The 144179-nt window shown below is 39.9% G+C and overlaps 3 protein-coding genes across 4 annotated transcripts; 1 reads left to right on the top strand and 2 right to left on the bottom strand.

Moving 5' to 3' along the window:
• Positions 1 to 66064: 66064 nt before the first annotated feature.
• Positions 66065 to 72328, top strand: LOC131591810 (short transmembrane mitochondrial protein 1). Of its 2 annotated transcripts, none has more exons than XM_058862879.1 (3): positions 66065 to 66196; positions 69298 to 69351; positions 71880 to 72328. In XM_058862879.1, exons 1-3 carry the CDS (start codon positions 66182 to 66184, stop codon positions 71958 to 71960), a joined length of 150 nt encoding a protein of 49 aa, XP_058718862.1. In that variant the 5' UTR covers positions 66065 to 66181; the 3' UTR covers positions 71961 to 72328. The 2 variants fall into 2 exon arrangements, with proteins under 2 accessions (XP_058718862.1, XP_058718861.1); XM_058862878.1 differs by lacking the exon at positions 66065 to 66196 and adding an exon at positions 66471 to 66665.
• A 6820-nt stretch (positions 72329 to 79148) lies between these two features.
• LOC131591896 (solute carrier family 13 member 4-like) lies at positions 79149 to 104626 on the bottom strand. Its single transcript, XM_058863007.1, has 16 exons — positions 104513 to 104626; positions 98793 to 98921; positions 96069 to 96205; positions 95681 to 95862; positions 94936 to 94990; positions 93377 to 93413; positions 92674 to 92751; positions 91191 to 91381; positions 88643 to 88762; positions 85703 to 85804; positions 84498 to 84599; positions 83319 to 83416; positions 82059 to 82189; positions 81552 to 81713; positions 79928 to 80065; positions 79149 to 79286 (listed from the first exon to the last, which is right to left on the bottom strand). The coding sequence occupies exons 1-16, from the start codon at positions 104609 to 104611 to the stop codon at positions 79149 to 79151; spliced, it is 1899 nt and encodes a 632-aa protein (XP_058718990.1). The 5' UTR covers positions 104612 to 104626.
• Positions 104627 to 108977: 4351 nt separating this feature from the next.
• Positions 108978 to 131244, bottom strand: LOC131592041 (protein FAM180A-like). Its single transcript, XM_058863285.1, has 3 exons — positions 131072 to 131244; positions 109878 to 109978; positions 108978 to 109585 (listed from the first exon to the last, which is right to left on the bottom strand). The coding sequence occupies exons 1-3, from the start codon at positions 131145 to 131147 to the stop codon at positions 109244 to 109246; spliced, it is 519 nt and encodes a 172-aa protein (XP_058719268.1). The 5' UTR covers positions 131148 to 131244; the 3' UTR covers positions 108978 to 109243.
• Between the last annotated feature and the right edge of the window lie 12935 nt (positions 131245 to 144179).

The raw sequence follows: 144179 nt of genomic DNA, 5'->3' as shown, positions 1-144179 counted from the left end.
GTCATGATGTGGACAAGAAAGGATAACAGTTCTCTGATTCACGCTGAATGCACATACCTATTAAATAATCCTGACGAATGTAAAAGGCAGCCACGTAGTTTTCAGTCCATTACAAAAATAAGATAAATTAAAGCTTTCTAAAGGGTGATACTAAAGAATGGAGTATTAAAATGTATGGCTCATAAGGACATTAACACAAACAATGTTAACCTAGCTCTTTTTGGAAAGAGAAATGCATCAGCATTCAGAAATTTCTGACATGGACATGTCATATGAATGGAAGGACTGATTGTACTTTTCCCTGGAGTGATGAATTCCTGATAATTAGAGAGACCAGGAGAATTAGACAGTGATTTGACAGGCCCATGATTAGATTTGAGGACGTAAATATCATGATGCACGATTTGAATTCTGTCATTACCAAATATGAATAAAGAAATGTGAAAACTTTTAGTTTGTTCAGGCTAAAATCAGAAGGCAATGTAAAATCAGGAGCTATTGTTATAAACATTCAGAGATTCATCACCCACAGCTCATATAGATTTATTGAGTTCAGCAAACAGCTTTTATCAGAACAATTTTGACTTTAACGTTGTTTATTAGATATGAGGAGCAGGTCCAAAAGAAAAATTAACAATCCCAGAGTAAAAACAATTACATCAGAGTTCTATAAATTCTCAACATGAATGTTCTGTGGGTAGAAATTATATTTATTGTTCAGAGTGGAATGACGTGCTTTTATTTGTTGTACCAGTCTTGCGTGGGAAGTAGGTACCTCAAAAATGCATGCTTTTAATTGTATTATGCAGTGGATATGTGTAAATGTGGGGGTGTGGTTTCTTGAGGGATTATTTTTTATGATTAATTATTACATAATATGTTCTGATGATATCATGTAATTAAAAAAAAAAACCTTGAAGAGATTTTTTTGTAAAGAATAATTTGCTATATTACTTTTTATTTAAGATTTAAAAAGTCAGGTAAAAGTTAATATTAGGTGATAATATTATAGGAACACTATATCTCCAAGCTAGAATTCAGCTTGGTCATTGCAAATTAAAATTGGTTTTAAATACAGGGATTTAGTAAATAAAAAGTTGTATCGGTTTTAAGAATCAGAAGGCTCTGGAGACAAAATACAACACTGTTCTTACTGTTTTTATAATTATCTTCATAAATTTGCACAGTTTTTAAAGCCCAGGCTAAAAATCCATTCACTTGGATCAGCATTCATCAACACCATATTACCTGGTGGCCTAGTCTGAGAGGAGAACTCTCAGAGAGAGAACTGAAGGAGAACTGAAAATATATTTTAATCTATGGCAATCAAACACAAGAGGAAGAGTTAAAGCAGTTTACTATCTGAATTCTGTAACTGGTTTTAAAAAAAAATAAAATCTCTGTATAACTTTTTCTCATTTCTCATAGCTTAATTTAGCTGTGTTTCAATATCAGAAGTCTTTATTCCCTAGAAATAATGCACACACACACAGACACAAAGTTTTGAAAGAGAAAATTTTGCATTCCATTGCATGAGTGGGATAAGAAAAATTCTTCCAATACATATTTCATGACAGTGAATTCTCATTTAGTTCCCCCCCCAGAGCCAGAAAGCAATTGAAGTATTTGGATTTACGCCAGTTTATATTGGTTTAGATTCAGAGTTTTGCTGTAGAGACCTCTGGCTGCAAGAAATCATAGTCCTCCTGAATTTATTAGCATATGCTGAGTTCTTAAATGTGTTTTGAAGGTACCGAGGTACTTTTAGACATCCAAAAGTTGAAGAGGAAAGAGATAATCAAAACATGAACTGAACTGTAGTCTGTCCAATAAAAGTTTTGATTTAAGGGTCATTTATCTTGTTTTTGAAAATGAAGAACAGGCTACAGAAGAAATCCAACAGAATTTAAGAAAACTGTCTTACTATTAAGTAATTCAGTGCCAGCTGCTTGTCCACAAGAACACAGCAGTGTGAAACTGAAAGATCTGGGTTTTCATGTAAGGAAATACTGTATGGTTTGTTTCCCTTATTGTTCCAATTAAGTCAGTCTTTATTATAAAGTAATCCCACTGATATCCAGGGGAAATTATATAATAACTCCTTTTTATGCCTTCTCTTAAATGTTAAAAGTAATTATCATGTCCCTTCCCAAAGCTCTCTTCCACTGTTTAGCAAGGATCTCAAGAAGCCATGGCCTTATCACACAGTGAGCAATGCTTTGTGAGCAGCAGACCTATTATCTGGGAGAAAAAAAGGTATAATTTGTCCTTTTGCCTTGGCTTGCTGGCAACAATTGCACAGCAGAATCTCTGAGGGAGTCACTTCAGTGGTACCACTTCACTTAGTGTTCAAAAAAGAGAAGGATACAGAAAGAAATGGGGTAAACTCCATCTAAGCTGTGCCATTGAGGCACAGGAAGCATTTAAGCCCCTCCTGAGTGTAACAACAACATCTTCATCCAAATCAAAAGGTTACAATCTAATGCATAAAACAGCTTCTTGCCACAAGGAACTTGTATTAAAAATTGTCACTTCCCCCCTTGTCAGCACAGTGATGTATTTGACTTCTTTCAATGACAACTAAGCATAACTGGTTAAAAATGTCCTGAGTTTTCACACCTAAAGAAGCAGGTTAAGGAGAGGCAGGATTTGTCAGTCTTATAAAAATGTGGTCAGGTGTTTCACAGAACATAACCTCTTATTTTTCATTGTCAGACTGCTTATCAGTCACACAAGGAAATCAACAGGAAGAGAGAAGAAAGATAAGCTGAAGTAAAAGCAAAGGTAAAGGACAGTCTTCTGTGGCAGGATTTCTAGCAGATTTAAAGTTGTGGTACTGCCAAGCCAGTGTAGAAAATGGATTTCCACTCAACACATGACAAATATTTCTATGTTACTGAACATCTGACTACTAAATAATAGTGCTCTAGATTTTATTTTATTTTAAATGAAAGATGTTAACACTCAAACTGTGACCAACATGTTGCGTATTTGTCTGGTTTACTGCAATCATTGATTCTGAAATTCAGTTTTCTTCTGTCTCTGTTGTATCTGGCCAGTTTGAAATGAAAACTGACCCCCTTGCTGGGCTCAGAGGTATGTAATTCCTGGGAAAGATATTTGTGTTTGCCTTTCCTCATTCTGATAAATGGTTGGCAATGCAAGGTGGTGTTAGCAACGGTTTTTGTTTCCCAAAGGATATGACCTAAGGAAAGTTTGCAGTAGCTCTTTTAACTGTTTATAAATTGGGTGAAGGAACTGGAATTTTTTTAATTTCATTTTTGCGGACTCCCTAATAATGAAGATATTTTCTTATACGTGAGACCAAAGTGTACAGTTGTTCTGATCTATTTTATTTGAATGACTGTACTTCCTGGGCAGACAACAATTTGCTGTCTTACATGCTTTGAACTGGAGGTGCACCATTATTTCACAAAGGAATTAACTGCAGGAATTATAGCATCTTCTGGTGGGCAAAACATTCAGCTTCAAGAAACCATTTTAATGGTGATTAACTGCCTGCTGATGCCAGTTAAAGGTTACAAGGCTACTTCTTTTAGTAGCTATAAAGCAGTATTCACATTGCTTGACTTTAGCCATTGGAGTCAGGTACCTGAAAAAAGAGGCAAATCTCCATGAGATGCCCTTGAGAAAGGTGAGTGAAAGTAATTTAGAAGCCCCTGGAGGGTAATTCAGAGGGCATGAAGCTGAGGCATTCCAGACTTAGGTGGAACTAAGCAGAGTGGATATGCCAGCCTTGTGTCCTGCTGGGGAGAAGCCTGAAGTACTGTAACTCCTGCTTTCCTACAGTGAGCATAGCCAGATTCGTGGAGCCCTCTGCCCTTTATTACAGATTATTTATGCCAGACCTAATTAAATGCCTGGGAGAAGACAAAGAAATAAAACAGGAAATGACAAGTTTGGTAAAGAATCTAAAAATTTAGTTTAATTAGACAAAAATATGGGGGGGAGGAAAAAAGGACAACCTAAAAAAGTGCTTCAGGGAGATCCAGTCATAAATCACCATTATCCTCAAAGTGTAAGTTTTTAATATTGCATGAATTATAAATTAAGGAATGTAACAGTCAGAAGATTTTCAGACATTTCCCTGCTGGTGTATAATCTTCTATCACTCATTTTCACCTTATGCTTGTATCATCTTCTGCAGCACAGAACTGGCTTCAACCCATGACTGTGCATTCAGTTTTTTACCTCAAGAGTCAGCATTTTTGTAATCAAAATGTAACAGATAAAATTATGGTGTAAGTAAGTGAGAAATATTTTAGCTGTAGTTGGTATCAACACAACTTTAACATTTCCCCCATTTTACAACAAATCAATATATTAAACACTGTCGAGAAAGTCTGAACTTTCATGATGATCACCAAATTTACACCACTTGCAAAATAACTTGACTAATAGAATGAAAGATTGGCATGTCCAAACTTCCCAATTTTCTGGTTTAGATCACTGCTGGTGTTAACTGAAATGGGTTATTTAGCATTGTGTTAGTTTATATCATTGAGGGATCTCCTTATGCTTGTTTTGAGTCTTCTCCTGTTCTTTCAACAGAGTTTTCACCACAATTTTTCATCCTTACAAGAACAGTCTAACAAACCTTTGTTTTCTCACCTAATGTAAATTCAATGGCTTTTTTGAACTATCCTACTACCCTATGCCAGAAATCTACAGCTATGACTTTAGGTCTGAAATTTCCTGTCTGCCTTGGGCAACAAATATACCAAAAATGCTGAAGCCACTTAGATCAAACAATTCAAACAATCTTTTAATAACCACCTACTCACAGACAATTGAGCTTAATTTTTTCTTCTCTTCCCCTCTCCATCTACTTCAAAGGACAACAAAGTGGAAGTGTGGGCTATTATTTTCTGGGTTTGCCTTCCTTTAATGCATCCTATTTTTATTGATCCTTCTGAAAGCTGGGTATCATCTAGCCAGGGCATTAGCTTGTTTAATGGAAAACTGTATGGTCTGATGACTAAGGGGAATTCATTAGAGGCAACTTAAAAATTACTATCCTATGACTTCAGTCTTATAAGTCTTCAACTATTTTATGATTATTCTTTATTCTGTATTTGTGATTATTCTCGTACTGGTTTAGTAAATGTGATGCTGAAAGCAGGGAGAAAATATGTGAATTCAGCTTCTATTCACTCTCAGCACCCCCAATTCCTCAGCCAGTTCCTTGCCCTCCTTTGGAGAGCAACCTCTGGCTGATACCATCAGTATGTGCACAATGGTTTGACCTTCAGCTGGAACCTCCCTTGTGTTGCTGAGCTGCTCCTATACCTAGAGCTGCTGTCACAACTTTCTTCTTGCTAACTGCTTTGTAGAACAACTCATAGACAAAAGACATTTGAGGGAAAAATCTTCTAAATGCATAAGTGCTCTCAGTTTGGTTACCATGTGTGTTTTAGGCACCAAAACCTTCAGCATTTTTACTGGGGTAAGAGGTGCTGGAAGGTCCCTCACTGTTGCAATTGTGTTTAAAATGTTTTCAAGAGAGAAGCACCACTGTGCTACAAATAAAAATTTACATCTATAGCTATATTTCAAAACAATTGTTATTTGTTCACCTTATTAGATCTGCTTGTATTCTTTTAAAAATTCCCAAAGAGAAGATGTATTTGTCTGAGGCAATATAAAAGTCTCTTAAACAATACAAACATTTTATGTAATCAAAAAAAATTGACTCACTGAGTGACAGAGTAATAATATTCTGGAGATTTTGTTTGATCAATAATGTTCTACTTCTTGTAACACAACTTAGGTCATAAGAAAAGGACAGTTTTTGTTCTTGTCCTTATCTGTTGCTGGATAATGTGGTGAAGTACACACATTTTGCTTTATTTAAATAAGGTCAGCTCCTTATCCATTTGATGACCTATAGGATTTCACACTTTCGTGTCATTAAGATGAAGAACAGAAGTGGCCAGTCTGGTAGACTGGTATTGTCTGGCCTGAAACACTTCTGTTTTTTGAAATGTGATAGTAGCACACTCCAACTTACTGTGTCCAGATATGACAACAGCACCAGGCTGCTGGAGGGTGGATTTTGGAAAAAAAATTCACAGTGCCAAAGGCATTCTGCAGCCTGTACAGAGCAAATTCACTGTCACTTATCTACTTCTGGCACCCACACCCTGCACAGCCAATTATTTACGTCATAGGTTTATAAAGAGTGAAACAGGCCATTAACTTGGCTTAACACAACCTACCAGAGGTGTGTTGCTCGGGAGTATCCCTACAGCTGTTTTTGCTACACAACAATTGTTTTCTCCTCCAGTTTAGCATTCTGACAGACACCAGTGAGTTTTACAATTGTTCAGTTGTCCTCAGCTGCCTGTTGGTGCCCATAAGGATCAGCATCCCCTTCTGCAGAGCTGCTTTGGTTTGTGGCATTGTTTTTTTTTTTCAGACACTGCCCACAGCTGCCTTCCAGCATCTGTTTTGCTGCAATTTCTTCAGAAAGAGTTAAAATCATGGTGCTTGATTTCTGGAGCTACAATTGAGACTCTGCCTGACAAGATTTAATGTCTAAACACTAAGGAATGTGTCCTGAAGCTTTCTGAGCATCCCAGCTTCTTTAGACTGCTCTATTCTGTTAATCCAGACTCTGTCTAGTGTTTAAATCTTCCTGACTTGCATGAAAAAATTTAAAATCTGTTGTCCATTGCAGTAAGTAATTTTTAGGGTCTCTCAACTTGCTTTTGATTTCTGTTCACCTATCAGAGGAACATTTACTTACCTGCTTTTATGTCTGTTTTGGTCAGACCATATGGAGACATTCAGAAGAAAATAGAAGTATTTTGTTGGATTAGTCACACAATTACTTCTAAAAGAGAAAGCTAAGAGTCATTCCTTGTTTGTGCAGCTCCATTACGTGTGAAAGAAACATGCTTTATTAAAGAACAGGTCAAAGAAAAGGGCATTTCTAATTTCATATCCTACTTTTGGGAAAGTTCTGTTGGTGAGTGGAAAGATGGAGCAAAAAGGTTTTCTGCATCAGAAAGTAGTAGTGTTTGACCCAGCCCAGTGAGTTTTGAACTTCAAAGTGACAATTTTTTTGTTTTACTGAACTGCAGCAAAATGAAAATTGTAATGAGTTTGAAATTCCTTGGAAGAACGAGTAAATGTAAAATGTTTTACATTGTTAAATGCAAAATGTAAGATTCACAGTAATTACTAATGTGTATAATTAAATAAAAAAGTATAAAGAATAATGAAGCAGAGAATAAGTATTGCTGCTTCTTTCTCCTTTCTCCTTGCATTTGTTTGTTTTGTTTGTATTTTTTTTTTAACCTATCCTTTGTTCAAGAAAAAGTGAAAGAAAGGAAGAATCAATATCATGTATTAAACTGGACTGTCTGATCTGCACTGCACAGAAATGATCCAAAAGATCATCTGAATCATCTGAATTTTTTCACTACTCTCAGTGATCTTTAGATAAGGACCCAAGGTTATGCAAAGTGCCTCCCCTGTTATCATAAGGATTTAATGTAGTAGGTAGAAATCCCTTTGAAATAACCATCAATCCTATAATTTAATTCTGGGGAAAAATCTGGGACCTGAACTGAGGACGGTACGTGTAATAAGAATTTATTTGTGTGTGCTCTTCTGATGTTCCTAGAACCAACTCTTTTTTTCTGGAGTAGGATTCAGGTAACATCTTTAGAAACACATTTCTATCATTTCTGCCTAGCTAATTTCAGTTGTCACCAATGCCAAGAGAGCACAATTGATAAACAGCAGAGAGATAATAACAGGCTTTCCAGGCTGGCCTCAGGGGGTCTGCTGTGACTGCTTTCAAACATCTGGGTGAGCAGTTAAACAGGAGGCTGCCTAAAACTGAGCAAGGGTATGTCCTTGCCTGGGCTCTTGTTTTACTTTAAGAAAATCAAGCAATTGGAGCAGCCTGTGAGGAGGGGGTGAGTAGGAGGTGACCTCCTGCAGGCTGGGCCCATCCATACAGCAAAGGGGGATGCAGGACCAGGGAACACCCAGGAGATGGGGATAAAAACCATCACTTCATGACAGAGCTCTGGGAGGCTGACACAGCCCCTGAAGCCAAGGGCTGCCAGGAGACAGGTCAAGGTGGGCCTGAAGTTATGGCTTTTTGGTACTCTCAGGGCCCTGAGGGAGGGCTTTGAACTAACTTGCAATGGAGAGAGTAATGTGGGTGTTAATTTGACTTACAGGACTTTGCCACACATCCTTACAAGGAATCCCTCCTTTATCATGGAATAGGACTGTAGGGAGCTTTGGTGTCCATAGCAACTTCAGGAGAAACTGATTTATTTACCATCAAAATAACACCTAGACAAGGTGACCTCACCCCCCTCCCCCAGAAACCATGCCACTACTGATTAGAAAAAAAAATCAGCTGTATACAGACACCATGCAAAAATCTGAGATGCTGAGGGACTTGAAGGCAAGTGGTGAGAAATGTGCAGCGTGAGAAGAGGGATCAGGTCAGCAGGACAGGGAAAAACAAAACACCAGTGGGAGCCTGTGCTGAGAGGGATGAAGGAGAATTGATGAGGACAGGACAGGGTCACCTGGAGCATCAGATGTGGAGCTGGGCTGGGTGATTTGTGTTGTGAATCAAGGACCATTCCTTGCCTGCATATTCCTGGATATGACCACCCAGGGCCAGCAGCACCACCCCGTGTGCTCTGCCTCTGGAAGGACACACACTGCTCCTTCCAGGCCGTATGAGCTTCACCATCCCGCGTGGCAGCAGGCTGGATGCAGCTAGCCAAGGGATTGCCTGCTCCCAGGGACTGGCAGAAATGGTGATGAAGTCATGCAGCTGTGATTTTTTTTCTCATGTGGATGCTGTGTGCAGAACCAAGAGGACACCACTTTTCCTCAGGCTGTGGTTTTGCATCCTTGTTGGCCTGGAAAAGGATGTTTTGCCATGTCCAACAAACCAGATGTACCTGAGAGATGAAGGAATCCAGTGTAGATTATGGATTTCAGGGGTAGGAATAACAATGCTGCTTTCCAGAGCTATTACAAAAAATATCTTTAAAACAAAACCAAGAAACCAAACAAAAAGCTCCAAACAAACAGACAAAAACCCACCTCAAAAAAAAACCAAAACCAAAAACAAAACCACCAGAAAAACAACCAAAGCGAAATGAGTCCACTGGAAAGGCAGAAAGGTGCACAGCACACCTGAGGCAATGACAGACACGCACCTAATTATGACTTCATTTAATCTGCAGGGCCAGCAAATCCCAGGCAGCTGTCTGATAGATGGGAATGAACACCCCAGCAGGACAGCCTGGCATTTTCTTCTGAAGAAAAGGAAGCAGGTTCAGGAAGGAGGAGTAGCTGTGTGCGTCATCTTCTGAAAGACTGGGGCTGAAGGCTGTGGTTAAAATACGCCTTCCTAGAGCAGGTAGAGAAAAACAAGAGATAATAGTAAAATCATTATGGAAAAGGAGGATTTTATGGCTTTCCAAGTTTGGATTATGTCATGCATTTAAAAGAGCATAACATTTAAGAGGATCTTTAAGATTCTTTTTGGTAAAAAGAGCTTCACCCTCACAGAACCAGCTGATATTTTCACATTAAATGTATACATATGTATATACTTGTACATATATTTTCACACATAATCTGAAATGGCAAAGGCTGCCCAGGGACATTAATAGGGACAGTCATTAATTTATTGGAGTGATGACAGGTTTGTGAAGGGGCCGTTTCAATTTCAAAAAGTTCTTCCTTTTGGAAGAAACCAAATTAATCTAAAATTGTTTTGTTGTTTTAAAATTATTTTCTATGTAGAAATGACTATGACTTGCAGTTTTCTTTCCTTTCTTTTCTTTCCTTTGAATCTATTCGAAAATAGGCAATAACTTTAAAAGACAATAAGACACAGAGTAGCACACTTTCCCTGTCCTCAAATTATATTTTTCATCCTGTCTATCAACAAAAAAATTAAACTGTGTTTAATTTCCCTGCTTCAAGGAAATCATTCAGGATTGACAGCAACCAAACATATTAACCATTGTTAGAACTTAAATCTAGGTGGAGTTTAATGACATTTTCATTCTGCCTCCCTAACTGTTGTTTCGGAGTTTACATTGCTGGATTTTACGTGCATTTTAAAGACAGAAAATTCAATACAATTTATATCAATCATTCCAGTGCCATAGTAAACATAAGGGAAAAAAGAATGCTGCAAATTCTTCTAAGAAGCAAAGTATAAAAAAAAAAGTTTTAAAAATTATTCATCAGTTTATAGGATCTTGATTTATGCAAATGATTGTCCTCTTTTAAGAGTTTACCAAGATTATTCCTTTAGAGTTATTAACCTCTCCTGCATTTAAAGACCATTAATTCCTTAGCTGTTTAAGGTATGATTCCTCACAAAATTTCCTAATTAACTCCTGCACACACTATTAATTTTCATTTATCATCCTTGCAGCTAATTAACTCTCATGTTTATTAAGGCCCTTGGAAGAGCAAGATATATGAAGGGACTGGGGGATTTTATCAATGAATTGGATGAGACAAAATGATAATGAATGTTCTGCTTCAGGTTTTTATTTCAATTACATCATGGTCAATAGCAGTATTGAATAACTGAGTGTAAAACTGAAATCACAACTTGGCCTTCAAACAGCAGCAACTTATTATTTTAAGTAATTCCTCCTAGGACAGTGCATAGAAGAAAAAAAATGAAAGGAAAAAAAAGTTGTGTCAATCCAGAACAGTTTCTTCTAATTTAAATGTTTTGATTTATTGAATGAATGTTTTAATAGGTTTTGGGGTTTTTTTACATGAAAATGGTTGTTTCAAAAAGAAAAGTCAATCTTTCATGCCTTGGCCAAAAGTGTCTGAAACAAAAAAAGTTTTACAGTATTGAAAATTAATATTTGAATTAATATCACAATGCAATACTTTGATAGCTATTAACGGAAGAAAAGAGTTCTTCCTTTTTCTGTCACCTTTTATTAAAATTCAGAGGACTTCATTTATTTTATATATACATATCCATATGCATATGCATATGCATATACATATACATATACATTTATTTATTTTTCTTTTCTAATTCCTTTGGATATTTTGTTGGCAAGTTCCACTCTTAATATTCACTTTCATTTTTATTTTCAGTATCATAATACATTTTTTCTTAAAATTTACTTACCCTCATTTGATTTAAAAATGAACCCAAGGTTTTTCACAAAACAACCAGCTTTTGTTTTTGCAAAATTTGTTTTTGTCTATCCTAGAGAAGAAAGATTAAATACATGAATTATAAAATGTCCACGAGCAGAATGAAAAGAGAAAAAAACAACTGCATTGTCTTTTCAGTCAGAAAAAAAAGTCTAGAAATAATTTCTTGGAACTTTGGATATTTGAGTCACGGTTTGAACATTTGACCCTGGGTAGCAGCAAAGTGGAGAGCAGCAATCAGCAGCAGTAGAGGCACCTCACCATTCTGCAAGGACCATTCTCATCTTCCTCCGAAAGCTCAGGGAAAAGATTGCTGCTGAGAAGCCTTCCCAAGTTTTATTTAAAATACCATGCCCTCCACCTGTCTGACAGCACTTCCACTTTTCATCTGAATTTCTAGGTCAGAGAAGAGATTCTCAACGATTTCCTTTTGTTTCAGGTGCAGCTCAGCACATCTGAGCATGCACACACCACCAGATAGACACCGTGTCAGTCTCCCAGGCTGATTTACAGAGCAAGGCTCTCAGCTGCACCCTTATCTACCCACATAAAAGGGCCAAAGCAGCAGACAGAGCCTTCCAAAGCCCATCATTTATTCAGGGCTGTACCTCTGCAGCGCTGGCAGCGTGGGAGATAAGCTCCCAGGAGTGCCTCTCCAGGCCTGCTCCAGGGGCTGTGCCAGGGTAGGAGGTGTGCTGCGGGGAACAGCCTGAGCTCACGATGCTGACAGCATTTCAACAGCACTGTGGTGAGCTCATGGACACAGCAGTAATGTCAGACAGGCCTGGGGGGCTGGAGGAAGAGGAAAAAACAGACATGGAAACTGTAGCTACCAGAGCAACCCAGAAATGGCAGTGTGCAGAAGTGCACTTCACTGCTGTGAATGCTTTTTCACTGAAAATCACTGCTCCACCTCAGTACTTGGTGGTATTTAAAAGATGTGTCTCAGAACCACATTGATTCTGATGAGGTATGCAGAAGAATTTTTTTGCCCCAGAAGAGAGAACCTCACTTTGTATGCAGCTGCTGAAGAGAACACAAGTCTAGAAGAGCAGCTGGGAAGCCTAGGGTTTTTGTCTCCAGTGGGAGTTTCTCTGATTTGTGCAGTCTTCATAAAACATGTGCTTCTATAAAAAAAATTATCAATAATTTTTAAAAACACAAATGCAAACAAACTGAAAAAATAAGCAGCAGTGGGTAATCTCATGTTTCTATCCTGCATCTGTATTCGATTTCCACAAGAAGTGGAAGAAGTCTCTCAAGAAATCAATTCACTTTACATCATACAGTTCTCTTGAAACTCAACTCTTCAAATTGAGTTCTCTTTGAAATAGTTCAGTGGCATAAATTTTGAATGTTTAACTTCTGTTCTAATTCATATCTGCTATTATAGTGCAAACTGGATTTATTAACAGACTAATATTTCTTGTGCAACTTCTGCCTTTCTTCCAATAACTGATTATGTGCATATGTGCAAGGCTTTCTTAGAAAACCCTTAGATAAGGGTTTAAAGGAATCTCGTGCTCTTTTCAGGAAACAAAACGTAAATGAGTTGTAGTTGCTTCTTCCTGACTTGTTCAGTCAGTTTAAAATGCAGATTAAAATATTAAAGGCAAACCTTTCCGTTAATTAATTAAACTTAAGCACTTTTTGCTTAGTCTCTAATTTAATCAGATTTTCAATCAACAGTACCTTCTGCATAAATATTACACTTACCTTTTTAGTGTCATTTTAACTTTGTTAGCACAGTCTCACCAGATAAAGAAGAAATCATTATCTTCACAACCATCCCAAGAGAAACCCATTTCTCACAGGATTCAGCATGCAAAGCCTCCAGCTTTGACCAAGGCACTCATCATCCAGTAAAAGGAATTCCACAGGCACCTGTGGGTGTAGACATTTGGCAAGGCAGAGCTGCCCTGGGAAGTGACAGGGTCACTCCTGTCAGAGCAGCAGGATGGGTCTCCCAAGGACATTAAACACTCAGGTAAGATATTGAGGGAGCACAAACCCCTCCTGGGCAGCGGCCATGGCAGCTCCTGAGGAGCTGGAGCCGGATTTTCAGAGGGAAGGAGCTGCTTTCCCCCTGAGCTGTGGAGACTTCCCCAGCTTCCATGGCAGGGCAATTACAGAGACAAAGGATGGATGCACGAGTGCAGGCTCTGAGAAATGTCATTTGAAGTGAAACCTCGGTAATAAGAGTTGTAGAGTTTGTACTCCATGGATAACTTGATTATTTTGCTTGTGAGACTCTTTAAAAAAACATCACTCAGAAGTGAGTTTTATGAGAAATTTTATGATGCTAACTTTGTGATGTTGGAGTGAAAATACGAATTCCTGCTTTGCTATGTTGACTTACAGTGATGCAGTCTTTCTGGAAGTATGACACTTTAGGAAGACTTGAAATTGCCTGAGACTTATTGGTGTTACTTCAATTGCATTTGGGATTCATTTAATATTCTTGAGGGGACATGGAGTGAGAGAAATCAGGTTCTAAAAGGTTTTTTTGCCACAATCTGTTGGACTAGAAACCCATTTCACATTTTCAAATAAATGTTTATTCTCCCACTGGCCTTTGAATTGGGTACTATTGAATTGGCTTTATGGAAAACATTAAATTAAATGTTTAGGAATTGTTTTGAAATCTGATTCAACAACAGTAGCATTATTATGAGATTAGGAAATAGTTTAGCTGTTTTTATAAGTCTTTGCAACCAGTGACACAAATGTTCATGCACTCCATCTGAAGAAGAACAGAGAAAGAGACATGAATAAAATACAGTGACAGAAACAGCAACAGTCAGATCCATCAGGGATTTGTGACCTGCTGGGCCCACTGTTTATTACCAGGGATTTAGACATCTCTTGCCAGCGACAAACTCACTTACTGACCTCACAGTGATACTGTGACAAATATTCCATGCTTTCTTGGCTCAGGGGAGTTTCTGGAGCTCCATATGAATGCTTTGAATCCATATCTAAATAATTTACTGATGAAAAAGTTTTATCAGAAGGCAAAGAAATAGGGGAGGTTCCCTTCTCTGGCCCAGTGTCATGGATAACGCAGGGACAGAGAGAGCTGTATGATTTCTACATTGCCTCATGGAAAAAGAACTAACTCAGGAATGTGACAAGATTGTGAACTACACAGATACTATACTAATTAATCTTTATTAATTTCCTTCCTCAAACTTTCAGTGAAGGGGAAGATCAAGCAAGACCTCTTACAGCAGGAATAAGATAACACCAAGAACCTCAGGGTCTGACCTAGCTTTGACTTTATGTAATGTCAGTGGCTCACTATGTGGAAGAAGTTTCTACCTTGTTTTTTGTGTTTTTTTTTTTAACTCCCCAGCCCTGTGAGCCCTTAGACTGGCTATATTTCAATTTGGATAGAAGAGGCTACTATGGTAACCCTCTCTGTGTTGCTAGGGCAACCATTTAATAATAATTAGTTCCTTTAAAAGTAATTCACCTTTAATAAAGCATTAAAGATTATACCCAACCCTTCCAAAAGGTGTGAAGGGAAGAAGTTGCACTACCATTCATAACAATTAATAAAACAATCTTTGTTCCTTTTGTTTTTTTGGGTTTTTTCAGACAAGGGAGCACAATTGCTCATCTTGTCACACATATTTATGCAACTTGAATCCCATGTACAGTCTGCACAATATTTTTCTGCTTGGAAAAGATACACTCAACTTTATAAAATGTTAACAGAGCTGCACCAATTCAGATCTCTCAAATTAGTGTGTCTTCATGTCCTCATGACATTGTGCTCTCCCACCCTTTGGTATGGGAGTCTTTAAGCCCATGACTTAACTGGGCTCTTAAAGCAACTTTCAAAGTCAGAAACATTTTAATTCAGGTCTCTAAGCTGCACAGCTGAGATGTGATCTTCCCAGCATGGGAAATGGCACTCTGTGTATACTCAGTTAAATAACAATTCAACAGTTGTGAAATTTGAGTCTGAATCCATACTAGATCCCTAGTGTATCCACCAGGAATACAGCTTTCATAGAGAATATTCTCTAATCACCTCATCAGGGGTTGGAAGTGAAGGGTGAGAAAACCTTCCCGCTCGTGACATTTTACTTTGGGTCACCTTGGTTTAGTGGCTAATATTCAACAACGCACTTATAACCCTGAACTTCCTCCTTCATGTTCTGGAGCATCTGTATTTCCCTTTAAAAAACTTACCTGAGCTGCCCCAGACAGCCTCTCCTGATCAGCAGAGTGCTTCACCACAAAGCTGAAAAACGATTTTCACTGCCCTTCCTGTAGTGTCCGGAAGATTTTGTGTGCAAGGTGGTTAACATTTCCTGCTTTCAGGAAAGAAGCTCAATCCCTGGGGCTTTGATACTTGCAGGGACTCAGTGATCTCACAGTGGTCTGACATTTCATTTCAGCTAATCCTAAATCCTAGGGAGAATTTCAGATTAAAATTTCATCTGCCTTGTGATTTGAGGTTCTCTTTGTTGTGACCTCAAATGATACTCTGGGCTGCATGGGAGTGCTTAGAAGCCACATTTCTCCCTCCTCTCCCTTACTCATCCACACTCAGGCTGCAGCCAAGGAGATGAAAGCTTGTTTATCTGTCACTCCTTCCTGCAGCCACCTGAGGAGGGAGATGATGAGAAATGGGAAACCCTCTGAAACTGCTGTCCCTGTGGCTCAGATTAGCTGGGGGAGTGCAGAGAAAAGAAATTCCAACAGTGTAAAGGAAATGGGACAGAAAGGAGAAGCACAGCTGAGTCACAACTCTGATGTGTTCAAACACTCTGCTGAGCCCTTCCCACCAAAAAGGTAAAAAGACTCCCAAACCCCACAACCTGAAATTGATAAAATTAGACATAACTCTGGCCTTGTTGCAACACGAGGCTGACACAATTAGCCTTGCAGTGTGATTTCCATGCCTGTAGCTATTATTGAAGACATCCTTTTGAAATGTAACCAAAAAGAAAAATGAAAGTGCAATAATTTTCTAATCACCATCAATTTCTCTAGCCTTTCATCTCTCATAAAATATTGGGTAACATCTGGCAAAGAACCCTTTTTTCCTTCCCCTCTGGCATGTCTTTTTAAGTGGCAGTGATGAATCTATCTGGCTGATAGCTGTAAAAGCAAAGCAGATGGCACACTTATCACCCAGAAACCAATCCCACAAACTTGTCCTTTACAAGCATCTCTGGTGAGGAAGGGACTTGCTAATGATAGCAATTAGCATCCCGGAAATACCAAAAAGGCCAGAGCTTTGCAGAAAGCACTTCTGATAAACTCTGGGATTGATGCTTCTGATGCCAACCAGGCAATTAAAACCCATTAATGTCTAATGTTAATTCATCACAACTTATCAGGCCCTATGGGACTTTGCTGCAACAATAGCTTGCTATTAAATGCTAAACAAGGAGAAAAAAAAAGTAGCATTTGATTTTTGTAGCAGTACTGGAATCTCAGATTTTTGTTTATTCCTCTTATTCTATAGGGACATTCAGCATCAAGCTGTCCTGTGTGTATTGTGGTTTGGTGAAAGTCACTCTTTCTCCTTTGAAGTAACTTTTTCCACCAAAGGAGGGGAGGAGCGGTTCACAACAATTTGGCAGGATGAACATTGTGCAGGGAAACTGATTTCAATATCTCTTTGGCCTGTAATTTTATTCTGTAATTGGACTCCTTCTTGAGAAGGATGCAATGACAGGAACAGAGGTGCCTGCTTAAGAGCAGGACAGGGTTTCCAGGGAACAGCAGTTTGCAGAAGGCTAATTTTGGAGTCCTTGCTGCACCCTCCGTAAACAGAGCACTTTTCCTCAATTTGATGCATAAAGGTTACTGATACCAAAAATTAATTTAGAGGATGCAACCTCATGACAAGACTTAATTATTAACCCAATTTTAGCTTCATACAACTCACAAAGATAGTTTTTGTCACAACAATAATAAACTGAATTAACTTTTTTTTAATTGAGGAACTCTATCAGTTTCCTTGCAGAGCGTCTCTCTTTTTCAGTGTGTCTCTCTGCCTAAATGACTTTTCCCCTTGTAGGTAGTGTGAAAAGAAGCAAAACTAGGTCTTGTTTTGACAAATGACCCTGGGTTTTGCTCTAGTATTTCTCAGAAGGATAAATCTAGAAAACAAAAATTATAAAGACTGTCTCAAATTCTTGTCAGTTTGAAAGGTGCAGAGCCTTCACAAGCTTCAAGGAGAGTACCAGTTTATTGCTGAGAACTCATATTTAAAAGTGAATGAAAGTTTATATCTATGTAACTTTATTGCACTGATAAAACATAAATTTCACAACATTTGCTAGAAAAAAATTTGTCCAGTAAAATCCAAACAAATCAGGGAAATCTGTTGTGCATTCAACTGTGTTTGCTCTCCAAATGTTCATGTTTGAATTTTAATCTGCATGTTATTTTTGCAGTACTTTAGAAGCTTCAAAGACTCATTTTAACCTGAAGATGTTGTGGGGTTGTTGTTTTGTTGTTGGTTTTTTTTGTGAAGGTGGATATTCTATAGTTTCATGTTTCCACACTTTTAAAAGTGAGCTTAAGAGAAAATGAGTACCCAGACACAAAGTAAAGAGCATTTAAATGTACACGTACACATATTTCCCATTTGTCTTGAGTGGTTCAGATCTTGGTGCAGACCAGCAGTGTGTGGTGGGATTAAAGCAGAGTCTCATCTGCCCTCCTGGCAGACACTGATCAGCTCCCCAGTGGCCCTGGGGTGAGTGAGTGCCTGCACAGATAAGCCAGGAACTGCAGCAGAATTTCTGTCTGATCCCTCTGGCCAGAAAGGTGGTACATGAGTGAGACAACATGTCACACTGTCAGATTTGTTCAGAAGATCAATAGAAGACCTCTGTTCACAAGGCAGTCAATCTGTTACCTTTTGTAAGCAGTAAATTCCCTTAGCAAAGTGTGAAGAGCAAGACTACAATAGAAATTCATTTGCTTTGATCACAGTCAGATCTTGGCATTTAGTTTCTGTTTTGAGGATAATAATTCTGAATGGTTTGATGTTTTCCCCCTGCCGACCTATAATATTAAAAAGGCACTGTAAGTATAAGAACAGAAATCATTCTAACTTGAAAAATGTGAAATTCCAGGCATGTGCCTGGACATCTTCTTAAGGCATGTTTGATGCAGCTTTGTTCTTGTTCATTGTCTGGTTGGATGATCTCCTTATGATGAAGAACCATAACTCTGGTCTCCCTTTTCTTAGTAAGAGGAATCTGACCTTGGAGGTTTAGCAGTGCAGACTGTGGGAATCTCAAATAACACAAGCATGAACAGTAAGGTTCATAGAACCTTACAGCATCTTGTTCACAGCATGTATTGATGATGTGTTTCAAAATCATGAAGGAAATACTTCGTCTTTCGCGTACTGCTTGGCTGATTAGCCCATTGTTTTTCATCACATGCTGTCGGACTATGGTTTTGAATAGATTTATTCACATATATAAAATAAAAAATACATGCAAAAAATCCCAGACAGTGTTTGTCCCAGCTGTCTGCTGCACTCTCAGCTCATCTTTCTGCTTTGATTTGAAGAACATCTGGCAGAAACTGATTGTCAGCAGCTTGTGAAGTAAATAGCACCAAAAACATTGGAAAGGATCACAAGATAATATAGATGAAAATGGCTGATTGAACAACTACAGTAAAAATGGATGGGGAAAAGAACTGTGAAACCATTGAACTATAAAAAGGAAGAAAACAAATATTAGGTTTGCAGGTGTTCCAAGTCCAAGATGAATAAGTTTTGCAGTTTCTTTTTCCATCTCTGTGTACTGTGCTGGCAAACCAGAGAGAACAGATATTAAAACAACCTAGATTCCAGATTTGTTGAGCTACCTTATTTCAAGATCAAGTCCTGAAGTCAGAACTGAATGAGACCAGGTGAGGAAAACACTGGATACTGTCTGAAAACATTTTGTCTTGTCTCCTGTAGTTCCAGGAAGAGATATATGGAATTATAACCCCAAGACTACTTAGCTTCTGTTTTCTGGTTAATCTTCTCTGTTTAACTGGGAAAAAACAAAACAAAACAAAACAAAACACTGAGTGAAAGAGGTAACAAAAAGAGATCAATGAGTAAAGGAAAATTTCCAGGCATTAGGAAATAAAAAGCTGGTAACAGAGCAATAGAATAAATTAAAAGGCCATTTCATAAACATGGAAATAAATGTTTTTTATCTTGTGAAGGAGTAACACTGCACATAATGAATTCCAATGCGAATGCAAAACACTTTAGAATGGGTGAGAACTAATTTTCTAAGTGACTTGTCCCCAGTGTTCTTTTTTATTCAGTTTATTCTTACAGCAGAGGTTCTGCTACTGCATTAAAGTACAGATCAGCTGTAGTCAAACAGCAGTGTTTTGTAAGGGAGTGCATTCACCTCCTTTTATTTTTGCCTCCTTTTTGTTCTTCTCTTGTGAAAATTGGTTTTCCTACTTTATGTATTTTCTGGTTCACTTACTGCATTGCTAAAATATTGTTACTAGCTTCTTTGGTTCATTTTATTTAGCCCCCAGTCTTCCCCTCCTCTGTTATTTCATGTAAAAATCAGTGGCCAAATCCTATTATTCCCATTATTCTGCATGTTCAATTTCCTGTTTGCACTACCATTTCCATGACACAAACTGTTGTTATTGCTAAATGAAAACAATAAGACATCTTTATCACTGTTGAACTGTCTAATAACAACAACAGTGTTTAGCAATTTTTACTGCATACTACACCAGATGGGAACAATTAAAATTTAAAATTTAGCAATTTTTACAGCTTGCTACACCTTGACCCCTATAACTTTAAAAAAATAATAAAAAAATGTAAAATATAAACATTTTCACTCACTGCCAAAAGTAATGGACATCGCTGTGGATTTCCCACAGAAAGAGCTTCCAAGTATGGGACTTGTACAAATAACATCACAGCACTCAGCAATATGGACTGTCTCATGTCAAGATGTTATTTCACCTGACTCTGGGATGCTTTTCAGGTATATGGAGGGCACTTTTGCAGAAAATCCAGTTGCACTTTGGAGACTGTTTTAAGCCATTGGCATTGAATCCATAATCTGTACAATTTTTGACATGGCAAAAAAAGTACTAATACAGATTGATCCCTTGGTAGGGAGAAAGAGATTTTTCTGAAGTGAATCCCAACCTAATTCTCAAGGGAGAAAAATGTATGGGTTTTAAAATAGAGATAAAAAACCAACAATCTAACAAACAAATTGAACATTACTAAATGACTGCAGAAAAATTAAATGAAGTACTGGTAGCAGTATAATGTGGTTTCACAGTCTAATAACAATTGTAATATTTAAGTTAGTCTTCATAGTTTACTGGTTCCTGTAAGAACAGTGCAAGTATATTTCTTAGAACTCAGATGAAGTCTTTGGTGGGGGACTTCATAAATACTTGAATTTTCCTGATTTTTTTCAACACTTATGTAACACGGACTTAGAGAAATCGGTGAGTTTGGAGCTGTATACACTGCTTATTCCTATACCTATATTCCTATACCTGGTTGTTATTCATTTAATTACCTTTAATCTAAATGAGAGGCTGATGGAGCAAAGTGGTCTGGTAGTCATCCTCAAATCGTTTTTCAAAAGTGCCTTCTCCTGGTTTGCCTTTTGTTCATCCTAAGTCATATTATCTTCCCATGAGAGAGAATGTTTTTGACTTTCTAAGAAAAAAAGTGGCGAAAGAATTAATAAGATGTCAGCAAAGCCTTTTTAAGTCTGAAATATTTGTTTAAAGTATTCTTTTGAGTCTGAGGATAAGATTCATTTCAACCTCCAGCTCAAAAGGTTCATATTAGAGTAATAACAGCCACAAAAATAATTTCCTTCCCCAACTACCTGCTGAGGACAACCTCTTGATAAAATTTCTTAGAAGAAGATTTTATCAAGAGAAGTTTTACTTCCAGACTTGTGATTCAGTTTTACAGCTCTATTCACAGTTGTTGACAAGAGGTGTCTATGCCACAGCATGTCTGAGAGACTGAATAGACTAGCTCTTGTTTATGGCTACTGGAAACATACATAACAATTATTCCTGTAATTTTTAATTACTAACTTTGCTAATATAACTGCAATATGATATCTGCTGTCTTTCATAACACCCTCTGAAGCACTCTGTGCTCCTGGGTCTTCCTCCCTATGTAAAGGCATTACAGTGTGTCAGTAATTTCAGTCATTAAGGTCTCAAAGTTGAAAAGCAAAGCTGAAGTGTGGCCGGACTCCATTTTTTCCCCCCTTAGCTTTGTCTTCTAGTATCACTAAAAGGTTCCTGTATAAAGAAAGGTCTTGATCTGAACTTGAAGAGTACCTGGGGTTTTGATTCATTCAGACATTTTTGGCAATGACAGCACCAGAGTCAGGGATCTTCAGACAATTTCAGAAGGAATAAAGTATTGCTTGCTGTTCTTTTAGCATGTCAGGTGGGAGGAAAAAAACCCCAAAATGTCAGCAATTATTTTAATAAACTTTATACTCCTGGTAAAAAAGGTGAGGAACCATCAGCAGAGGATGAGGCCAAGCTGACACATAGCTCAACATCACTACTTACTTACCCAGGGCTGCCTTAATTTTCTCTGACTGCTTACTTGATGTGGCCAGGAGAAAAAAAAAACAAAAAACAAACAACTGCAAAATCACATGTAAAGCATTGAAAATATCCTAGCAAAAGCCAGTGTTTCCCATGTTTCCCACACTCACCCAGACTTGTTGCATCTGATCTTTCTAAGCCAGGTTTGATATCAATGGGACTCTGCAATTTTGAGGGTTTAAAGCTGCTGCCCAATAGATTGTTTCTGGAACAGCTTCATAAGTAAATAATTTTATGGTCACTGCACACAGCTGGTAGTGTATCATCAGCTGCACCTACAGCCAACTGTTCACAGCTTACTAACAATATACCCAATACATCTTGATGATATTGGCTGTATTAAAGCCATCTACCTGGACAACCATAGCCTAATATGACAGGTCTTTGGAAAAAAAATTCAGGGTTCATGCTAGATAAAGGGTGCATGCAAGTATTGAGGATTATTCTAGCAAAAATCATTGCCAAACAAGCAACTAGTTCCAGTGCTGAAAAGGTCACCGGCAAATGAAATGTTCTTTAAAGGATTATGCAATTCCTCATATGGGTTTTAATACCAATTTACTGAGCACTGCCTGCAGGTTCACAGAGCTTTAGATCAGATTTTCAACTTAGTAATGGATAGAGATCTATGTCACTTCTGCAGCCAGAAACTGCTTCAAGTAGAAAGGGGGAAAGCAACATGAAATGAATTCTGTGGGCATTTATCTCCACAGAACCAGTGCTTTCAGCACAGCATTACACTGGGATTGTCCTCAACGTACAACAAAATCAATACAGCCCTGACCTTTCCCATGCCTTGGATGGTTTGTGGTGTTCTGAGGGTAAAGATAAATAAACAGATGCCCTCAAAAGATGGTAAATGGCTGCCCTCTGTCTCTTCTGAAGATATAAAAGAGCTTTACCATTAACATTTCATCTCCTCTCACTTGGTAAAGGGTAGAAAAGCAAAGCTAGCACATCTTACTTAATTAAGAGTCCAGTCTACCAGCCAAATAGCTTGCTCAATCCAGAAGTTCAGAATTCAACATTTGGGTTAAGTTGCATGTAATACATAGAAGACTATACCGTATCTCAAATTAGAAGAGCTGGTTGCATTTTAAAACAATTTTTATGTTAAAAAGGAAAAAAAAAAAAAAGTTCTCGGGTTTTAATTAAAAGTTTGTAAAAGGTCATTTACAGAACATCTTGCACACACTGTAAATGAAACTTTAGAATTTAAATGAGTAGCTTTTATTTCCTGTTGTAAATGAGAATATCCTTATTGGTTATAAATTTTCTTTTTCAGGGTATGGTTTGAGCCTCAAGCTCTTTACCTATGCAGGTCAATCATATGTTAGATTCTTGGAAATATCTTTATTTCATTATAAAGTAAATTAATGCTGGGCCTCTAAACCCTCTCCTGTTTACAGTCCTTCTCTTAAATAATTTTATTATTGATTAAGCTGATTCTCCTGTGCACTAAACATCAGTTTTGCACATATAATCCATAGTTTTCATTCCCTACTGTGTTTTTTCCATTCACACCCAGCTGCCTTTTCCCTAGTTAATGTAATGGATTTGCATACTCTAGTCTCAAATTTTGTAGAAGGTTTGGTGTTTTTTCGCTGCTTTCTGTTAGTTCCATATTCCAAGATGTTTGAATTCACTTGATTATCATTTTTCTTAAAAGAATAAAAGTGTGCCTGTCTCCCTTTCCTTAGAAATGCAAGTTTAGACATTTAGCATTTTGGCAATGTCTCCTTCCGTCAATAAATTCCCTCTGACACCTGGCAGAGGCTTTGCACCCTTTCTCCTTGCCCTATTGTTACTGTTGTGCTTCAGAAATATCTAATTAGGTATTTGAGATGCATTAATATCTTTGTTTTGTCCTTCCTCCTAACCTCTTTCTGCAGCTGTTCCCTGGTCAGAGCTCCACTTTCCTTCCCTGGGTTTTGTGCTCTATGATTTGGGCTGCACAGTCTGGCACAGTGGCTCTGTAGGGGAGTCAGCACAGGCTGAAATGTGAGTATTTCTTCGGTGCTGAACATTTTCCCTGCCTGTGTCTCTGCACAACAGGCATTGGAGCCTGCAGCTTTAGTTTTGACTTTGCAGACTGTATCTAAGCACTGACCTGATTTACAAAATTTCTGAATGCCCACTTTTCTACCAGGGACTCCAAAGTCACTCCTGGCATAGCTGCAAAGTTGGCACTGGGAGAGGGGATGGGGATGTCCAGATAACAAACATGAAAATATTGCTTTTGGAGCCATGCATCCCACCAGCACCTACTGGGTTCCCAATCCTCCAAGGAGCCATGTAACTACAACCTTCCAAATCCCAGCTTTCCCTTCCCAGTCCTTAACTCTGGGCCTGCAGGTAAAGCTTGCAGAATGCCAGATGACTCAGGATCCTCACTGCAGTCCATATTCTCTGCTTTCTGCCTGCTGATTGCTGGATCAACACAAAAGGTGTTTTTTTCTCCCTCCACTGATTGTAGTGCTTCTTGTTTGTTTGATTAAGAGGTAAAAATTACTGAAAAAAAGCAGTACTGAATTGTCTCACAATACTGCTAATGCTGCCTTAAAGGTCCCCTCAGACACAAAACTGGGCCTTGATTCCTTTCTTATCAGTCTCTACTAGACAGTAAATTGTGAGATATTTTCACACTATTTGTTTGTAAAGTAAAACTTGAATCAAAGTTCACAAGCTTGGGGGACATGTCTTTTATCATAAGCTAGTTTTTATCGTAAGATAATTATTTATTAATCAATATTGCCTTTTATTTTCAGTGTTTATATTGGAAGAAATCCAGATTTCTCTTTTGAACAATTTTCACATTTTTTGCACATCACTTGCACTAAAAATATTTTATTACCTACAAAAATAAGTCTGCTTTTGTATAGTCCTTGCAATTTTTGAATACAAGTGACTGTGGAACACCCATTAATTTCTTTGCATGATAATTCTGAAGGCTGTGACCTATTACTTTATGTACTTTCATGATAAGAAATTAGAGACCAAATTACTTCCTACAGAACTGGCAGAAGGGCCAAACAGAAGCTATTTTGTGAGAACTTTTATGAGTGTTTATACAATCACTTGCACATCAAACTCTATGTGTTTGGGGTTTTTTAACTTTTAGAAGACTGCAACATTAATTTTTTTTTTTGTTTGTTTTAAAAATTATTTTAACTTGAATGTAGTTAACAGTAATTTAATGCTTTCGTAAAATCTTTCCAATTATAACAATAAAATTAAGCCCCAAACCTATCTCTGCTCTTCTTGTGGCATTTTTCTCTCACTGTACTACTCTTGTGTTGTCTGCAAATTACAGAAATCCTGGAGCAAAACTCCTGGTATTCCTCTCTCAAGACAAACATGCAAAAGTAGCTTAATACTCTGGAAGATCCTGGGTACAATTTCTGTGCCATGATAGGGGTATCTTTCTATTTCTAGAAACTGTAGTAGGACTCTAGAAAAGCAGTTTAAAGAGTGAACATTTAATTGTGCATGGATAAAATCTGGGAGGACAGAACCTTCCAAGGCGACAGTCTGTGAATTGTGGCTGCAGAATAGATGCTATTATTGAGAATGAGATTTTCCCAGTGCTGAAAGACAGCCTCAGAGATCCAGATGCCTCTGGAATCTTAGACAAATATCCAAAAGAAAAATCTCAAAAATAACCACAAGTCTCTCCTACTCTTTGTCTTTAGATAATCCCAGAATTCAGTTATTTAGGCATTATGAGCGCTGTCTAAGGAATCTTTTAATAAAATATCTATTTGTGAAGTATTTTCAGTTAGACTGAGATCTCTTTACACTATTTTTACATCTTTTTTCCTCTCACTTCCAGTATTTAGGAGCTCTGCACAAATTCCATACAACTCTTCAAGAAAATGATGTGAAATATGTTACAAAGGACTAGAAAGGAGGAAGGGACAGCAGACAGTAATGGAAAGTGACTCTGAAAGAAGTCAAGTACCTATGGGAAATATATGAGAATAATTTGAAATAATCCTGGGCATTTATTGGTTCTGAAAATACCCAGGCAGTGAAGAAAAGTGGGCAAGCTTGGGGAGGTTGTGAAGACATGCAGCTCACTTCTGAAAACACAGATTGTCACCACATTCCACATAAGACAGGTGAGAGCTTGTTGTTACACACAGGAAAACACATTCCCACCTCAAGGAATTTGAGCACCACTGTTTTCCTCCCCTGCCTTCTCCCTTTTGAGTCAGTTTTGTACCCACCTCAGTTGCCATTAATACATTGTGAGTCACATTTCATTCCAAATATAGACTCCTGAGCAATGGATGTGAGATCCCAAAATACTAAGATGACAAACACTTGCTAATACAGCCTAGATTAGATATTTAATCTTAAAATATTTCCTTTCTCTGTGTTATATATGAACTGCAGTAGAAGAGGACAGAGTTGTGTTTTCATAATGATTTTTTTTATTCTATTCCCTTGTGCTTTCTCTTAATACTGGCTTCCTGCTGGATTTTTCAATGTTTTTCTAAACATGACTTTTGATCTTTGCAGTAGTTCTGAACTCATGGCTTTCACATCAAACTGAGTCTCTCTCTACTCCTCTAGGCAAAAATGCACTCTGTAATATTTTCCTATTGTCCTGCCACAAAGAGCCTTGGTCATGAGGACTCTCAAAGGTGTCAGTCTGCAGTGACCCCTTGACATTTGTTTTTGACAATCACTAGGATATATTTCTCTTTAAGCAGTTTTCATGAAAAGTCTTCAGCAAGTAGCTCACCTAAGGACTTGGAGAAACCTGCTGACCTGCCATCACCTGTCTTTCCCTCCACTCTTTAGAGTTTTGCTTTCTTCAAATTCACTCTTCCTCCTGATTTCCCTTTGATTCTCCTTTCTCTGTTAACATAATTACTTGTCAAGATTTTTTTTGCTCATATAAGCATTTTCTCTCCTGCCCCATTTCAGCTTGTGATGGAATCCAATTCTTTTTCCCCTTGGTCTCCTTTCTGGACTTAGGAGACTTGTGGAATAAATGCCACAAAACATTTACTACACCTTTTCTATCTTTCTTCCCCAGTTAACAGTTCTCCTCACATTTAGTGGATTTTCTCACCCCAGTCATCAATCACCTTGTCACCGTCTTTGAGAATCTCCTCACTGCAGCCAGCATTTTACTGATTCCATAAATAGTCCTCTCAGCCTCCCAAGAGCAACCTGATCAAAGGGAAGGCTTTTGCATTGCTTTTGTCTTCCTATTCTAAAACAATTACATTTTCCTCTTAAAAGCTTCTTGACTGTCTTTTGCCCATCTCCTTTAATTGTTCCAATGGCCTCACTTTGCAGCTTGTCTTCCTTGCACTCTTTTTATCTTCCCTTTTCACTGCTTTCACTACCGAGAGGAGCTTCCTGGCATGTCTTACCTCACAAATGCATCTTTGTCTTTTACCTCTGAGACATCCCTCTTCTACATCATTGCAGATTCAATTGATCTATCTCTTGGGTTTGCAATCTAGGTTTAATCTTTAATTTAGAGTGCTTCTTAACACTGACGTGTAAGACCTATTTTTAAACGTGACAGGTTCTTTTTCAGTGGTGGTGGTGGGAGCTTGCAGAGCACTGCAAAGGTTCATTGTCCCTTTAAATCCTTAAGGCTTTGCCATCTCACAATTCAGTTTCTGTGGCATCACGTTGTCCCTGTCAGAGGCACTTTTGTGCTGCCAGTGTGCATGTGGCAGGCTGCTGCTAAGGTCATTTTCCTAGTCCATCACTTTGACTTTCACACTCTGCAATTGCTCTCACCTTCTGGGTTGTATCAAAGAGAGTACTTTTTTTTTTTAATTTTCCAAGCTCTTTGGGTCTTACTGCAGTATCAAGTTGACATTTCCCTCCTGCAGGTGTTTTGTGAGGCCAACTTTCATCACACCCATGTTAAATTCTGAACTTCATGCATTCAGGCTTCCAGTGACACCCTCACCTACCTTTTATTTCTTACAGCCTTCCCTGAAACTCTGGTTATTCCTTTTAAAACCACTGCTTAACAGCCATTCTTCTGTGATGAGGTGTTCAGAAAAGTGGGGACTGCTGGGATTTGGGTATATTCTGAGATCAGAAGCCAAGCACGCCCACAAATTTTGCCTCATTATTTTCCTTTACTCCTCTCATCTGTTTCTGTCCATCTGTTTTGTCATAAAGTTTAATCACTCTGAACAGAAAAAAATATTTATATGTTCACAGCAGCAAACCTACAGCATTTGACACACCAGGATCCTAAACTGTGGCTAAAACTCAAAGATGAAGGCTGGTGGATAATGTAAACAAATAAAAGTAGATGTGATTATCAGAATAATTTTACCAATATTTTATTGACAATGCCAGTATTCATGATCTTTATTTTTAAATTATTCATGTAATTTTCACAGTAGTTTAGAAATATTGATGTTGGGGGTTTTGTCACAACAAACTAATCACCATTAATTTCTGTGCATGAACCCTGGCAGAATTTTGCTGTCAACTGCTCATGAACATTTTCTCTAAAACAGTCTGTAATATTGTGACACAACAAGTGTTAAAAGGACACATTAACATTCCTGCCAATAATGGCAAGAGGGAGTTAATCCATATGTTGATATTCTGTCAGTCAAAAGCAAACTAAAAAATAAATCAGTATTTAGGCAAAAAATAAAGGGAACATTCCTTATTTATTTATTTTTTTTTTTCATTTGCTTGTTTGGCTGTTGTTCTAACCCATGGCTTTCTGTACTTAGTTTGCATAAAAATAAAAACCTTAGCTCATGGTAGACATGATGCGGTCTACATGTTAGGAAGGCAAATAAATTTGCTTCTCTTTTTCTGAAAGCTCTTGTTCTTTTTGTATGGTCTAATATTAGGAAGCAGAAAGAATAACAGGTAACTTTTCTCATAGCCTTTATACACAGGTACTTTTTCAGCTAAAATTTCAGGGGCAGAGGTGTGTTAGGGGCCCTGACTACAATGGAAAACTAGCGGAGCAGAATTTTTAAAACTAAACTGTCCTACTGGTTATATAAAATGTACTGTACTTTTTTAAATTTTAATTTTAATTTGTAATGTCAGGATTTGAAATTCTAGTTTTTCTGGAATTCCTCTTTCTCTCTCTACATGGCTACCATGTTCTCCTAAATTGAGGTACTGAATTTCAAGGGACACAATCATGTCTTTAAAAGATTTGCTGAATTGAGAACACAATTTTATTCATGACGAGTTAAGATAATCTTTTCTCTGTGTGCCCTGGTTAACAAGGTATTTTGATAAAATATTCTTCTCATGTATAACGTCAGAGCCCCTAATGTTTCTAGCCTCTGAAACAATTTCTAGAGCAGATAATGAAAGTTGGTGTCTGCATGTCATTTGTGCCTTTGAAAATGTCCCCTGAAGCCCAGTGATACGGTGGAGTGCTGTTTTGATACTGAGTGCTTAGAAGAACAGCCAGTTAATGGTTTGACATTTTCTAATCTGGATGCATGAGATAAGTCATAAAAGAAAACCCAGTGAGCTCACTATAATGGAAAATATCAAATAATTTTGTCTTTTATCCAACCAGGTGTTGTACAAAGTTGGATTTGGCACTGCATTACTTAAGTAACTTTGGGAAGTACTGTCTGTTTCACCTTAATTTGTATATGTATATATGAGGGCTCTAGTGAATGTCTCTGCTAACTCCACTGTGCTGATTCAATGACAGTGTTTAAACATCTGTACTTCCTAATGGTCAGAAAAACAGGGTACAGCCATTGCCTTGAAAAAATCCTGAAGAAATTAGCCTGACCGCTTCTAGCTTGCATAATAAAAAAAATAATTCTAATTTATAAAAAACCCATATCTATCTTTCTGCATTAATTCTTTGCAGGCTTTCTTGGACCTAGGAGTTCCTAAGGAGAAAGTATGATTTGCTCTTGATGTGAGGAGCAAACTGCTGCAATTCCTCTTCCCCATTCAGCCTGTGACTGTATTTGACACTCATGCCAGTATTTCAAATGTGACAAAGGAAGCTGTAATAAATCCTAAACTGAGAAGATACAGACAGATGTGATTGCATACAAAGTTTCATCTTAGCCTCCTCAGGCACTGGTAGGAGTTCTCCTCGACGACTTTTGAATTGTTAGGCAAAAACAAGAGAAATCCTGAACCCAATTCAGTGGTGAATTTCCTGCTGACCTCAGTGAGGACAGATTTTCTCTCTGGGACTTCCCTCTCAGAAATCACCATACAAATCTGCTCTATCTACTTCCCTCTGAGAAAGGAGGCAAATCATCTCCTCAGTGATCAGCAGCAGCAGCAGAAGAGATCTCTAAGGTCAATTTTATAGAACTGTTACTAATTTACTTCTTTCTGTTGGACCCCTGATATGAAGGCAAATAAGATCCATGCCACTTATTGGGTGGAAGGCAAGAACTTGTTTGTGTTGTGGCTGTTATTTCAGGTAGTTTTTGACTGATATAAACAAGAATGCAATGGAGAACATATAGAAAAGTAACAAACAATACAGCCCTCTAATGGTAAAAATGAATGTTAACATTTCAAAGAATAAATAACAATTGGATGAGATAAATATATTTATAAATCACAAAAGAAAAAGTACTGCCCATAATCCTTCCCGTGGTACTATGAAGATCATCTGGACTAAAGTAAAGAAGATGGTAAATCCAAAAAGCGGGTGATGATGAATCCCAAAGCACAGCAAAAACGTGTATCCCTGACCATGAAAGGCAGCAGAGCTGAGAGGGACAGGAGAAGCAGCAAGGATGCAAAGCTTGCTCTGTGACTGCTTTCCACAGCCACAGAGCTCACAAACTGGCACTGTGCTTTGGGGGTTCCTTTGCCTGGTTTCAAAAATGGAAAATCGGTCGCTCCACTGGGGACATTCATCCTTCCTAAGCTGAGCTGGGGTGTGACTTCCACCTGAATCCTATTCCTGAGTGCTGAGGAATGAGCCTAAAGCTGCTTTTGTCACTGACTGTACTTACGGTAGTGCCCTACAGTTTCCAAGGCAGTGATCCTGTGGTGCAAGTAAAGCAGCAACTGAAATGAATGGATTTTATTCTCTTCATAAATGTAACAAAACACAGTTGAGTTTGATTAATTAAAAGAGGAGATAGCTGATCACAGGTGCCACACTGGGAGAGGGTCCTGGCTCTGTTCTTCAGCCAGATCTCTGAGCTGTTTCCTTCTAATGCATGCTCAGTTTTTCCCTTGTGAATACCCCAGGGTGAACAGAAGATGTGTGAGGAACTGGTTGAAGAGGTTTACTAATAAAGTTGTTTATGCTGAATTATTTCTGTTGTTATGTGGGGGGAAGCCCTCAGGTTTAGGGATATATTTCTCCCTGCAAAGCTTTCTGCTTGTTTTCAATTTCATGCCTTTTGCAAGGGACTATCCCTAAATGAAGGACTGCCATCAGTAATGAAGTTCTGGCTTGCTAACCATCAAAGATGAGAGCCTCATCACTATCCCAATAACTATGTTCTGTTCTCATGCCATTACAGCAGTCTCTACAAGTCTGACAAGATGACATGGAAACACAAACCATTTCCCCTCGTTCCTCATACTAATGAATGAGGAGTTTAATGTAATTTCTTTTTAAATCCAGACCTTCTACTAGAAAGCTTACAGCTGGGTTGGAGCTGGCCAACACAGACTCAGTGTATCTTATAAAGATATTATACAAATTCCATGAAGCCCCCTTTTTTCTCCTCCTGGCTGCTATGGCATTCACAGCTCACATCTTATAAAAAAGGCCTTCCTTTCCCTTGTCTTTGTGGAAGAGAGCACTGATCCCTCGCTGATATAACTAGGTGCTACTACTGTGAAGATATATACCTGAATAAAAGGCTAAACTCTGCTCTTAGAGCAATCAGTAAGTAGAGATGTTTCCAATTTGGACACTGTTTTAAGAAATTCCTAGTTTCAGCTGAAGGTATAATTTACTTCCTATATGATATAAAATGTTCAGGGCTGATGTATCTTACAGAAAGTTTGTTTAGGCTGCTCTTTGCATCGAGACATTTGTGTGAACCCTGATTATTCTGGGTGCTGTTACAATCAGAGCTGCACATTGAATCTCATAAGCATTACAGAAGCTCTATGTGTAAACTGTGACTTAACAAGATGAATAGGTTTCCATAGGAGACAACAGCTTTTGACTGCTTTACACCTTTTCTAAAATGGGAAGAGACAGCAAATACTGTTATAAATTTAATTAGAAGTAACTCCAGAAATAAATCCATTAAATCACATCAATGGCAATTCGGTGCATTTTTCAGCTACTCAGAGTTTGAAGTAGAAGACAGTCAGGCTTCTGCAAATCACTTACTATTAATATAATTTTTTTCATATTGTAACTCAAAAGAAATCCAGGCCATATATATCATATTTATTCAAGTGAGTGATACTAACAGTGACAAAAGTAGAAATGGAATTTCTCAACTTTGCCACAATATGCCCCATACCATACATGCATATGGTGACAGGACAAGGGACAATGGCTTCAGACCAAGAGATAGCAGTTATTTGTGAGAATTTCCTTGTTGTGAGGGTGGTGAGGCCCTGGCACAGGGTGTCCAGAGAAGCTGTGGCTGCCCCATCTCTGTGTTCAAGTGTTCAAGGCCAGGCTGGATGTAGCTCTGAGCAACCTGGTTTGGTGGAAGGTGTCCCTGCCCATGGCTGGGGGTTGGAACTGGGTGATCTTTATTGTTTCTTCCAACCAAAACAACTCTATGATTCTGTGATTCCATATCTTACACTCCTGCTGTTTCCTCTGCTGCAGAGCAAGACGTGGAAAGTACTATGGTTTACATGAAATGAAAATAATTTTTCATTTTTATGAAAGTAATTCCTTAACTGTTTATCTGTGAACTTCGAGATGGGATGTGACAAAATAAAGTATCTAAGGAAATAGTAATGTAATTTAAATTATATGTCCAGGTCCTACCATTGACAGTCTAAGTAAACTCTTTTCTTAGCTTAGTAGGATAAAACTTATTAGTCCTAATTGAGTTTGCAGTAGACACGGTCTCTTTAATTAATCCCTTGTGTAACAAGGTATTTTTCTGAATGAAATTATCTGCTGTGTGTGCAAACATGTTTGATAGGAGCAACTGTGCTCACTGAAATTCTTAATGCTTTGAAATTTAGATGGTACCATGGAATTAATTTTGTATATAGACACCAGTGGAACTTTGAGGCAGTAATTTTACAAGCACGTGAGGACAGGTGGATACTACTAGATCTGAACTAATGATTTCTCATATCCAGCAAAATAATGGATGCTACAAGAGAAAAAAACCCCTCCATCTAAGGAAGACAGCCAAGACCCTAAAATAGTACCTGCAAAAGGGTTCACCAGAATTAATACACACAAGCAGAGGCCAAATCTCAAACCAGCCCTCTGCTATTTATCACTTTAGCCTTCCCTGTCATCAGGATGTCACAGACTCACTGCTATGAACTCAGGTCCATGTGAATGAACATTTTTCTCACCATCAGTTCAGGTCTGTTGAATAAAGAGGGAGTCTGGTCCAAATCTAAGAGGGTGGAAAAGAAAAGGAAAGGTGTTTAATTGAGCCTGTGGCATCTATCCTCACTCTGAGAGAACAAACATGCCGAAGAAAAGCAACAAGGAGAATCTGGGGAACTACAGGCTGGTGAATCTAACCTCAGTTTTTGGTGAGATTTTGCAGTAAATTCTTGTGTAAACTATTTGCAGGCACACGAAACACGAGAAGTGATTATGAGCAGCCAGGATGGATTTAGCAATAGAAAGCACAGCTGATCAACTTGATTTGTTTTCCATGAGGAGATGACTTGATCCATGCACAAGCAGCCACAGCAACAGATGTTGTTTACCCTGACTCCAGGAAGAGTGTCAGCGTGGTATTCCATGATGCTAAACTGAAGAACTGTATTTTGGATAGATGCAGTATAAAGTAGAAAACTGCTGGATTTTTTTTTTTTTTTTTTCTGGTCTAAAAGGCTGATGGTCAGAGGTTTAAAATCCAACTGGCAGCTGGGTACCAATGGCACCTCTTTGTAGTTGGCACTGATATTATTTAAAATCTTCATTAATTACTGGCAGTGTCAAATACCCACCCAATGGGCTGCCAAACAAGAGCATTTTGGGAGAGTGGTTGATATACTGGATAGTAGGGCAGCCATTCTGGGGGACCTTAATAGCCTGGAGATGTGGGTGAAGAGGACTAGTAATAATAATTATTATTATTATTTGTTGATAATTATTAGTCAATAATTTCAACAAGGACAAATGAAAGTCCTGCAATAACCACACAGACTTGAGTAAACTGGGGACTGGACAGCTGAATGGAAACCATGAAGGAAAGGACTTGGGAGTTCTGGTGAACAACAAACTGAACACTAAGCTCCTGTGTTCTCCAGTGTGCTCCTGTGGTGCCAGAAACTGCAAACTGGATTTTAGTAGTGGGATCAGAGACAGCACGTGGAGGAGGAGATTATCTCCTTCTTGTTTCCGTAGCACATTTTTTGTGCAACACTTTATTCTGGTTAAAAGCTGCAGGAGTATTAAAAAAAATGTGACCTAGATGAAGAAAAAAGTGTTCTTACAATCTCATGACCCAATAGAAAAAGTACCTTTAATTTGAACACTTTTCTCCTTCATATAGGAGATCCCTTTATTTTGGGGGATCTTTATGTTTTACAGGGAGGAGACTAGTTATGAGAGATTCTAACAAACAAGGAAAAATGGGATTTTGTCACAGAACCTCAGACCTGCATCATGATCAGCTGCTGGATCTCTGGATTGCATTTACTGTTTAGGAAAGTTAGTGGCAAGGTTCATCAGTGCTCCTGCCATGGTCAGAATTCCTCTTACTGTGGGTAACAATAGTATTTTTTCCAATACTATTTTCCCAGAATAGTGTCTCAATGACTTATTTCAGATATGCTTGCTCCCAAGCAAATTTTGCAGCTTTCTTTCATCTGTCTGATTTTTCCTTCCCTGTCTGGACTTCTAGTCTACATTGGGTGCCTGTTGAAATGACTTTGTATTTTCTACCACAATGTGGACCTTCAGTTCTAAGGCATAAAAAATATTACTCTCAATTCTTTCTGCTCTGACTGTGCTGCATTTGCCACAAGTGCTTTGTTATTAAACCACTCAAAAGGACAAAAAAAGGTTGCCTTAGCCTTGTGTTATTTTAGACATTCAAGCAAAGATTCTGCTCAGTAATAGTTCCTTTCAAAGCTGTGCAGAGCTTTATGGTCTTGCTGCACTAAGTCAGTTTGCAGGTACCTCTCTCTTTGTATTAACTCTAGAGGAGGAATTAAAACTCACTTCTGATGAATTCCAATTTTACCAGAATAAATATGGGATGGAGAGAGAGAGAGAGAAAAAAAGAAAGAAAAGAAAAGAAAAGAAAAGAAAAGAAAAGAAAAGAAAAGAAAAGAAAAGAAAAGAAAAGAAAAGAAAAGAAAAGAAAAGAAAAGAAAAGAAAAGAAAAGAAAAGAAAAGAAAAGAAAAGAAAAGAAAAGAAAAGAAAAGAAAAGAAAAGAAAAGAAAAGAAAAGAAAAGAAAAGAAAAGAAAAGAAAAGAAAAGAAAAGAAAAGAAGAAAGGAAGAAAAGAAGAAAGGAAGAAAAGAAGAAAGGAAGAAAGGAAGAAAGGAAGTAAGGAAGAAAGGAAGAAAGGAAGAAAGGAAGAAAGAAAGAAAGAAAGAAAGAAAGAAAGAAAGAAAGAAAGAAAGAGTAAAAAATTCTAGCAGAATAGATGGTCTGAACAGAAATTATATTTATTAAGCCAGTAGCCTCCAAACATTTCCATATATTATTCATGCTCCCAATGTGTTATCAAGATGATTCTTCTGAAATGAAAATCATGAAATTGATAGTAGAAAAACTAGCAGCTCAGAATAATAACCAGCAGCTAAGCTACTGGGTTCTGAATAAGGATTTCTAATTCTCCTTAAGCCCTTCTCAAATTCCTCTTAATATGGCCAAAGATATCCACAAATTGGAAAAGCCAATTTCAGCCAGTAGAATATGGCTTATGTGCTTCATGTGAGAAAGTCAGCACAGCTTCACAAAGGGTCCTCACAGCTCTCCCAGCAGACTCTGAAGTGACCAATGACAATGGCTTCTCAGACAATCTTATCTTTAACAGGTAAATCCAATATTAGTTCATCACCCTGCTCAGAGTGTTTGTGAATCCTCTGGTAGCTGTACTGATCAAAAAGCCCAGGGTTTTTGTTATAAAGTGGATTTCTAGTGGAACCACATGTAAGAATAGCTGTAACATTCTGAATGAGAAAAATTATTTTCTCACTCCCACAAAGCAAAAAACAGTGGTTTCTACAGACCACTGGGTTTGTGAGTGTCATGGCTGAGCAGAGGTTCCTCTATAAAACAGGGTATGTTGCATTTTGGAGGTCTCTAACCGACCTTGCAAAGAGTTGTTTCAGTTCAACAATTGCCCGCTGCGCTCTATTGCCAAGAGAACTATTGTGCTGCTATTGTTATACAACTTAATTTTTCAGCCCAGATAAAGAATTATCTAGTAATGAACCCTGTTACACAGATATGGTCATTTATATTATAAATGGTGACAATCACTTCTGTCTGTGAGGCACTTGTACAAGATGCAAGTTATCGCACTCTCACAGGATTAAACATGCTCTCTGTTCCAAATCACTGGCCAACATAATTTATGGCATGGGGCTCCTTTTTGGCATTCAGCCAAATGCCATGAATTTATGGCATTCAGCCTCTTCAAACCCCTTCATCTGTTCAGAAGACATTGGCATGGTTCTTTTTCTGTGCTCTTCCTTCTCAGTTTTTCTAATTTTTATTTTAAATTTGTATCAATTATTTCAATATAATGAAAAAGAGATGATGGAAACCGACTGGTGTGAAGCAAAGATATCTAGTGATTCTCACAGAACAGAACAATTGTAGTTCAGGTTCTTTTTCTGTGGAAATGTTCTGCCATCAGATACCACCCTGAACTGCCATCTATTGCCTGGTGTGTTTGTGCTTTGTTTAAAGCTTTCATTGTGAAAAATGTAATTTCATGCAAAGCAATATTGAAAAGAGCTTTGTCGATTTTACTTTGTTTCTCCATTTGGAAAATCACTATCTCCTTCTGTTTTCTATACTAAGCTGTGACTGGTTAGGTGGGAGTATAAACCAACAGAGAAAGGAAATAAATCAACTCTATCAACTAAAATACTTCACTACAGTCATTTGTTTGGTTTTACTTCCTACACAATGTAAAAGAAACCCCTTAAACTGGCAACTCCTCTTCCACCACATTTGCAGCCTTCTATATTTCTGACATATTCTTTGTTGTCATCTGAATCTAAAACTCTTAAACATGAGATGGAATTAATGGGTAGGAATAAAAAATCTAACATGGGAGTATATATTTGATAGAGAAATAGGAAAAATATAAATGAGATGATGCCTACAAAGGTGTTCTTCCAATCAGTGGAGAGAAACATGTGAATCGATCTGTCTTTGAATTCATTTATCTTTGAAAATCTGATGAAATTGTGCAAGAAATAAAATTATTATATGCACAATTTCTAATGTTCTTTAATTCAAAGAATTGTGAGTTTAACAAAGCCAAATCTTATTCAACCATCATGAATGGCTGAATCATGAAGTTGCCCTTCAGAAAGATCACAGCTAAGCTCTGTGGAACTTATTTTACATTCAGACAATTTTTATTGTAAAAATATTTATTTTATTTATCTTTTTGCTTAGAAAGAAGAAATATGACTGAGATTGATAGGAGTGGAAGACAAGACGTCTTATTTTGATGAATATTTAGAAAGTTCTTAGGTTGCATTTTGGAAGACAAGTGAAAATGCTATCTCATAAAATGTGTGTAAAATGTAGAGTATTGTGTCTTCACAATACTCTATATTCTGTCTTCAGCTTACTGAATCCAAGATGGAGTGGATGTGTTTTAGGGTGAAATTATACACTGTTTGCTCTGAGAGCAGGCAGTGGGAATGGAAATATTGAAATGTAATAATGCCTCTATTGAAAAATCAAGTGAGAGGAAACCTGTCTACAGCTGTTTTGTTCTCAGGTCTTCATGTGACATTCCTAGCCAGACTAGCAGGCGGCAGCTGTACCATGTTGGGAGCCACACTAACAAAGACTGCCCTCCTCTAGAGCTGAGCCATCAGGACAAGCTTCTGAACATTTCTGGCACGGAACAGAGACCTTTGCTAGGATCCTTCTAGAAGCTGACGCCATGCAGGCTCCTTTTAAACAAAAAAGTGCCCTGCTCTGTTGGGCCATCACACTGTCAACAATACCCTTACATCTCTGATTTTAACACCTCTGATACTCCAGGCATGGTTGAAACATCCCCAGCTCTGCTAACAGGTTCCACACCTCACCTCAACACCTCTTGCTTCCTCTTTCATGTCTTCCCCACGCCCAGGAGCCTTTACAGTTCTGCCCTAGAGCTGTGGTGAAGCCTCTGCATGTGTGAGAGCTGGGCAGAAGGGCAAGTGCATCTTTGTGAGCTCTGTGATGAAAAGGTACCAGGCAGTTTAACTCTACCATGATTTCACTGAACTCCCAGCAAAAGGCATGCTCTAGGGTGGATGTGGGGTCTGACAAAATCACTTTGAACATGCAATGGATAAAATATAGATACAGAAACAGGCAGAGACTTCATGGGAGAATCACCTTACTCAGAAGCCCATGACAACATAGCAGCCTCTGGCTTTGACTGTCTCACCTGTCTGTGTTGAGTCTGACAAGACTTACAGGAGTCTTCTCATATTTGGCTGAAGCCCAGCAGTAATTTCAGTACATTTCTCCTGTTTGCAGTTAAAGCAACCCAAGCCTACAGACAGCATCCAAAAAAACCCTTAAATGATCTTTGTGAATACCCTCTGACTGCTACAATGTTCTTTTCAGTGCTAAAAAAACCCCACTCTGATCCTTTTTATGGGGCTCTGGTGCTTTAGGGTTTATATACTTTAAACAAACATTTCCAAAATAAGAACCTTTTAGAAATGCATGGAGAAATGCCTTTTAGTTCTTTTCCTAGGTTTGAGTCCTTCTATTCCTCCAGAAAAATAACTGGTGAATGACATCAGCAAGCTGTCCCTTGCATCCCAAGAAATAGAGTTCAGGCTGTTTCACAAAACTAAAGGTATCAACACAACAGCATTCACATATCACTTGGAAATAAGACACAATTATGTAATTTTGAGATTTAAAGTAAACCTGGAATAAGATAATAAGATTTCTTCCCTCAGAAATGATTTTAGGGGTTTTGTAGCAAGAACTGAATATGAAGTTATAGCAGTTTTTTCGCTAGTAAAATATTCTGCATCACTCCTTATTGTCAGACAAGAATTTGAACAAATTTCTCTGTCCAGACAGTGTGATATACCAAGACTGTTTAAAAATGTTTTGTTGTCATATTTTAAAAAAGATATGTGCAGAGAAAACACTTTCCGAAAACAATACACCACAAATATAAAATCAATGTTTTCCTTGATTGCATGTCTACCCAGGAGAAAAGTTCTAGTTCATTTACAGGCTATTAGATTCAGAACAGAAATAACTGGATGAAATTCAGTGAGTCAGATGAAGTGGTAAGTCAGAATAGATAATGCTTATGGCTTAAAATCTATTAAATTGCTTAGAAAGAAAAAACAAAATGTAGTAATCCAGATATGTTCTGTTTTTCTGAAGGGGAAGTGTGACAGCTCAAGTCTAGAAATACACCTTTTCCTCAGAGATCTCTTTGGTTTATCAAACTAACAGCACAGTTCTATAAGTTTTCAAAGGCCAAGATCTGGAGCTGACAATTTGGGCACTGATTCATCAATGACCTCTGTTTTAAAATTGCTCTGATCAAAGTTCCCAGTGCTACGGCCTGATTTCAGAAAGCGAATTTAGTACTAATGAAAAGGTGCCAGGATGAAACATGTGAGAGCTGTCATCTCTTTCTGTGGAGCAAAAAAACGACATGGGCAGAAGCAAAGCAAGATTTTTAGGGCCTTTATTGCCCACCCCATCCTAGTTACCCCTACCCCCATGTGTTTAAATTTAATTTTATTCCTGATGCAGTGTTTGAGGTTCTCAGGGCAAATTTTAGTTCACACCAACAATGGTAATGCTGTACAAATGTAATGTAAGGTAATGCTGAACAAATTCTAACAATGTAAAAGGCAGTTCGTCACTCAGGTCCTCTTAACCAGCCAGTTCCCTGAAGGGTTCAGCACCCTTTTTTCCTCTTCTTGTCCCAAATTCATTGCTTGGACTTGTTTTCCAAGGTTGCCACATTAGCAACACCTCAGCACGATGTCTGCTACATTTTTCTCTGGCTCAGAACATGTCAGGACATTTGTCTGACTGACAGGTTTAATTATGAGTAGCTGGAGCATGATGCAAATACACAAAGATACAAAGAGAAATGAGATCTGGGGTGGATTATTGGAGGCCTTTAGCACCCTCATAAGCCTCCAAAGGTGCTAGGCTGTGAAAAAAAAGGGTTTATTTGGTAGAAAATTAAACATTTTTAATAAATAATAATGAGCAACTTAACTGATATCCCAACTTTTATTCTGCAACAATTCCCTGCCTTTGGCATTGATAAGCTTCTCATCGGTACCAAGTATCAACGTATCTCTAATGCAACACTGAAAACCAAAATTCTTCTTTGTGTTATGGTAAGGGACAGAACTTTGGTAGGGGCTGGTTTGGAATGTTTGGGTTCTTTTCAGGGTGTGTTTTCCACAGCATCCTATTGTGCTGAATAAGAATTCTGCAGCTTCCTGCAAGCTCTTACCCGAATTTGATGAAGACATGAACTGTCATGAGTTATCGTGCACCCATAGGACAGGACTGGGAATCACCCCACACCTCCCACATGGGACACAGGGAGGCTGTCCCAAATTTCAGTCCCTGCCCCAAAACACTGCAGAATTTCTACAGCCTCCTCAGAAACCAGGATTCAGGGAAAGGTGGAGATAGAAATGGGAGACAGACACAATTTTTCTCTCCCGGCTTTTTTGTCTCTGACTGTGCCTGGAAGATGCCCAGGGAAGAGCATGGCATAAAAACCAGATGTGAGTAGTTCTTCCTGAATGTTGGCCTTGTCTGGAGAAATGAGTAGTTACAGGATTTAGATGAATTTGTCTAACGTTTGAACAGGTTAATAATTTCTATACCCATGATGTCCTAGAGAAAAAGTTCCAAAATTGCCAATTCACCATTGAAAAAACACTTCCCTGTGAATAGGTTTTGAGATTCAATTTTTACTATTATGACTAATTTTGTGTCAGCAACCAATTTTATCTCACTAATTTCCCCTTCTTTCTGTTCATTTATGATTACGAGGAACAGCACAATCTCTACAAAGACTCTTGAGTGAAAATATCAATGACAAGCCATTTATTTACATTTGCAATAGCTTTTCAAGTCTTCAATAAATGAATTGAAATTCAATAATGCTGTATTAACCAAGGCCCTTTTATTGCTTGCCTGTAAACTGTTCCAAAGAATCTGACAGATCTGTGGTGCATGACAAAAATGTTGATTTTTCCCCAATGTTTTATACTTGTGTATCAGAAACTATTCCTGTTTTATTATGAAGTCTGCCAGTTTTCCTACTGTGGAAATCAGATCTACTGAGATGTATTTCTGTAAAATCACTCTTAAAAGCTGACTTAACTTCCTCTTTTTTTTTGTTCAAAGCCTTACTGAATGTTTTAGTAAACAATTTTAACAGTTATTATCAATTGTATAAGTTTGTTCTGAATATCTCTTCTGCCAGCCTTTCTTTTTCTAAAAGGTTCTCAGACTTTTACCTGAGTGCAGGACTCTCTTTTAAACCTCTCCATAGGGAAAAGTGAGGTATAACATCAAAATTTAATTTTTTCACTTTTTCCCATTCCCTTTAACACCTGGATAATTTTCTGTCTTGGCTGAATCTCTGTTTTGCCTGGCTTTGATGTATTTTGAAAAACTCCTATTAAGTTTTTCTGCCTTCAGCAGGTTTCTTATCAAGGACATTCCTTATGTGCCTCTTTGCCATTCTGTGTGTCATGTGCTGCTTTCTGTTCTTTTTCTCCACTTCTTATTTTGACAACAGAGGGAACACAAATACTTATTTTTCCTCTCAATCCACCATTGCCTGGTAGTAGGGATGAAGGGAATACACTTCAGTGGACTCTTGGAATAAATCCCTTCACAGAAAAAGTAGGAGGTTTGGGAGACAGTTCTTTTTTGGGGGCCTTGAAATGGTACAACTCCACAGCACTCACAGTGCTTCCACACTCTGGGAAATAGAATTGTTTTTAAACTGTAGATATAACCTTTGAGTACAGATATTTTATACTGCACAAAATATGAGCTGCTGAGTGACATTTGCCTAAAATGTCACCTTCTAAACTCCTGAATTAGAACTGAATCCTTAAAGAAAGCACTTAAAACTCTCCATTAAACTGACAGTCACACTGGTTACTGAATTTCCTTGGCATTTTTTGTGGGTGGAATTTTGTGGATTTTTGGGGGGAAGGTATGAATTAGTCAAGCAGTGGTAGTGACTGAGGCAACTTCACCTGGGCACAGCAGCAATAGAAGGAACAAGCAAGGGGGAAAGGTTTGTCTGGACTTATCACAGCAGACACTGTATGGCTCCTGTCCAACATGGTCATGGTCTTTTCAGTTTACTTTTCATTGCTGAATCTTCCCCTTTTCAGTTTAATTTCTTTTACCTTTCATATCTGTACTCATCCACAATGCTGGACCAAGACCACAGACCCAAGCCAAGTGAGAAACAAATCCTGTCATCCACCTCCAGGGCTTGGTGAAAATTCCACTCTTTTTTCAGCTTCCAACGTAATGTAATCTGTATCTAATAAAATGGCAGCATAGCACCTGGTATTTCTAAAACATTTGTAAGCACTTTATTCAATTTAAAAAATATATTTGAACTTAGATGTATGTGGAATTGATAGAAATTGAAGCACTTGACATTTTAGATAACTTGGTGCCGGTTATTTTATTGCACTGGGGTTTTTTCCCATTTCAAAACCAGAAAATAATGATACTCAGTATTTTTCTCCCAATTATACAAAACTCTTCAAATGTGTGTTCTCAGGAGTTCACCAGCTGCTATAAAGAAAATTAACCCTATCCCAGCCAAAAAGACCCTGTAAAATATCACTCTCCCCCCTTATTCTATGGCATTGGGCAGTGTGGGACCTGATGTTAAGTGATCAAGAAGGTGCAATTAGGGATACAGAGCTCACAAAGGTCACCAGCTGTTCTTCTGATAACACTGCTGTGCTCTGACTCTTTCTACAGTCTCTGACAAATCGATTTTCAAACAATAAGTCCCACATTTAGGGAGACATCTGAAAAAGTTTCGCAAAGTGATCTGCAGGTGACGAGACCTGCTGACAGATTTAGAGCCTTTGAAGAACAGTTGGAATCAGATCCCCCTCTGGTGCATTTTCATTTTGCAGTCACAGAAGGTTCTTCCTACAGATGAGCCTGAATGGGATGCAGTAACATTGTTTTTCTGTCCTACATGGGCCAAATCACTTCATTTCAGCAAGGAGGTTAGCTGCAGCAGTGCCCTACCTTTAGTGAAGTTTTAATTTAAAGCATTCTGGTTTCACCACTTTCCTATGCTTATTTATTTTTATCTAACATTGGCTCTTTCGTTGACATATTAATATAAACTTAGTTCTTGAATCTTCATCCAAGCTCACAGTGCTTGACTGCCTTAAATCCAAAATGAATTGTAGGGTTCTGAACACTTAAAACTGCTACTTTGGTACTGGCACTACAATGACATCATACACAGGTTAATCACTGTTGGCACTTAGGGGAGGAAACACGAAAAAAGGAAAAAATCACAACTTTAATAAAGAAAGGTACTTTCAGCAACATTATACATAAGAATCATGTGATGCAGGAACTAAAATTTTGAAGAAAATGGAAGAGAAGTTAGATTTACCTCTTTCTGGAGGAGGCTCTGAAGACCATAAACATAGGTGATGCTGTAAGCTGAGGTGACTGCTAAATAACATGGGAATGTAAATTATTGTCCTAATAGAACAGAAGCAAACATACATTTAAAAACATTTGTTTTTCAGAATATAAACTTTAGCATAAAATACAATGACATTCCTAAGAAAAAAACCCATATACACATAAAAAGATGCATAAGATAATTCTTTTTTTTCTCATATCCAGTATATTAATTTAATTTGAATACTAGTTTTAAACTCTTTGTAATGGGAAGATCTTGAATTTTATAGACAATTTAAATTTGAAGAATAAATTTTTTACTTTTGAAAAGCAAAGATTTTCTGGACAAGAATCCTGAATTTCTTCTTCAGGGTGCTTTGAATATATTGGGACTTGTTTATTTTCTCTAGAGGACTTAATTCCTAAACTGCTAAGGAGAAGCAAATTAGAAATATTCATCTTCTCTATTACTCAATAAACACAAACTGAATCTCTGTCCAATTATTTTTTTAAAAAAATAAATCTTCCCAGAAGGGGCAAGGATCTCTTATTCCAAGACACAGGTGCAGAGCTTTGAAATTGTGAGATGCAACTACTGACAGAAGAAGAAGAAGAAACTGGCTAAAGCTGATTCCATTACTTGTCTCTTATAACACAGCATAAGTCAAACTTTCCAAGAAACAAGCAGAAAATAATGCCTTGAGGAACAAAACTGTGTTTACAAAACGAAATATGGGCTCCTGGCTTTCCCTCAAAGTGTTGCTAGCACTCGGTGCTCTCATTTCTGCCACGCACAGATCCGCACGCAACGTTCCGCAATCCGCCCGCACCCCGGTGGCCGTGCTGGCAGCCAGCTCCCCCAGAACCCACTCATCCGTGCTGCTCCCCTTCTGCTCTGCCTTATGCTTCCAGCACTGCTGGCAGGGGCCAGCACCACACCAGCTGAGCCCCCAAATTCAGATTTACGTGGCACAGGATGAGCCGGAGCTCCTGGACCCACTCGTGGCAGCTGCTCTGGCATCTGCCCTCCTGAGCCACATGGGGCAAGTGCTCAGTGCACCTAGCCCTGCCTATCCAAATGGTTAATTGCTCCTTTGATTTAACCCAAAAGGAGAGTATTTAGCTTGTACTTTGGCTTTTCTTAGCTCAGCAACTAGCAGCAATGATGAATATATTCCAGTATAATACAATTGCAGTGAGGTATTGTAGACAACTTCTGAAATATCATCTCTTTTTTCACAGAAAGTTAATTCAGATACACTGTCAAAATGCTTGCTTTACATCCAAGACTCCTAATAGTAACATCTTGAAACAAACTGAGGAATATCAGCAATATGGTCAAGAGGAAAAACAGATTCACCACTGCTAATTTGGCATTTACTTGTAGCTCACTTTACTTGACAGCTTGTAGAGCCATCCAAAGGAGTTTTCAAGTTTTCTCTTTACCTTTATCTTTATTTATTTATCTATGAATCTGTCTTTATATATTTATCTTCCTCTATTTTTTGGTGCTATTGTAAATTAAGACTATCAGTGTTTCATAGAGTGAATTTGGGGATTTAGGCACTCTGAGGTGCCTACAGGGTTAACTGCTCATCAGCTAAGTATGAAACAGCCTAGTAATCCTCTGACACTAATTATACTTTGAAATCTCTCTAGTGCCTGGTCCTGTCCTGGTGTCTTATGAACAATAAGGCTTGAAAAAACCCTTGGAAGGTAGATTTCATTGCAACTTATAAATAGTGATATGAAGTAGACCCCAAAGAGATCAAGTTCCTTGCTCAGTGCAGTGCTGTGAATCAATGATAAGCTCTGAAATGTACCCAAAATGACCTACAGCAGGTTCCTTTCCATTAACAGTCAGGGTTATTTTTCTCTTTTTCTCTGATATTGAATTATGAGATTCACTAGTCTTTTCTTTTCTACCATGGAATACAAAGGATCAGTCATTGGAGGTAGGCAGACATTTCTGGTTTTTGCTTTATAAAGCTGTATAATGTTTCACAATTAAGCAATTTCTTGATAGGAAACTTCTGGGTCTTATGGTTTTGCGAAAGTTTAGAGCATCATGGAGCATGGGCTTATTCTATTGTTTTAGCTCTTATTTTTGTGAAAAAGAGAAAAAAGAAAGCAAACAAGAAAACACACAAAAAAGGAGAATTTTTTAGCTTGAGATCATTTGTTTTGCGTCTGTACTTTAAAGATCTGGACTGGAAGATGAAAACTGAAATCTTCAGACGTTCTTTTTTGAAGGTAGTAATTATGAAGAAATTGGTTTGAGAAAGGCAGGGAGAATGGCCATTCATTATAAGGATTTCAGAAGGAGAAAATTCTCCCTAGGAAAATATGTAGGCAATTGTTTATTCCTTTCAGTCATTGTTAATAAAATGGAAGTACTGTTTTACAAAACTGCAGGAGAAGTACTGTCAGAAATCTCTCTTTAGTTGAGACATCAATATAATGTATTCAATTTTTCATTCACATCTCATTCTTTTCTTCCATTAGCATCAGCACTATTTTTAGATCCAGACTGCCATGGTGTGGTGTTTGTGTCTGGGACAGAGCTAATTTTCTTCACAGTAGTTAGCACAGGCAATGTTTTTGGTTTGTGCTGGAAACACTGTTTATACCACAGAAGTATGGAAAGCTACAGCAGAACAGGGCTTACCCAGGGTCAGGGCCTTTTCTGCCTCTCCTCCTGCAGGGAGTGGGCTGGGGGTGCACAGGGAGCTGCGAGGAGGCACAGCCAGGACAGCTGATCCCACCTGGCCCAAGGGATACCCCACACCATCCACTGGCATGTTCACCAGGCAAGGCTGGGGCAGAAGGGGGAAGTGGGGGATGTTTGGAGTGATGGAGTTTGTCTTCCCAAGTCACCATTACATGTGATGGCACCCTGCTTTCCTGGGAATGGCTGAACTCCTGCCTGCCCATGGGAAATGGGAAATGAGCTCCTCGTTTGGCTTTGCCTGTGTGTGTGGCTTTTGCTTTACCTGTTACACTGCCCTCATCTCAGCCCGTGAGTTATTTCACTTTTACTCTTCTGATTCTCTCTCCCATCCCACCAGGGGAAGTGAGTGAGCAGCTGTGTGGGGCTTAGCTGCCAGGTGGGGTAAACCAATACGCTCAGCAAGCACCTCTTGTCAGTGAAATTGCTGCTACAAAATGAGGTGCAAACTCCAGAGTGGTCTCAGCAAAGAACTGCACACTCTAGTGCCATAATGGTGACAAATCCCTTTCCCCTCATTCTGATCAAGCAAAATAGTGGAAAACGACCTTAGCACTGAAGCTCTTCAGGCTCTGAAGTGTTTGCTTCATATTCTTTGATGATATTTGTCAACCGATTTCTGTTACACAATGTAACAAAGAGCAGGAACCTGGTTTTGCACAGCAAACTCAATCTGCCTTGCAGCTCCGGTGACTGTGACCTGGAATTCAAAAGCTCTTCATGTGCCTGCCATCTGATATCTCCTGATATTTCTGAGCTGACTGACAGCTTTATCAGACCTCCAACACACTAGTGACTTCCAAGCACTATGAAAAGCATGTTCAACACACCTAGGAACAGCATTAGGATGATTCCCAGGTACGTTCTCACTGTCTGATACCCTTCCTTGACCACAAGGGTTGCCTGCTGGTGTTTGCCAGCCCTCCACGGGGCAAGATGTGTGTCAGATCAATTAATGCATTCTCAGCATCCTCTCTTAGTATTTTATTATGTTATTCACAGGCAGTGAACTTCAGTGAGAAAGTTCAGTCTTTCCCAGGTGATGCAAGATGTGTTTTGGTATAACATGGAATCATACGTATTTCCCACATAAACTCAGTGCGAAAGACCCTTTAAGACAAACTTGTGTTGGTATTAAGGAAGTTTAATACATTAAAAAAACCCAAACAAAACCCCTGAATTTTAACTGAGAGTTTTAGAAGGAAAAACAGGCTTCTGAGAATTGAATAATTGTTCTTCAAAAAGCTTTAGACACTTAAGAGTTCAAGTCTACCTGAATATTAAGCTTTCACAGGTTGTAGATTATTTCAAAAATTAAGATAAATGTCCCAAATTACTGGGGAGCTTTCATAAAGTTTCCACTAAATCACTGTGCTAAACACTGCTCACAAATCAGACCAGGATTGTGTTTTACATACTTCTCTTTGACAAGAAAAATATTTCACCTTTCTTTTCACTGCAACAATCATTATATGTTAGTATGACTTAAAGGGTCACAGGCTTTTATTTTCAGAATCAGCCTATGGTTTAAATGAATTACAAAGCAGAAAATTGCTGTTAATTCAGTTCACAGAACCCCCATAGTTATCCTATGTGACATTTTAAACCTAGTATTGAAGCAAATAGTTTAGCCATAATAAAAGAAAGATTATGGACGTTGTAATGCATTCATTATTGAGAAAAACTATTCCAGCCAAGATAAAATAGAGAGTACTGAAAATCATCCCCTTATTCTACTTCTACCTGTTAAGTCAGCTTAGATCAAACGAGGTGATTGTTTGATCAAAGATTTGTTTAAGATATAAAATTTGCTGAAATATAACAAAAGCTCATCTAGTCTTTCAAGTTGGATAACACAGAAAGCATTACAAACAATGAGGATTTCACACATTACTCCTGTGTAGCTGTGGGGCAAACAGGGCAGCCCTTCTGCTGATCAGCATCTAGCACAGCATTTAAACTTCTCAGTTATGCTGGTACCCCTGACTGAAATCTCGATGGGCTTGCCAGTGTTGTTAAAGTGGCAAAGCAAAAATTCAGGAAAACAGAACTGTCTGATCTCAAAGTTAGGTTACTTATTTGTAATATATAAATTTCACAGTCTTCTTGGGAGAAACTCCGCTACCCAGTAAAGGTAGGAAAGCCTGTACATGGCCAGTAACTGCTTGTGCCTCAGTTTACCCATCTGGAAAATTAGAATTAGTAACACCTGTTTTCCAGGTCTGATTTTATTAAAGATTTTATAATAGAGGTCTTGAGATTCAGAGGTTTAAATAAGCTATAGATATACATTTCCCCTTCTGCCATTTATTTAGGTTTTCTGATAGCAGATTCCCAGCAAGGGCAAATAGGCAGAGCGAAACAGAAGAGTCAGGATGAGCCACACAAAGCCACGCAAAAGAAGGCAGGTCTGAAATAATAAATCTCTAACATACCTAAGGAAAAGACTTTGGCATGGAGTTACTTCTTTCAAGTCAGACCTTTCCAAGCTCAAATTTTTCCCTGCACTGCAGTCCCAAAAGTACAGTCCTGCCTGTGCCTCTTGCCTGGCTAACAGTTTCGATCCTGTGCCCCTGTGGCCATATCACTTCCAGTGTTGGCATCTTCCCTACAACCTCGTGGCACAGGCAACACCAGAGCTGGGTACCTCAGCTCTGCCAACAAAGTTCAAGTGACACTGGGTTTTGTCCTCTTGAATAAACACTTGTGTGAGCCCTTGCTGGAAACTGCATAACAGGGAAATGTTTTTCCAGGTGGCAGAGGATGGTTTGGATCTTGTTGGCAATTTTCCAGTAGGATTTATATATTTTTGCCTTTCACCTGAATGCTGTGCTTTGGCATATCTAGATGAACACTGGCAGCCTGTGCTCACATCCAGCAAAATGATGTTCTCAAGTGCAAGACACAGTTCCTGCCAGCTTAAGGACTCAGACCTCTGTCTGACTGAAATGCCAGATACTATACTAAAAAGGTAGCAGATTGCGGTGATAATGAAGTGCTGCAGCCTGTCGCTATGTTACCAACTGCTCTGAACTGACATGTCAGAAGGAACAGCAAGGAAAATGCCCAGAGTCCCTGTTTGGATCCCCTTCCCACGTCTACCACCAACTGAACTATTTTAAATACTTACAGGTATAGCCAGCATGTTTGTTTACAAACAAAGCCTAAAATGATAAATAGATAAATATGTTACACCAGGAAGCCGGCTGTCTAAAATCATCCCCTTGCCTCTCCAGTTTGCCTCAGATTGCATCCCTTACCCTTCACAGAAAAGCATTGCTTAGGGAATGGGCATTTCTCTGCCCCTTATCTGTCCCTCAAAGAGACCAAACTCACCCTGCCCCAGCACTGTGTTAAAAAGTAGATTGAAAAAGTAATGGAGATGTTTGTTTTCCTGCCGACTTTTGAAGGGATGAGGTGAGAGCTGTGGATGCTCTTTAAAAAGGGAGGGGAACACTCTCCATCCTTCAGCCTGCAGATTTTACCTATCATTGCCTTATGCATGCAGTGTTAGCATCACCATCCTTAGCCATGAGCACTGCTGGATAATAAAGCTGGCTGCAGCTGGCCTGGGGGAGTCAGGGCAGAAGGAAGGAGGGTGATGTACAAGGCCACAGCCAACCCTTTGCTTTAATGCTGTACAGAGCAGCACAGAGCTCCCAGTGAGCTTAATGCCTTCCCTTTCCTCAGCAAACCCACCTACTGTGCAAAGCAGAAAACACTCCCAACCAAACCACTTCTGCTCCCATGGAAATTGTGCATAAATAAAGAGAACAAAGCAGAGTCCTTATCACGATGCAAGGGATTCACTGTGACTTGCCTGGCAATTTTGATATGAGATGGGTCTTCATCACAGGCCATGTTTGCTGAGGAGAGACTGTGTTTGCAAGAGCACCAGGATGTGTCTCTGAGCTCACAGGCCCCAATGCCATTTTTAAAACTCTCTTCTCTGTCAAACAAACAAACTGCTTGGAGTCACTTATTTTCGCCTGCCCACTATGCAGAAATGGAATTCTTGATTATTTTACCAGTTGTGGCTGAATTTTCAGTTCCATAAAATGGTAGGTTTTCCCAGCAGTATGTAAAGTGATCTGTTTTTTTTTTTTAAACCTACAACATTTAAATTAGAAATAGGTTCATTTTCTGCTAAAAGATCTAACATATCATTATCCTAATTCAGCAGTAAAATATTTTAATCTGGTTTTGGGTGAAAGTAAATTTGTGCTAAAAATACACAGCAGATAGATTCTCAAGAGCCAAGAACACAATTATGGAAGTAATTTTGTTTGTGAAAATCACACCCAAATAGCAGCGGCTGCTAGGCATTACACTTCAATAAAGAATATTTTTCCAGATGATATGAATCTAAGCATCATGAGGAGAGGTTTGTCTGCAGGGTACAACCTCAAAGCTCCAGGTACCAGATGAAATGAAAGAAACAATGTGCTGCTACTTGACATGGTGTTCCATAGGTAATGGAAAACAGAATTTAAAAAAACAAAACAAAACAAAAAAAAAAACCCCCCAAAAAAAAAACCAAATTAAAACTAGCTAAACCCCACAATTCCAGGGACTTCTGACTCTGTTTGAAAACAAATTGCTCAGGGCAAAACTGAAACTGTGTGCACCCAGGAGGGTCCAGTTACTGTCCCTGTCCTTCTGGTGGTAAGGGCACATGGTGGCAACTACTGTACTAACAAGGAGGGGAAAACAGGCATTTCCCCAAATTCCTGGTTAGCAGTGTATGAAAGCCTCATGGCCTATCACACTTGATCAACCCTATTTACCCTTGTGACATAAACCATCACTTCTCGTTGCTCCTGCCACACAACTCTGAGGAAAATTGGCGGAACTTATGCATCCAATGCCAGGGCACACCAATATCTTAAAGGAGTTGTATCTGCTCCTCTCTCAGCTTCCTTTTCTGTTCCTTCTTGAATGGGCAGAATCCAGACACACCTGAGACAAATATTTGAGAAAACATCTTTGTCCTTAGGATCTGCTTAGCACCAGCTGCCATCAGACCTGTTTGATTAGGGTAATATTGCATTAAAAGGAAAGAGAGAGACTGTCATGGGCCAACTCCAGTGCTCTAGAGCAGCTTCCATTGGTACTGTAAAGGCTGGGTTTTGGTAGAACAGGACAGGGCTTCAGGGGAATGTGTGTGCTTTCTTACAGGAGAGTAATACTAAAGACAAGGAACTGTTAGTCCAAAAAGACTGTGGGATGTCCACTGCTTGAGGTTTTCCAGATGTCTGACAGGTATATTTTAGGCATGAGGTGCCAATATGAGCCTGTTGATTAAATAAGATCCCTTCTAGCCCTATTTTCTATGACTGTATAATTCTGACATATATTTTAATGTACTTCCTGCTTCCTAAGGAACGCTGCTGTACAGTTCTTTAACAATATTTGGTGGCATATTTTTATTGACAGCGAGGCTCCTGGAGTGCAAGATGTCAGGTGCACTCACTCTAACATAAATAATAAAACAGGGCTTTTTCTCCTCTATTAATTCCACTTAGCACTTTCTTCCCTTCCTGCAGACAGATTCCTAATTAACATAATTGGAGCAGAGAGTTTTGTTTCCCCCTTTTCAGCAGAAAGTTTTGTTGTTTTTTCCCCCCTATGGGAATTCAGAGCATGAGCTTAACAACATCAGTCTGGTAGATTGAAATGTGCTTTTTAATGCTGTCCTAAGAAAAAACCTAGAGGAAGATTGTGAAAGAAAAACAACTCTAAATGAAAAGTGCAAGATAACTGCTACTCCACAGTGGATCACTGGCAGAATTCTGTTAAGGTCTGTGTGCATAAGCAAGTCTTGTAATGAAATAAATTGTCAAGGCCTTCAGACAGTTTGTTGTAATGAGGAGAAGTCTTCTGTGGTCAAGTCTCTTGACTCTGCTTGTTTTTATCCATTTACTGGCAGGGTGTGTTTTATAGATGAACCATTATTGGCAGATGGCAGACAAGCACATGTACACTCAGTTGGACACCCAGGAGCCTCAGTAAATTGTGAGATATCCATAAGACCAAATGAAGCATTGTCTAGGTAAATTTTGGCCATAGGGAAATCTGGTAAAACATCAGTCTCTCACATCCAAAGGCTTGATAAATACTGTCTACATGGGAGCTGATATCTTTATAGTCTCTGTTTTTCTGAGATGTCCTCTGCATTGTTACAATTCCTGGGGGCATTCTGAGTTACCAGCAAAAGAGAAAGAAGCCTCCTGGATGTGTCCACATTTCCACATTTCTCTCTATGCTGAGAAAGCAACAGAATTAATTTTCTAGCTCATAATCAATAACTCCAACACTACAGAGGGAAAAAGAGTATTAAAATGATTATATAAATGTAATTTCATAAATGCAATACGTCTTAGATATCAACTTATCTTGTGTGCTTTAATTTCACAAAGTCAATGCAGTAGGACAGAGGCATCTGCGAATCTTTCCCACCATGCCCAGGCTCTGCACAGAGACTTTGCTCTTTTCCAGTTCTCAAAAGTGCAGCTCTTACTCTATGCAAGAAAGAGTAAAACCAATATTCCTTGGTAGCTTCTCAAATACTTCCTTGGCTGGCTTGCTGCTCTCGTGGTAAGAGAAAAATTTCACTTACATGGTTAAAAAGTTGTCTGTCTCTTCCCTCTGCTTCTGAAGCATCCCAAATCTGCCAGGGACAAACATTACAGAGACTTACAAAAAGGTAAAATGGAAAGGTAATCAAACAGATCCAAAGATGGCATGGAAGAGTGAGAAAAGGCTGCTCTCTCTCTCTGCAGCTATAACTTTTCTCCTGGGTTTTCTGAGTTGAAAACATAACACTTAGATGCAATCTCTTTTATGTTGGACAGTAGATGATAATAAGCCTGTTGAAATGGATTGGAGACCAACAGCAAGCATGCAAGTTATTGTTTCAGAATGGAAATGAAGAGGGATTTTTTTTTTTCTTGAGAGTGCAGATGGGAAAACTACGATGAATTGCGCTGGAATTTAGCAGATCCCTAAGGAAAACAGCCTGCAAAAGAGGGCAAACTGAGTGACTTCCAGTAGGCTCAGCCCCTTAGTGCCAAGCTTGCATCCATATCCAACCTCAGACTCAGCCACCTGCTGAAGAAGGAAGAATATTACCTCCAGCACCAGGAACACACAGAACATACAACCATTACATGGTTGAAAGTCCCCAGTTTTCATCTCACAGCTCAATGGTGGCTTTAGGAATCAGAGTTTCTGGTGATCTAACTTAGTATCCCCAGCAGCTATTAGGGTCAAAATTACTCTCTGAGCATTTCATTTCAGTGACTGGAACAGGTTGCTCCGAGAAAGTGTGGATGTCCCATTCCCTGGGAGTGTTTAAGGACAGTGTTGGAAGGAATAGTGAAAGGTGTCCTTACCCATGGCAAGGGAGGGTTGGAATTAGGTGACCTTTAGGGTCTTTTCCAACACAAACCATTCTATGATTTTATAATATTTCATCAAGAGATTTTCTTAAATATTAACAGTGATCTAAAGGAAAAAGAAGTTTCTCAGAAGTTACACTAACACCTACATTAATATGGAACCATTATACTACCATTTCTTATGAAAACATAAACAAATATCCAAAGAAAGTGTATAAAAATGGGATTTCTAGTAGAAGTATTGGTAGAAAATTTCTAATCAGTTCTGATTCTTAAAATAACAGAGGATCAGAACAGCATCACAACAAATTAAGTACATGACAAACGTAACAGGGAAAATGAGACAAATTTGATTTTTTTCTCTTGGTGGCTTGCATTCTATACTTGCCAAGTTATTATTTTTTTATAATAGCCAATATGACTTTAATTTTCAGGGTCTCTGATAATGCAAATGTACCTTTTGAAAAATAAAAAGTATATGGCATTTTTCCCTTGGGACAACTTCAGGCAGGATAACTTCAACTTGATTAAATTGGTTCACTAAAATGATAAATTGCAGAATTTATAAAAGCAGCCATTGTACCCAAAGGCAGGTAGTGCTGTCTTAAATGTGCTATCCTTTACTACATTGAAGTGTTTTGTGAAAAATTATGAAGGGTAATCAAACATTATTATAAAAATGATAAAAGTTGGATGTTTGTTTATCAAAAAGATATTTCAGATATATTCTATTTCAGATTTTGCCAGATTCCTGGCAGAAACACTGCTAGAGCCACTTAGGAGCATATAAGCAAATCAGTAATTTGGAAGACAAGATCAGATCAATACATGTTAGATCAGTAGGGTCTCTTAAAAAAAAAAAATTAGATGGAAGGCACAACAGAGATGGGCCTCTTAATGGATTGAAAAGGTGAAAGTGATTAGAGGCGAGATTATTCTGCACTCTGATAAGATGTGCTCAATGCCCTCCTGACAAGGTTATTACTAGTATGGGATAGTAGAGAATTATACTTCCAGTTATTTTTAGAATATCTGCTAGTGTAAGAGTTTGTGCATAGATGTGTGAGCATCTACATGCCAAATGTCAGTCCCACACACACACCTTCAACAAGATAATATTGCAGAAAATGTTGGATTCAGTCTACAGGTTCCTGGATTGCATTCACAGTGGTACAGTCAGAGAGATGGGTCACCTTGCATCAAACTGTTACTTCTCTATACCTCAATTGCTTCATTTCCAAAATTATGCCAATGACACTGACTTAGTCATGGACTGTGTTGAGATCTGCTAGTGAAAAATATTTAATGTTAATGGCCTGAAAATCGCTTACAGCTATTTCTCACTAGTGTGAGTTGGTTTAAACAATAGCCATGAGCTTGATTTCACTGTGTCAGTGTCAGTTTTTACCTCCTACTCAGTACACTGCTTTTCACTGAACTTTTCTTTCCTACAGTATTGTGTTACAATTTAAGAGCCTTATCAGATCACAGCACTTGCACAGAGAATACAGGAAGGTTTCATTACCTCAGAGAACTCAGGGATCCATAATGGAAGTTTCCAGTGCATTTGTGTCAGCTACATTTGTACCCTTTAGCATTGCTTACTCCACAACATTTCCAATATTCCAAACTTTCATGTTTTTCCCTGTGAGTCTCAGAAACACAAGGGGAAGGAAGAGAAAAGAGAAAAGAAAATCTCTCTGGGTCTAAGAACCTGTTTTCACAGGTTCCTTTTCACACTCCCAGTCTAGCAGACCCTGAACAGCAACCTACCTCGCTGGCCTCTTGATATTCATGCCCATCAAAAGCTTTATTGTAGGACGGTTGTTTGGTACCTTTTTTAATGTTAACATACACCTCTCAAAGCAAAAAAGAATCTGAATAACACCTGACAGCCAACATATGCACAGTCTGTAGACACAAAAACATTGTCAAATTCTGCTACTGACAACACAAGAGTGGCCAATAATTTTTTTTATTTGCAAGATATAGAATGGAAAAAGAGTGAGATGAGAATACATGCATAAAGTGGACCTTCTTTCCAATACTCAGTTTTCCCAAAAAATTAAGATTTAGCAGCTTTTGCACTAACTCCATCCCATTATTTTACCATTCAATTCCCAAAAGAAATGGGACGTAGATTAGTTTTCTGTTCAGGATGAGATGTGGGATCCTCAGAATGGTTTTTCCTGCTTCCACTCTAAATGCAGTGTTGCATAGGTTTGCTGGAAGAAAGAAAGGAAGGACCACAAAAAGAAATTACATGACAGGATTACTTTCATCTGTGCAAAGAAAGTATTGCAGTGGCATCTTGCAATGTTGTATCTGGGTTATTGTTTTCCTTCAAAGAAATATATTCAAATAGTGAGGAAGAGCATGCTTATTTTACCTTGTCTGCAGTCTGGGTTTTGCAACAAAGGCTCTTCTCAGGGTTTCTGAGCTTCAGGCTTTAACCTGTACCAAGGAATAAAGGAGATAGTGGTAGAAGTGTCAGCACAAACTCTCTGGGAGCCTTGGGCAAAGGGCATGGAGATAATGATGGGGAAAAAATGCTTAACTGATATTAAAGTCAAGGATAATTTATGAACAGAACCAATTTTTTTTTTTTTCCAAACAAAACTTACTTGCATAATTCAAATATTTTTCTTGTGTTTCTATAGGTCTTTTTATTTGAAGTGGGATGGCACTTTGAAAATCATTTAGCTTATCCTGAGGCCTCTACCTCATAAATAACATACTTGATGCAAAATAATTATTTAGTACACAATAAAATTAGGAAGTACTAGGATTGAGGAGACCTTTTCAGTTGTACTTCTTCCCTTTGTGCTGTTCTGCTCCTACATAGTCCCTTAAGCTTTCATTTCATGCTTACAAGTGTTTTTCTCAGCAGGCACCCTTCCTCATACAAAGTAGTCTCCAGCCTCTCTGGAGACTGTGTTTAAGCATTCCTGCCTGAGGTCCAGGCCATCAGCTCAATAGACCATTCCAAATGATCTTGTTTGATATGTTGCTGCACACCAAGAGCTTTACCAGGCCCACGTGGCATGACACAGCTGTGCTTTTCCAACTGTTTTAGACAGAAGGAAAATGAAACATTTGAAACAGCAAAATAAAATATTGGGAAAAAAAAAAAAAAGAAAGATACACATCTGGTAAAATCTAAACAAAAGGAGAATGTTTAGTGAGGCCTCACTGACTCCAGGGTATACTGATGCAAAGGGCTTTGATTGCTAAAACAGCTCTGAAGGTACATTTCATACAGTGCACCCTGCAACACATTGAAGTGTGTTTTTTCTTTCTATAACTGCTTCTTGCCAAGGTTTCTCTGCTAGCATAGGTCTGTTACTCAGGGATCACACCTTCTCATATCCTTGAGCAATGCCAGCACAAATTTTTACTGTAGAAGCTCATCTGATATCAGGTCTTTTAGGGGCCAGTTCAAGAAGACATGAAGGGACAGCAGTTTGATTCCCTTTCTCCTTTTATATCTTTAAGATGTGACAGCGCATTGTGCAAAATTTCCTGAGTACAGAACCAGCTCCGGCTCCAGCTTAACACTTCAGTACTTTGGCTTTTTTTACTTTAAGCGTCGGCATAATTCTTTTCATGCCTCAGCAGATGTAACTATAATAATTAGAGGTAGCTCCTGGAATGAGCTGCAAGGATAATTGCCTGGGCACTTGTGAAATAAGGGACAAGAGGGGAAAAATAATATAATCTTTCTAATTTTATTAAACTTTGCTAAACAGAATCAGTGATTTCAAAACAATATTTTTTTTTTACCTGTGGGTTTCCACATAAAGTCATCCTCAGATGAACAGTGAATTTTTATGAAGCTTTTGACTCTTATGTGCATATTAAACAAAAAGGGTGCTGGAAACTGTCCTGCTCCTAGGTTGTATGAGAGGTGAACAGGGAACTGAGCCAAATATTTGCTATAATGTTACAAATTAGCCACTATTTTTTCCAGCAATTTCATTCAGTCTCTTGGAAATGTTTCCCTTTACTGTAACAGGGAAATATCTGAATAGTGGTGGGTTAAATTTACATTGCATAGTGGGTTAAATTAAATTCTCAGTGGGGAAGGAATGGTTACTAAGGCAACAGGAGCATGCATTCGATACCTGTGATTGAAGTCTGTAACCTCATGCTCATTACCTTTCACATTGTTTCTTAATATTCACTCTAAAATGGATGTTGCCAGAAGCACCTTGCTTCAACCAAAGTAGCAAGAAGTGATGTGAAAAGAGCTTGCAACTACTATCAGTATATTAAGATAGATCTTGAGAAGTAGAGATCTTTTTATCTGAACAATTTTTGCTTCCATGGAATAAGAAATATCCAAAAAGCATTTGTAAACACAATTCTGAAGGAGATCTGAACTGGAAAACAGCAGGGCATATTTGCTGAAAAAACCTGTGAAACTAGAAAAACAAAAAAGGACTGAAATACCCAGTAGCCCTCAGTAGGTACTGAGGACTGACAGGTCAGAACTGCCTGCAGGAGAAGATTAAGTGCATCTGGCTCTACATGTTGTTGGAGACCATGAGTAATATGAAGAGGTGAAAGTGGAGTACTTGTGTCTCTCTATGTTTTTATCCCATGCTAAATGAGAATAATTCATTCATTATGAGAATATACTATCAGAATGAGAACATACACGCTAGTTTTGGTCTATGGTAGTTAAAAGAGGTCAAGAATATTATGACAAGAACTTGCAAGATCTAGTACACATTGTACAACACAATAGCACTTCATAAAACTCTTAGGACAAGATCACAGAATCAAATACACATAGAAATTCACCCCTAAGCTTACTCAAAACTCTCCCTTTCAGAAATTAAATGTCAACAGAAATGGATGTTTTAACTTGAACAAAAAATAGATACACTTTAAAATGCTTTCTTGAGAGTGAAAATTCTTTCCCTTTATAATCATCAGGTTGTGTTATTTAATTTAATTTAGACTTTTAAACCACTCTAATATAAATATGTGATACTATACAAAATATACATGACATACATGCCAACACGGTGTTTTATTTTAATAGCATATAAATTTGAGAGTGCAATTAACAATGTTTGTTCATGGAAAGCATGAGCTTGCCGCACTGTTTCTTGACAGACCACCAGAAAGAAGTTAGGGTCAGCTGGATCATCTCAGCTTTTTACTTCAGTAACCTTTCAGAAGGCAAGGTATTAAGTTAATCCGTTTGTAAATTAGGCCTTAAATGCCCAGTGCTTTTCATAATTTGGAGTTAGGCCTCTAAGTCTACCACATTTCCTCATCCATGGAATTTACACCTCTGCAGGCTCAATGCTTCCAAGTATAACAGAGACATATCTATCATCCATCTAAAAGAATTGTGCTATTGAAGTAAAGGATCTCATTGTCTGCATCTAAATCAGCCTATGAAAGACAGAGCACTCACTTCAGAAACAGAAGGAAACTGCCTGTTCTGAATTACGTATTACAGACAAGTACAAAGCACAGATTTGATCTTACATTCATCAATTTCTTAAAAATTAAATAAATATATATTTTGCTTAAGCTAAAATCTCACATCCTATAATATTCTTGACTTCAGCTGTATGAAGTCACAGTGATTTGTATTCTTCCTGTAACACCACATTGGTTGAAACAGAAGAGTAATTTAAATGATTCAAAAGATCACTGCAGGAAAATTTATGTACATAGTATGAGTTCCAGATTTTTTCTTTCGCTTTTGTTAAATTCTTGTCAATTTTCCATTCTGTAAGGGCAGCTCTCACATGAAGCATGGGTTTTAGTAGTGTTTAGTAGTGACAGTCACCACAGAAAAACAGAAAGTGTGTGAATACCAAATAACTGTAAGCAAGTGTGGGGTTTCTCAATTCTATGGGATGCGTGCAGGTTATTACTTGCACTGAAGACTAAAAAGAAATATGATCAGGGCTCAGCAGAAAGCACCAGTGTGGATTTTCTTGTGTCAGAGATTAACTGAATATTTAGAGCCACAGTCCTGCAAAGGCATGACATCTCTGACTTGTCACCTGAACTTCTCACTGCACACCTGAAAGTCTCTTCAAGACAAGAGTCCTGGGGAATTTTTAACAAAAATTATCTTATTTTTGACATTACTACTATAAGGAGGACAGGTCACCCTTTAGTTGATCTCTATATTCTTTCAGATTATTTTAATTAAATGAAGAAATGATGTCCAACAAAATAAAACCAGGCAGTTCAAGGGGCTTGGGTTTTTGGGGGTGACAGGTTGGTTTTGTTTCGTTGTTTTCATAAAAAGCAGAACAAACAATCTCATGATAGAATGCGGAGAGCTAATTAAAATCTGGACAGATAATCTTATTCTTTTTGAAGGGCTTCTTTTTAAAGTGCAACACCACAATTAAATTATTCCACCAAGTTTAATGAAGTGGGTCAGTTAAACCCTCGTCTCTCTGTCTCTTATGAGAAGAGATACACTATCTAGTGAAAATCTGGAGTGAGTTTTGGAAGAAAAAAGTGTTTGAAATAATTTTTAACAAATATTACCTAATTCTGGAATAAAACCATTTAAAGATGTTGATAGTGTTTTTGATAAATTGAAAATATTTCTTACATTCTTACTTAGGAAAAGAGCACCATCTACTGATCATCACTGAAATTCCTGTATCATGCTTCCCTTGTGTCTGTTTTACTTGTGTGCAACATCATAAACTTAACTCCAGAAGTTCTGGATGACTCTTGAACACATGTGAAGGAAAGCTTGTGTATTGTGAGCCATCAGCTAATACCACTGCGATGTTTTATTGTTTTAGTAGCCAGAAACACCTTAGGAGCAGGAAGCAAGCTCAGCTTCAGATCCAAGGCACCGAGGTCCCCAGTGGGGTTTCTCCCAGCTCTGTCTCACAACCCAGGGGTGGTAGCCAAGGCTGTAAAGCCTGTGGGTGCATTCAGGGCCTTAACTGCAGCAAGAAAGCTTAGCTACAAATAGGTTTTCTTTGCTCATTTTTCTGTACTTTTGATAGGATTTGGGTTCTTAAAAAGCTCCAGTGTTGTTCTGAGAAACAATTTCAGAAAACTGGTGTGCTGGTGATGGCTGTCATCCTATGAGTGATGGGACTATTTCCCCAGTGTCTCAGACCTGATGTGATTGTGATGATTGTCTCTTAACCAGAATGTCAGGAGTGCAACCAGGAGCTCCCACAGCTGGATGAACAGCTACAGCTTGAAATGACAGCTAAATCTGCATGACTGGCACCTGTGCACTCTGTGGGGCTGGCCCAGAGTGGAATTCATTACACATCTACTATCTACTCATGCAATTATGCCTCGTTTTGAATCACTGGAGAATTATATATTCCTCATATATTATCTGCTTCTCATATATTGCCTTTGTCAGGCCACAGCCCAGCAGCTAGAGCTGAAAGATATCATTACTCAATAATTTATTGCTTGACTCAGCCTCCACTTTTTGAATTTCTAATCCCAGAGACATGTGATCATGAGAACATCTCAACTGGCTGAGGGAGGAGCTGTTTAAAGAACATTTCTAGATGCTGTAGCTCCAAGGTAAAAACTTAAAATCATTACTCATTTGCATTCAAGATACTCCACTACCTTGCCTATAAATAAAATTATCAGTCTTTTGGGTTTGAGGGATTTTTTTCATTGTACACTGGAACTTATATTGAACAGGTTTCTATTTCTCCTGGTAGGGTAGATGGTAGGTATTTTTGCATGCAAAGACTGAAAAATCTCCTTCCTCCATTAAAAGAAAAAAAGAAAACCTAAAAGATGGGTATGGCACAGCCTCCCTGACCAACCTGCACCATCATCTCACCAGCCTCATGATGAAACAGTTGAAGGCTGAGTCCAAGTCAAATAAAAGTTGTCTATACATATAAATATACTGAATGAGTAGAGATAAAAGGATAAAGCAGAGCCATTTACATGGGTAAAATCAGAGGCAGTAAGGTGTGTGGTCAGATATTAAGCAGGCAAGTTACAGCCATACGTAGGCCTGTATGTATCAATCTGTGAGATAACTTCCTGCATAGGGCTTATCCTTCTGTGGAAATGCAGAATTAAGTTGCAATGCTAAGATGGAATGAATAGCTAAGAGGGTCACAAAATGCAGTTTCATGCGTCAACAAGAAAAAAAGAAGCGTGGTTATGCTGTTTTGTTTTTTTTTCACTCAAAGTATTTCAAATTTCCATGGATGGTTTGTTGTAGAACATTCCCATTGCTATTATTTTGCACATAGAGAAAATCTTGCCTATATTTTGCGTTTTCTAGCTATTCCTCAAGTCCCTTTGAGTCCCTCCCCTTGTGCCAGGTGACTTGTGAAGTTATCCTAGAGAGGAACATGCCTTAGATGTTTAGATTAATAGATTGAATTAGAACATACATCATCAGACCATGCCATGGGAAAAAGGACCACTTTCTTGTTTAATTGGAAATGCAGAAACAATGCTCACTGAAGGGGGGGCCTGGGTTCTGTGTTGTTGTGTCATCCTGAGAGTGTGACAGACCCCTCAAGTCCATCTTATGATTCATGCTGCCCTTCAGCCCTGCTGCTCAGAGACCTTCTGAAGGTTTGTCTCTCCTGGTTCTCCTGGGGCTGATGTTCCTCGTGCTCTAAAGTTTCCCCACTTTCTCCTAAGGAACACTTTTAGGAGAAGGGAGTGCTCTGGAGTGCACTGTAGAGCTCACTCTGGGCTCAGAACTGCTTGACATCTCTGTGTTCCAGCAGGTGCTGAGGATTGTTTGCTCCCAGGTGGCAGAGGGAAGCACACACTGCAGGTTGGCTGAGAGCTGGTACCAAGGGCTAAGCTGCTCTCTCTGCCTCTGACAAATCATTCACACAAAGCCAGGCAAACTCCAGTGTACAGAATCAGCTCTCAGAGTGCTCTGTGTAAAAACTGACTTTGAGAGGGTCGCTATGAACCACCAAAGCCAATTACCTCTTCTAGTCATACCTACATTTGAAAATTTGGCCTTAAACAGTTTGACTCACATGGTGAGTCAGGGATGCCTTCTGTTTTTCAGTCAAAAGTGTAGTAGGCTGTTGATCTGAGAACTCCAGAGGGCCTTTGAAATACAGCCACTAAGAGAAGAGAAAAGGCACTGAAAGTTATTATGGAAAATATGTTTTCAACAACTTTAATTAACAATAAACTGCACCTCCACCAGGAAAGATTTTAGATTAAAGGCTAGCTATTTTTTTTGAGGTAGGCAATTACACTTGGTATATTGAAAGGTCATAAGTTCTACTAAGTTTTTGACAAACTGACTGCCCCGCTGTTCTGATTTCTTATTACGAATTGTTCAACACATGTCAAGTGCATAATACATTCTATATCTATTGTGTACTATAATAGTGCATGTCTCCACGGCAAGACCAAAACGTCCTGGATAATTACAACTTCTCAGAAACCTTGAAATCACATCACAGATTATAAAAGATATTTTACTAAAGCAAAGAAAATGGGCAGAACTAAACACAAAATGTACAGATTAAACATAATAAAACTTTAACAGAAATTTTAATAGGTGGTTTTCTGGCTCCATCTGGTGCTCATTTTACAAAATTTCTAGCTGAAAGAAGTATGATTTCCATTTCTCTTTCCAGCTATACATAGGAAATGAAGAGTGGTATTAAAATGTTAAACATATGTATCCTGAGGACTTACACTCAAAGTTGTATATTATTTATTGTGAAAGTAAAAGAATACCTTTTAAAATTAGTTTTTATATCCTGTGACTAAAATAATTTTCAGCTCTGAGAAAGGGCTTCTATGGCAAAATTATCATTTCTTCTTAGGATCCCGGTTAGAATGGCAAAATACTTTTCCTCCCTACTAACCTTTCTTTGCTTACATCCTCATGATGGTTAAATCAATACTACTGCTTTATTCAAACAAACTCTCAAATATTTGCAACACAATTATCACAAGTTTTCACATCAAATATTTTATTGGTGCTGCTTTCAGATCTCACAATAGCATATTTACTGTCTGTACAGAAAAATCACCTGCTTCACTTGGTTTGCAATATTTTTTTGGAGGAGTTTGATCCATCACTGCCCCAGAGGCTGAAGCAACACTAATGTGTCTTTAGTTTCCTGGGCCTTCTTTTGGGGCCCTTCTTGTAGATGTGTCTGACATTTGCCCTCTTCCTGTCATAAAAGATATCCTCTGATCTCCATAACTTTTAATTATAAATTTCAGTATGACAGAAAGTGGCCCTGCAGCAATGTCAGCCACTTCTCTCACACTGGGGCAAATTTTGTCTAGGCACATAGACTCATGTGGAAATCAGAATGTAAACTCTTCTTTTTTAGTAATTCTCACAATATCATGACAGAACAGCCTTCTTTTTCTACTGGGCCTAACATATAAAATATCCTTGTCCTCATATGTTCATAAACCAAATTTATTTCAAAAGCAGGGTAGTTTAAATGTTATCCTTTAAAAAAGGTATTCTGACTTTCCCCAAAGTGGACTACATATATACTGCACACAGACTATAAAAACAATATTAAATCAACATGAATGCATCCTCAAAGATGATTTAGGAATTGAGGATAATGTTGAGTAGCTGGTACTTCCTGACAAACAAGCTTTCTGCATGCCTCAGGGGCTTGAATGTACTTGCAGAACACCAGAGTGCAGTAGATAACATTGAGAAAGTCTTCCCTAGCAGCAAAACAAGTAAGTTTAGGTTGGTTTTTTGGTGGTGGTTTTTTTTTTTTTTTTTTTTTTTTTTTTTTGCTTTAGCTTCTCCCCCACCCATTTATAAAAGCATAACAGTTGCATTTATAGCTACCAGACTGAGCTCTTCTTTCCACTAATATATGCCATCCACAGCACATACCCTCTCCAGGCTCTGACCCAAAATGATTCAGCATTGGCTAATACAAATGGAATAGTTCTACTTTAAAGGAAAAAAAAAAAGTTTTGGCAGTCTGCTAAATGTCACAGAGGAAAATCATGGCATGTAGGAAAATAACTGTGTAGAGCAGTGTTGAGCCAAGAATGTCTAACACGTTGTATTCATTATAGCCTAAACACAATAACAACATTTTTAAAGAACCTTATCTCCCTGTGATATTGTGGAAGCATTATAACTACTAAAAGCCCTGTTTGCCCCATCTGGTTTCTGACATGTGCTCAGGCTGGAGCATAATATTATCTCAGTGCTCTGATCCTGCACACATGGAGAAGGCTTCAGAATTAGGAAAATACCCATTAGCAGCTCATTTGTTCTTTTTTCCATAACGAAGCTCGTTTGTGAGACCCCTGGAAGAGTCGGTGATCGCAGGGGACAAGGAAGCCCAGCCCTGGCTCTTGTGCCACATCCATTCAAATCTTTGTGCCATTTCCAGGTGTCAGCTCTCGCTCAGGGAGGGAAGAACAACGCAGCAGCTTTGGGACACCCTGAAATTCAGGAGAGAGTGGTCTCAAGTCTGGATCCTCACTGGGGTATCACCAGAACAACAACAACAAAATGTTATTTCGTATCTTTCTGTGCTTTTTTTCCTCAAGTGGGTAGGAGATAGTTCTTTACTTCACCAAGGTAAAGAAGGCTTTGGCTTCCCCAAAAAGGCAGAAGCTACACGCTTTCTATTAGATGGAGCAGTTGAGCTCTCTGGGAACTGAGACATAATGGGAGGTAACTTGCCTTCAGCGTAGTTTCCTAATAGCTCAAAAATATACATATCTCGTGAGTTTGTTTTTTAAACTTATTTTTATTTTTATTTATTTATAAATAAATACATTTCTATTTGCATATATAAATATATATACGGGGGAGGGGAGAGAGTTTTGAAATAAATTGCGATAAAGCTTGCGATCCCTTACTGACTTGCAGAAGAACTCTTCCTAATTGATATTAATGAATCAATGAATCAATGAATAAGGTTTAGCCATTAAAAGAAGCTGAACCCAAAGCGATTCACAAAGAACTACTCATGCAACCTAAAAAAACCCAGCAAACCCCAAAACAAACGGCAGCCACGGCTCGGCATGCCCGTGCGGCCCCTCAGCAGCGGCCGGGAACGCTGCGGTCGCGGCTTCCCCTCACGGCGGGGCGCGGCGGGGCCTGCCCGGGGGCCGGGCCGGGGGCAGGGCCGGAGCCTTTCCCCGGCCATGGCGGTGAGGGCGGGCCCGGAAGGGGAGCAGCCAGCGCCCGCCTGACTTCCCCGGCTGTCGGGCGGGGCGGCAGTGCGGGCAGCGGGCACCATGCTGCAGTTCTTGGTAAGGCTCCGGGCTCCGAGGCGCGGTGCCTCTGCCGTGGCACGATGGGGCCGCTGCCCGGCCGAGGGAGGAAGGGCGCGGTGTCCGGCACCCCCCGGCCCCATGTTCGGCCGTCCCCCGGCCCCATGTTCGGCCACCTCCCAGTTCCGTGTCCGGCCACCCCCCGGCCCCATGTTCGGCCACCCCCCGGCCCCATGTTCGGCCGTCCCCCGGCCCCTGTCAGTGGGGCGGCTGAGCCCGGTGTTGGCTCCCCGGCAGCTCCCCATCCTTGGGCGGCTTCCCCCTCGAGCTGCTTCCCTTCTCCCGCTCCTTCCCACCCGTCCCCCTTGTTCTCGCAGAACGCTGCCTTAAAGATGCTCTGAAAATGGAGTTCCGCGGCTTGTTTTTCCTTCCAAGTCGTGCTCTTAATTTGCCTTGGAGATTCCGCTTGCTCACGGCGATGCTGCCCTTGCTGCTCAAATTTCTTTGTGTAAGCATAAATACCTCTCTCCTTCAGTGGCAGCAGGGGCGTGAGCCCTTGACATTTTGTACACCCTTATACTGCTGGAGATGTGGATATACGGAAATTAAGGCAAGGGATCGCATGTCATTACTGCTCCGAAGAACAGCAGAATTATTAGGCTTCATCTTTTGTTGGGGCAAGATAATTCAGCTGGCTAATGAGTTTCATGGGGGGTGTTGATACAGAGCAAGAAGTGATGGCCTATTATAAGCTGGAAGAATATCGCCTATTTTTATAGAATAAATAAATGACGCCTATCTCTCATCCCAGCTTCATAAGAACAAGTATGAAAACCTCAGTCATTTCTGAAGCTGTTTATAATCCCCTTGCCACTCCAGTGAAAACCTTCAGTAAGGCTAAATATGGTTAGCCTTTCTCAGAGTTTCTGTGTTTTATCAGCTCCACTGTTTTCTGCTGGTTTTTTAATTGTTGTTGCTAGATAAAAATACGTTATATTTACGACGCCTCATTAGTGTGTGAAAGTTAGACAAAAGATATACTAATTCTGTGTTTTTTCCCTGCTTGGGTGTAGATTGGAAGTTTGACTCTTGCTCTGCCTGGTTAGGGCTGTAGCAGAGAGATAAAGGAATAATCTCACAAACCTTGTGTTTTTGCAGTCCAGAGTTAAGCATTAAGTAAGCTATTTGTTTTCAGTGCATCTTGAAATGCTGTGTGGAAATTGGAAGACCCTGAACTCTCATCAGCCCTGTTGTTTCTAGTCAACATGCACATTTTCATTGGCTATGTGCTTTGATTTTCATATAAGTGAAGTCTTAAATAGTGACTTTATTTTTCCCCATTGCTCAAATTGTCAGCTCTAAAAATAAGTGTAACCGGGTGGATGCAGTGCTGGACTTTCCACTAAAGGACTACATTTAAAGGGAGTACTGGTCTCAGTACTATCTCTACTGACTTGGGGTTACCACACAACAGAATATGACTTATGTTGGAGAGGTTCTAGGGTAAAAGCCTAGAACACTGCTAATAAACAAGGATTTGGTTTGTGTTTCCAGGCAGCTTCCCAGAAACTATTAAAGGAAATTTTCCTCTGCTAGAGTGATGCTCTGAATTAAGAGGAATGACAGATCTGTTTTTCATCGGTGCATTATTTGTTAGTATCTTCTAGAGTACCTGCTTATCTGGTAATTGAAACGACAAGAGCACATGCTAACCAGGGCAGTACACACAAGAATAATTCCTCTTGTTCTTAAACTGTTAAAGCTAAGCTTAAAAAAGATGATTATAAACAAGGAATAAGATCAAAAATCTGTTTAAGAAAATACTGAAGTAACTTGAAGTCAGTATGACAGCTCGCATCCAGTTTTAGTTTTCTATAGATAGATTTTCAGCACTGCTGCTTATGGAGTCTGAATCACAGAAAAGATGAATTGTGCTCTGTGCTGCTTTGGGCCTGGAAAAGATGTCTGGTCAGTAAGCGATGGCAAAGTTATTTTGTGGACACTGGTTTTATTTTTCTTAAAATAGTCTTATTTTGACAGCAGTGACCACGAGCAATAACAATTTTCTTAAATAGAACTGGCCTCAGCTTTTACAAAGGGTGATTTGTCTACTAACAATGAATGAAAGCACAGTATTAGTATTATTAGTTAGTAGTTAATTGAAATAATTAGTATTGACTATTTCAATATAGTCAGTATTGTTAGTACTTCCAAGTATTAACTTGAAATCATTAACTATTTCAAAATAGTTAAATGAGCTTTCATGGTAAAAGGCAGACTTAGTTTGAAGTGTAACAACAAAAATAAAATATGAGATACTGAGGAGGTGATGAATGAAAATCTCATCATCTGTCTTTTAAGAGAAAAATTTCTTTCACTTCAGAAGTGTTCTTATGCTTGAGGATTTTACTCATCTAGCAGACAAGGTCTGGGCCAGAAACTGGTTGTGTTTTGCTCTTGCTCTACTTCCAGAGTGCATTTTTATGGACACCCTTCATCAACTGTAAGTGCACAGTTGTCAGAAGAGGTTGTGCCCAGCTTACAACCAACTGTACTACCTTGGAGGAGCCCCTAGATCAGAGTGGATTTGGCTGAGAACTAATCTCTTGGGCTCAGAAGGGTTTGTCTGGAAGATGCACAGCTGTTTCTGCAGAAGAGAAGAAGCAGGTTTACATCAGTTTAAGTCCATGTTGTGAAGTTAGGTTCTTTTTACTTATACTAAGACACATATGTCCCTTTCCAGCACTGAGCATTGTTCTAGTGGGGTGTTGCTTTAGGCATTCCAGCATGGACCAAGAGCTCTGTGATATGTTGGTCTCTGCTGCTGTCTCCACCATTTTTCTAGGAGTTACTGCCTTTGTGGGTGTGTAGAGAACCTTACAAGGATGAACATAGCTTGATCCAAATAGTCTTGGGGATGTGGATTGAATAACAAAATTGTGTGGTATTTTGGAAATGATGGCAAGGTGTTTCTGGTGAGAAAGATGGGTAAAATTGCACCTCTCTGTTTGAAAGATGAGAAATTAAGTAGGAGTGGAATTGAAACTCATTAAATAACTTCTAATATCCCTTTTTCTTTATTTTAGCCAATAAGTTTTTGATGGAAGGATGTTAACTCTTCACCCTTTCTTCCTTTTTAGCTTGGTTTTACTCTTGGCAACGTGGTTGGGATGTATCTGGCTCAGAACTATGAGGTAAGTATTTTGGTATTCTCAGAGGGAAACCTGTTCTGATCGGAAGATATATGGCTGTTTTCCCTCAAGTAGAATTGAATCAGCCTTTATTTTGATGGTTTATATATTTTAAACAGAGTGCAGATCATGCTGACTTTAGGACAGGAGAACTCAGACTTTTACAGCAGAATTATCTCACTGGAAGAGTGGTCAGCCATTGGAACAGGCTGCACAGGGAATTGGTGGAGTCACCACCCCTGAGGTGTTCAAGGAATGACTGGACGTAGCACTTAATGCTGTGGGCTAGTTCACAAAGTGATGATTGGTCAAAGATTGGATTCTGTGATCTTGTAGGTCTTTTCCAAACTTAATAGCAAAAAAAAAAAAAACAACAAAAAAAGTGGAAGCAAAGCATCATCTTCTCTGTGGCAGTGTACTGCTTAAAGTTTAAACTTCTGTTCAGTCCTAGAGCCCAGGCATCTACAGGCAGACAGGAGGATCAGAAAAGGTTTATCAATTGCTCATGGATTTTACCAGCATTAAAATACTGTTTCCTGTCTTGGATAGCCTGTCTTCTTACAGTGTTCTCCACTCAATACGAATTTTTGTTAATAAAAGTCCTCAGAGCATGAGAAATGTCTGTCTCTCAGACCAATAACGAAAATAAGTTTTGCCAGCTTTTTTTGAAAATTCAATGCTTTCTTCTACTTCAAAAAGTGTATTGACCTGCAATCTTTCTTTCCTTCTTTTCTCACAGTGAGAAAAGAAAGAGAACTTTCTCTTTTTTAGCTCTCAGTTAACAGAGTTTTAGTGTGAGAGGGCAGAGGAAGAAGATTTCAAGCTGAGCCTTCAAAACATGCTTTTAATTTCTGCAGAGTCAACAGGATCCCTTGTAAGATTAGTGCCGCTTCACTTTCTGGCTAGAGGAGTTAATAACATTTAACTTAAATTTTTTAACATTCTTATGCAATCTGTATTAGCCTTAATAAAAAAAACCAAACAACGTTGTTGAGGCTTTGGTGACATTTCTGTTTTCCTTTCCTCTCATCTTCAGTATTGAAGTCATCATGCTTAAAAAACAAATCTTACATTTTGCTCTTTGTTCATGCACAAACTTTGGTGATTTTTCCTGTCAGTTACTCCAGGAAAAGGACTAATGAAAGGCTGGTGTTTCTGTACAATGTATGTTTTATGGTGTTAAAAAGATGTAGTCACAAGAATATATTTGGATGTATCAGTAGGTATCACAACCAATCTGTGGTGCTTTTCTGGCAGCACTGATAAAGAATTGCCACAAGAGGGGGACTCAGGCTTTTGATTTGCTGGAAGTTCCCTGGAAATGCAACACTGACTTGCAGGATGAACACAGAAATTTTATTGCTGGTGTTGAAGATGATTGGTTTGAGATGACATTTTATATAAGCTTGTCATAATGAGGTCCTAATTCTGCAGCTGTACACACAGTGTGCTCAGTAATAAGTACATGGAGGGTTCTGCTGACAGTGGTGGAGTTCTCTTGGTGTAGTTTAAATGTCAGGCGTGTTACAGGCTGGGCTCTTAATTCCATTTGGTCAAACAGAGCTTAATTCTGAAAAGGAAGGTAAGAGGAACTTACGTTACCAGTTCTGTGAACCTCAGACCATTCAGTAAGAGAACTGCATTCTGTATGGATTAATTTCTGCTCTGGTCACATATAGGTTACATATGAAGTAAAAACCCAGGATATATATATATATATATATATATCAGCTAAGAGTGGAAAATTTGCTTTAATTTTGTTTTAATCAGCTTGTAAAATCATGCATTATCAGTTCCCAGTTTTAGCTAGTCATAACCTTTTCTTTGCTATTAAGAGCTTCAGCTTTTTTTCTCTTTCAAGGTATCAAAATTTACTGCTGGATTATTTTATCAAAATTATTTTATTTGTTAGAGAAAGCTGAAGATTTGAAGCTCACAAGCAGTAAATTGAATTTTCATTCAAGTGTGAAACTGCAAAAGGGTGCCAATTTGCAATGCAGTAGAATTCCCCAGTGAAGAATTTTGTTTCCCACAAGATGAACTAGGAGAAATATTTCTTAATAAATTTCTTGAGAACATATTTGATGCTCTTGAACATCTCTTTTCTCTTGCGTTATGACCAGTATAGTGCAATCTAATTTCCCCTTCAAAAGCCTGTGCATCAGTGTTTAAATCTGCTTAATCTTGGCAGTTTGTCTTCTTTCAGTCAGGAAGCCAGACTGGTCATGCTAAATTTCCTGTAATCTTTTTTCGTTCCTCCTGTTCCCATCACCACTGGCTGACTTATTGCCTTAATAACCTAAGTATTTCCTGAAGCCTCATGTGAGGTGCTCTCATCTGCTGTTTGCCTGATACTGCTTAGATTTAATCTTTGTGCAAGGTAACAGATACTGGAAATACCTTTTAGAAACCAGTTTAAACTTTATAGAATTTCTTGCTGTGTGTATGGTATTGTCTTTCCTGATGAAACTTATGTAGCCCTGGATTTTTTTTGTTGCATGGGGTTTGATTGTTTTGTTTTGTCTTTAAAGATTCCTAACATTGCAAAGAAGCTGGAAGATTTTAAGAAGGATGTGGAAGCCAAGAAGAAACCTCCTAATGACAAGTCCTGAAAGAGCAATGTTCCCCAGGTCAACTCTGTGTGTGCACCGAGGATGCAATTTACCTTTCAGGCAGCAAAGGTCAAGTAGAGGGTTGGCATGCTTAGTCTCCTAGAACTGGCATATCCTTCTTTTGAAAGGGCAGTGGTGAACTTTACCTGGGACTGATTTTCAAAGGTTTCAGAATTTGGATTTGCAACTGATACATGACTGGATGATATCATTTGTATTTTTCAGTATTTCTTTTCCTAATATTTTGTAACCTGTTTTTACCTGATCCAACTGGAGTGCTTTTGGTCCTGTTAAAATGTGTTCCTCACACTTGATAATACCCTAGCTCTTAGAACAGCACAAAAGAAATTAAATGCATCAAGAAGTAACTTTCAGAGTTTCTTGTCATTTGTTGTGAGCAGTGATATTTCACTATCCTTCAGCCACACATACACACAAAGCAAAAAAAGCAGCTATTAAATCTCCTGGTGTGTAAGAAAACACACATTCTATTGTCTTCTGCTTGAAGCCATAATTCTGCAAAAATCCTGTTGTGAATTCTGAAAAAAAGTTGCAATGATTTGAATATATCAGTTTTATTAATTCAAGAATCTATCAAATAATTTTTTTCCCTTAAAATGGAAGAGTTCTATTAACTCTGTAACATGGCTTCAATGACAGAGTCCCCTTGACAGTCTTTTCTCAGGACATGAAGAACAAAGAAAAGTGTCAGGAAAATATTCTTGCTTTTATTGAGAATGCCTGGTGATGGACTGCTCCAGCCAAGCACAGAGAATAACCTCTATTTGTTCAGGCTCTAGATTAAAGCATACCTGAAGTGCTTCTCCATTAATGTTTTAATTAGGATGAGGGTTGTGCCTTCAAAGTGGTTTGTCCTTTTACTATGTTTTCATTCTCATCATAGGAGAACTGTAGAGCATATGGTCTGTATTCCTCTCAGAAGAGACTAAATCAGAATATGTGCTTTGATCTCTAATGGGAGTTTAGTCCATTAGGCAGGTCTAGAGACACTCCGAAAGAAAAGAACCCAAGCTCTGGGCACTGATTGTCTTGCTTTGTCAGTGACCTGTGCTGTTTGATATAAACATAGCATCAAAGCTTTAAAGTATGGAACTCTCTATGTACCCATTGTAATTTTGACCCTTTACCCCAAAGCCTTTAATTTGGATATATCTGAGTGGACTCCTAGTTCAGGAGTTCTCACTGGATCAGTAAAGACACATTGACAGAGTACCATACACCAAACACATCCTTTGCCAAAGTTTGGTGGTGCCAGAGTTCTTCCACAATGCGCTCCTGAAACAGAGGAAGGTATTCCTCAGGCAAAGATTCTCCTTCTTAAGCAATGTAAATATATATAAAGAATATTTCACCTGTAATTTTAAATCCTTCCTTTCACCTCTGCCCTGAAATGTGTAGCTGACATAAAAGTTTTCAGTCTTTGCAAAGGGTTATTTGTCAAGTTTAAAAGTCAGGCAATCTTAGTAGTGATGCAACCAATTTTCTCTACAGTAAACACCCCAAGAACCTCTGACACGGAGGAATGGTTGAAAGACCTAACGCCAGCTATCAGAAGCCATGTGGTAGCAGCATGTGTGGAAGATACCCAGAATGTGCTTGGTGAAGGGAGTTCCCTACTGAAGTACAATTATGTTTAGCTTTTCCTGAGTTAGTGCTGTATGCTCTACTTCTTGCAAGAGCTTTCCACTACTTTTCACAGACTTCAGACCTGACTGAAGGAATTTTCTTCCATGCACAGAAACGTTTCCATAGAGTGATAGCACTGCACAGCTGTTTTGGTGCTTTCATGAACATGATGAACTTAGGTTTCCCCCAACTTCCTCTCCCTCCCCCTCCCCTCCCTTTCATATTCTTGAGCATTGAAAAATATTGTCCTTAACCCATTTTTTTTTCTTTGCTCACCATATAAAATTATATTAGTGTTTAAAATTGGATTATTTCTTTCCTTAAACATACTTCATATTCTTCCCTTTCTGTACGTGGAGATGAGGAGTGAAATAATGTTCCAAATCTTGGTGTTTGTTGCCAAACAGGCCAGTTACTCTAAAAGTGTTTTTGGAGCTGACTCTTTCAACTGTGCATTCCAAACAGATCCTAACAGGATTTTTTTTTTCCTATCATATTAGGAAGTGAGAAGCTGCAGATGTAAAGCTGTAGAAAAAATATATGCTCATTAATATTGAAGAAAGCATTTCTGAGGTGTTTCACTGTTTGCAACACTTTCCCTTATAGCTCAAGCTAGATTTTTTTCTTCCCACATAATAATTATCCAGATATTATACATCTGGATAATGTTATAGCACAGCTGATGTGGACTTTGTAACTACTATATAATGCATTTTACCTAGCCTGAGGTTATCCTAGGTGATCCTAAAATTTAACCTTACCTTTCAGAGGGCAGAGGGTGAGCACAGATAATGACTGCTTGATGCAGGTCTTGCATCTGGGGGCTCAGAGTGCCTTGGATGCACTGGTGTCATAGCAGGGCACAAAAGATGGATGCTCCATGAAATTACCTAGGAACAAATTTCCCACTTAACATGGGCTTTGTGGATATCTGCCCATTTCAAATGCCTATGTGGATAGCTAAAATTACCAACTAAAATATGCAGACTTCCTTCCTTTGCTGAAAAACAGTTGTGTTCATGTATTCATTATTTTGAGACATATTCTGGAGCTGAAGGTTCAAGGCAAAATGGGAGGAATGGAATACATGAGCTACTAACAGACTTCTAAAATATTTACTGTGGATTGAGAGTATTAACCTGTCTGGAAAATGCTGCCCTAAGGCTCTTCTGCCATTAAACAGTCAAGGGTTAATAACCAAAATAAACAAAAAGCCAGATAGCAAAGCTAATTATTAGCTTACTGGGCACCAGAACCCAGGTAAGGTTGGTGGTCACAGAACTTAATTACATGAATGTTCTGTGGTTTTACATCCCAGAACCACAGCGTGCTGCTGCATAATATGTGCTCCATCCCTGGTGAAATGTTTTGGTTTCAAAGCAAGAAATTGGAAATTTTGGAATTAGCAATGTGTTAATTTCATATGCCTGGATTATATCTGTGTTTGCAGAAACAAGATTGTGCATCGATAATCAAATGTAAAAATCAATATCAATATTCTCTATGGGAAGCAGAATTACTTTGGACATTAGGTAGATACATCAGTATGTAAGTTGCTGCTAAAATCCAGAGAAAAATCTACTGTACGGTTCTTTTTATTTTTGCCTCGGAAGAACAAAAAAGAGAGATGTAGTTTTATTTGATAGGCTTCTTGGTGGTACGTGTTAACATTTATTTTACAAAGTTCTAAACCGAGGTAATTTTTATTGAATTTGTACTAAGATAAAATAACTCTGCAGGTTATTTGCTTTTTCACCTGAAACATACATTGTTCACAGATGATGAGTTTTACTTTCTGAAAAATAAATTTCATAATTTGCCCTCAGAATAGGTGCTCCTGCCAAAGTCAATTCTGGCTTTAGTCTTTAAATGCACATGGAAAAAAAAAATGAATATGCCAATCCTGTAAATCACTGTCTCAAACCACAACTACACAGTATCTTTCCTATGCTATTTTTTTTTTCCTGTGTGGAAACATGGAGTCTGCAACAGAGTAATTCCACAGATTAGGGCCTTTCTCTGACCACAGCACTTCTTGGGCCCAAAGATGAAATGCAGTGAGTAAGATACCAATCAACATGTAAAAAAAAAATAAAAAAATACAAGGGCCTGTTTTAAATTCTATTACTCAAATTTTCTGCAAACACGAGAGACTTGAACAGCCATGTACAAGTATTAAGTACAGCTATCATGCTCTGCTTTTTTCCCTGAGAAATAAAACATTATCAGCTATGGAATGAATAATTGCTCAGTAGAAATCACCTCAATTTGCTTCAGTTAAATTGTTCAGATTTTAAGTTAGGTATATTAAAAAAGTCCATATATGAAGCCTTAATAGGATTTTAGTAAAAGGTAATAAAAAATGTAAGATGAAATATTATACTTCTGTTAGTTAATGCAGTTCCAATCTTTGGACAAATACTGAGCTGAAAGCAGAATTTTTGTTTTTAAGGCTTGATGTATGTGCTGAATCTTGAAAGCACCTTGAAATCACTTTAATTTGAAATCAGACTTATTTGTCCTCTGAAGAAAATACTTCTGCCCTGGTTGTTGGTAAAGAAAAATTTGAAGTAGAGTGACAGTACACTATATCTTACAAGTGAAAATTTCTGACTTGTATACTTGCCATTACTACTACTACTACTACTACTACTACTACTACTACTACTACTACTACTACTACTACTACTACTACTACTACTACTACTACTACAGAACAATAAGAGCAGGGTCTGGTGGTGGGGCATGTACTGCCTGATCTCATGTGGAAAAAAGGCCAGGACAGCACACTGCCTTCCTTCATCTACCTGGTGGGACATGGCAGTGACAAATGCCAGCAGCTATGAATGTGGAATGTGCCAGGAGCACCAAAGCAGGAGAAACAGTCTGTTGGGGAAATTCCTTGCCTCAGTCCACTCCAAATGCCTCTGCACCAATCTTGTGAGACACAAGCTATTCCAGAGTCTCCTGGAGATGTTTCTGAAGAAATGTTGGAGATGTGCAATAGCACCAAGCCATTTCATTTACCTACTGCTATTGCTGTTCTTACTGAAGAGCATTGCTGGACACCCTGTTTGATTTGTGAGTAATCCCAGGTCTCCCTAAGGCTGGCTGGAATGCCAGCTGCTCATCTGTCACAAGTGAGAATATCCTGTGTTCATATCCCCTGGGAAGCTCTGGGAGAGCAAGGTGTGATGGGAGCTGAGCAGAGCTGAGAAATCAGTATTAGGAGGGCAGAGAGTGATTTGCTGCTGAGCAGTAAAGCAATTGGAAGATGCTGGTGGATGAAGCATGAAAAGGATTAAAAGTTGAGTGCACAGTAAAAGGTGTAGAGCAGCTAAAGCCCTGGCAGGAAAACAAGCCAGAAAGAATTTCATGGCAGGGAGAGAATGGTCAAAAGTAACTTTAGGCACTGTGAACAAAGAGATGTTCTGCTTGCTGTGTGTAGGGACAAAACTGGGTTTTGCAGACACGCCCAGCCGCTGTAGTGCTTGTCCTGGAGGAGGTTGCCCATGCTGGTGGACAGGCATTGTAGCCCCTTGCTTTCCTGCTCCTGGGGCTTCAGGCTGGAGCTCGTGGCAGGGGAGGCCAGAGTTCCTCTGCTCTGAGCCCATTTTGGGGTCCGTGTTCAGCAGCAGCCTCCTGCTGGAGAGCAGGGAAACAGCCAGGGAGAGGAGCAGAAAGGGAGGAGGATCTGCATAGCAGAGGCTGCTGTGAGCTTTGTGTGATGGAGTGTGGTGCAGGAGCAGGCTCAGCGTGGGGGGAACACAGGAACAGGTGAGATGGGAGAAGAGGTGAAAAAGTGAGGCCGAGGTCTTGTTTTACCATCAGGGGTTATGGGGATGCTTTAAGCAACTGATGCACAGAAACATTGCTATTCAAAATGAAATTTACAGGAACTACCAGGAATAGCAATTATTTTGCTAAAGGATGCCCCTTCCTGCTTCTGGAACAAGGGCTGAGACACGATTTTGTTTTTTTTCCCCATATTTCTCCCCTCTGCCAGCCTAAGACCTCTTATTTTACCTGTTTATTTCCCAGATGCGTCTGTGGGATCCCTCTGTTTTGACAGAAGCAGTAAATTAACACCTCCTGCTGTCTCAACACTGCTTCTCTAAGGGTTTTCTGGGTTATGGGTGAAATATATCCAATTTATGTTCACATGGAGCCCCAGAATGTGCAGTAATGAATAATTTATTTTATTGACATTTTATTTTTGCAGAATAGACATTCACACTATCAACTAGAGAGACTAGATTAAAAGTGGAAAGCATAAAAATTCATTAAAGTGTATGTGTGATTACATGAGATTCAATCATTCTAATATACAGCTTAAATGTATTGACATTAAAGAAATTATTAAAAACTGGACATAATACTTGAGAAGACTTAATGAGTGTCAGAGGGATCCAGTGAGGAAAGCAGGGCATTCACTTTGTTGATGAGAGATAAAGAGGTTGGCCTTTTGGCTTTGTAGTTATTTGCTCTTGAGCCACAGTTTCCTACCTTTGAAGTTCCTGCTCTCTGGGCTGCTAGAGAGCAGGGGGTGTGACATTTCAGTGGATGCATAGGATGGGGAGATACACCAGCACCACTCCACTTCAGCCCTCTCCCTTCTTACTCATGGAGTAGCACTGAGTGCCATCAGGGATGAGACTTTGTCTGTCAGGGGAATCAGAAGTGCTTAACAGCAGCCAAAGAGACAGGAGAGTGATAGGGGGTGTTGGCCTGGTAAGGTTTTGCTGGTCAAGCTTCCCCTGCTGAAAGAACTCCCACTGCAGCAATAATAAAAAAGGTCTTGAACAAAACTTTCTGTTCCTGAAGCTTCCTTCCAAAGCTGAGACTGCAAGTACTGCAATATTGGAAACTTACAGTAGTGCTGTGCAAAAAAACCTCCCATATTCTCCTTCCAAGGAAGTTTCTCCTTCCTCTCTGGTGGTTTCTACTATCCCTTTGAAGTGCTGTAGCTGGTAGTTGGTAGCTGGATTTCTGTCCAGGTCATATGAGTTAGGTGGAAAAGTGTTTTTTGCAAAAAACAGTGATGAGTCATCTCAAAAAAAATAAGAATTTGCCTTCAAAAGAAGTAGGCTTATAAAGCTCCTCTGGATTTGGGAATAAGGCTCACCCTGCATTCAGTGTAGAAGTCAATAGTAGGACTGAATTTGCTACTGCTGAGTACACCAGTGTATGTGTACTTGTCTTCTGCTACTGGAGTCCTGCATACAAGTCCTACACAACTGCTCTAAGGTGTGAAAAAGCTATAGGCAGGTAATTTGGAGGAGTGGATTTTTTCTGAGTTATGGTATCCCAGAGAAGACAGCAAGAGAGCAAAGCTAATCTCCCCTTTTAACTCATGCTGATTTTCTGAACTGAAAAGCTGTTGCAGAAGACTTCCCAGTGGATTTTCTTCATGGTTTTACAGTGGATCCTGGTTCTATGTATGCACAAGTTTCCTTCTTTCTTTCATAGGTGAAATGTATGTTCAATATTTTGTTCCAACTTGCTTTGGTCTTGCACTTTCGCTCTTTTTTTCGTTGAAGATTATGTTTGGCTTGTGATGTTGTTGACTGTTGCCCATTCTGGAAAGGTGTTCAGCTGGAAGAGCCTAATTCCCCACGTGTTGATGGCCACCATGACAACAGCCAGACCAATTAGATTTACACCCAGGCCAGCTTTCACCTGCAAAAGCAAAATGCATCAGAACAACTTGATCAAAAACAGTTAACATAGGAAAAAAAAAAAAAAAAGCAAAAAAAAAGCAGTAGGATCTATACTGACTCATACAGTGTGATAATTTATGTATAGTGATTTCTAGAACAAAAGAAAAAAAGCATAAATGAGAGAATATGTGTCAGGGTATATGTTGGAGTATTCAGGAATGATAGTTAGAGACTGATGCAGTTCATTCACTGCTCAGTTTGCCACTTGGAGTTCTCAATTGGATAATCAGAATGGGGAATTAAACCACACACACTTGACTTACTGTGGAGCTATGTGATAAATCTAATTTCTTATGCTCTCTTGTGCTTGTCTTAATAGGTCAGTGCAAAGGATTGCATACTCCTAAAGCTCTTTAGACCATTACATTCATTAAAAAATACAGCTAAGAAATGTGTGCATCCTACAGCAGATCTGTGATTGTTCTTAACCTGACAGCCCTATTGTGTAAAAGCAGTGCAGACATCACTAATTAATAGTAGCAGCAATATAATAATTATTATTGCACCAATGCAATTATTATTATTAATTATTATTGGCTGCTGGATGTGGTGTTGAAGTTGCATGAAGCACAGGAGGATGTACCCAGTGCCAAGACTCACCATGTCTTTGATCTGGCAGTGCCCATAACTGAAGACAATGGCATTTGGAGGGTTCCCCACAGGCAGCATTACCGCAAATGAGATGCACATGGTGACAGGAATCAGAGTGTATAAAGGGTTGATAAGCAGGGTTTCTGACTGGAAGAACAGAGGGACAGAAGTGTTTCACCTAATCCATAAAAGTCACAGGTGACAATTAGTATGAAAGGACCCGCTCTGCTGTGAATCGCACCTGCCAAATTTCTAAACTTAGGCGTGGAAGTATTTTTTGGTTGGTTGGGGTTTTTTAAGAACAGTGATATAATTTTCAGGCTCCAGGGATCTCTCTTGAGACATTTCACCATGAGGGAGGGTGGAGTTTGCTACTATAGTAGGATACCTTCACTCTTTCTACCACTTGTTCTCTGTGTCATTCTGTATTGTGTCTTCTGGACTTTAACACTGACTGCTGCTTCAGTCCTCATCCACAAGAACTCACAACAGGTTAACACAAAGAACTGGCTTCTTCCAGTTGTTGAATATGTTGTGAGACCATTATGTGATGTCCTCCAGAACAGTGCTTAAGAGAACCAGCTGTTCATGATCCAAACTTGCATGGTGAGAAGGCAGAGATGATGGAATATTCTTTACAGTGGGCTAAAGAATGCAGTTTTCAGTGGTGATAAAATTTTCGATTTTAATTTACATCACTTTGGCCCAGTTTTATATGAGAGGGAGAAGGAAGGATAAGCAAGGCCACAATTATTTTGGGGAGGGAAGTGTCTGCAGGTTACTTTTGCAATCTAAAAAGAGAGTCTCCCTTAAGATGGCATTTCATGCTACAAGTAGATCGCTGCTCTGAATATTTTTTCAGGAGAATCCCTTTCTGCATGGAGCAGAGGCAAATCTGAATTCCTAAGTCACAGAAACACAATTACATATTTTGATCTGACCACATCTTAATATTTACTCAGAACTGTTCCTATAATATGCTTTAGGACAATCCCATAAAATAGTTATAATGGGAAAGATGATTTATGACCTCCATTCTTGGTAAGAAAATTTTCACATTACGTAACAAAAAAAAAGGAAATTTTTCTGTAACTGCTATTCCAACATAAAATTAAATTACTATCTCTTTCTTCTACCTTTGTCAACAGCATCCTGATTTTTTTCTGCCCCTTACAAACATCTCTGCTTTCCATGGTGGAAGACAGTATGCTTACCAGATCAACCCCTTGAACACTTCTAATTCTGAAATAAAATTCAGGATTCACAAGTAGGGAGCAGGTGACTACTACATAATGAACACCTTTAAAATAACACTGCCAAAAGCATCTCAAGCTTTATGTGAAATTCACCTAACTTGTTGATTCCATAGTCACCTTTTCTGTACCTGGCATATGAATTCCTAAGTGCACTTTGCCTGAGAGGTATTATAAATTCCTTGATGCTCAGATACACTTTTGGCTGCCCAATTATATTATTCTTCCTAGTTCCAAGACTACAGAACAGTAGCTTGGGAACTGAGGCTGGGTGAACGTGGTGAGGCATGTGAACAGAGTGCCAAGACCCTCACATCCTGAAAAATTCCCACAAGCCTGTGAGGAAACAACAGACTAAAAATGTCACTATTTTAACTCACCATGCTGCATAAAATAGGTAGAAAGATGGTGATGGTTGCTGGATTACTAACAAATTCTGTTACTATGGACACCAAGATGCAAGCCAGCAGAGTTACAGCCCAGTAGGGAAGGCTGCTCAGGGAGAGCATTTGACGTCCAATCCATGTAGAGAGGCCGGAGGTCTGGGGAAAGGACAGAAGCACAAGAATTACTAAATGCTTGGTATGTTTGTAAAACAGATTCTTCTTTCTGTGCCAGTTTGCATTAGAGAATCCCACCAGAAAATAATGTTTAGGTCTATGCTTTCTGCATTTCCTTTTGCTCAGTAAACTAGATTTCACTGCAGTGTTTAATAAATAGCAAGGAAGACATATATTGAGTGCAGGGAGTGCACCCTACTACATTATGTACAAATTGTAAGTATCCACAAAGTAAATCCAAACTGAGGAGCATACAAAGGAATAAAAGAGCAGGTTGATAATATGTTTAGGAAGGAGGATAAAAAACCCCCAAAACTACACCAGTACCTTGCATCCAGCTGCTAAGGCATAACCTCCTCCAACCAACACTACGATCTCCCAGGGCATGGTCTTCTGAAAGTCCTTCCAGGTAATGATGGGCTCCAGTGTGTTAATGTCTGTTGACTTTTCACCATCTCCTATATCAAATAAAGTGTGTGACCGGTATTGTACAGCCCTTTCCGCAAAGATCTTCACATTTTTTCACAAGAACATAAATGACTTAATGTGCATGGAACTACCTGAGAGAGAGGCAAAGAGGCAGTGCATAGCTTGTTTCTCTGGATAGCCTGGCCTCAGAAAATGCAGTGTATTCATTCCAAACACCCTGACTTTCCCTTGGCTGCTCTGTTGATGTAAATAGTTGTAAACCCCTGTGTTTTCATGTTACAGCTTTTGGAGGGACTGTGAGCTGTGTTGTGATATGCATGTGCATGTATCTGTAGACCACAGAGATGGTGTTATGATGGGATTATATTATCAAAGAAAGGGCTATGAAGCAGGCCATGATGCTTGATGAAGTGCATTTAGGCCCCTAGATTTTATCTGAGGACATTTGGTTTTTTTAGTGCCTGAGTGTTTTCTTGAAGGAGGAGTTAGAGAGTTTCATATTTTCCTAAAACCTGTACAATATATGATAGTATAAAAATATATGTTTATATAAATTTATAATCTCTGCACAAGACTGTGCAGAAAATTCTAGTTTCATACAGCGCTGCTGAAAGACTGGCACAGCCAACCAATCAAACCACTGAGTGCTACCCAAACAAATGTGAAATAATCTCATTATCAAGAAGTCTGTGAGAGAAGCAGTTCACAAAATTGGAACATTGTTTGACACTTTATGATCTCTTTTTTGTTTATCTTAAGATATTACAGTGATTTCCACTGTATAAATGATGACTAATTTTTTTACTTGGGTTTATCTTGAGCTGATTTTGCAATATAGTTTTTTAATATGGAACTCCATCTAAACCTTTCCTAAAGCTTAGTCCTTGGTCCTAAAGTCTAATAACTCTGCTAGCACAGAAGAGGTGGCAGTCTCAAATTCAAGACCTGTTTGTCATCCTCTGAATGAGACAATATAAATTAAGGCAAAGAAAAAGGAGATTTGATGCAGGAAGGGCTGGAATCAGAGGAGAAACTGAATCTTGACTTACCAACATAAAACTATCTTCTGGGAACATTTTACAGAGCAAAAAAAAAGAAAAATAATTGAAAAATAATTGGAAAATGTACCAGCTCTCTTTCTTACTGCATTCTCCTCACCTTTTCTCCTTTTTCCAAAACATGGCTTTTTTGCTGGAATCAGGAAAAGGAGAAACCCAAGAAATACAGAAACAGTGGCATCGGTCCGGTAACCTTTCCTAGGAAAGAAACAGCAGGATATTTTTTCATAAAAACAACATTTACAGAAACATTTCCAAAGCAGGTACATAGCTCCAAGCACATTTCTGCAGGTACAGTTGTATTCCCACATCTGCAGTCATACTAACAGCCCGCTAGAAAAGTATGCCTGCATATCAAGGGTACAAATTGGATTTTTTCCCCATTTATTAACTGAGTCTGGTAGCCAGCTTCAATCACAGCTCAATAATTTTTAACATTCTGGTTGAAAAAAAAATAGTCCCTTTTGGTTTACAAATCTATTAACTTGGAGGTACAGAAAAGTAGTGTGTTTACTGTGGTGGTAAGAAAAGTAAACACATTCTGGGGAAATGCCAAGCCCAACTGATCCTTTAGAATTGAACTGTAGATTGATTTTAAATTAAATGTTTAAAACTCTTTCTGTAAAAGTATTTTGAGGAGTGCCAAACTCTAGTGATCATCAGAAAATCACATTATTAGAAATCATTTTTCTGTCAAAATTGGAATAAAAATTAATTTTATACAGTAGCAATATAAAGAAAACTTACATTCTGATCACTTATACTTTGATGTGCAAAGTGTGTTAAAATAAGCTTTAATGTAATTTGTTTCAATATTATTTAAAATAAAAGAGAAATTATTTGCTTCAGTCATCATTCTCAGCAATATTTAATTGAGTGGACATTTGCTTGATAAAAGACTTTTTGTCAAAAGTTTTAATTTCAATTATACTTGCAACATATTCTAGTGAAAACTTCTTTCTGAATGCACTAAAATACTTTAAGCTCAAAATCTGACCCTCCTATTCTTGTACATTTGAAATGGTTTAATTTACTTTCTCTACTTAATTCACTTTGAATACTGAGAAAGAATGGAATTTTTCATCATACAAACAAATATTATTTAAGCAAAAAAAATTCCTAATTTCTGAATAAAGACTCCATTTCCCACTGCTTCATTAAATGTGGCTGATGATGTCTTAGGGGAAAAAAAAAAAAATATATATATATATATATATAGTAGGAAGTCATAAGAAGCAAAGTTGTATTCCTGTGCAGTTGTTTAGGGGATTTTACTCACTTCTCAAAAAAAGATGACCATCCTGGTACAAAGCCAGGCTCACGAGTGAACCAAAGCAAGGTCATCAGGATGAAGAAGAATCCAGTCACCATCTCGGGATAGCTAGAAATGAAAAACAAGGAAAGCTAGGAAGTAATTCCAAGGTCAGTATGAAGAGCAAGTTCCAGAAGAAGTAAGAAAGTAGAAACTGGCTTCAAAAAAGGATAAAAACCATGTGAAAAATAGCAAGGAAGATTAGTTTGAATTAAAGAATTCTAGATTTGGCTCCCAGCTTGAAACCATCTAAATCCAGTAAGAAACAGGCTAAAAATAGCCATCTGTATTTGCAATACAATCATTCATGAGCAAGACATGAAGGAAAATATTTTTAAATTCTTGTTTTGTATTTGCATTATTATCTGATTAAATGTGTTAACAAGGTGAAGTTCATATTAGCATTCCACTGTAAACATAGTCTTGCATTTTTTAGAAGTTTAGAAAACCTAAGTGCAAATGACAATGTAAATTAGCACAGATGGTGCACACAAGGTGACTTGAGGATACTTGAGGTGGCTTAAGGATTTTTAATTTAGCACAGATTTAAATTAAGAAAGATTTCATATTTAGGCACAGCCTGAACAACAGTCTAGTTTCAGAGTTTATCATATTCAGGCAGTTGATCTGTCAATATTTCCATTAAAACAGCACAAAGCTGTTTTGTGAAGGAGGAATTCTGTGCCATATCAGCCCTTTTGAAAATGAAAATCTTGCCAAATAATCTTTTCAAGAGACATTTCTTGCCATTGTGCATAAATATTATAGGCAACTGGGAAGGCTGGACAACTCATGGCATAGGAAAAAGCCTTTGCTGAACTTCTATCCACTAAAATAAGTACATGCCTGAATTAGGAGAAGGAATCCTTTAGTGTTCAAAGAAAAACCTTGACTCAGATAACCTTTGAACCCTGTAATAAACTCAAATCCTCCCTTTTTTTCCCCATTTTCCTCAGAAATAAATGAGTCACATGTTAGCTTAGGCATGCTTGTAACAAAGTCTTTGATTTTCGTTCATTTTTGCATTTAGTTCTATTTCTATCCTGGAAGGGAGGAAAATGAGCTGGGAGCTTTAGAATAAACTACATGAGCCCAAGGCAATATGGAGAGCAATAGGAGAGAATGGTTTGGCCTAGAGAGGCAAATTCCCAAGGAAGGCAGGTCTGGTTTACCTAACATTTCCCAGTTTCTTGTATTCCTCTTGAATTCTTCTCTCTGACATTTCTTCCCGTTTGGTCTTCTTCTTCTTGCTCACAGAACAAGTCTCTTTAAAACTGAGATAGCACAATAAAATTAGTCAAGGGCATAAAGAGGGGGAGAAAAAGTAGTTAAAAAAAAAAAACCCAGCAGTGAGGTAGATTGAAAATTCTGGTATCAGGGTCTATTGGGAGATATGTGCCTGGGGCAAGGCCTGATGGCAATGGGAAAGGAAATTACTGCGTGTGATATTTAATTAATCTGGTTTCAAGTTCTTTTAAGATTCTGTTGTAAACATAGTTGGAAGGTCCCCAGGGTGCTCTGACTAGTACTGATTGGTATCACTGAGCCATCTTGAGCCATGGCTGGGCTCCCTCTGCGTAGGCTTCCTCAGAGAGCTGCCAGAAACCTCCAAAAGACATGGCTAGTGTCTCTCATCACATGGAAAGATTGTGACAGAGGTCAGCTATCAATAGAAATTTTTCATGGGCTAACTATGCTTTCCAGTTGGATCAGGGTTATCCAACATATTTGGGGCCTGCTCTGGCTTTTGAGACCATATTTGCCTTGAATATTCAGGATTCATAATGACAGAAAGCTGTGCTTGGGATCGTGTTAGCTGCCACAACCTGTCTGCTTATGCTTGTACTGTCACAATAACTGCTGTTTCTAAATCAGGCACAGCCAGAAAAGCACCACAGAGGTCAGGGGAGTCAGCCTGGTGTTTTGTCCAGGTGAAAAATGCCTGTTCTTCTGCCAGGGACATGAAAACACAAGCATATTCCCTAGCTGGATATATTGATCCTCCTATACATTTGTATGGATGTTAAGTGAATTCCTTAGTTTATTCAGTTTGCCTTCATTCTATAAGAAGTCATGGACGTTCTTAATTGAAATTAAGATGCTTTCAAGCTCACTTTAACCCTCTCATTCTCTTCTTTCCAGAAGTGTTATTTTACTGTGCTTTGAGCCACAGATCTCTCTTTTTCACTCCAGCTGTACCCTCTGTCACACAGAGGTGTAACAGGATCTAAGCCAGTTTAAAAGAGGCAGCAGCAGTGACTGAGGTACCATGGCAGCACAACTTTTATAGTCCTTTTAGCTGATAATGGGTGCTTTTATGGTTCCTGCTATTTTAATATGTCACTTGGTACCTCACTAGGCACCCAAGCACTGGCCAAAACACGGACTGCAATCTCCCTCAATGTATCTGCTTAAGGCCAGACTTGCAAAGGAATTTTCATTGTTTGAGATCCAGATGGGTCCTGTCTGGTCAACGAAAAGTCTTAACCAGGGTTTTAATTTCCCATGGGCAAATGGGAATATGTAATGCATTTATTTAGCTCATGTAGCACTGCCCTTCATCTAATTTTAAATTTCCTTGCAAATCTTGCTGTTAGATTTTGGTAAACTCTACCAGCAGGGAGAGACGAGGCTGGAAGAGCATTGCAAGCTGGAGGAGAAGAGCTAGATATGGTTTATAAAGGACAGTTCTGTACAACTTCTACCCTTAGCTCTTCTTTGCTGGCAAAGATCCCTTGATGCATCCATTCTCTTTCACCCTTGACCTGGTCAAGGGCCTTAAAGTCTGAAATGCTGCTCAGCTGAGCCAAGTAAGAACAGATTGATGGCACAGGGCTTCTTAGGAAAATAACATTACGGGAATTCATTAAACATTTATGCACAAGCATTAGGCAGCTGTTTCAACATGTTCTAAGTGTTTCCAGGCTCAGGAGGATGTGAAGGCAGAGTATTGAAGCCCAGCTCCCAGCATAATATGTTCTTTAATGAAGTGCAGTGAATAGAAGTCAGAGATTAAGGAGCCTTGGAATCAACTAGTGCTTCTCAAAAAGTCAATAATGCTGCAGTCTCTGGTATTATTTAGAACAACATTAATCAGCATGGAGTCTTGGATGCAATGTGGAGTCTCAATTTTATTTTTTTTAAACAAAATTAATTGAGGGTCATGTTAGGACTTGTTTCTTTTCAAGATTAAAAGAAAAAAATGTAGAGGGAATTTATATCAGCCTTTTCATTTGGAATTACAAGACTCAGAGACTGACTGAGAGGGGTGTGGAGCCATTCACCTCTAAATTACTTCTTCAAACCTAGTCAAGGTCAGAAGCAAACAGAACTCATTATCAATTTATTCATTGACCTGGGTGAAACAGTGATGTCAGCTCAATTTACTTTTAAGAGTAAACTAAATCAAATTAATGGCCAATTTAATTCTGAGTAAATGTGTCTGCATCACAATTTAATTCAGATTAACTAATCCATTCTAAATGCACACATTTAGGCAGTGTTCATTAACTTTGTAAAGACAATATGTGCTAAACATATGAACTAGAAGACTGAAACTTTTTCTTATTTTGGAGCTTAGGGACTTACTGGTATTAAAGGTATTTGTCTCTTAGGCTGTGAGTCCTTTCCACTTTAAAGAGAAATATATATGGAGTCTACCTTTAATTTTAACTGGGTTTATGTTAATTTCATTGAGATGGAGGCAGATCTGAAAAGTAACTTTTTCACTTGCAGCTATGTTTCTATTTATCTTTTAAACTGTGCTTTTTCAAAAGGACTTATAACAAGATTTTTGGTCCACAAGGGAATCCTCATTGTCATAAGAATGAAAAAACCCCAAACCAATTGAATGTTTAGTGCAGATTTCTAGCAGCAATACCCGGGCACTTCAATCTCAAGCAGCAATACTCTACACTTTTGTCTGTGCAGAAGGTAATGTAAAGGGTAGCTAAGCAGTGAGATTTCCTCTGGCAATTGTTCTGGCAAGAAAAAGGAAATTGTGCCTTAAATTCTGTCATTTGCCAGTCAAAACTTCATTATGAGACAGGTTTGAGAGGAGCTGTGGGTGCCCTGCTTTTGTAATCTGTATATCTTGAACAACTTCGACTCACTTGCAGCCCAAGAATAGCCAGTGCAGCCAGAACCAAGTCAGCACCAACATGATGAGGGAGATGGGGAAACTGAACAGGAACCAAGTTCCAAAATTCACCACTTCAGCTTTTGGGTACTGACTGTAAATTAAAAAGAGGTTGCATGAGAGGTTAGAACAGTAAAGGGACAGGGGCTTCCAGTAGTCATAGCTGCACACACACCTATAGGCATACATATCTGACATGGGGTGAGAGAAAAATTCCATCAGTTTGCATTTGCAGCTGCTGCATTACCTATGGAGACTGAAACCAACACACAGTATAGCTCTCCAAACCTTTAACACCAAATAGTCTGGATTGTCTGGCCAGCTTCAAAAACACTTGGAAATACCTGAAGTGAAACTCCATCCCTACCTGTGGTTTATATTAAAGCTTCTTTTAGGGTTGTCAGACTTCAGAATGATTTCACCCCAGAACCTCTTTCTATGTCTTCTCATGGGGCACACAAATATTGACTGAATTCTGCTGTGCTCTGACAAAGATGTTGGATGTGTACATTTGATGCAATTATCATAAAAGCAAAATATTGGAAAATTCTATAAAATCCAAATCCTTGGATTGAGCATGACTTCTGAACTTAGTCTTCTTTGCTACCACCATTTAAGAGAGAAAAATGAGAGATATCAAGGCAGTATTGGCAGCAGTAGATGGTCAGAATCAGATCTGAGCTTGGATGTGTTTCTGTGCATGAGAAGTACCACCAGTCTTCTGACAGAAAAACATTCATGTTTCTGACATTGAACCATTCATGTCTTTGAGAGCCCTGGGTCTATCATAAAGGAAGTACTTGGGTGATCAGGGAGCTGCTTCTCATCTTCTCTGGAGCAAATGTGTAAGGCCACATATCTAAGTTGGTTTGGTTTTGTGTTTGTTTTCTTTCAATGCATGTTGAGCAGCTGTTCTTATGACATTTCTTCTTCTGTGAGTACCTCTTTGTCCTCTTTGCTCTTTCTTCATAGCTTTCTTCATACCTCACACTTTTCCAGAGTGCCTGCTGCCTTCATGATAATCAGTATGTCAAATCAAAAGAAGTTGATGTTACCTCAATGTTACCACATGCTAAGGAGTTTGTACTTTGCATGAAAGACATGGATATGGATTAACTTTCAAACGTTAACCATTGGTAATAACATTAGAGTAGAATTTTCCTTCGGAGAAAGTGTTCTTACCAGGGCTCCTTGAGGCAGGAAATGACCCACAAGGATGATAATGACTGTCATGGGGTGGCTTTACCTTTAAGGTGGTTTTGAGAGCTAAGGAAGTTGAAACTGCTGGTGGCTGATGGGAGTCTTTTCTCCTGACCAATTATCGGTCATTTCTAAGAATTGACAGCAGTTTTGACCATTAAGAAGTGAAATCAACCTGTGAACCTCCTTAAGATGTAAAGTCAGAGCACTCTTGTTCTCTTTGGTTTCCAGCTTCTGACAAGGTAACAAGGCTCTGTCAAGACAAGGACAAGGCTGCAGAAGTGGGGGGTGGGGGGGAGAAGCAGAGCTGACCGGCCTGGCTTAGTTTTCAGTCTCTGCTGCTGGACTGAAACCTGACACCATGAACTCTTGCAGCTTTTCTAAGGCTTTAATTCTTTTACTACCTGGATAAAATGTACAGATTACTCCTTTTTCTCAGAAAGACAGAGAGAGAGAGACAATCAACATGAGGAAGACATCATAAAACCACCAAAAACAGTGAGGAAAAGAGTTAAGTTTTAAATCGGGGAGAGAGAATAAGGAGATGCTTTATAAGCTGAAATACTTTTCTGTTAAAGCTATGGAGATAGACAATAGTAGTTTAAAAAGACTCCTTTAATTCATGACAGAGTATATAGGGAGGAATGGAGTGTTCAAAGTGTGGATTTTGAGCAAAAGAGAGAGTAATTGTGATACAGTGAGGTGCTGGAACAGAGTTGAGCAAAGATTTGAAGCCTTGAGGGCAATGAGAAGACTGTTTCCAGAGGAACTCACAGAGGCAGATGAAGAAGACTCTTGCCTTTGACTAACTCATCCTTAAAATAACATCCCTAGACTCATGGCCCATACACACCTCAGAGTGATGTGAAATGGGCGGAGTGAACTCTGATGACAGGATTTCTGGGTAGCTGGCATCAGGGAAATAGAAAACTATAACAAAAATGGTTTTCTTGTGAGAAACTCCATAGATTAGCAGAAGGAGACTTCTGTTTCTCTACAAAGACTGATGAAAAGACTGTAGCAGGAATTGAGGCTGTTTTAACCACGAAAGTTCTAAGGTTTTTCTGTCTCTATGTTGTCACATGTACAAAGGAATGGTCAAGTAGTGGGGGATAAAAGAGTATTCTGGAAGTTTATTCTGGTGTTTTTTTATTCTTGTAGTTTTGTTAATAAACTTTCTTTATTCCTTTTAAGTTTTAAGCCTGTTTTGCTCTTGTTCTAATCCATATTTCACAGCAAGAAATAAGTAATTTTTTAGTTACTGCTTTAAAACCACGACAATGACTCACCCACCATTCTCACCAAACCCCAGTGTCTCTTACTTGTTGAAGTGCTCGAGGAATATGAGGCTGGTGGAGGTGCCTATGATGGTGCTGAGCCCCCCGATGGTGGCTGCGTAGGAGATGCTCAGTGAGAGGCATTTGCAGACCATGTGGTCGTGCCTGGTCTGATATCGGTACTTGCTGCTCAGGCTGAGATCCGAGGGCTCAGGGGGCAGGACCAGGATCTGAGCCTGTGAGGGGACACATTCACAAGGAAAGCAGGTGATCAGAACTGCAGCCCAGCTTGCTCTAATGCCAGAGTCATAGGGGGCCCAGAGAAGCAACAGGTTTGTGTAAGAGGCCAGGTTTTTCTTCTCAGGGATTAACTGGGATCAGTCCTGGGAACCTGCCCCAGGGCCTGAAATTGCCTGGTCCGTGACAAAAATGTAAAACAAGCAGTAATCGGACTTCTGGCTAAGGTTTGGGCCAGCTCCAGGTCTGACTGGAATATCAGTGGGACACCAAAAGCCTTTGAGGGCTGCAGGGACGGGATGCCAGCACTGAGCAGAAAGAATCCATAATCCTTGAGGCTTAGGAGCTGCCACCACACAAAGGCTTGGTGAACTTTTCGCACTTAAACTGGCTCAGGGCCTCTAATTAGGGATGGAGAGCTGGGGACCTCAAAATGGTGTGGAAAAGGCTGAGTGGTGGGAATACAGAAGGAAAAAATGCCAGAAAATTTTGCTCCAAAAGCAGCTTTCTTATCAGTGACAGGAAACTGTCTATGTTGGTAGATCAAATCCTTGTACTGGGAAAAATGGTACAGTAATTCAAGGCACTTCTCATGCACCCTGTAATTTAAGAATGAGGAAAACAGCAGCAAGTGGTTCAGAAAGGCTTGTTACATTTACTAATTTGTATTTTGACTTGTTTTTGAACTGTGAAGGCAAATTCATGTGTTGATTTTAGCCTATACTTTTGTGGACATAAACTTCTGCCATTAGGATACTACAGAATTGTCATCCAAACAGCAATTTCATCCTGGATCCACTCAAGAGAAGTAGAAATAACAGACTGAATTGATTAAATGGAGGATTTTGAGCCTGGGTATTTTGGAAGACAAGGAAGTGACTATTAAGAGTACCTTACAAAGTGGCTGAACAGATTAATGGTCTGTGCCTACTGCTTTTTTCATTCTGTGTAGGGTTTTGTGTGCCAGGGGTTGTTATTTTTGAGTTGGGCTATTGTCCAAGGAGGATTTGCAGAAACAAAGTGGCTATTACAGTCAAATAATAAAGGAAACTCGTGATCATGTTACTGGATGGAAAATTAAATGAATTGTCCCAGGCATTGGGGGAGGGTCTTCTGAACATACCTGTGGTGGGTGCATCTAAATGGAAGCAAGAACTGGCAAAGGGCCAAACTGTGGCTGTGGTGAGACCATGGAGAATGATTTCTTTCAAGGAACAAATCTGAAACAGTGGGAAGCAGGTGATATTCCCATCTGTCTTTTGCCTCATCCCCAGGTCTAATGTTTCCTTACCTGAGGGAGGTGCTGCCCATTGCTCGTGGAATTCATTGTTCCAATAGGGTTGGCTATCATGTGCACACCGTTCATACTCTGCAAGAAGGAAAATGCCTTTGGATTAGCCTTTATTGTGTTCCTAGGGACACTTGGAATAGAATTTGTGATGCTTTGTAAAGGTAGTGGGTGGCAGGCTTTGGGGCCAAAAAGGAAAAAGAAAAAAAGTTTCCAAAACTATAAAAAAATCCAACCCACTAAAACTCAGCTGTTAGTTTTACTCTGGGGATAGAAAAAAGGCTTAAACCCTCTGCTCTTTTTTTTTAAAGTCAGGTTATAATGATATTATGTCTTTTTCCTCCGTCATGTAGGAGACTCTACCAGGTCCCTTGAGCCTGTGAGTTTGTGATATGTGCAGGCTGCTGAAACCATATGGAATTGTTAGTTTGCTGACTGGATCTCAGGGTCTGCAGCAAGGAGTACAACAGACTTAGATTGTTTTGTATTTATGCTGCTGCTGTTATGGAGCTAATGTTCCCCTATTGATTTGTGCAAGCAGGCTGACAGGTTAAATACAAAGCAGAACATTCTGCAATACCTCCTTTAGCACCACACATTTGAAATAAAGGGACCAGCAGTTTTTTTCAGAGCTGTGTGCATTTTGTTCTGCTCGTTCCTGCATTAGAAGATGGTGTAGCACAGAAGATACCACTTATGACAATACCTTTGAGTGCATCAAGGAGCTGAAGTCAGTAGTAGCACTAAAAACAAAGAAAGGGAAATATACTTTAAAAATGCCTGTTCACCCAGCTCCTGCAAGAGGAACATGTCATGGGTAGGAGGGACAACATCTGCAGGAGAGCTAGTGTGTGCTGAAATGCTGAACACCACTCATTACAACCTCTTATGTGAGCTCTTGGCCAAACAATAAGGGTCATTATTATGTTTCACAGTTCAGTCTCTAGCTGTGTAAGCACTGAGTTCCTCCTCCAAGCAAGAAAAAATTTGTTTCTTGGTAGTATTTACCCCATTCTAGGAGAGGACTCTCTGTGGAGTGAATCACCAGGCAATCCAGCACCGCTGCTGCCTGTTTGAGTCAAGTTCTTCCTTTGCCACCTTTTCCAGTGTTGTTTCTGAGTACCTACTTGTACCACATTAAAGCCTTCCCTAAAACCTGCCCTGTGTGGCATGTGGATCATGCAAACAATCCACTGAGCTCCTTTCCAGAAGATGTGCTACTTTTCCTGCCAAATTCAAATCTCTTTTTCAAGTAATCCTATTTTAATAATAGTTCTGTACGGAATATCCCACCCATGCTCTTCAATAGGGTTTAAAGAGATTAAATGGCACAATGCCAATCTGAATATTTGATTCTATATTGCATAGAAAATGTGGCTGGGATAAAAAGAGATAACAATAAATATTGGAGAACCCAAATAATTTTAATTAAAATTTAAAGTAAAAAAAAATGTTTCTCTTTTATTTTGAATAGTTATGAACAATACAGAAGGAGTTCAAAAAGGGACTGTGCAGTTTTGTTCTCACACTTCACAAGATGCTCCTCAAAATTGGCCTATAATAAATTTTTAGGACATTAACTTTGCATGCTGTCTTGTGTATCTTGAACTGATAGCTAATTAGATAATTTGACAAAGAAATTTTCTTGTTTGATCCTTTCCCCTTACTAGATTCTATCCCAAATAGAAACTACTAGTGTTTCAAACTTATGAAGAAATCTGTCTATATTTAAAGAAAACTTTTACAAATTTTTTACGGGATGAGAGGTGGTTTTTTTGTGGGTTCTTCCTCCCCCCACGTCCCCTTGCCCTCCATTCTCATCTGTCTCTGAAATGCAGGCAGCTCAGACTTTCTTCAGGAACACTCTGTAAGTGTTGTCCCTCTGGATATGTCCTGTGGGCAGTCCATGCTGTGCTTGGATCCTGTTCATCACTGTTCCTTTAGGGGAACAGAAATAAAAATCCGTGGACAGCACTTTTTTACACAGCACAAACCCAGACCTCAAAAGAGCTCTCAAACCCCCAGGAATATTTTCCTTCTCCCTAGAATATCCATAGTGTTAAAAAATAAATACTGTGAAGTTTTAGTGAGATCCAGACCATCGCATTAATCCCATTTATCATGTAAGCCTTCCTTGTCAGTCACATGTGAAACATTCACTTGTAAGGTCTTGCTTGCCCTTCCTGGCTCTACTCCTGGGTTCATCTCATTGCAACCTGTGTAGGGCTCAAATGTCCAGTCCTGGTGTACAGGGCTCATTCTTACTCCTCATTGATGAAGATAAGCTCCAGCGAAGGCTGGCCGTGCTTTTCGCTGAGACCTGCAACAGAGGAACAGAGAGCAGCCCTTGGGGTGAGAGCTGAACTGGGCCCCTGGGTCCCACCACTGGACCTGGAGGAGCTGCTGCAAACAGAAGCTGGTCCAAATAGTCTCAGGTGCATTCTTGATGTGGCATTTTATTGTTTTGTAGTGTACTGATCATGTGCATCTGGCAATTAAAAGGCAATGATGCCTACATGTAAGAGACAAGGTTGGATTAAATAATTTTCAGCCTGGAAACTGTAAAGTGAGAGAAAAAAAAGGGATTCTTTTCTTCCTAAACCTTTTCCATCTGGGAAGGAATGAACAAAATGAACGTTAGAGCTCTTACCAATTTTTTATTATGGGATTGTCAAGACAAAACTTCTGAGCTTCTTCTAAATTTCCTGGACTTTATTACCAAAAGTTTCCTTCTAACTACCCTGTAAAATCCTACGACCAAGAGTTTATGACACACAGATACAGCAGACACCCTAATTCAATATAAATATTTTCCAAAGTTCTATTCTTCCATCACTCCTAAAACTTCCTTTTATTTTTTGAAAGGAATATCACAAAAAAGAAAGAGTGCATATCAGTGTTTTTGGCAGTATAAGTCAGACAGATCAGACCTTGATAGAATTGGAACAATATCAACAAGTCTGGTCAATGATAAAAAAATGAGAAAAGATTGGCCAATACTGACAAATACCTATTGGCTTGTTTTCTTCGGCAATGGTGCTGCCTGCAGTCGTGATGACTTCGCACTCCTCCTCAGCATTCACCAGCTCCTGGAGCACTGCCTCCACGATTGGCATCACCATGGCTGTGGTGGAGGTGTTGGAAAGCCACATGGAGAGCACCGTGGTGCAGCACATAAAGCAGAGGAGCAGCCTGGAGCGCAGAGCAGGGAGACACGGGGAGCCGGAGGTGGCAAAAAAAGGAGGGGGAAACCTGTAAGCTTTCAAACTCTGAAAGGAAAGATGGGTGTGAAAAATGCCCCAAACCAAGGCAGCTTTTGCCCATGGATGGGAAGATCAGAATGGTTTCAAGCTGCTGCTCTCAGCCTCAGACTACCCCAAAGCCAAAGGTTCACTCACATGCCTGGCTTGGCTCCAGCCATCATCACCATGCGCAGGGCAATTCGCTTGTGGAGATTCCACTTTTCCACAGAAGCTGCCACACAAATCACACCCATGAGGAGCAAAGTTGTGTTCTTGAAATATTCAGCAGCCACCTGCATTAAGGGCCAGGGGGAAGCAGTCAGTTAAGGAAGCACACAGAAAGCATGCTGAATGAGAAGAAATATAGCATTGTGCATTTTTGCACTCCCTGGAGTAGGAAGAACAGGGAGCTGGAGAAAATGAAGAATACATAAATCAAAATATTGTCTTTAATCTCTTTCTTGTTGTGTTCACAAATAAGGCTCTCTCCCCTATTGTTTATAGTCTTTCCAGTTTCGAAGAGATCAAGAGAAATGTTATATCTGCAAGCAGGATGCTCAGTGCCTGCAGTAAGTCAGTCATACTCAACTAGGCTCAGATGGAAACAAGCACAGACAAAACTGCACTGAGGGCAGCTTATTCATGTGCTTCATCTGCTTTTTCATTCTGGAGGTATTGTTGTCTATCTTGCCTATATTTATTCTTGTCTTGTTCAGCTTTTGGGCAAAGTGTGGCATCCCTAGAGACTACAGCATCAGAAAAAAAGTCCTTTGGGACTTGGTCTTTGAAGGCAATAAAAAATGGTTGGTATATTTCTGCAGTGATCCACAAATCCTGAGCCAAAACTTGTCACTTTGGAAATCCATTTCAATTTTATCAGGAAAAGAGGCAAAAATTTCAAGAAAAATAACTTTAATTTAAAGACAATGAGAAAAACCATCACTGGCTCAGTAAAGTATTCAGAGACCACCTCCATACCAAGAATTGTGGATGTGGGTCTTGCTAAAATATGAGAAGATATTCTGTGAAGCAACTTCAAAAATGACAAATTAGGCAAACCATAAAATTCTTGCACAAACATACACACATACTTCTGTAAAAACAAACAAAATGGGAGAAAGTAAAGCTTGCAAACGGATGCTTGGGATCTAGCAAAAATTTTCATATCATTTTGATGCAATCTTCCCTATGCTGTTTCTGGAAAATTGTTCAAAAACATAATTTCTTCAGTTTAAAACTAGTTCTCTAATCAAATGTAGGTGCCAGTGTTTTAAAACAAGTAAGACCAGAGGAAGCAATAATTTTTCTATTGTCCTTTCTATTTCTTCTCCATGAAGTGCAAGAATGACAATAATGTTATTTTGTGAAATCTGCAACAAGTTATATATTTAATGACATTTATTTAATAAATCCCTGTGGTGGCTAAATAGACTTGGGCATCATAATTGTGTGCCAGAACTTTTAAATATCATCTTTTTGGCTTTCTTGCACTGATTTTTTTCTCATTAACTTTATTTTCCTGCTACCTTTTCAAAAAATAATGAGGTGAATGGAGGAAATTCATCAATCCAGTAGCATGAAGAATCTGTTGGTTTTTTTTCTCCTTTATTCCTTTCATAGCCACTTTGGAGAAATAAGGGAATGCTAATAGTGTTATTAATATCAACATAAATATATATGACACACTGGCTCAAGTTCTTAAACCCCTGTGAGTAATTTGCAGCTTAAACAGTAGTAATTATCTAGCAAGGATCACTCCAGAACAGCAGATTGGAAATACTGCAGCATCTTCATATTTGTTTATTTTTGAATGCAGGGATTTATTTCAGTTTCTAAAGCCAATAATACATTCTTTGCAGTAGTCTGTCTGACTGTCACTTTATTTGCTATTGCATTGAATTTCTCCCAGGGTGACATTAAATTTCCTTCTCCAATGTGCTGCCAAATTTTTAATGAAAATGCCCAACTACTTTGCCTTTATATTAGGAAGAAAAGATTGTGAAAATACTGAATTCTGTTGGTATGAAAATGTTTCTCATTTTATTACAAAACTTGGGGGAATAAGCAGTCATAAAACTTGCAGTTCATGCTTGTCTCTGTCCATTTATAGGCATTCCCAGTTCAAGATTGTGGGAGAAATCCAACAATTTTATGGTTTCTATATATTCCTCTGTATTCTTATCTGTACTACTTGTCCTTAAATCAAATGTGCTGTCCCCTCATCCCCCAAAAAGAGATGGAAAAAAGCAGGGGAAAAAAAGCTGTAGGGAAAATAAAAAAGAAAATTAATCTTGGCATATAATGAAAGAAATTAGCATTCAAAAAAACCTCAAGTAAGCAAATTCAGGACTGGATGATCATAGAGACCTTTTTGTACAGCAGCTCCTTTGCCTGAGAACTCCTGGCTGCAGTGCAGCAGTAGATTACAGCTTTGATAAAGGACTAGACATTCACCTGGATATCAAAATTATCTAGTCTTTAGCAATAAATGGTAATTGGTTTTAGCATATGTAGCCTCTTGCCTTATATGACATCCATAATAAATAAAATTGGAAGGAAACTTTTCAGAGTATCCTAGAGCTGCTGTTTACACGGATTTCAGAAGGGCAAAGGTGGGATCCTTTGGTGCAATAGGTTTTGGCAATGGTTGGTGGTGCAGTAGTGGAAAGGATGGACATCTCTCCTGGCTAATATTGCCTATTTATATCCTGTATCTATCTTCAGCTGAAGAAGGAGCTGGTGGGACCCAGTTACACCTTACAAGATGTACACTTCTGCCTCCCATACCTCGGAGTCTTGCTGCTGCACTAAGATCAGCCTCGTTCAAATGATTAGCAGAGAGTAAGAACATTAAATGATACAAACACACAATGGTCTGACCTCGCTGGACTTCATGACCCCAAAGAGAGGGAACAGGAAAGCAGGAACCAAGGCTGCTGCCCCGAGAGGCACTGCTTCAGAGACCCAGTACACAGCTGTCACCATGAGCACGTAGGCACACGAGGCTTCCTGCAGGGACAGAGCACAGAGCATCAGTGGTGCTGCCCCACCACGTGCTGTGGGGAGCCCTGTGAACTCACCCACAGCGTTCTTCAGAGTGTGGTGCCTGGGTTTAAAAAAACCAAAAAGGATGGCCTTGGGACCTCCAAAGGTGCAGCTGTTTGGGTGTGAAATCTTGCATACCATCTGGTAGTGGATGTAAAGGACATCCAAAGGACAAAGGACAGTGTCAGAAGATGACCCTAATGAACATTTCAGACATAATCCAGGGCAAACCATTGGGATAAGCCTATTTATCAGCAAAATAATGGCTTCCAGTGCATTTGCAAATTTGTTTGATTTCCCTAATCCAATATTTATCAAGCATACAATCATGGCTCCTCAGATTAGACCTGTTGACCTGTTATCTCTGCATATTTTTCTCTCCAGTCCTGGACAAAGAGAAGAACTGCTAGTTCTCAGGACCAGATTACAGCATTCATATCTGCCATAAAACTGTCCTGTAGTTATTTTGGGAAATGCTCTGTAAACTTGAGTTGTTTGTTTGTTTGTTTGTTTGAACAGTGTGCAAACACTTTTTTAGCTGGTTTTATTTTCTCAGGTCATTTCTACAAACCTTTGGAAGACCATAGGCCTTCAGGGTTGGAGACAATGGGTGGATGGAGTTAATCAAACAAATTTGCTGCTGTCCAAGGTTCTGGTAGAAAAAGGCATGAGAGTATCATGGTAAGCAGTCATGGGGAGCTGGGATATGATAGAGAAAAGTGCTATCTGATGAATATTCTTACAGGAAAACACAGCTAGTGTATGGAAGTCTTCTGGTCCATTCCTAAGATAATGTCTTTATTTATGCCCCTCATTGGAGTTCTCCTGATGCTATACTTAGAAACCTGGGGATATCTGCTGATAATAATTACAGAAACTATCATCAAGAAAAGGTTTTACCTTTTTTTTTCTTTCTCAAATTTAAAGCCAAGTCCTGTATTGGCCTTAACTTGCTGTTCTATGGCAGTTAGTAGGTCTGCACTGATTGACTTCAGCTATAAATTTATTTGTTCTTCATTATGCACCAGATGTTCCATATGAGCTCATTGAGCCAAATGGAGTCTTAGCTCACAAATGGCTATTGTTTAGAAAATTAATTGTTCACAAATGCTATTTGAGTCTCTTAAAATATAATTTTATACATTATACATCCATCCTGGCTGGATGACTTCTAAATCAAGCAGCTTTCAAGAGGTCACACAAGCAATTCTCACAGATCCATGTGCAAATGGAAGAGCATGTTTTAAATTCCATTGTTTTCAATCAGTTTTGTGAACAAAGTGGCAAAGCCTAGTTAAATTATACAGGAATGTGGGTTCAATAAAATGAATCAATAGCTTGTATTTAAATTCATCTTTATATTTGTCATTTTTACATTACCTCTAATAAAGAGCCACAATCAGCTGTTCATCTTTTTTTCTGAAGTACAGATTACAGTAATACCAGGCAGAACACAGTCCAGAGAGGAAGGTAAGACAGATTGATATGTACTATTTCTTTTACCTGTGTAAGAATTGTAACCAAAGTTGCTCAGAAGCTTGGATTTAAATTAGCTGTCAGGTCTTTCTCTGACTCCTATTTCAGAAAAGTGCAACATTAAACTGTTATAATTCAACAAATTAGGTTTAGGTCATGTCAAGTTTATATGGGATATTAGGAAAAATTTCTTCACTGGTAGGGTGGTCAGGGTTTGGAATAGATTGCCCAGAGAGGTGGTGGATCCACCACCCCTGGAAGCTTCCAAAGGACATGTGGATGTGGCCCTTGGGAATATGGTTCAGTGGTGAACATGGAGGTGATGAGTTAGCAGTTGGACTTGATGATCTTAGAAGTCTTTCCCAACTTTTCCAAATGATTCTATGACTCTCTGATTCTATTAAGCAGGGACACCAATTTAACTGAAAGAAATTTATAAGAAAACCTAACTTCCTTTGAGCAGAAAAATGCCAATCACTTCAGAGGTTGAAAAGAGTATCTGAAAGGCTGCTGGAGAAATTTAGCTCTGGATTAGCCAGCTTGCTGCTCAGTCACCTTAAACTACATTATGCCTCAAGTTAATATTCCACAGAGAGCAGAGCATAGGGCCTTTTTTGTGGTCTCGTGACTCTGACACATTTTTCATTTTTAACTCATCAGCTTCTGCTAATGTTTGCATGGTCTCTGTATCAGATTCAGCAGTTGTCTGAGGAGAAAAAGAACTTCTAATGAAAGAAGAATCAATAATTTTTATTTTAGAGCAGTCCAGATGTATGTTTTGCCAAAATTAATAAGGTAAATTTCAGCCTAAGCTGAATCCAGACCATTTTCTCACTCCAAAAATGTACTTCTCTTTAATTTCTTTGGGGGATTGTTGTTATATTTTATTACTCTGTGTGTGTCAATAAAGTAGGCTGGAAGTGAAAATGGAATAAGACAAAGGGAATTTTCATCTCTACTAAAACCTAACTGGGATGGCAACTAAGTTGTTGTATTTCCTATAACACTAGGTTTTAATAATTTTACCAAAAAAACTCCAGATAAACTGCAATTTTAAATGGTACAAAACTGTAAGCAAGTACTGGGAAAGCCAAGCTTGCTAATCTCCACTAAAAACTTAATCGGCTTGTCTGGCAACTTCATTTTTTTTCTCAGTTTATTTCCAAGAGAAACCATATTAATCTCTTCTATTTAATTAACTGAGTTTATATATTTAATTAATGGTTACCAGAGCTACTGAGTATTACACTGAAGCAGTGCCAGTGTAATTTTAACTGTTTCACCCTCCTCACTTGTTCTACAGCTGAAAATTTCTGTTAAACCCACCTCAGAGCTTGAAACAGGGAATAGGAAAACATGGGATGGTCGGAGGGACTTTAATCTAAGTATCTGTCTTCAGCCAGTCCCTTAGGTGAAAGAAAAGAGGAGCTGGAAGGAAGCCATGGCTAAAAACTCCACTCCAAAGGTCATGCATTTACTTCTGTAATTAAGATATCCAATGATCTCGGAACTGTGAAAAGGAAGAATAAAGTCTAAGTTGGAAATTTGCCCACTTATTTGCCCCTTGCATATCTTTCATGCAGACATGTGGTTAAGCTCTGCAAAGAGGTATTCCAGCCTCTGGAATAACATCTTTGATTTTATGGGATCATGCTAAAGTTCCATCCTTCAGCTGGTGTAAATAAAACCAAAGGGGAATGAAAATATGTCAACTGTGGCTCTTCAGAGAATATTCTGTGCTTTAGGGTCCATTCTGCAGGTTTGGCATATCAAGATGCCAACATCTCCTGGTACTGCAGGTCTCACAACTCTGCCAACAGGTGACTTTCAGGAGTCATCCAAATGTCTGGGTGCAGTGACCACAGGAACAGTGGTCACAGAAAGCCTGTCCCCAAGTGACTGAAATCATGTGGCATGCCTTATATAAGGCATCTCTGGTGGCTTTATGACCAAAAAAAAAAAAAAAAAGTAGATAAATATTACAAAAAAGAAGCAAAAATGCTCCCATGTTACTGTAAACAATGAAGGAAATAAGGACAGAATGAAAAAGACACTCAGTTTGTAAACCACTCCCTTTTTTTGACCTGAAAGGCATTTATATATGTCCAAACTTGTGGGTTTTGAAGGGGAAAGAGAATTCAAGCAAATTTTCTCAAATTTATTTTTCACCCAACCACTTATTTTCACAAAATATTATAAAAGAAGCTGTGGACTTTATTCGCATTAGCAGCATCTACAAACAATCCTGAGCTCTTGTGCTCCCTTTGATCTCTCTTGCCACTACATATAATGCTCCTTTGACATTTCCAGAGATATGCTGGTATCATCAAAGAAACTGCAAACTGTTTCCCTGCAGAAATGCAAATATAAATGACCTGGTAATTTCAATCTCTATAATAATGACAAAAAAACTAATATAACTGTAAAAATACAAGCATCTGAGCAGGCATCTAATTTAATCTTCATATTCAAAAAATAATCAGAGTCAATGAGTTGTAACAAAGTAAAATCTGCACAAAAGCACTTGAAGCTGAGTTTATTTGGTGTAGATGTTTTCTTAATAGCACTATAAATATTTGTCCAGCTCTTGGTCAGATTGTCAGCTGTACCTTACTCTCTGTGGTCACTCAGATATGTACAAAATGCAAGTAAACTGGATGGATTTTCACATCACTTTGCAGTAAAGCAGCACCACCAGGTGCAGAGTAACAGTGCAGAGGAGCTTGTACTGTGCAATAGCAATTCTTGCAGCAATCCTGTCAGTGAACTCCTGCTTCAGCAACCTTAAGGTGCTTTACAACCCCCTTGGCTGAGCATGCCAGGGAGCATCTCTTTTCATGTCACCCTTCCAGTGACATCAGGGGAGATTAAACCCTTCTGTAAAAAAAGCCTCTGTGAAAGGGTGACCCTTTCTGCTCCCTGAAGAGCACAATTGTCTGTTATTCATTCCCTCTCTTGAGATAAAAGAGATGAAAAACTATTGTAAGAGAACAGCTAAAATACGTTGAAGCTCAAAGCAGGAAAACTCAAAGTGCAACATACAGTTCAGTGGTGCAGGAACATTTCCTTTCTACAAATCCTGGTTTATTTTCCAAACAAAATGTTACTGTTTTGGTTTTGAAATCAGCTGTGCAATTTCTAATCCTTTGCATTTCTGTTGGATAAAGTGCTAGTATTCATGAATCCTCTGATACTTTAAGGAAAAATTAATCTTTAGCAGGGTAGAGGATGGAATGGATATTGCTGCACCTTTTGGACAGATTTATGTCTAGGTCGATGGGGAAGGACAAGCTGCAGATTTTTAATACATTGCAGATTTTGCTAAGTTAAATATCACCACCTCTGTAAGGTAGTAGAACATTGCTATTTTATGGGTTACAACTGTAGAGATGTGCAAAGAAAGGACTCTACCACATGGTCAAGGTATTTGGTATCTCCAAAGCAGTGTCAGGAACACAGCTGCATTCCCTCCTTCCTTGGAGTGTCTGTGTTAGGCACAGGATATTCCCTCCTTTGCACTGCTGTGTATGTCTCTGGGGCAGCATTACGAGCCACTGGCAGAGCTGCAATGTTCCAGCAGAGGTGCCTACACCTGCTCTGGAGCAGCCAATGCCTTGTCACCGAGTCCTTGGTCCTGCCTCACCTGAGTCTCTGTCTTTATAAACCCACTCTAAATTGAAAGTCCCCCCATGCACACTTACTGCTAAAAACCTCAAGACTCTACAAGCATCCCTTTTAAAGACCTCTCCTTAAGGAAAATATCACGGATGTGTTTGTTCTGCTTCCCCTTCTGCACAGATATTATTTTAGAAAGAGATCCAACATTTCTGCTTTAAAGCAGTGCTTTTCTAGCTTCACCTGGCTCTTCAGCTCTGCATGTGACACAACTCAAGGTAGCTCTAAGCTCTTAGTGATGATTTCTCAGGGACCCTCACAGTCCTTCAAATTTGAGCCTTTGATTTTTCTAAGACCAGTGCTTCTTGATGTCTTTGGTTTTTTTTGCACACTGTGAACTTAATCAGCAGGACTACCTGCTGCACTCAGAGGCTTTGTTAAAAAGAAAATGAAAATGTACTTACACTGCTGGGGTATATGAGTGGCAGAGGAAGCAGCAGAAGTGGAATGAGAACAACAAGCAAGAGATTTCTGGATCGGAGAATCTCCTTCATCACTGCCATACTCCTTATGGTGGCTTTCTTCTTCTTCTCTGGTTCTTCAGGTATTCCAATTTTCACACCACGATTTCCTTCACCTGTGCCTGGATTTCCCCCAGAGGTCCCTCACAACCTCATCTCTTATCCCCACAGTCACTGAAAATACCTTTCTTAGTTTATTTATTCTTCTATCTGTTGTTTTGAAAAGGTTTTTTGATTAAAAAGACATTCAGTTTATGTAGGGCTCACCAGCACATCCAAATTATTACCACACCATAACATGCAGAGGTTTGCAAGCTGGAGCATAGTGATTTTTTGACAAATTTTCTTTTTAATTCAGACTCACAGTTGTAGATGTGTTGTATCCTTATTCCCATGTTTTATAAAGATTTTTTCTTCCATCATCTAGTGGTGTTATTTTCGTTTCCATAAACCAGGCGAGATATGTTTTGAGCTGCTGCTTTTCCTCCTGTTTGATATTCTGAAAGTCTCAAATACAGTTTCCTTTCTGCTGGAAAATTACCAAACCAGACAATTTATTTTTCAATGCATTGAAGTAAATTTTCAGGTAGTTCTTCTTTAAAGAAAAGACCAAATCCCTCCTCCATTTGCAGCTCCTTGGGATTTTATTTCTTTGCTTTTATTTTGTATCTACCTTTACCCTACTTTTGCCCTGAGCTTGGAATTCACAGGGCAGTAATTCCAACATGGATTATACTTGATCTCAAGATAAAAATTTGTTAAAAAGCTTCAGGGAACTCTAATTCACCAATGAGGACTGCAGAAGGTAGAAGTTGCTCCACCCATTGTCCCAAACCCAGTCAGAACATTTGAGAAAATAACAGCCTTCTGACATTCCCACAAATATATAAAAAGACCTTTTTTAGGTGGCTGAACAGCTTGTTATTGTTTCAAGGTCCCAGTACTGCTGATAAATAAATAATCATTGTTTTCTGAACAGTATCTTTTGTCTTCATGTTTCTCCCATCACGACCCTTGAATGTTACTAATTCATAAGGCATGGGCTGATCTCTGTACTGACTCGTGTGCCCTGAATAACCATAGGGTTCAAAATGAAATTGAGAATTTTTAGACTTTCTACTCTTGTCTTCTAGGGGAAAAAACATTTCTCCAACTTTTCTGTTATTAATGCTTTTTGTGGGGTGGAAAGCACTGGAGATTTAGGACTGAACCCACTGGCTGGTTACATGCACGATGTGTAGACAGACAAAGGTACATTTGCCTTGTATCTCATGGGAAGAACATATCTAGGATTTTCCATGCCCCCAAAACTTTCTTGCCTGTCCTCTGCCCACCCTCTTCTAGTCAGTGACAAACTGGGCTCCCCAGACTGGACTGCGATGTCTCCATGACCCTGGGTCCTGGAAACCTGGAAGATGCAGAGGAGTTTGATGTGCAGGGTGAATTCTTCCTGAAATTAATAATTGTATCTCAGACTTCTATACCTCAAAACTTTCATCAAACAACAGAATCTTGAGACCTTTCAGGTAAATTTAACAACTAGCTCTGGAAGAAAAGCTATAGTTAATGTGAAGATTTTGGGTTGGCCTGTACAGTTCAGGATCTCTTTTCAATTTTTTCAGAGAAATTAAGTAAATAATAATAATAAAAATTCTTAAATATTCAATTATATTTTTTAAATGGAAAATTACAATCTTATTTCATATTTTTATGATCCATAAGGTCAAAGGGTGGATAAAATATACCATTTAAGGGTAATGGTTTTCTAACCTGTGAGATAAGAACTACCCCTAAAGAAGATTCAGTCCGAAATGATAAGATGAAAACTGAGAGAGGGAGAAGGCAATCTGCACCTGCATCTTAAACAAGACTGAGTGAGGAAAATGCCCTGAGCCCAAAGAACTTCCTTGAAGGCAGTGCTCCTTTCCACCTGAACTCTGGAAAAAGGAGGCACTCTCATTTCTATTTATTTTCTCCTTCAGAGGGAAGGGCTGCTCCCTCTTCTCTCCTGTACCATTGCTCCCACAAAGAGTTTCACAGTCTGAGATAAGCAGTTACTCAAGCTGAAGTTGCAAAATAGTAAATCTTCTGCTGAAATCAATACAATGCAAAGGCAAGGATTTTTATATAGAATGTTTTTATTATTACATTGAGAGTCTCTGTTAAATTAACCTGGGTAGTCCAAGCACTTTCCCAAGGAATAAATCTTTTTCTTACATTACACACAGTAAAAGAAAGAGGGAAACAATATCATAAAACCTTTATTCTCTGTTAAGGAGATAAATGTTTCAGTTGCCAATTTGTAAGTAGGGTAAGGTACGTATACCATCGGGAATTATAAGATATTAAAAATTGTAATTCTTTTTTATGAAACATTTTATGATTAGTAAACTCTGCTGGACAGTCCTGTTTTGGGGTGAGGAGCATGGCTGGGAGGTATTTCTCTGATTGGTGACTGCTAGCAATTAATATTTGCTCTATTTTGCTCTCCTGCTATTTTTGCAGACTTGGAGTAGCTGCCTATGAGGCATTTATGAATTCCCCTGGTTCCAAGCTCTTCCAGCAAGTGGTGTTCCAGGGAGCCAGGAAGCAGAGCTGGAAAGGCAGCACTGCATTCTGTGGTATTTCTCCTTCATGTGTTTATAAAGCATGGGGGGGGGGGAAGAAATCACAAGCAGATAATTGGAGTTAAAGCTGAGGGCTCAAAGGGCATGTGGGCAGGAGCACAAGGCTGCTTTGGGGGTGCTGAGCTCTTTGTGTGCAAGCAGAAGAGGCAGAGATATCTGTGGCCCACAGCTTCGTGGCTGAGGTTTGCAGTTTCCTTCACCACCTGCCAGACAGGCTCTGAAAATGGCCAGCAGAATTCCTCAGGTGTAAAAGTGCTCCTGCACATGGGCGTGTCTGAATGAACGCGCACACTCGCGCACACAAACCCAGAAACTCCTGGGGGAAACAAGACTCACTCTGTCTTTTAGAAGCCCTTTGTCCAGCTACAAATGCCATGGCCAGACTGCCCCTAAGGCTGCTGTGCTTCCACGTTCCCACAGGTGTTTGCCAAACCCAGCGCGCTCTGACTGCTTGCACTGTGCTCCTTGCTGTGCTTATGGGTGGGTTTTTTCAGCTCCAGACCTTGAAGTACCCCTTTCAAGGGACACAGAGGAATTAATTCCTTTGGTTCAAGTGATGCAAAAATAGTTAAAACTGGTTCAGAACTTGGGCTGGAATTCTTAGGTCTGTTTTAGTCTTGGGGATTTGTGATTTGGGCCTGAGCCCTTAAGATATTATGCAATAGAAAGACAGAGAATGATGGTACGAAAGGATGAAATAAAGGTGCAGCTATTTTCCCATGGCCTGGAAAACAACCTCAATAGAAAAACAGAGTTTATATCACTTCTGCACAAAAAATGGGGGGTTTGATTTAGAAGAGTTTGGATTTTTGATAGCTAGTCATCTGTCTGACAAAATATATCTCCTTTTTGTGCCTTTTTTCTGTTCATGATTTTTTGGGGAGTTTATTATAATTGGTTGCTGTATTTGTACAGTTTTTCCTTTGCTGCCCAAATTCATAATTCGCACCACTGAATTGATAAATAGCCTCTTCTGCTAACTGCTCAGATGCAATTGTTCACTGACTGAAAAATCTGGGATTCTTCTACATACTCAGCACTTATGTGCATACACATGCATGAGCATAGACACACACAGACACACACATACACACATATACTCAAATGAATATACAATTTACTGTTAAAAAAAGAGCCACAGTGCCAAATTCAGCACCAGGTATGTTTTAATGCACCTTCCTCCCTTGCCTCAGAAGGATTCTGAAGCATGGGTTTTGATGATCTACATTCAAGTGATAGAACCAGGAAAAAATGTGTCATTATTAAATTAAATCGGGCCTTTGTCTTGCCTTGGATTCCATGGAGGACAACTACATGATCCTTTCAAAAAAACAAGCAGCAGAAGCATAGTCATGTGCAAATAATGAAAGAATCATTGCAGATTTTTTGGGAGGACAGCTCCAGGAAGCTGGGAATACGTTCACAGGCATTGTTTGCTGCTGGTCTTCACAATGCCCTTTGTCTTCTACAAACGTTATTGCAATTAAACACTGGCTCAGCCAAATTAAGCGAATCAGAGAGGGCTTATTTATGAGAACATTTGGAATGAATAAAATGTGGCATAATTTCTGAAGGCTGATGGTTATGAAACATCTTCCTTTTACAGCGGGCCTTCACCTCTGCGCAATATTCTCTTACTGGCCAGCCAAAACATGAACTTGTGTCCCCAGCTAGGAGAGCAGGACTCTCCAGCACTTACACATCAGCATGTGAGCATAAGCACAGTATATTTATTTATTGCTTTTAGGAAACCCGAAGGATGAAATCAAGGGTTTGCCTGAAACAAGGGTCTGCCTGGGTGTAACTCCCTTATTTTCCTGGCACAGAACGTGCCTCCAAGCCAGCACAAAAATCGAATTCTCAGGACTGAGGACGTTTTTCACCGTTTAGCATGGCACTAGAAAGCGGATTCCACAAGAGGGAGCCAGAAAACGAACAATCGTTCAGGAAGCAGGCTATTGAACTCTTTACAAAATAAAGTGGTGGGCGTGCTACCGTGTGTCCTTCCTCAACCAGAGCAGGTGGCTGAGGCGCTGCTCCTCTTCCACTATGAGGGCTGCTTGCTGTAGGAGAGCATCAAGTCGTTCTTCAGGGCTTTGTAGAGATGGACAAAGGATTCAGCCCAAGTGTCCTTCTGGTGCCCCTGGGACTGAGCAGCTCTGTAGGCCGTGTAGACCATGGTCAGCACTGTCCTTTCAAAGTCCTCTTTTTTGAGGACCCTCGGGTAGGAGGACAGCCTGCTGCTCAGCCTGCGGATCTCTGGGATGCTCTTGGGGATAATCTCGTTGCAGATGGTGTTGAACTCAGCAGCCTTCCTCAGGGAAGCCAGCTCCTCATCTTTGATGGAGATCCTCTGACCTTTGTCAATGTCAAGCTCAGCTAAAAGAAACTGGTATAAAATCAGAACACAGAAAGCTATTTATTTTCTCCAGGAGACTCTAGACAGAGTACATGTGAATTAACAACATGTCCTTGGGTCTTTACTTTTTGTCAAATGGAGACAGTTGCACTGTCTGGAGGTGGGGAAGACCAGAATTTTTCTATGTGTTCCCACCCTTCTGGTGAACTATCACACAGACACAGGTTTACTGAATAATGGGGTGAATAAAAGTGACATGAAGCCAGATAATGGACAGCCCCAGTATGGCCAGTACCCCCAATCTTGGCACCATATACTGAACCTCATAAAGCAGGACCACATCTTCCAGCGAGTTTTGTAGCACTGGGTTGAGGAAGGCAGCTGAGGACCTCTTGAATCGCTGAGCAGATGGGAAAAGCATAGCTGGAAAATAGTAATGTGAAGACAGAAGTTCTATAAGGTGCCAAACACTGACAAGAAGAAGCACTTTTCAATAGCAGAGTCATGTAAAGAACTGCCTCTTGCAAGGTCTTACTGCACAGTATGGCCTTTCACTATAAATGAAATGTGTGGCAGGGACTGCTTTAGCCCTGATCTACCAAGGATGGAGGTCAGCTCTTTGTCCTGGGTCCACAGGGTGCCTAACACAGGTTGCTTTGTTATCCAAGCCTGGGACTGTGAGTTTCAGCCTCAGAGGTGAAAAGAATAATGATAATTGCACATTAACCTTGTCTGAAATACAGGCCCTTTTCCTGGATCTGAAAGGGGAAACCAGCACTGATACTCAACAAAACCTACTTTTCCCTGTCCATTCTTCTACTGTCATGCTTCTGAGAGTCTACATTTCTCCTGGTTTCAATTATCTAAATGTTGATCTCCCCTTATTTATTAGAGACAGATCCACCAGAGGGTAATTAGCTCATCTGTCCTGGGCATTTACACTTGGAAGGAGTGACTCACCCAGATGTCTGTGTCCCTTCACTGAGCCTGTTACCAGCTTAGACAAGACAGCCACATCCAGTGAGGTGAATCCCAGCTTAGTGTGACTTTAATACTTCGCAGTGTAATAACTGGAAAAAACAGAGCCTCCTACCATCAGGTATCTGTGTCCCACTGTGAAGTGCACTACAGACATTGTCTCAGGGAAATGAGAGAGGGAACATATGTACAGTCCCTGAACTCAGCACCCCAGTGAAGTGGAGCATTTGTGGAATCAATGACCTGGACAGTCCAGGGTATAGAAAACATCTGATGCTGCCTTAGAGAAGCATTACTAAATGCTTTGAGTTATTAACCAGGTTACTAACCATCCATGTACTGTTTAAAGATCTAAATTACTTTCAGAGCAGAAGGGGAAGATTCTCTTTAGTGTTTAATTTGGGTATTATTTAAATTTTGATGTTTCATAATTTGAATTTGTTGGCTTTTTTCTAATATTCAGTAATAGGAAGTTGTTTTTTTGAACTCAGTGCTTATGTGACTGTTGGTATGTTTCCCATAAACTTCACTTCTCAACTTTAACTCACTTTACCAATAGATAAATTTGGAAACCAGTCTAAGAAAAAAGGAAACAAATCCCCACATTTTGAAAGGCACTATGATTCCCCTGTCAAAAGTAAGATTTTTTAGAGTTATGAGTAACATGTAATAGAACATGAAGCTTACTTTGAATTTCTGGAAAGTTTCAACCCACCCTTCCTCTACCAGATTTTTTTTCCCATAAAACATTTACACTAAATCAATTTTGTCTGGTTTTGCCAAAGTTCTTCTGATGGATTTTGCATGCTGCCTGTAAATGACCTGAACATCATTTAAAGCTCTCTCCTCTGGACATAAAAAAAAAAAAAAAAAAAAAAAAGAAAAAAAGAAGAAAGCTGGAGCAGCTGTAATTATTTTATGGAAAAGCTGTCCCAGCTCTCTGACTACATGGTTTGTCAGACAATTTACCTCTTTTGGGTTACCCAAGCAGATCATAAATACGCAGTTTTCTCTAGTCTCTGTACCCTAAATGCATCCCTGCTGCTTCCTGCACCATTGACAACCGCTGACTTTGTTATAGTTTGGCTTGTTAATAATATTTAAGTTCTAGTAAAGCAAGAAGAGAGAAACCAGAGCCTCGGGACCTTTATGGATAATAAATCATATGAAAAATGTATCACGATAATGCTAGGTATGAAACAACACATACCTGACACAACAAAGGGTATTTTGGCCTTAAATTAGCTAGGGAATAGGTAAAATATTTTGTTGAATTGCAATAAATATATTGCAGGTAGATAGAGCAGTTAGGATGGGTTTCAGGCATAGCTGCCCCATCCCTGATGTTTCCCTCTCTTGCTCAGAGCTTTGCTGAGGCACACTGGAGCTACTCCATTTTTTGCTCTTGACAATTCAAGGATGCAACTGAGTGCATGTGAAGCACTTGAAACTTCAAACACTAATTGCTGAGTAATTAAAACTTTTATTACTGGGCAATTAAAACTCTAATTACTTAGGAGCTGGCAGAAATCCAGTCCATAATGATGACTATTCATTTTTATCTCTTTTAGTTTTTAGATGCCCTTTTGGTGAAAACAGCCTCAGAGCACAGAGTACCTCTACATATGCAGATGGTTTACAACTTAAATATCCCCTGAGCCATGGAAAATGTGTCTGTGGCATCTTGCTTCAGTGCTGTCATGCTTCTTGTCATCACACTGATTGCTTTGAAGCTTCATCCCAAGCAGAGATTCCCACCATGGAGCTGAGCTGGGAGCCAGCAGCTTCAGCCCATCACCACTCACCCAGAAAAGCCTCAGCAAAGGACTCACACAAAAATGAATGCCATCCTCCATCTATCAATTCAGTACTGGCCCACTTGCTGAGACACAGGCAACACCTCAGAAGAAGCAGGGTTTTCCCACCCTGCTCTTCCCACGATGCCTTAGGTTAGGAGATTCAGAGACAAGGGCTTGGGCTGCTTTGTGGTGAGAAGGGATATTTATGTGTATCAGAAGCATGCCAGCCTCTGTAGCACTGACTCCCTCGTCTTATTATCTTGTTCCCAAAACATATTAAAGTTTGTTACAGTTCTTAGAGACTCTACTCAGAAAGTATTTCAGACCTCATTTGTGTTTGTCATAGTTATCTGATTTTCCTGATCTACATTTTATTCAGTACTTCCCTTTATCTTTCTTCCTGCTCAGTATTCAAATCCTTCCCCCATCACTCCCTCCACGGTTCTCTCCATGAATTCACGAGTTCCTTCAAGACAGTATGAACATTTGGAACAAGCACTCTGATTTTCATTGTACTGACTTAACACACATGTCAGTTAAGCAAAAAAGCTGAGATATAGAAAGATTTTTAGTCAGTTTATGCATTTAATGGTTTTGAATTCCACTTGAAACTTTTTTGCTGACTTTTACATCTTCCTGCATTTAATTCCATCTCTGACACGAGTTGTCTGAGGACATCAAAGAACAGTAGAAGAGTTTAGAACTCTTTACCAATTTCTTTCTCAAGAGACTTCTCTATAAAGCTATCAAGCAACTGGAGATGCAGAGTGATGTGCATCCCTTTATGTTGATGTTGCAGCCAATTCATTTCAATGGCAGTAGCCATGAATATCTAAGCAGCAGAGATCCCCAATTACTACTAGAGAAAGCCCAGTGAACTCTGAAGTCAGTGGAGAGTCTCCTATTGATTTATTGTTTTTATTTCTCTTACAAATGTGTTAAGACATCTCCCATGTAAGTGTGGGTGCTTCTGTCTTAAGGGCTGGTCAGTCACGTAACAAAAAGCTTATGATCTGAGCAGGCAAGTTAGGAAAAACAAGCTTTTCATTATCCTTACTGAAAACATTTTCTATTATAGATCTGTGCACGCTCATCCTTTTCCAAATCCCTTCTCCAGAGAGGCCTTGGGAGTTCTGCCTTACTGCCTGCTCAGGACTCAGGGCTGGAGATGGATCAGAGAGAGCAGCAGATCTGCCACCCCTCCAAACCTCCCTGCCTGACCCTGCACAGCCTCATCCTGTGCCCTGGAGTGCACCACTGCCTCTGCCTGAAGATTGCAGGCAGCCCACACATCTCCTACTAAGGGTGGTTAAAAGAGCCCATCAAAACTGGCACAGAAAACTATTTTCTGCTTGCTGCAGGAGCCCATCCAGTTTCCTACAGCTCTGTTGACTCAATTCCATCCTCCTTCAAGACTGCCCAGGCTCTTAAACAGAAAGAAAGCCATGTTTGCCAACTCATTGACCTACTTCTATCTACTTAGCTGATGCATCTTTATGGTTTAAACATAACATCACATTTGAGGCTGACAATAGCCTCATTTTAAAGATGTTTTCATCCCTCTTAAGAGATTCTGCCAGAATTTTCTGCACTTCATTAGCCGTGGGGTAAATATTTGTGATCTCCTCCCAGGTTTTCCCTGCAGTTTGATTGGTGAGGGTACAGATGTTTAGTTTGGCTTTCCAGTTCATGCATCTGCTCATTATTTCCCAGTTGTTTCCTGTGATGTGTTTGCTCAATAAGCACAGAGCATAGCTGCAGGAGTTCTCAGTTATTTCTGCATCACCAATGCCCTTTTCTTCCCCTGTGAAAAGGTATGAAGCATGATTTGGGACCTGTGCAGACCATTTTTCAAAGCAAGTACAGCTCCCCTGCACTCTAGGACATGAACAGTTTATTTTGGGTTATGACTCAGAAGGAATTATTTTGATTGTCATCAGAGGCATAGAAAAAAGTTATCTCGCTGCATCAGGAATATCCCTTTCATGAAGGACGGGAGGAGATGAGGAACAAGAAGGATTTGATGTGTGTATTGACCTGTGACAGGTGTGTTGGGCAGTGAAAGTGGTAATGTAAATCACAAAAAGGGCAGGATGATTAAAGGATTAATGTGTTTTATGCATTTTACTCCTTGTCCTGTACTTGGCTCATCCCCAGAAGGAGGCATCTTCACCATCTGCATGGTGCTTGTACTGACCTGGGCCTGCAGCTGTTACCAGGGCAGAGCTTTGGCTACACTCCCTGATTTTTTTGCTTTTCTGTATCAAAACTGCTATATTAGAAATCATTGAACACTTTGTCCCAGTGCAGGAGAAACTGACAGCCTGGGGATTTGGAAGGAAGAATAAGGGCTATAAAATAAGGGAAACACACACAAAATCTTAGAAAGACAAGGAAAAAATGCTGCAGTGCTACAGTTTAGCATCTGAAACTTGTGTCTGGATTTGCAGTCATTCACATAAGTAGCTTCAATGATAACAAGTGCAGTGCAAATACTTTTACATTCCAATTTTGATACATTTAAATCTCCATCACTGGGGGATTAAATCCCGATGCCCTTTAGGAGAACACAACAGTGTTCTCCTAAATGGAGAAAACATTTTAATTACTAAACAACACGAATTAACACATGTTTAAAAGCAATTACCAAGGGAATGTGCTTCTTTTTGCCCTCAGTTTATATCCATGCTATTGTAGCTCTTAAGGCTAAATTTAATTCCTGACTGTTGACTAAAAGTGAGAATGGACTAAAAGCATCATCTTTAATTATTAAAAAAAAAAATAGTTAAAGGAAAAGAAAAGCTTTGTCTTGAAAAGTTTGTCAATAAGGATGTAGAGAGTAGATCTCCCTACAAAAGATGTCAACAGGTAACTAGGAAAAAACCAGTTTAAAACACTTTAAATTAATAGCAAATTGTATTCAATTCCATAGTAAAACACATAATCAGTTTTTTTCAAAGTAAGTTAGTTTTTACTAATTTATCTCCTTTTTAAGAAACAAACAAGTTCTGAAAGGGTGCCTCAGTTGCATAAAACAGAACCCATTCCTACATAATTTTCTGAGCTTCATAAATGGCCTGAGATGTGTGAGATTAGATTAATGTGCAACGGAGTTCCCATACAAAATCTAGAGCGGCAATAGCCTATCTAGATACTTGGCACAAGTAAAAAATGTAAAGGTGTGTTAGAAAGACCAAAAAACCATTATGCTTGCAGAAATTGATATTGGTAGAGAAGAAAATGGTTCAGCTGAGCCTGTGTTTGTGAGAGGTGGAGGATATTTACATTTATGACTTAAGTGAAATGGTTTCAAAGATATCACTAGCACTGACTAAAATGGTCTGAGAATTTATTCCCTCATATGGAATTTCCATTATGCAGCATTTTCACCTGTTCCCAGCCTGAAACAATGTATACTGTGTTATTTATTTTTCCCTTGGTGTGATAAGGAGGGGTCCCCACCTAGAATTATTTATGCTCGTAAAAAAACATTCCAGTCAGCCTTTAATATGCTGGAGTAAAGTTGCTGCAGAAGGTGTGAGGAGAAAAAATGCACCCAGACAAACTGAAGCAAAGTGAAAGATATTGTCTTCTTATCCTTAGGTTTGCTGCTATATTACCACAAACTGGGGATAAACTATGGCAAAAACTGTGGGGCAGAAATAAAGGAAAGAAATATCAACCCTGCCCCACAGGTTTAACTCACAGGCCATAAATGATTGTAGTAACACAGTTAATTTCAGGCAGAGTCAGGAAACAGATCAGTACTTTATAATCCTGTCTTCATTGCAGAGCCACCTCTCCTTCCTAATCTGTGCTGTTCACAATGGTCCTGATCCAAGGGAAAGGCACCAAGCAGTCCTAATTAAACACATTTGAAATAATTTCTTACAAATGAACAAGTGAAGGGGTACAGTGATGATCCAGCCTGCTTCCATTTCTCCCAGGAGAGGGAAGGAAGGAAGAAATAGAGCAAAAAAAATTGTTGTTTTGGTGCTGAGCTGTGGGGAAGTGTTGGTGTCTGAGGCACAGAGTGTGCCCTTGTCTCTGATGCCTAGCTCTGACATCCAAGAGAACACTGAATTTCATATAACACCATGAAAACGACTGTTAAATAGAAAAACTAAAAGTGTGTGTAGATTAGAGAGTTTTCTTAAGTCACTGGGTGAAAAAGTTAGAGTTTAAGCTAGTTTAGAGAACAGAAGACAAGATGGAGGGTTTAGGGTGTAGTCTCTTTTCCTTCTTCCTTCTTCATCATCTTCTAGAGGTTTTTGGGTAGTAGTAAGTGATTGGATAGAGAATGCTGCAGTGCAGCACACAGGTGTTGGGTCATTGAGTCATTAAGAAAAATAATTTACGTGTCTAGTTAATTGGGTGAGAATATAAATAATTAAATTTATTTAAATATAAAATGAAATGATGAAATGAATTGTCATTTCATGAAATGAAATTTCATTTCAAAAATGAAATTATGAAAAAATATAAAAATAAAATAGTATTTTTTATAAAGATAAAAAAGCTGCGTAGTTCAAGGCCATTTTGTGCTTTTCCAGCCAACTTGAGCCAGGTGATGGTGGGTTGAACTTGAGCAGGAAGTCTGGGGAAGACCTGCCAAGCCTTTTGATTATATATTAATAAACACAAGAAACAAGAAGCTAACGAGCCTTTGGAGCATCATTCCTGAAACAGAACTGAGATAAGGGAAACTTTCCATGAGGGAGTATCCCAAGGGGCTCAGCTGAAATCTCCGGCAACAGGGAAGCACCCGGGGAGCAGAATGAAGCAGCTGCCTCTGCTGTTGAGCAGTGGAGAGAGAGGAAAGGAAACCACAGCTCTGCTTCACAGGAAAGGACAGAACTACTCCAAGAGCTTCCTACACAGTGCTATTGATGCTCTGGAGGGAAAGCCCTTCAACACCAAATCGCTCTCACCAGCTCTCTGCCCTTTTTGTATCAATATCGCAGAGCCCAAAGGGGCAGGCCCGAGCCAGGTATGTATTTCCTCCACGCTGAGTCCCTGGGCACCGAGAAAAGGCCCAGACTCGGTAGCTGAGAGTGGCTGGGTTTCCTTTGTGCCTTGGCAGGCAGAGGTGACTGCCTGGCCAGGGTCTTGCTGAGTCTGACCTGACCGAGCTGTGGCTGCAAAGGGCAGCTCCTGCCCCACACTCCATCCTTCCCTCTGTGCACACACTGACACCCTTTTGCCACGCACAGAGCTCAGCCAGTAATCTGCCTGGTCGTGAATGATGGGGAAAAGCAAACAACAACAACAAAAAAAACCAAACAAACAAACAAAAAAACCCATGGTAGTTTTTAGCTGTCTCACTTCACAACGCATTTGCTACGCTGGCAGCATTTCTACGTGTGAGAAACTCCCAGTGCAGTTGTGCTCTAACTGCTCTTCTAGCATCTGGTGACAACTCGAGTCCTCAGATGACCCAAGGATGGAAATCAGCCCTGGGAGGAAAAGCAGAAGCCCTTCCTCATACCTTCACACCCTTGATCTAACCACCAGATGGACAAGATCCTCTTTTTTTATTTTTATTTTTTTTGTTGTTGTTGCTGGCCACCTCAACAAGGGTAGTCATTGCTCCTGCTAGAGGTGAGGGTTGGCTGCAGGACCATTAGCTGCCAAACACTTCTTCCTCTTCTATACTTACACCCCACTGAGCTTTTAACAGAGGAAATTCAACTGGAAGAAAGAATATTAAAATTTTTTCCCAGGCTGGATGAAGAGAAAAGAGTCAAAAGTCCAGTTTGAACCATAGACCTAGCACAGAGTAATATGAAATTTTATTTAATGATCACATGGCAGCTCAGAAATGCCAGGGACCCTGAAATTATTCACTTAAGCCATCTGTGAATGCTTTCAACTAGCAAATAAATTCAAGTGTCTGACAGTGGGTCTAGGAGCATTCTCTGATCTGATTGCCAACTCTTATTATTTTATTTGTGTATGAACTGCTCACACACATGAAGCAACAAGGTACGCTTCATCCTCACTGAATGTGAATATCACAGCTCAGAACTGAGGAGGAATAAACATTAGATTGACCATTTCTTCTCACTCCAATTAGAAACAACCAGAAATGTCTTCCCTTTTCTTTCAGATCCCCATCCAAATTGAAAGAAATTGTTAGGAAGTGAATACATAAATACCAATTTTCTGCTTCCTCTGCTCTGGGATTTCACTTGCTCTTCAAAAGCAAGGAAACCCCAGCTGCCTTTCCAGCTGTTCATTGAGCTCCAAATGTCAGTGCACCTGCTGGGGTTTTCTTAATGACATGAATATGTGCTGGATGAGAAGGAGCACAAATCAGCCTTGCCCAGTAAACAAAAAGAATGGGGACACTGGGTCCTTTTTGTAAAGAAATGTGTTATTTTTGGAGGCAATGACTTTTTAAATCATTGTATGATTTCTAGTAGTGTCAATAAAGATAAGTCTGAGAAAGAGACTCAAAATGTGAAGATGGATTTGGGTTTGTCTCTGAACTGGACTGGTACAGCTGCTTTGCTACATGAGCAGCCCATGAAGGATGGAAAGCTGGGCTGTACCCCTGGTTGGGAGTCAGGGCAAACATGTTTCTCCTGGAGGGGTGAGTGAGGATCAGCACAGGAAGACATCCATTCTGTCAAGTACACACCTGTGTGCATGTCCTGGTGTATTAATGTCTGCATCTCTGTAGAAACAATATTAAAATACTAGTGAAACTCAAATATAATCCTCCACTAAATCTGATCAGTGGATTTCAGTGTGTGCAGATGCGATGTTGGGCCACGGCACTCTTTGTGATATTGCCATAAACTTAGCACAGAAATGTAGAGGATGAATGTCAAATGGGTTGGGTTTATAGCTGCATCCCCCATTTCACAAACACACAAATGGGATTTCCATTTTACTAAACTGACATTTTTCCAGTCTTCATTGTTATTCCAAACTCTCCTAAAATCTATTTTTAGATCTTTCAGGTTTCAAGATCTGCTGAAATAAAGCTGAGACTGACATTCAGCTGGATTCACTGTTAAATACAGAAAGACTTGCCAAAACTTGGAATGTTGCAAATTGTTAAAGGCTGCTGAACACTGTGGGTGAGATCCTCAGATGACCTGAGCTGGCACCACCAGCCCTGTGATGCTGCTCTGCTGGCAGCTAGGTCACAGAGAGCCCTGTGCTGTGAAACACATGCTCGAGATCACAAAGGAGACAAGAAAGGTAGAGTCAGGGTTACAGAAATCTTACAACCAACAGAACAACACAAAAACCCTGTTTCCTGAGAAGAGAGACCTGAAAGGCACAAAATGCTGACAGCTGTGCCTGAAGTTGATGGAAATTCAAAACCTTTCTCAACCTCTTTCACTGCTGCACCCCTACAGGTGTCATCTCCCAGTGAACTTCCAGCCCAAGAGGACCCTGCCAATTTATCCCTTTGAATTCAGTGCTTTCTTCCTTAATGTACACCCTCTTCTAGAGGCCATTTCAGCTTAGCTTGTAAAATAGATTTTGGCTCATGGGAAAATATTGTAAATAAATGTTTAAGGAAAAAATGACCTCATCTTCTAAATTTGGGATGAATAAATTTAGAGAAAGGGAGGAAGGCCTGATTTCCAATGAAACCCTCTAGCATGCTGCTGACTGAAACCAGCTGTGAGTCAGTTCTTTGGTTTAACTCCTCTGTGTGTGAAGGCATTATTACTGTGGAGAAGCACTTTAAGAAGCTGTGATACTCATTGTAAATCTCATCCTGTTGTTTCTTACATTTGGGCTTTCCCCTTACTAGTTCAGAGGCTCTGAATCTTGCATAATGAAATGAGCTTATTTAGAAAAGCCTTTGCTGGCATGTGGGTTACATCCTGCTAGAGAAAAATCTTCTGGTCAGTCTGCTGTCTGTTGCTTTGGTCTAGAGAATCACTCCTTGCCAAAGCTGGATTTCAGCATATGATATATCTGCATGACAGATCTTCCTCAGCTTGCTAGGGATGATGATCTCCCAGGTAAGCTTATAGACACCACCTGGTTATGAATATGTGACTGATACCCATCATCTTCATATCATTTCCTTTTGTTAGGTTGTTTTTTATCATTGTCTGAGATACTGGAACACAGTAGTCATTTGTAGGGGGAGATTGACATTTAGTATGGACACAAAATAAGGCAGGGACTACTTGTCTCCTTATTTATAACTCCAAATGCTAGCCCCAGTAATCTTTAAGTTCTGCTTTGACCTCTGAGTGCCAAGGATTAAGGATGGGTGAGGGAGACTGAGAGCTAGGTTGTCATGGCTGAGCTCCTTGGATTAGTAGCTGTTACCCATCATGTAGGGTTACAGAGACAGGCTGCCACGAGCATGCTGGTTTGTTGTGAAAGGAGCACTCAGAAGGTGATTTATTAATTTTGTCTAAATAATACATGTGTTAATTTGTCAGCAAAAGCACCCATAGGGAAATGCATTGGGCTTTGAAAACAGCTCAGTGAACCACAGTGTGCTCCAGCAGTTGCTCCCAGCTGGAATTGCAATGAGAAGGACTGGCACTCTTTTCCACCTCAGCAGGAAGACATCCAGGGGGAGATGAGCTCCAGCCTCAGGTTCAGCAGCATTTACGTGCAGAGGAATCAGGGATGATATATCTGCTTCTCTGACAGCTCGCATCGTGGTGGGTAGCATGAATTCAACCAGGAGGGAAAAGCTCCTGGGGTAGCATCACAGATGGGTGTAAAAAGCCAGCTGGGCATGACACACATGTCCATCTTTGATCATGAAAATAGAAAGGGAGTATTTAAGACGTGATAATTTAGTTACACTGCTAAACTTGTGCAAGTAGAAACTGAGCTCTTTGTCTTGATGGTGGTATTTTAGTCCGGAGTCCCTCTATGCTCCTCTGGAGGATCTAAGTGCACATGTTTTTCAGCTCTAGCATTCACTTTGGCTGGACCACACTGGCTGTGAGCAGCACGCACAGGGAGTGGGGCTGACAGAGCTGGGTGCATGATGGATTGCTGGGCTATGGCACATGCAGTTAGTCATTCAGGGTTTGAAGGGTATCCAGAAATTTCCAGCAAGTGTCCAGCAGCCTGCTCCCAAAAATACAGCTTCTGGCTTGAAAAGGAGCATCTTTCTAGGGAAATACAATTTGTTACAGTATCTTAGGTATTCACCAGGCAGATTCTTCAAAACCAGACTTCATGAGCTGAAGCCCACAGCACTTCCCTGCTGTGAACATGGAAAATGCAGCGCCATGGCAACATTACTCCCCGGTCTGTGTGACTGCCCCATCTCTCAGTCCCTCTGCTAAACATCTCCATCCTGCTCTCTGCCCTCCTGCAGGATTCCCTCCAGCCCTGAAATGCAGCAGTGCCCAGGCCTCAGCCAAGTGGCTGCTGTCTTCCCTCAGAGCAGGAGGATGGTTTTAGGGAGAGATCGGATGCTGTGCTGCCCATTCATTTCACCCTGTTTTTTCCCGGATGTCCTGTGTGCACCAGGGCCACATCATCATCCTCCTTCTGCTGGAGAGCCCAACAGGGCAGACACACAGTGTCCCCTGCCACTTGGGCCAAACTGGGGCTGGCAGATCTGATTTTTGCTGATTATATCTGATTCCTGCTATTGGAAGCCCAGTGCGGACAAATCTTTGGGCACTTTTCCTATCCTCATTTCTTTGTGAGGACCTAATCGGGCTTTATGTTTGCTAAGTACAAGTCAAGGTAGGACAGCCCCTTTTGAGTTCTATTTATTAAAAAACCTGGCAATAGAAAGCAACAGAACAAGTAGTGTATACATTTTTATCATTAGACTATTCCAAAACTTTCTGCCAAATTGGCATGGTAATCCAGGAAAACAGAAGTTGCTGCAGCTATGAGAAGTGGATGGTTTCACTCAACACATGCTGTACTATATTAGGAGGTCCACAAGTAGTGTTTAACTGGAAATGGAGTTAATTCAGTGCCAAGCCATGAATAATTACAGTAAATAAAAATGAAACATGTTTTAAATGTTTTTTTATTTTAAAAGGGGGCTTAAGAACAGTTCCCTGAGACATAAAATCTGTGCTTAATAAATAAATTCAATAAACACTTTGTGTTTCTTCAGAGCCAAGCATAAACAAAAAAGTAATGTCATGGCTGTAAGCATTATGCAAACCAGGGAGGAAAATGAGGGCTTTCAAAACTTGATCCATTCCTCCAGGGGCTAATAGGGAGATACAGACTTGTGCAGTTGTGGTGCTGTTTCTTATGACTGATGTTAATGGGAAATGCTGTCGCTCCATAGTCCTGTAAAACTGCAAGATTCCTGCAGCTTCTATGGAATAAAACAGGCTGTTTCTTGGGCAGTGGCAAGAATCTTCTTGCATAAAGGGAGGGGTTTTAAAAAGTGAAGAAATCCTGACACTGATTCAGTAGCAGTGACTTTAATTTTTATACTGTGACTAGAGGTCAATTTCCCAGACTAGAAGCTCTCAATATCTCGGTAGGATGAGAGGCTGTTGGGGACTGGAAATAAACTTGAGTCCTGCTTACACGAGAGAAAGGCAGAGCCAGCTCCAAAGAAAAGCAACCCTTCCAAGAGCCTGAGAGGCAGATGAGTAAGATGAAGACCAGCTGTGACAGACGGGCATCTGCTGAAGTGTGGGTTCAGATGGGGATGCATCCTGTGCTGACAAGGGAGACAATGCTACTCTAATACTGGTGTGGTGCAGTTTAATGTTTCCCATCCATATTTATCCATTTTTTCTACCTACACCTTTCTTTTACCTTCATTTTTCTTCTCCTTCATACCATTTTCATTTTTACCTCCAGCTTTTTCCATGTTCTTTCTCAGCATACCTATCCTTTGCCTCTGTCTCCCTCTCTGTGGCTCAAATCATCACTGCCAGGTTATAAAGTCTCTACTCTGCCCAAGACAGAGATCAGAAGCATCAAGTCCTTTTATGGCACACCACCACCTGCCATAAAGGTGGTGGAGACAATTACATCCTGATGTTCTGGCTTGCAGCAGATATCCACACCCAGTCCAGTGCAGTTTACTCTCTTTGCAATTAGGTAGAACCTATCTGAAGTGTCCTGCTTCCCCTGTGCCCTGCCAGGGTGTGAGAGGGCCAGGCAGAAGACCTTGTGAGTTTGGGTTGCCAACATGAGACTGAAGCACAGCATTGTCCTCCCACTGTCCCACTGCCTCCCAAATAACTTCTGAGCACTGAACAACTTCTTTTTCCCTTTCTCAGCATCTTTTTTTCAGCTACCCACCTGGCTCCTCCTGAGGAGAGGGAGGCTCAGTGGTTTGGAGCCTGGCTTCTGGCTGGTGACCTGTTTCCCTGTGGCTAGGGAGGAATTTCCAGAGGACGAGTGGTATGCAGGCTGCTCTCAGGGGAACCAGGGGGCTGCCAAACCTAACCAGCAAACCGGGCCAGGAAAGGCCTCACATGTGCTTTCACCAGAGGAAAGGAATGTTTGTGGAAACTGGGAGTAGTAGAGCTTATTTAACTTTGCTTCTCTGCTCACATTCTCAGCCTGCAGCCCGACACTGAGCTGTTCCTGTGCTGTAACAAGCGCTGTGATAGCGAGAGAAGCGGAGACGGGTCATTGCTGCACCTGGAGCATCTCAGGGAGGGTAAAGGGAGTCACTGAGCAGGCATGGGAACACCCCAGCTCCTGGTGCAGATTTGGACTGCTTTAATGGCTCTGAATGAGAAAGTATCTACCATATATATAGTATATGTGTTTGTATATATATATATATACAAACACACACACACACTATATATATATATATATACACCATAAAGAGGATATACCATATATATATATGGGGATATACCATAACGCTGCCATAGCAGCTCCCAAATTAAACAGGGTTTGGGTGCAATGAGAGATGGTCACAATAGAGACATACAGGATCCCCGCCTTGACTTTCTTTCCTTCTCTGTAGTTAGAGAGAAAACCCCATAGATGACAGTCCCCTTGGGGTTTTATGTTTGTGTTAAATAACAAGTGTCGTTTGCAGCTTATTTACAAGTTGCTGTTTGGTTTTTTTTTTCCCCTTTTAATGATGCTTTGATACATTTCCCCCTTTGCTTCCCACTATCAGCTCTCTGTACAGCTGACCTGCATTACCTTCACCCATGCCAGTGCCCTTTTGTTGAAAACTCCTTTAAATAAAAAAATAACTGATTTGGGCTGGAGAGTCAAGGAAACAGAATTCCATATAATGAATTGTGGCCTCACTCCTGAGAGCAGAAAAACTGCTGTTGATTTTTGTCATGCTGGTTTGCACATTGAAGTGCTTTTAAAGTTAAATCAAGGGCTGGGTTTGTCCCCTTCAAACCAAGACACACAGCTCCCAGTTTTGCTGCAGCCAGGTCCATGTACCCAGATGGCTTCTCTGCATCTTGGATGGACTCAGCTCCCCTCAGCTGAACCACTGGGGTGCAGGGAGATTCACAGAGCCCTGGCTGTGCCTGTGAACCATCACCAGTTTCTCCTCCAGCACCCTGGACGTGCCCTGTGGGTCCTGCCCTGCCTTGGACCCAAGCACAGGCACTGCATGCAAAGTTAATTCCTGCCCCACTCAGTTCTTCACCTCAGCAATTTACATCTTGCCTCTCAACATCCGAATAATCAGAGCCTCTGCAGCCTGATGATGTTCATTAAGGTCTGCTGACTTCCCTTTCAATTAGACTGTGCTATTCAGGGCTTCTGACAGGATTCCTTTCTGCGTGAGAAGTCATTACACTCCTGCTGAATCTGGCATGATCTACCCCAGGAAAACAAGAAAAACACTTTATGCTTCAGAAACAGAATTAAAAAAAAAATAAAAAATGATAATAACAGCTATTAACAATACACAGGACTAAACACACACACGGCCATCCTGAAGAGATCTTGGGCAAGGGATTTAATGACTGTGCCTCACAACAAAAAAAAGGATGCTAATATTCCCTTCCTTAATTACACTGAAAGTTCTCTAGAGAAGGACAATTTATTTTTTATTCTGCGTGTTTGCATGATGCCAGGTTTCATTGAGGTGTCTGGGCCCAGCAGTTGAGTATAAGGAAACCATGACTCCCAGTGTTTTACAGTCTTTGCATGAGTTATTTCATTCATCACAGAGCTGCCTCACCTATGGGAAACATATGGCTGATCAACAGGCACTAAGAGCAGTGAGATGGTTGTTGGAGGTGAGGTGAAGAGAGCTGTTTCCAGCTGAAAGTGGAAAGAGGGGCTTCAAGGGCAGGAGGTGCTTCCCAGATGAGCTTTGGCTGGGGCAGGAGGACCTTTGTGCGAACTCATCCAGATCCCAGGACAGCTCCATTCCTGGAACTGGGGCAAATAGATGTGCCACTACAGCATGCAGGAATTCTCAAAAAGATTACCAAAGTGGCAGCAATTGTCTAACTGGCTTGCCAGTCCTCAGTACTGGGATGGAACTGGCATCACCTGGAAGATTCTACAGGTGCCACTTTCAGTAAATAGATCTCAATAAGACATATCAAAGAGAAAACAGCTTTACTTCATGTGTCTTCCTCTTGTTGTTTACTCAGGTTTCCTCAACATTGTCTAGTTCCACTCTCTTTTTTACTTTTATTGTGTGAGCAGTAAGCTTTGGCCATTTTTTGGCTGCTTCCTGTGGTGAATAAAGTCTCAGAATCACTTAGATCCTTCCTTCCTAACAGCATGACTGCTGTTAAAGAGTATAAAATCCATTTGTGATCTAAACTAAAATGTGAAAACTTCTGTAATCTATCTTCCCTCTGATCTCATCAGAGTTTAGCATCTTTGCCCTAGAAGAGATTAGAAACTTTGATTTATTTTTTTTTAAGCATCTTTTGCATGTCTTCCAGATTCAGGTATACACCATGATTTTTGATTCAGGGACCATCCTCCATGCAGGTTAAGTTAATTAAGACTGGCCCTTAAAAGAGCATTTGGGGAATCAGGACATGATAGAATGGATTTTGGTTGCAGTCACAGCCCTACCTTACTGGATATTTATCCTGCCATGGTTAAAATCCATACAGAGACTGTGATATTCCAGCTACCTTTGCAACACCAGCAGCTTGGTCATTACTTATAACTAATCCCTTTCCAGACCCTCTTTAGGAGATGCCTTCATCCCCTTACAGACAGAGTTGCAATATTTGGTGCAGAAATAAATTGCATCAGGGGGCTCCAGCCCACAAAGACACATTCCCAGGAACTGGGCAGGGCCATGGAACAGACTCTGGCTAGGTGGGACAAACCCCTGCAGCAGATCAGTCACGCCTTCTGCAGCTCCAGTGAGGTTGTTGGGATGGGCCCAACAAGCAGGGAAGTTGAGGCATTTTCCAAGTGATCACATGAGAGCCAGAGAAAAGGGAAATACTGCCTTTTCCTCATAAGAAGTAACATCCTTTACACAGCCAGGCTTAGACAGAGTTGGCGCTGTTCCACAGCATTTCATATCTTTCATTTGCACTGCACATTTTAAGAACTGGATAACAATAACTTTATAGAAATTAAAGGAAGTTGGATAGATGTTACAATTTAAACATTTCTGGTATAGCTGGTCCAGCTAATGTAACTTCTTTTTACTCTTGGACCAGACCTCTGGAAACCTTGTCACATATCAAAAAAAGCAGACCATGACCTGTTTTACTGAAGGACCACTGGGTACATAAATATGTTTGACCATTTGTGTTGCACTTACAGGCTGTGTTCAGGCCACATTCCCTTTGCTCTCATTCTCCAAGCCAAAAATGTCCCACAAGAGTTACTCTTGGTGGTGGAATCCCAAAGCTGCTCAAGCAGGGAGTGCCTGGCTGTAGGGATGCAATATGAGATGTAGCAGGGAAGAGAGGGAAGGAAGATGAAAAGGAGTGGGGATAAAGGGCATGCTCCAATTTCTGAGGCACTCAATCTTTGCGCACACAACAGAGATCACCAGCAGACAAACGACTGCAGAGATTAGAATATATTTCACAGTGCTTCCTTACAAAGGTACTGGCTGGCTTTCTAGCAACAGCCAATCTCTTTCTCTTTTACAGTCTTCCCTCTCCTGGCACTGGAGAGCTGCCAGCCTTCTCCAATTAAGTCCACAAACAGAAGTAGCAGGCAAAAGTTGCTCAGGCAGCAGCTGCTCCATCAAACCCACAGTGAACTCTCACCACACTAGATCAGATACTAAGAGTTTGCAAAGTTGTGGGGAAATCAAGGAGGATGGACCTTCTTTTCTTTCAAGCAATTCCTTCTGCAGAAAAGCTTTGAGGAGAGCAGACTATTCCCCTGGTGGTCTCACACAGCCATTTGACTTTCACCAGCCACTAGAGATTGGGTAGAAAACAATGCACATGGACCAGACAGATCTGGATGGAATGGTAATGCTGCTTTTGAGGTCCAGAAGGAAGAGCACAAAAACTCCCCAAAAGCATGAAACCTCTGTGGTGCTTATATATCCTTTTGACACTGATGGGTGAAAAACATTCTACCTTCTTATTTTGTGTCTTTTAACATCTCCTTTTCCAGTCTCCACTGAGGGGTAAACTCACCCTTGCAGCTGCTTCTGCACTGCCCAAAAGCCACAACCATAAGAAATCTGCATCTTCCCTCCCTGAGTAAACACACACCAAGGACACTACTGTTTGTGTGTCCCATTTATTAGAATTGGGCAGACTTTACAGCAAATAAACTCCAGCCAGCTGAGATGTGCTAATAAGGATTGCCTTAGGGTTTCTCCTCCAGGAGCAGACAGCTCTTGTAATGCTCACAAGGCTGGCTTCTGCTCTCCAGTGGATTGGTACTTCTCAAAGTTTGATGGCAAGCAGGGACACTGGTTGCCATAGCTGTATGGAAGGGTTTTTTTCTTATTTGTGTTGTTAGAACCCAGGGTTTGTTCCTTGGTTTTTTCAGAAGTAATATCTCTTAAGATCTGAAATTCTTATTTGGAACTTGAAGAATTTGTATGACCTCACCTCTGTCACTGCACAGGGAATAATACTTAGTCAGTAGAGACTTCTAATTGCCTTTTTTTGTTACCTTTTTTTCCCCTAGATGGGAGCTTCACAAAATCTGAGAGGATACTTCCATGCAGCTAGAAAAGGCTAGAGGAAACTTGAGGCGATGACAAGAAAATTGTTTAATCATCACTCAGGATCTTGTCTCTGTTATTTTAAACACACCCATCCTAGGCACTAAGTTTTGCCTGTGACTTCTAGACTTGTGTCCACAGCTCAGTCAAGGCAGGTTGAGGAGTCTGAGATTTTTAATGCAATGGGCTGGGGCACTTTAAAAAGTAAAAAAGAATGAATAAAGCCCTCTGTTTTCCTGCCAGAATTGCTTTTTGTTTTCTTTTCTCCCCACTCATTAGTGCTTCCAAGCAAAGGGAAAAGGGAGGGAGCAGTCAGGAGTTTCCAGCCACCAGTCAGTATGAGTGTGCTCATCTTTTTCTCATGTCTGAATTTTTCTTGAGCCAAAGCTTGGACGATTGGTTACAAGGGTTGGGGATCCCAGGCTGCCCCAGTGCTTCCCAGTGGAGAAACGGTCAAAGCCAGGCATTGTTGTATACAATATTGACTGCTCATTTCTACTGCAAACAACAACTGCTGGCAATTAAAGCAAGACCTTTGCCCTACTGTTTTGTAAACAATCTGGATGACAAGACAACATGGAGCTGATACACAGATCTGTCTTTCATTTCCGTCAGACCAGATGCTGATCTGTCTTTGCCTTTTCATTGCAAAACTCAAATCAGGGCTTGGATAAGACTTAAATGACTGAAGTTTAACCTAAACAAGACTCGGTTGTCATTTGTGGAGGGAGGGAAGAGCTCTGAGTATGCAGAAGAATGTGTCATTTCTCAGTACTCAAATTTTATCTTAGTTTCTAAGCAATTCAAAAATTAAGACAGTGCTTGGACCCTTTCTAAATATTGCAGATTTGGTTGGGTTGACACACAGTTCAAGGGAGTGGAGGTCCACTGAAGTAATTATTGCTGAAGGAGTCGTGCCTCTAAAACATCTTTAGAGCAGAACAGTCCCAGTAGATGTGGAAAAGAAATCTGGTCTCCTCCTCAGAAAATATCTGTACACACAATTTGTGACAACTGAACTCCTTATCACGACAGGGAATGAATCTTCTCTTCCCTCTGAAGTCTCCAAAAATAAGTGCTAGAGCTTCCAGCTTAAAAAAAAAATCTGCTTTCCCAAAAGGCACAATAGAGTTCTGATGATTTTCTTTAAATATTCATGGTGATTAAAATTGAACTTTAATAGTTGCATGAATTCCTTTTAGGGCTGTTGATGTTGTTTAATTAAAATCAGTGTGTTAGCAAAAGTGAAGGACATCCTTAAATTGCATAGTGATTATTACATGAAATTGAATTCCCTTTTTTTTAATTTTTTGTTTTTATTTCTTAGGCAAGGTGACATCATTCTTCCAAAGGGTGGGGCTGTGCTTTTTTTATTAATATATAGAGATCTAGTTCTGATCGTCTCACATTTTTGTGCCACCCCTGGAAGAACAAATTCTTACCTACAGAATTACAGGATCTTATGACAAATATTGGTGCTATTTCCAGTCTTACACCAGAAGAGAAAAGTAAGGTACGTGCAGGTACAATGACTCAGGCAATATCAGCCAAGAGCCCAATGAAGAAGTTGTGGAAAGAACCTGCTATGGTGAGTCCCAGGTCAATGCCCTGCCAGTGAGCTCTCACTAACAGGGGTTTTTGAAAGGAATAATTAAGCATTGTAAGGAAAAATTAAGCATTCATATAGCCTGAGCCAGATTGTGTAGCCCCTCTTTAATTCCCTCAACCATTCCCTCTCCTACAAAATCAAAAGCAAACCCAAATGACAGACTGGAATGGTAGCAGCTATGAGATGAGAAAGACACAGAAGAGTGGAGTAGGAAGGGAGGCATTTGAATGCTCTATTTCTTTCAGCAGACTCTGGTTCCTTTAAATGCCTCTGAATCTCAATATCAGAACCAAAGAGATCTTTTGGGAGGTGTTTCCTTGCTCCACTTCCAGCAGCTACTGAACCAGTGCCAAATACCAGAGGAGAGAATAAAACCAAAAAAGGGAAAGGACATCATCACTAGCTTTGAAGCAAGCATCTCCTATGCAATCCAATATCCCCAAACATTCCATATGCTGCTGTCACACTTAAAAAAATGACAACTGATTCACAACCGTGTACTGTCACATTGGCAGCTGAAGCCTGGTAACACACCAGGCCACTTTCTCTGTGCTCTCTGTGCTCCTCTGCCAGGGTAGGACAGCAGCATTCCCAGGCACCTTGAACAATCTAGACATTCTTTGCTTTACTCTTGCCAGGTATCTTCCTGCTAGAGTAGATTATGCCTTCTGTGACTGCACAGGCTTTCACTTTAAGGTTTCATAAGCTATATTTTTTTGTTAATGCAGGAGAAAAATTAGAATTAAGAGGGGAAAAAATGCAAAAATATAATTCTGGTTCTCGGGCTATTTTATATATTTTTATTATAATAGAATACATATATAATTTTACCTTTTTGCACTTATTCATGTGTATTTTTTATTTATCTATGTATTTTTTACCTGACCGGTTTAACGCAGAAAAAAATTCCAGAGTTGGGAGGGAAAAAAATTATAATTGTATATATATATACACATATATATGTGTGTGTATACATATATATATACACACACACACATGTTTAATGCAACATAATTTCATAACAAATCTACAACTCAAATTTTTCTCTTAAATAGTTTTTCAGGTTGAAATCTTACCTCTGCTCCATCTGTGGGCTAGAGTGGCATGAGCACTGTAATAGAACAGCAGCAGCACCAAAGTCTTCCAAAGCATCCTTCTCTCTAAAATACGTATGTCTAGCTGTACAGTAGCTTTTTTTATTTTCCAAGCTCCTTTCTTTTCAGGAATAAATAATGGCTTTTCCTCTCCCCCTCCCCCTTTGCAGAAGAACCTGTCTGCTCTTCTGAGTAGAGCTGAAGTCAGCGAGCAGCTCCTCTCCCAAACCAAGTCTCCTCGGGATCAGGAAACTTACTTTCACAGACAGACTTTGTTTTTATCCACATCTGGAATGACTCATAGTGCATGTGAATTTGCTGGCAGCTGGGTGAATAAATATCATTACATTTTTGTAGTTGAGTTTCATTTGTTATATGGGCCAGTCGGAATTTATTTTCATCCAATAAACAGCCACAAGCAACTTCTTTAAAAGAGGCTCTGGGTTGTAGCTACTCCTCTGTAACACAGGGGGCTTCACACTAACCCCTGTCCCAGGAGAATCCCTCCTCTGGAATGATGGACATCTGCCCTTGGATGCTTAAGTCAGGGAGTGGGGCATGTGCTCTGCAGAACATTTTGCTACTGTGATTCATATAATCACTCCTTTATTAAGAACATATCACGCTGCCTTTAGATTTCAGTTCTAGGCAAGACAAGTCCTGGCCTTTTCCTCCATTTGGCCAGTATGGATAACAGGAAGGTCCAAATCCTTAACTGGCTCTCCTCAATGGAACTGTGAGGAGTGCTAAACAATCCTAGGGACATACTACATTAGCCAGGCTGAATGTGGAGGGGTGAAGCTGAGAAAAATAAAAGGCTGCTGATAGACATCTCCTGGCTGATGCTGTGCCAGGAACACAACCCTGGAAGAGTCTATCCCAGACTGACTCAGCATGGAGGAAGTTGCAGGTATCTACTGTCCCTGACACAGCTTCAGTAGCAGCATCGTGGGGGGCATTTTGGGAATCTAGCACCAAAATAACATCAGGCTGATGTGTGTTAGAGAAGGCTGATAAAAAACAGGGACACAAGGAATATTTACAAAACCAAGGGATAGGGGATATTCCATTTGGTACCTAGAAGTGATGAGTCTAATTCTCTTCTTTTGTGGGTGAGAGTAAGCCAGTAACAAACCCACAGACATCCATGAATTTATACTGGTGTAAAACTGGCACATAAGAAAGGAGACTCCAGCTCAGAAGGTATAAATAGAAGGATTAAGGGAAAGGATCAAGAGCTGGAATGACAGAGGGCACTGTGGCTCAGGATTAATGTGCACTGGCAGGAAGGCATGGAGAAAACCTGTTCAGCTCCTGTGTGCCTGATGCCAACATCTGGCCTTAGCCTCAGTCCCCTCATTCTTCTCTGTCCCAGCTGAAACAGCAACAGTAAAGGAAGGAGGAGGGTCAAATGAGGCTGTCTTGCTGAAGGCAACTCCACTTCTTTTCCTACATGTACAGATTTTCCTATGCTCAGACTGCCCCAGGTTACTCCCACATGAACAGCACATGAATACAAGACAGTATTTTATATTCCAAGGAGATGACAAAAGGTGCAATTCAAGTGGAGGGTGGCTCACCAACTCTGTTCCACTCTTGTTACCATAGCATACTAGGGGTGGGTCTGGATGCAGGGTTAAATATAGGCGTGGGCTCACTCCTATGTCTGTCCAGAAATTACAGAGCTGGAGGAAACTGAGTTCTATCTTCCCTAGAGAGGGGGAGAGAGAAAGAGAGAGGATTATTCCTACTTTGCTCAGGTCACCTAAGACAGAATGAGCTGTTCTTAAAGGAGGTAGATTCAGTTATCAGCTTGGCCAGTTCTGAGGTGATGTGCATCAAGAACAATGATCTTAACATCAGCAGGGTCTGTGAACTAGGTGTTTCAAAGTCAGGTAAACAAGGGAGAAGCTTTACTTGGGATGCATGCTGCAGGCTTGACAAATGGGAGAAAATTATGAGAGAACCTAAAATCCCATGGGGTGACAAAGGAGCATCTTTACAGTGTTATTTGGAGAGCACTTCTGAGGTGCTGTATCGTGTAACTTATTACACTTAAGGTAATAACAGTGATAAGAGAGGATTAAGGAGGTCAAAGAGCCTCTTTCCCCCCTCTAAGGCAGAATCAGAACCATATTCTAGAGAGCCCTTTGGAATGGCTCTCTCTTCTGGCTGGCAACAATGGGACACTTTCTCTGTTTTTGAATTGTCACTGCTTTATATATGCAGCCCAGAAAGGCTGAGGAGAAGAGTCCTAGGAATTTCCTTGCCTAATTTCCCCCCTACTTACAGCCTCTGGAGCAAGAATCCTAGGAGCAATGGAGGAGTTGCATCGGAGACAGAAGAGATGTGTGGTAAGACAGGCATACAGATCAAAGGGATATGAGAGTAGGAAATGATAACTGAGCTCTCCTTTTTCAGACCCTGCAGTTGTTGCTCTGAAGTTACATAATACATATTTTTTAATTGGTCTTTATTTCTCCTTAATCTGAGTCTGGCTACAGAATCCTCTCCAGTAGCCTCTTCCTCCTCTGAGCTCAAATACAATCTCTGCCCACATCCCACTCCACAGTGAAGTCTTCAGGCACTGCAGCTTTGAGTGTCTCTCTGCATGTACCACAACTGTACAGCAGATTTGCCTGTAAAACTGTGAATGGTGCACTTACATCTGTTTTCTTACAGGAAATTCAGCAGCTGTAAATATAGCAGGTCCATGGAAAATAAAGAATGCTTTCTCTGTAGCACTTCCTCGAGAAGTGTAAATGTCCCCTTCCCCCCTTAAAACTTTAAAATATTTTTCTCTCTTATATGGATATATATACACACAGAGTCAAATCCTCCCTATTAAAAAGCCCTCCAGAGGAAGCCAGGAAATAAATCTTTCAAGCATGCTCAAGGCACTTCAACTGTATAACTCCTATTCATCTCATGACTATATTTTATTAGATAGTTCCTCAATTTCAGCTCAAGGCAGTTCCTGTCTATGCTGGAGGTTTGAATCACTGCAACTATAATGAATGCTGAAGCAGGCTAGAAATCCTCACTATTTATAAATATTAACCATGCCTACATTGCTTTGGAAATACATAGCAGGGGAGCTTTAGAGTGAAGAATTCATCCTGAAGTTGCATCCAGAAGGAGAGGGTGCCACACTGCTGAAGCCAGGAAGCTGAGGGCTGCTGGCAGGTCAATATACAGGTCTTAAATCAGAGTACTGCTAAATTTAAGTGTCACAGTTATGTTAAAGTGAATATTTATGTTTACCAACTCTCACAAGTGTAGGTGTTGGAGCTGCTCCAATGCTCCCAGTACCTGTGAACCACGTCAGGCACAGGAAAGGTGCAACTGCTGCCTCTTGCTGGCTTTTTGAGGTGAAAATGGACATTTATGCAGCTCCAATGACTAGATAATAACTAGCAACTCTTCCATTTGAGTCTTCCATCCTGATGCTGTCAGTGGCTGTCTGTCACTCACTGCTATTTCCACACAGTCCTTTGGAGGAACCTGGAAATAGGGCAGGGTGCAAAGAAGTGCATGAACACCCCAACAGGGAAGCTGCCAGCTGACATTATGCACAGCAGGGCTTGTAGTGGTACTCCAAAGCTGTCTTCCTTCCCATCACAGATGCTGTCATGGGGAAAGGACACCTTCAGACAGATGGATACATAGAAATCCTCAATTTCCCAGGAGATGCTCTGGAGTGACTGGTGTATCAATCAGGGTGGCCCTTGTGTTCCTTTAAGTAGCTTACTGTGTGAAATGACATAATCTAAAAAGTGAATGGAAGGGGAAACAAGGCAATGAGTGATCAGGAGCCTGTGGGTCTTTTTTTCCAAGGAAAATAATCTGTTTCACTGGGGAATACCAACCCATGATACCAGCTCTGGCTCTGATGAACTTCTCCCAAACCCAAGGCAGGACAGGGCAGCCTGCCCTGATACCTCAGTCGCTGTGAATGTCCCTTGCAAACCTTCTGTCAAACAGACAGTTTCTTGGGTTTTTTTAAGATGTACCCTGTTTCAACAGGAAAACAGAGTGCATATGGAAAGCTCCTCTGAGGAAGAATCTCTGCTCTGCAGCCAGAGCCCTGTGCCACAGGCATTGCAGGATCTGCCTGCCAGTGTGCCAGCTCAGTGGAACAATGAGTGTGACACAGCCTTTGATGTCCTGCCTGCCACAGGGATGGAGAAATGGAGACATGCACACAAGTGACTCACCCACTGAATGAGCTGATGGCAGAGCTGGGGGCAGACACTGAGAGCAGATCCATTCCTCTGCCCAAATATGAGGGACTGCTCTGACACTGCAGGAGCTCACACTGCCATCTACCAAAAAGAGAAAGCGATTTCCGCAAGAGGAAAAGAAATACCCTCTTAACAAGGAGAATAAAGAGACAGGGGAAAAAAAAAATAGCTGTGCACAAGCTCCTAAGAGAAGAAAAGATCTTTTGAAACTAAACTGCTGGCATTTGAAGCCCATAGTCCATAATGACTATTGCTGGCCTCTCAGCTGAGCTTGCAGCTTCCTGCAGCAACAATTTGGATGTCAGATTCTCAGCAAGCCTCCGAACAGCCACAGCCAGGATGAACCTTACATGGCCACACAATGCCATGAGTTGGAAGCTGGAAGGGACTTCAGGGCATCTTTTAGCTGTCCTTGTGCCCCACAGCTCCCTTGTTGCCTTCATCTAGCTGCCTGAGCTCCCATTCACAGGGGCACTTAGATGCTGAGCTGGTACTTTACAGATTTACTTTTAAAAAACAGAAATTTAAATTCTGGACATGCAGCTTTGCAGATATCTGAATTCTTTGTGTGCTTCAGCTTCCCCTGTGAGGCTTCTTAAATGCTTGTATCACTGTATCTACCTAAAAAAAAACCCAGAGCTTCTTACATCCTAGTTCATATTTCAAACAAAATGTTGAGACTTGTATTACTACTCACAAAAACATATGTCTGCAAAGGCCCCTTTCCAGTCCCATGTTGCATATTTCAGTTTTTTCCACATATTCAGGAAGCAGATGGGGAACATATTTCTCTGTGACTTGTGTGTTTGAGAAGTTCTCTGCTTTATAAGGTGTCCTGGCCCAGCCCATTCTCTGCCTGAGGAGATGTGGATATACACCATAAGAAATACCCTAGGACCTGAACGACAGGAACTTCTGGGATGGAGCTTTTCAAATCTGCTGCTGAATCTCTTACTATCTGTGGGTGGTAATTAAATATTTATTGTGGCAGAGAGAAGGAAAAGGAGGGTGGTGCTTTTTGCCACGATCACAGCACTCACACGTAAGATGCAGGTTTTACTGCCTAGCTATCTTTTTTATTTGGAAGCAGGATACATTCCATGGATACTGTATTACTCACCAAGCTCATATAAAAGTTCAAGTTGCCTCAAGTAGAAAAGGTATTTGAATCCACGTTCTTGGTTCTTACTAGAGTATGTTAAGTATCAAAGAAGAGATCTCTCTCCTGCTTTAGATACAGAAAACAGGGAGAGGACTCATGTTTGCAATGAAAACTTGAGCAGAGACAAATAACTCCCACTAGCTTTAAGCTCCAAAGAGACACAAAATTTAATACGCCCCTTTCTTCTCGGTATTTCCTCTTGACTAGCTTAGAGTCTCTGTGTTTCAGCCTGGATTATGTGAAACATTCTCAGAAATCAGGCTTTCTCCCCAGGCACTGTACAGATAGCTCAGATACTGAAACTGGAGCTGTGAATACAGCTCAGAGGGATGTTCACAGTTTCACCCAGCAGCAGTGAGCCAGAGTCTTTCCTAAACCAAGGCTTCATAGAAAATGATGTGTCAGTAGGGCAGCTTTGACCAATGTGTGTTAGACTACGTAGAAATTAATGATGCTACCTCATGATGCAAATGCAAGGGCTTTTTTTGTTCAGTCCCTCAAGCATCAGCCAGGGTGCTGCTGCTCACAGCAATCCACAGTGGAAGGAGCATGGAGATAGGAGGAGTCAGCAGAAGATAGCACAGAAAGTCACTGAAGGGAGCCTGATTTCTTTCTCTTGCTGCACCTTATAAAATGCAGATTGTTAACTTTCCTTGTGGCTGCTTGGGCAGTGCTGATGTAAATCACTGCAGCTACAGCTCCCTGAGAGACTCTCTAAGCATGTGACCCTTGCTGGGAAATGCAGCATGACCCTTTTGGATAGTTTAATTTTCCAAAGATACCATCAGTTCTGCTTTGTTGCAACCTGTTGGGGCCAGCAGTGTAAGCTCCAGTGGCACAAAGCCAATGGAAACACCAGGGCCATGACTTACAGCTTCAGCAACAGAAAATGCTGTTAGCAGTGCTACTGTAAAACGGGGTCTGAAATGCAGCAGACAAGAAATACTGCCACAAATCACTGCTAATATCATAAAGGAAGGTCAGCTATGCAGAGCATTTCCTGCTTTTCAGCCTGCAAAGCCAGTAATGACAGCAGTGAACATTCACTGGGCAAGTTTCATGATTAAATCCTCAGAACTGCAGGGGAAAAAAAAAAGTCTCCTCAGCAAATGTTATGAAATGTTAAATCCAAAGCAAAACAAAAACAGAGCTTGACAATACAAACACAGGAATAACTGGTGCTATCTCAGGAGCAGAGTGAAATACCAAATGCTGAACATAAACTCATTTCCACTCATTATCAAGAATAGCCAGACCACAGCTTTCTAGAGATTTTACATTTTAGTTCAGAGTATTAGTTCATCAGCTTATCGAAATTGTGGATAAAATTGTTCTGGGGTAAAGAGAGAGGCAAAGACTCTGGCTAGTAATTATAGAATAAAGAGATTAGAGACAAAAAAAAAAAAGATGGATTATGTGGTGATAGAATTAGAGGTGGGCTGCAATGAAGTAGCATTGCATGAAGGCTCAGATGAGTGGGGTGAGATCGGATCATGCAAAGACAATGACAGAAGAGGGGGAGGGTTAGGAGTGCATGCCAGATGCAGGTGAGATTATGACATGAGCAAACAGACACAGGAGTGGACAGAGCTGGGCTTTTGTGCAAAAGCCCTGAGATAAAACCAGAGCCAAAGGAGAGTGCAGTGTGAACGTTTAGTTCATGATCTGACAGCTTTCATCCACTGCTTCTGCCTTTTAACACACTGATATTCCCACTTGTTTGCTCCAGTGGAACACTGGTGGGGCTCTTCAGGGAAGGGTGGGGGATTAAATATAGGAGAGGGATGAGAGGACAACTCATTCCCTTCAGGCAGAAGCAGAAGGGTGATTCGGCTCTTCCCTTCTTGGGCAGCCAAGAGAACAAAGCAATGAGAGATGCAACAGGAGGCCTGCAAAGCACAGCCTGACTCCTCAGATACCAAACACTGCCCTCTGGAAAATGAGCATTCTCTGCCACACCAAGCCTTTTTACACCGAGGAATCACAAACCAATTGCATTTTTCCTGAAGAATGAAAATTGACAGCTCCTAAAGCTTAAAACAGTTTGCAGTTAGGTAGATACAGGAAGTCAAAACATCCCCAAAAAATGGGAGGTCTGAAGTGTGACTGACCCCTCAGATCCACTGAGAATGTGCAGATCTTTAGAGAGGCAAGAGTTACTTTTCTTTGCTACCAGTACACTTGGCTGTCACACCTCCATGGAACCCATTTATCATTTCCTGAAGCAACAGTTTTCAAATATGAGAACAAATTTGTAGCAAAGATCTTCAGGAGTAATTTGGGGACACTTCCATTTCTTTCGTTTTGTGATGCAGACAAACATTTGCTTCGGGCAAACTTTGAGTAAAACACTGACTTTTCTTCTGTCCTGTTTACCTCTGAGCAGAAAAGGAAGGACAACACTGCCCTTGATCTTTGACTGTTTATCTCTTTAGACTAAAATCCTTCAGCCAGAGCCTGTCTGTACCACACTAACCAACCTCACCTCTGCTGATGCCCTGGGGTGCTTTAGGTGTCTGACCAACCCCTCATACTGTGCCTATGATTGCAATGAGCCACCAAGATGAAGGAAAGGAGAAAGGAATTTTCACTTTATTTTATTCTAAAAGGTCACATCCTGGAGGATTCCCAGCTGAAATATCCCAGCCATATTTACCACACAGATTCATTTAGAAGCCTTAGGAGATTAAAAAAGTGACCACATTCTTCAGCTTAAAAATTAAGATAGCTGTTTCAGGTGTAGGGACGTGTGAGGATACATAAGAGGGACAGCAGATCAACTCCCCTCTCCAGGACTTTCTTTAACTGCCTTTAGCAACTATATCATAGTGGTAGGAGTTCAGACACAGTTTTACTGACAGCACAGAAAATAACACACAGGTTGGAGAGGAAAAGGAGGTCTGAACCAATTAAATATCCTAGGCTGCACAGACTAAAGTAAAAATCAATAACCTGAAGAAATTAAGTGTTGGATTTCAGTTCAAAATACATTTTTCAGACTTGTGAACCAGGATTTTTCTTGATAAACAGCTGTCATGTGAATAGCATGCTAAAGCCCTAGACGGTACCTTAGGCTTCGGGAGAGGAGTGAGCTCATTGATTTAACAACTCAGGTTTATAGCTAAAATCTGTCCAGGATGCAAGATTTGATCAAGGATAAAGAAGCAAAGGTGAGTGGAAAGCACAGGTAATGCCCTGGCTTTAAAAGAGCTCTCAGGACTGCTTTAAATCAGTGCAGCTTTCAAGAGACTTTTCCCAGCTGTGATCCCTGGCTCTGTGCTGGGGCTCACAGGGCATCCTCTCACCTTGTGTGCACCCAGGTGATGGGGCAGAGGTAGGTGCAGCCCTCCAGCCATCCCACCAGGCTCCTGGAGCTGCCTGGGGCATGTCCTCATCCCCAGCAGCTGCAGCCGCCAATGCCACGTTGCATGACAGCATAAAATACTGCACTGTGGTGACAAAACTGCCTCAGGGCCTTTATAAAACTGTTTCTAACAGTGCCAGCTTCCTAAAAGATCCCAGAATAAACCAAAACAAACAGATTGTGTGAGTGAATAACAGGCATGAAACAGAGTTCTCTCTCTTCCAGAAAAATAATGGATGCATACAGCAGGCAATTCCCTTGCTGGAGAGGTCTGAAACCTCTGAAGTTAATGTATATTCCAGCTAATGGGAATTGTAATCATTGGCACCAGGCCCACATTTAGCTCAGTACCAGCCCCAGCACAAGGGAGGCATTCAGAGGCAGCTCACATCTGAGGGCAGGAGAAATGAGCTGCCAATTGTGTCAGACATGTTGCCTCAGGAGGGGGGAAAATTGAGCTTTTGCTGCTGCTGCCTGCCCCGTTCCTCTGATCCCTTCCAGAACAGGCTGCTCCTGCTGTGCCAGCACCCACAAACCACACAAATTTATAGCATAGCTTTCTTACTATCTGCCAAGATTTCTTGATCACGCACGTCACAGTGCAGGGGTGACAGCACAACCAAGTACCTCTCTTGTTGCTGAGAAGGGTGTGGGCTGGTCTCTGATGTGCTCTCACTTTCTTCTTCAGCTTGGCACGAAAGCTTGAGGGCGAATGTAATGGAAAAACCAGGAAATTCTCACCTCCTCTGTTTTCCTTGAAGAGCTATACATGGAGGCATGTACACATGTCTGTGTGTAACCACACAGCGGGAGAGAGCTCACTGCTGACAGCAGCTCCCTCGGCGGGGGGGCAAGTTGTCTTTATGCCTGTGACTCCCAGCAGTACAGAAGCTACTGCACCACAGCAACCTTCCCTCTCTGATGGGTGTCACTCATCAGAGGTTCTATCGGCTGCTCCTTTGCATCCTGGGCTCTAGCAAGTGCCAAGACACCAGGGGAACACTCTAATGAGCTTGACTTGCACCAAGCCTGCAGTGAACTGAGGATCCTCTGAGCACTGAGACCTCCATCCTATCAGCTGAACAATTCTCTGTTGCTGTTACTTTAGTTCAGTGGCACTTGAACCATGACTTTTGTTCCCAGCTCTTTCTGTCATACACAGTAGCAACAACTGTCATGGAGGCCAGACTGACCCTGTTCCTTATATGTTTTGTCCTTCCTTCCACCCTTCCTTCCAGTCATCCTTCCACCCTTCCTTCCACCCTTCCTTCCACCCTTCCTTCCACCCTTCCTCCCTTCCACCCATCCATCCATCACAGTAGCCATGCTGCAGAAGGCAGAGACAAAGTACTGTCTCCCTTTTCTAAACAGTAACATCAATAAGATTTAGTTAAAACTAAAGGTGGAGGGGAACTTTTTGGTTCATATCTTTCTTCTTGGAAAATGTCAACTAAATGAAACCAAAATTTTCTGAATTGGGGAAAATATGTGGAAAGGTTTCTAAACCCCAGGGAGAACTGTTGGTCCAACTTAAAAGAGCATTCAGTCCTCAGTGAATGAATGAAGTCTTTTAATGTTTTGCTACAAAAACATGGAAAACTTGGATTCAAATCCCTTGTAACTCATTTGAGACAAGAACCTGTCACTTACCTACATGTGGAGAGAATCCTTCAGACTCCTCCATTGTAAGGACTCCATCTCCTTCAAGAAAATCAGTATTAATGGAGAAAGGGATTTCAATTTGTCTCCTTCACATCCTGTCAGCCTTTTATAAACCTAATGAGCACCTTCCTCACCCTTCTTAATGAGTATTTACTTATACAAAGTGAAACCACTTTAATAAAAGGAGTGAGTGAAACTTTTCTTTCTATGAAAGGTGGTGAATTTGTCTGAACATTCTTGACAATGGAAAATCTTTTGCAAGGCAGGAAACCTGGTTTCCAGTCAGCATTAATTATGCCCCTGTAACAGGACATATGATGAGCTGAACTATGTTTAATACCTCATTAAGTGAGGTTTGGGCACCAAAATTCAAATCAGTAATGGCTTAGATATAGTACTTTTAATTGAGCTTACAAAGCTCAAAAGGATTATGTAAACAGTTGAAGAAATGAAGAAGTTTGTCTGCCCTTGGAGCCAAATTATGTTCAGGCTCCACAGAACGCCGTGGTAGGTTTTTATCTATAGACACAGGTTTTATGATTATCCTCTTTGTAGAAATGTGAAAATGCCTAGTGCAAAACAAGATGCCTGTCTGTCTCCTTTTCATACATCTGTGTTTGCATGGCTGAGACATCTTTTATCCAAGCTTCAGATACGAGGCTTCCTCAAGCAGAATTCATATCTCTAATAATGTGGATCTTAAAGAGCTCAGCATCAATGGGGAGTGCATCAGTATCACTGTTCAGAGTGCTGGAAACACAAAAGCATCAACAGAGTCAGAGGAAGGTGTGATGGGAGCTGGGCAGAACCACAGCAGACACATCCCCCTGTTTGTAAACTGTCCCCACTCCATGGGAGGACAGCTGTGCAGCACCACTGGCATGGTGAGATTGTCTGAGGCAGCTGACACTGAAAAGCTCTCACAGTGCTCAAGAGCATGCAGAGGTGTAAATGGGAGATAAGGAATAATCCCACTGGGGCAAAGCTGCAGGGCAGGCAGTAAAAGGAAGAAAACAGCAGAGGAGAGGAAATCTGGAAGAGCTAACCTCAATCTAACACATGTGCAATTGTAGCTGGAAGCAAAGGTTTGAGTTGAACTCCACAGCATGGCTGGAGATAAGAAAAAAAGTACAGAAAATCCATTTTAGCACAATGTTCTGAGGATTTAGTCACAACACCACTCCAGAGCTTTATAGCCTCAGGATACTGGGCATTTCCAACTTGCTGTTTCCACAAAAGCTCATTCCCCGAGGTGCTCTACTGCACCATGAGCACCCTTATTCCTCCTGGACACCAGGAGAAGCCTGTGCTTCATGCTGGGGGATGAGGACAGGCTCCCCACCCTGCATGGCTTCATTACAGCTCTGGGACCCCTCTTGGCCGGTTTGCTGCTCAGGATGGTGCAGCTGGGAACTGCTGGGCCTCACTGGCCTGGAGCTGCCCCTCCAGGACAGATCTTGTGCCTTCTCTGCCAGGCTGGCTAGCCACAGAAAATATATGTGGCAAATTTTATCTGAACACAGGCAGGCCCTGTGCATAGTCTGTGCTAGCAGGTTGTTAAGGAACCAGAGAAGACTTGAAAAAAGAGTAGGGAAAATTTCTCAGGTAACAGTCCTCTAGTGACCACTTCCACATCCCAATGATCTCTGAACGTAGACCTGTGTCACTATTAAGGTCATTATCAGATAACCTCCTTCTGTGACCTGTGAAATTTCTTGATCATTAAGTTAAAACAAAGCGTCCAGATGAATGGAGGGTTTCAAAATGAAGTACATTTCACTTCTAACAGGTCCCTCTGTGTCCTCATATGATGCTGGCTGTTGACAGCAGAAATGAGGGAAAGCAAAACTGACCCTGTACTCTTAAGAGCTGGATCTAATGGTTATGCCACATTTGAGTTAAAACAGGAAAATAAGGGAAAGAGACAAATTAAGTGGAAACAGATTCTGGGAAATATCAAAGAGATTAAATGTAAATGTTAACAAACTGGGGAAGCGGGGAAAGAAAAAGAAATGTAACATAATCCTTTATGAAATTATAAAAAGAAGATGGCTGATCCCTTCTCTTTTCCTTCTCTCTCTCTTTCAGCCACCATCTTTCTTTTTTATTTCTATTTTGACAGCAAGCCTAATAGAAAACCAACAGCTGAGCTAGGTTGTTGAAACAGTAAAGGGAAAAGATGAAGGCAGCTTTGCAGATTTTGCAGGTTACTCCCTCTGTGACAATAACCTTTATTTCCTCCACCTCCTCCCTCTGGGGATGTGCATGTCCTACTGTCTTTAGTTGAAGAGCAGAAAGACAATGAGCAGATAAATTATTTTAAGCATGTCTCCCAGGGAGATAATAGCACTGATGTTATTCTAATTTTTCCTAATAAACTAGGGCTTGGTCCTGAAACACTCTCCCAGGCAAGGGGCCCAAACATATTTCAGGAGCCCTATTTTAATCACAGAATATTATTTGCAACAGAGCTGTTGGGTCTTCACAGATAGCTGAATGGGTGTAGTGGTTTTGGTTCACCAATTTGAGTTTCCCAGGCAATGCACCAATTAATGCAGTGGGTCTAATTCTGGACAAATGCCAATGCACCTACTAGAATTATTTACTAATTTTCTGTTGTGAGATAAGAATTAGGAGAGTAAAGCAGGCTCAAACTTT

This window comes from Poecile atricapillus, chromosome W (genome assembly GCF_030490865.1).
Source record: "Poecile atricapillus isolate bPoeAtr1 chromosome W, bPoeAtr1.hap1, whole genome shotgun sequence".
NCBI classification, from domain to species: domain Eukaryota; kingdom Metazoa; phylum Chordata; class Aves; order Passeriformes; family Paridae; genus Poecile; species Poecile atricapillus.
This window is presented reverse-complemented; position numbering and strand designations above follow the sequence as displayed.

Bases quoted from the DNA above. Each gene is read 5' to 3' on its own strand.
- LOC131592041 (XM_058863285.1), bottom strand. From the start codon at position 131,147: ATGCTTTGGAAGACTTTGGTGCTGCTGCTGTTCTATTACAGTGCTCAT. The intron at 109,979-131,071 runs GTAAGATTTCAA...ACTATTTTCCAG, and splicing joins AGCCCACAGATGGAGCAGAG to CTATGCTTTTCCCATCTGCT. The intron at 109,586-109,877 runs GTTCAGTATATG...ATTTTATACCAG, and splicing joins ATGTGGTCCTGCTTTATGAG to TTTCTTTTAGCTGAGCTTGA.
- LOC131591896 (XM_058863007.1), bottom strand. From the start codon at position 104,611: ATGGCAGTGATGAAGGAGATTCTCCGATCCAGAAATCTCTTGCTTGTT. The intron at 91,382-92,673 runs GTAAGGAAACAT...GTCCCCTCACAG, and splicing joins ATGGGCAGCACCTCCCTCAG to GCTCAGATCCTGGTCCTGCC. The intron at 83,417-84,497 runs GTGAGTAAAATC...TTTCTTTCCTAG, and splicing joins TGGTCATCTTTTTTTGAGAA to GAAAGGTTACCGGACCGATG.
- LOC131591810 (XM_058862878.1), top strand. From the start codon at position 66,561: ATGGAGTTCCGCGGCTTGTTTTTCCTTCCAAGTCGTGCTCTTAATTTG. The intron at 66,666-69,297 runs GTAAGCATAAAT...CTTCCTTTTTAG, and splicing joins TGCTGCTCAAATTTCTTTGT to CTTGGTTTTACTCTTGGCAA. The intron at 69,352-71,879 runs GTAAGTATTTTG...TTGTCTTTAAAG, and splicing joins ATCTGGCTCAGAACTATGAG to ATTCCTAACATTGCAAAGAA.